Source organism: Salvia splendens, chromosome 3, assembly GCF_004379255.2.
Source record: "Salvia splendens isolate huo1 chromosome 3, SspV2, whole genome shotgun sequence".
NCBI classification, from domain to species: Eukaryota; Viridiplantae; Streptophyta; class Magnoliopsida; order Lamiales; family Lamiaceae; genus Salvia; species Salvia splendens.
Window position 1 is genome coordinate 5251520 of NC_056034.1, and position 100972 is coordinate 5352491.

Genomic DNA, 100972 nt, shown 5'->3' on the forward strand with positions numbered 1-100972 from the left:
ATGTCTAGGTAGTACTCCTAGTATAAGTTTTTAAACAAATGAGAACAGTAAATTGTGGTACATATATCAATGATGGAATTTGAATCCTAAGGTCGGCCACTCTCTCAAATCCAACTCAAGAATGTGCATTATTTTAATATTTTAATAGTACTAATTTCATCCCCTTTTCTCAACTTGTATCACATTTAACATTCATATGGATTTAGTGCAATTGCCACAATCAAGATTACTAACCTTAACTTACCACGTGCCAAAAACTAGTGAAATATCGGGTGTTTTAAATACTCCATTAGATGTTCAATTATCATACTTGCATCAATAGATTCGAATCTTTTAGGTAATCCCAAATACTACCATTTACTTCTCGTATAGGCATATTTACAATTTCTTTGCAGAATACATAAGAGACTGTTCTATTCAATTGGAAAGAACTAGAGTTGACACGCTTAGGAAAGTTGTCATAATTTTATGTCTGTCCTAAACACTTTGTCCCTTAGGTACTAGCACCACTTACTCCAACAGGAGTATTGAACAAACTTAATGAAGTATTGGACTATGAACTCTATGAATAAAGATGCTTTTGGGCTCTTTGGTGCATTACTATAAACTATGCATATCCAGTTAAAAAAAGTCCTATTATTATGACATTCAATCTTGTTAAAAAAAATCGGCTCTCAATTCAACCATTATCCCGTGACATTTGACATTGCAAAAAACATGGTGCACTAGGCATTTAATTTTCCAATAATGTGGTGTTAGGGAATTTATTAGTAAAATCACGAGAGGGTAACAAATGTAGTTATGAGGAGTATACCTGGAGTATTTGTTTTATGGAGATCCATGGGCCAACTTGTCTATCATTCCAATCTCAAATGGCCCATTTTGATCCATGGGCCAATTTCAAGACTAAAGGCCAATTTTGGTCCTTAACATATTGCGATTTTTTTATTTTGGTCCAAAACTATAACACCCCGAAAATTTGTGACTTATTTTATTTTATTGATGTGGATGTTGAATGGGAAATGCTTTTATGAAATTTAATTTCTATGTGATTGAGTTAATTATGTGAAATTAGTTGTTGTGAGTTGTGTGAAATAATGTGATTAAATTTCCAATGTGTGAATTAAATTAAATGGGATCATGCATAATTATTCTAGCCATTTTATTTGAAATTTTTTGGCCCTCCTATTCATTGGAAATAATACTTTCTTTCTTGGATTTAATTAATTGTTTTGGTATATTTATCCAAATTAAATCCAATTAAATCTTACCATATCTTGCCAAATCTTTTCATGGCCTATTTAAATTAGGATTTAAATTATTTTCTTGTGGAAATAATCCCCAAATTTTCGATCCACTCCCTTTTTCTAAAGGAATAAATATTTTTTTTCCTATTTTATGGGATTCTTTCTTCCCAAGTAAATTTGAATTGCACCATATCTCTATTTAATTAGTTAATATAAAAATCTCACAACCATATTCCATCAACTACACGCCTATTTCCTTTTTCCTCTATAATTCTTTCACATTTTATTTATTTATTTATTTTAAGTGTGGGTTTAATCCTAGCCTATAAAAAAGGGAGAAAACCTAACCCTAGCCCCCATATTCTACACGCCTCCCGCCTCCCTCCTCCCTCACCTCTCCCACACGTTTTTCCTTTCTCCCTCTCCTTCTCCACCAATCCTTCACAAATTCTCCAATCTTGCTTCTTTTTGGAGTTGGAAACTCAAGAATCATTGAAGAATCGAGCCATTCGTTATTTCTACAGATTGTTTTTCAAGAGAAAGGTATACCTTGATTCATCCTTCTCATTCTTACCTTTGAATCCATAGTTTTTGAACCTCTCATGCATATAGTGAGTGTAGAAATTGTAGATCTAAAAATTAATCGGTTGGGATTGATGGTTGCATGAGAAAGTATTTTTATATGCGTTTATTGATATGTATGAATGAGTTTGTGGATACTATGTGAATATATGAGAACATGGTTGTGAGATCATTTTGAAGCATGATTATGTGTTGGAAGCATGAATATATGTGTTTGGATGAATGTTAGATAAACCTTAATTCGAATTTGTGAAGCATGAAAACTGTGGTGTTCGGAAAGTAGATTCCAATGTGTGTTTGACCGACCAAACGATCTTATTTTGGCACGAATTTTTAACTAAGTAAATTTTGAGATGTCTTCTGTGTTGTGTATAAATTTCAGCCTCTTTTGACGAAAGATGAATTTTAAATGAATTTTTAAAGTTAACTGCGCAGTTCTGTCAGAATTTGTATTCTCGTCCAGTAAGTTTCGTTTTTTATTTGACCGACCTAAAGATGTGATTTTGATGTTAAATTTTAACTGGATGATATTTGATGTGTCTACTGTGTTGTGATAAATTTCAGCCCCTAGTTCGTTTGAGCTTGCTCCGTTAGGCTATAGGGCTATGTTGAGATTGTGCTTGATGCCTAGTTTGTGAGTTCGCTCCATTAGGCTAAAGGGCTATGATAAATGAATTCGGGTCTGAGTAGGGCCGCAAACCCTATCAGGCTGTGCACACAGAGGGGATCGTGAGCCGTCCTTGCTAGTCGGCCGGTCTCGTGGGCGAATAGTGTGGCCACACTTTCGTTGCACTATGGTAAGAGGATGTGATTGATTGATTGTTGAGAAAGCGGGGAGATTGTTTTGACCGGCCGGTCTGTGAAAAATGTTTTTGTGATACTTGTGATATTTCTTTAATAAACGTAAAAAACTCGAGTTCAATATGGTATGGATGACATAACTTTTATCAAATGTTTTGGCGTGTGTCCACTGAGTATATCAAGTACTCAGCCCTGCATATGTTTTCTTTATGTGCAGGTTGAGCGGGATGTTGCGGCGGATGTTGAGTCGAGCCTTAAGAAATTCCGGATGCGTCGTGTCTTCATACATAAGCGTCTCCCTTTGACTCTCTTGAATACTTGTTTTTCCGCTGCCGTGTTTCGAATCGTTCTTGTTAAAGTATTTCGTTTCTTCTCTGCTCATTAGTCCCTTCCCTAGTCACGATTTCCCCGTCTTTACTATCCTTAGTGAGGGCGGTCGTGATAAAAACATTATCTTTTGGATTATTCGGTCCCTCACAAATAAAAATAGGTCACATTTGGTCTATTTTGGACGGTTCCGTAAAAAAACTGACGAAAACCTAAACCTCCTTCGCCACCTCCGCCACGGCGTCCACCTTCCATCATCCCTCAGCCTCACCCACAGTCGTCACCGTCTCATCCCTCAGCCTCACCCCTTCCTTACATCATCTCCCTCACCACCTCCGTTACACGTCCACCTTCCTCGCCTCGCTCAACTCAGCAATCATCCCCCGTAGACGCCTTCCGGTGTTGCAGCAACCACGATTTGAGAGGAGGAGGTGGAACTGCGGCGGGGGAGGCAGCCGTAGCGGAGGGTTCCTAGACGACGGCGATGGCGAGGGGGAGGTGGTCGATGGAGGGGGTCGAGGGTGAGGGAGAGAGAGAGAGAGAGAAGGCGAGATGACGAATTGACCGATTTTCGGAAGAGTAAGAAATAGGTAATTGCAATTACCGCAATCGGGGGTGTATCCGATCGATTTCATCTCCGGCAAAATTAGCGACGACGACGCCTTCCGGTGTTGCCGCAGCCACGATTTGAGAGGAGAAGGTGGAACTGCGGTTGAGGGAGGCAGCCGTAGCGGAGTGTGCCTGGACGACGGCGAGGGCGAGGGCGAGGTGGTCGATGGAGGGGTCGAGGGTGAGGGAGAGGGAGAGGGAGAGGAGGCGATACAACGACTTGACGGTGAGCAGCAGCGGCAGAACACCGGGAGTCGGAAGCCGGCATGTTTCCGTCAAATTTTTGAATTTCCGTCCAAATTTGGAATTTCTGTCAAATTTTTGACGGAACCATCCAAAATGGACTAAATTTGACCCGTTTTTATTTGTGAGAGACCGAATAATTCAAAAGATAATGTTTTGGACCAAAATAAAAAAAAATCTCAATATGTTAAGGACCAAAATGAGCATTTAGTCTTACTTTAAACTAAATGTTTTGGTTATAAAAAATGGGAAGATGTATTTAGGGGTGTGTAGGTACGGTATACCTTACCGAAACCACCATATCGTATACCTTACCGAAAATTCGGTATGTGAAAAAATCATATCTTTATCTTACCAAAATTTTCGGTATACCGAACTTCGGTATACCTTATTTTCGATATGGAGAATTTTCATACCGATATCGTACCTCATTTTTGGTATGTCGTACCAAAGTTCGGTATACCATACTTTGCGGTATACCTTACTTTCAATATCAATGAAAATTGAATATTTGAGTTTTTAGAATACTATTTATATTTTATAGTAATTTAAATAATATACAGGGTATTAAATACTAGTATATTTTATTCATATTATATTATATTTCACAATAAATTTTATAATTAAAAAATATATACTTTATATATTATTATATTCATATTTTACGGTATATACCTTAAATTACTGTATATACCGAATTTCGGTATACCGCGGTATATAAAAATTAATACCTTTATCTTATCGAAATATTTCGGTAAGGTATCATACCGTACGGAAAATCACGGTATACCAAAAATTCGGTATTTTTGGTATTTTTTTGGTACGATAAGGCCGGTATTTCGATATTTCGGTATTTTTTCCAGCCCTAGATGTATCACTATATTTCATTTTGAATAAATCATTAATTAAAATCAAATTTCCAAGACTTTGTGTGAAGAGAATGGAGCTTTGGAAGATTAAATTAAGAGGGAACATCATTTTTGGTCCACGAACTTTACCAAAGTATCATTTTAGGGCCGTGAACTTTGCAAATATCATTTTAGGTCCGTGAACTTTGAGTTAGTATCATTTGATGTACTTTTTACTATTTCCAAGTTTTTTTGGACGAAAATACCCTCAATACCTTAAAGTGTATATATTTTTAATAAATTTATCATATATTCATATTTTTTTATAAATATCTTTACAATATATTTTTGACAAATTTTCTAAATATAATTTGACCTTAAATATTATCACTTAATTTTGTGACATGCAAGTAAAATTGGTTCTTCAATTTTTTATATTAATCTTTTTTTAAAATTGAATAAAGAACTTTCTTTAATAATAAAAAATTGAATAAATACAGATATCGACGCTCCAAGGCGTTAACAATACGCATAAACAGGGCTCTGCTCATCCTAAAACGGCGCCTGAAAAGGTTGGCGTTGAACCGCGGCTCCTGTGCGAAGTAGTCTTCGTAAGGCACTGATGTGCAGCTACGTGATCACGTTCAATCACTGTTCGGCGGTGGCCAACTGGTCGTGGTCGAGGTAGAGGTACCGCCGGCTGCAAGACCCTCTGCATCAGCCGATCAATCTCACGGTTCGTATAGGCCTCTAACACTTCGTTCATTCGACGTTCGTACTCCTCAGCATCCCCAACACTACCACCAACGTTGCTCATTTCCCGTTGTTGATCTTATACAGAAATTAAGATAGAGAGAGTACTCGTTAAAACAAGTGGTGCGAATGAAAATGACGTGCAAAGCGCGTATATATAGTGTTTCGAAAATTAAAAAAAATAAAAAAATAAAAAAAATCGCTCGCCGGTCTAGAGCCCACAATGGCGGCGAGCGGACCGGCGAGCGCATCGCCCAGCGCTCGCGGATCAGCGTGCGCTCACCGATTTTTTCGCCGAAATGGCGCTCGCCGGTTACAATGGTTCGGCGAGCGAACCGACGAGCGCCGGAGATCGGCTAGCCTGTCCGCTCGCCGCCATTGTGGATGCTCTTAATTAAGCTCAGCTCAAATTTAACAATTTTAATAACTTGTCTGCCAAAATTAAGCTACTTTTAAATTCACTTTAATGTACCGTACGCAGTTGAACAATGTACCAGAATTCATTTATTTTATCTCAACCTTTTTACCGCACCATAAATTATTGATATGCGACGAATAGGAGAGAAGTTATTGGGTACTAATAATTAACCTCTTCAACCTCCACGTATATAATTTCAGCTATGTATAAGCCTATTACAAATGAGTGCTAGTACACATTAATCTATGACAATTACACACATATCTACAATTATATATGCCTAAGGTGAGCGTCAATTTTGAAACGTCCATTTGTAATGAAATTAACATTTAGATTGTATCAATGGAAGAAATAAAATATTAGTCCAAACATATTGTCACTTTGTATATCCAGCCAAAAATATTATCTTTTCACTTTATTTATTTCTGTTCCTACAAACAGTATAATTGATTTAACACAGCAATATGTCCGAACCACTAAAATTTTACTCGTATCAATGGCGTTGGAATGTGATGGAGTATTAAATAAATCAGTGAAACTGCGTGACACCAAATTTATTCTAGAACCGTTTTGTGTGCCAACTTCTCTGAATCCCTAATATTAGATTGCAGAGAAACATATTGGGAGAGTGATGGAAGATTTACATTTGCATGTACAAGTAGGAAAGAGTATAAATTATAAGCTTCACTAAACCCTACTGCTCTACAACCAGTGTTGTAAGGATTGCTGGTCACAATATGGTGGCTACTAACCAGATATGCAAGAGCACCCAATAAGCAATGACTCCAAGCCTCCCTCTCGGATGACTCATCAAAGCTCGCTCCCATTCATCCTGAACGCGGATACACGACAAGCATCAGAAGCCCCAAACACAACCAAACAGTGGATCTACAACTACATGTAGCATATAATTCATGCCGTTCTAGTCACACAACCAATACTGCATCCTCATAAACACATGGTTTTGCCTTAAGAAGAAGTATAACAATAACATGTACAAACTAGATAGTAGTAGCAGTTTACCAGATTCCATCAACTCGATCTGCAAATGTTTTTCCCTGTCTAGGAATCATACCAGAAGTAACCAGTGGCTTGAATGCTTGACCTGCAAAGTCAAGTTCCTATTAATTCCAACACCTTGGACTTTCAGATGGAGTAGTTTCTTGACATTTATACTCACCTTTATCATCATTGAGTCCCTTATCATTAATCAACCTTTCGGCCTCAGACTCAATATTGATAGCAAGGTAATCATTTGAAGCCTTCCTCAACGAACGCACGTGGGCAGCAGATGAAACAGAAGGAATGTTGTTGCTCTTGGCGAGTGCTGCCTGCAAGTTTTCAGAGGTAAGTATTTTGGGCTATTCTATTCAAGCAAGGATTTCTTATTCGACCTCTATGTATATTTTTCTTTCGAATTAAAGAGGGACCTCATGAGTTGGTGCACACACAGTGAAAAGAAAGATAACAAGAACTATAGATCAAGAATACAAAATTAGAAAATCATAAAACAAATTTACCACGTCTTGCATTTCTGATATCTCCGTCTGAGTAGACAAGGAAGCTACAGATGTTCTTCTTTCCTGGTCTATCTCTGGTAGAATGGCTCTGGATTTATCAATGTCTTCTAGTAATTTAACCTTGTTTGACAAATCATCCACAGCCTTTTGGGCCCCAAGCAATTTGGCACCAAGGTCTTCATTTTTAAGTTTCAGAGATTCAGACTCGTGCATCACATCTGCAACTAGTTTTTCGAGCAAGGGAAGGAGCCATAATGCCCCATTTACTTTGGAATCATTCATCACATCACCAGCTCCCAGCTTCTTTGCAATAAGCTGTAAACCTGATTCAAGCTCTAACAACTTGTCCAGCTTTTCGAAATTTTTCTCGTTGGCTACGTACTCTTCGACTTGCCTCTTCAGCTGTTCTATGTCGAGAATCTGCTTATCAATGGTTGAGTGAAGCTCTCCATTCTGATGAGATAGCAAGCTTGCCTGCTCCATATAGTCACTAAAACTATCTACGACATAGAACAGCTTTCTTACATTGGTTGAATTATCTGAATCTCCAAAGGCAAACGCAGCGTCAGGAACATTAACCAGTTTTACTTTATCAATAATGGATTTAACTTGAGATGCCGATAAAGTCTCCTCCAGTTCTGAAACAAAACCATGAAAAAGGGGTAAATCACAGAGTCACCAACAAGGAAATAAGTGAATATAGCTAAGGACCAAGTACCGTGAAATTTGGAGAACGAAATAGACAACTCTGCTTCTCTTTTCCTCAGTTCATCCTCTTTTTTCATCTGATCTTCTAGCTTAATTGCCATTTCATTGATTTCTTCTTGCTGTGCTTTCAGATCAGCCTCCGATTTCCATATTTTTTCCTTGTATAGATCTCTTTCCTCCAAGGCTTCATCACAATTTACTTGCGCTTCTTTCAGTTTGCTCCGCATATCTTCTAGTTCGATAGTAATCTCATGTTGCAAGTTCTGCTGTTCTTTCAGATCAGTTTCCAGTTTCCAGATTTTGTCTTTGTATGCATCTCTTTCTTCCAAGATCTCATCAGAAGCCAGCTGAGTTTCTTTCAGTTTGTTCTGCATATTCTCGGTAATATTCACCAACTTACTTATAGCATCCTGAAACACGATACCAAGATCTTGATTCCGTCTTGCAGCAAGTAGTAGCTTTTGAGCCTTCTTCACATGATCAGTAGAAAGTGCTATGTCTCCATCATCGTTGACTGCTTCCAAATCCATGGACAATCTGCTGTCTAGGTTTACCAATTTATCGATAGATCTCAGCTTGGACACAGCTTCATTTATATTCAACTCCAATCCCTGAGTAGCATCAGTACAAGCAGACAACAAAACTCTGATATCATATTCCAGTGATGCTATAGTATCCTCCTGCCTCTTCTTATCTGTTTCAATGTCCTTCACTTGATCTTTGAGAGAGCATGTATATTTCATTGCATTGACTACTCTATCTTTTCTTAAGTGTAACCATCTCAACGTAGCATCCATTGACTCATCGAAAAGTGTAGATAACTTATCAAAATTATCAGCCAGAATTTTGCTTCTCAGGTGATAGCTTTTAACCATCTTCTCAATGTCAAACATGCTCTCATCATCAATGGCATTTCCCACACCATTCAACAATTCCAAGTTTGGAAGGGCGACCTCAATGTTAGATGGGAAAGTAGTTGAAAGAGCCGAATCGTCCTACACAGGTGAAGGAGTACATAATCACACCACAAAAGCATACCAACGGAGCAACAAGATAGACATGCCTTCAAAAGGAATAGTATAGAAGAAAAGCATGTGTTTGTCCTAGATAAAAGGTAATGGAAAAGAAATATAAAAACTATAAGATTTCGATCAATGAAAACTGAAAGATGGAATAGAGGGGAAAGTACAGAGATATGATGAACACTCTTTCTGATTGATCTACTGTGCAAATAGAGAATGACAATTGCAAAACTAAACCGATTGAAATCCATAAGATAGTTCCTATTAGTAGTTAGTCAAATTTTTATTTATGAAACAATTTGAAGGAAATAAATTGATCACTGGAAGACTGAAGAGTTACCTAGTGACACTTCAGGTATTTATTGTGCACTATGATTTAGCTTGAGAAATTGTTAACTTTTGCCAGGATATATGATGTTTACAAGGAGATTAATTCAGACAAAGTGCATTCCAGCATAAACCATTTGAGTAAAAATAACACAATATGCACATACAAACAAGAACTATACCTTCATGACAGGACTGTTTTGCTGCAATTCAGAGTCCATTTCCAGGGAACAGTCCCAGATCTCTTTAAGTAGAAAATCTATGCTCTTTAAGCTCTCAAATTTTCTCTGGAAACATTGCCCAAGCAAGGTTGAAAGAGTCTCATCTTTTAGAAGTAATTGAAGACTGTCAAGCTGACCAGAGAGCTCCAAAGTGCGACTCCGTAGGCTACTTCGGTTCCCAGCTAACTCCTCCATGCAAGATTCCAGTTTAGAGGTAAGTGAATTTATCTGTTTCTCAGCATTTTCTTTTTTCTGAACCAGATCCGCCATGTTATTCTGTGAATTTAGTAATTTTCCCTCAAGCGATTGGATTGTTACAAAGGATTCAGAGAGCTTGCTAGCAAGCAAGTCGGTTTCTTCTCTAATTCTCTTTATCTCACCATCCAAATCAGCCTGGCCAGTTTGAACTTTAATGTTCTCTTCAGCTAGTACTGAAGCATTATTCTGTGCCTGAGACAACGCATCTTCAAGGGACTGAATAATTTTGTCAGCATCACCAAGTTTTGTAACGTGGTCAGAAAGCTCCTCCTTTAATTTATTTAACTGCTCTTCAGCAAGAGATTTTTCTTCTACAGCTACATCTCTCTCGTTCGTGAACCTGGAAACATTTTCTTCTGCTATTGATAGAGCATCTTCAAGAGCTTTTGTACTCGCTAAAAGCTCTTCATACTTGGTTGTATGTGAAGAAGCTTTCTCTTTTTCCTTCTGTAGCTCCTCCTCCACAAGAGACTTGGAAATCTCAAGTTCTTTCTTCTCATCCAAGAGCTCAGACCTGCTCTTTTCTACAACCAATAAGGCATCTTCAAGTGACTTCATCACTGCCTGGGCTTCAGATAATTTGCTGGCCAACAAACTGGCTTCATCATGTGAACTCCTCAGTTCTTGTTCAATTTTTGTCTTTGAAATTTCATTTTCACTAAGATATCCAGCAATCCATTTTACCTTTTCTACAGGCTCATTGAAGGAGAGATCACTCGGAGTACTAATCCCTTCAATTGACTCTGTGAATCTTAGTAGCATACTGTTGCTCTCTGCTAAGAACTGCTCAAGTTGATCTTTTTGTTCCTTGGTAGAGACTAGGTCTCTCTCCAAGTGGGATATACGCTCCACATCAACTAACAACTTAGAGATCTGATCCTGGCATTCAGAAAATTTGGTCACAGATTGCTGCAGTTCAGACTTCAAATTGTCGATTTCTGCATTCTTTTCATTTATAGAACCTTTCAGGCTTTCCCGTTCCTGAACAAGCCACTTACCTTTTTTAGCTGCCATCGATAACTTCTCTTTCACTAAAGCACATCTAGCCTCTAATTGATCAAGGATTTTCTGCATGTCAGCCTTCTCCAATGAAATCTGATATTCCTTTTCAACAACTCCTTCATATTTCTGTCTCAAGTTCTCCAGTTCCAACTGGAGATGGCTCTTCTCTTGTGATTCTGCCAAAAGAGATGATGTTAGGCGATCAATCTCATTGTTTACAGCCTGCCTAGTTTCAGCTAGCTCATTTTGTGACCTTTCAAGAGCTTTATGGTCACTTCTCAAAACCTCCAGTTCGGTTTGCAGAATATTCTTCTCCTGTATTTCAGCTAAAAGTGATGTAGTAAGTTGCTCGATCTTCCCATTTGCAGCCTCTACTGTTTTAGCTATCTCATGTTGTAACTTCATAGCTTCTTCTTTAAGCACGTAAGATGATTCTGCAAGCCAATGAATGCGCACATCTAATTCACTTGAAGCCACTGCTTCAGGAAAATCAAAAGAAGATAATGTCCCACTCAGTTTACAATACTGTAGAGATATATCCTTAAGTGATTTGTTCTCATCTGCAAGCCATCTGACCGACTCAGCGATATCTGTTGGTTGAAGTTCCTTAGTTTCCAAACTCTCGGATAATATGTCTCCACATTTCTGAAGAACCATTTCCTTCTCTGCAAGAGACTCTAGAGCAGTAAACTTCTCTTGCAGTTCAATTGAGCATCGATCCAACTCGCTAGTTTTCTCTAGCAACAATTGCTTCAGGGAATCTCTCTGCTGTACCAATGCCTTTCCCTTAGTCGCGGCCATGCCAAGCTTCTCTTTTGTGTTTGCATACCTGTTCTTTTCTTTTTCAACTTCTGCACCAAGTCTTCGAATTTCTGCATGCGCATGTTCAAGAGCTAAATTTTGTTTCTCTAATTGTTCCACCAAACTCCTATTTTCATTTTCTAAATTTCTAAGTTTCTGGTACATATCCTCTTCTTTCCTTCTAAGTTCGAGAATTTTATCATTGGCCAAGGCAAAAGTTCCGATTTCATCAATGTTGCTGAAATCTAATCCTACCTCGTTTAAACATCCCTTAAGCTGGTCACTTCCATAAACTAGAATATTATACTTTTCCACCAAAAATGAGACAGAATTCTCGATATTATAAATCTTTTCAATGCGAGGCCTGTTCCACAGTTCATCATGATGATCCACTGTGGGCAGGGATGATAGAATCCTGTTTGCAGTTTCTTCAATATGCCGATCTGTCTCAAGTTGGGCTTCATATAATTGGGATATATCATCATATTTTGAATTTGCAGCAGATGTAGCTAAATTGCTTGATTCAGTTAGGTCAGCAATCTTTGCATTGAGAAAATCAATTTCCTGGTGTTTTGAAGATACTACAGAATGGAGCTCACTCACTTTCTTCTCGGTCTGCTGACGTTCATTGGTAGCAATTTCAAGCAATCTAGAGCACTCATTTATAACCTCATGCAAAGAGACACCATATCCCAAAGTCGTTGCATCCCAAGTTACCACTTCGTTTTGATGATGATTAATGAATCCTTCGGCATTGTCATCTGCTGCAAGGTGCTGCTCATTCGACACCTTCAACTTGTTACAGAGTTTGGAAAGTTCACGCATAAGTACCGCTCTTTCTCCCTGCAGAAGAAAGAAAAAGGGGAGGCATTCAGAAAAATTCACTCACATAAACAAGAAAGAAAAAAGATGCATAAAAAAAAAGAGGCATGAAAAGGTCAACCTCGTAGTCTTGTGCCAGTTGCTCTTTCTCGAAAACACTCTTCTCAAGCTTATCTCGCAGCAGTTCTATCTCAGCTATCATTTCAGGGACTTTGATTCCACTATCTGGTCCATCAGCTAGATCATCTTGTAGATTATCCTTTTCCTCGGAGTTCTGTTGGGATTCCAAAGTTTCTATTTCATCTGGACAGTCAACAAATGTATCCTCCTCTGCTGGCATCACGTCTGTTGGTAAACTTTGGAAAGAATCAAAAGCAGATCCATTGCTTGGGGTGACGGGATCTATCTGCACGGCCAAAACCCAACACAAGCTACTGAGTTCTGTTGTTGTTAGGAAATACCACACACACATATCATGTCCACAATAAGAGGTCGTCTTTATAGATGCAGTTTGAAGGATGCTACTAGTTACATCGTGAAACATGAAAAGCATCACGTTTAAGAAACAGGAACCGACGTAGATAGCTTATTTTCAAGTTTATTGTACTGGGCAAAACATATGTTTTCGATTACAGGATAAACAGTTAGGTCCCAGTGGTCATTTTTCCTATAGAGTAAGATCTTCAATCTTTTTTCTGACTGATAAGTATAATGCAACAAAATAGCAAGCTATAGAATGGGAAAACAAGCACTAAATATCTCATACAATGCTACAGTGGCTACAAACATAAAGTTTGTATAGGGAAATGGGATAAGGTTATCTAATTAGTGTGCTTGAATAGCAAAGTACATGTGATACTTTGCTTCCAAAATCCTATTCCTAGTACCAAAACAAATTCATATACTATAGCTACTTAGAAGACATAACTTGAAGACCTTTCATCCAAAATTGTCTCGTTTCTAACATACACATATACAGATAAAAAAACATACGGAGTAAATGATATAAGTTGTCAATCCATCCCAGATAAAGTAAAATGTGACTATCAATTGTCAACTTTGAATTTTATAAATAATTACTAGTTCATCCGTTTAAACAAAAAGTTGTAAAATTACTTTCATGATCGTGCCGCGTGGCATAGCAGCACTCATGCAATGAAATGGTTAGTCAGTAGACGACGCTCCCTAATTATCAAGGAACCTCAAATACAGCAATGGGGGAGTGATGCGGATATATTTATTTATTATAAGCATGAATTTAGTTGATGTTCTATAAATTACTAGTATCCTTATGATTTATTTACTTAGTTGTTCAGATTAGGATTGATTTGATTTATTTATATTAGGATATGATATCAATGAATGAAGAAATTATAAAATCTCCTCTTTACATTTCACGTTCCTTTTTACTCAACTTTATCATCATGCTTCTTTAAATTTCACGTTCCATATCTATATAAAATCTTGACAATGAATCGTCGGATTAAAAATTATCACCTGATCAACAGAATTGGCAGCACTCTCAGCTACTGCTACTGTTGCATCATAGGGGATTTCCAGAGAAGCAAACCCCTCGGCTTCCCCAGCTGCTGGGGAGACTTTCCTCTCCATTTCCATCAAACAAAACTCCCACTGTATATTTCACCCAAGCTCCATCTGAAATCATATAAAAATTCAATCTTTCTTCCTCCCAGAATTCATTCCTGAACTAAATCACAAAATAACGCTCCTGTCTCATCCACGTCTACAAGAAAACAAAAAATATACGGAGTATTAATTAAAAAGAAGAAGAACAGAGCAGGACTGTACCTCGAAAAGAGGGTCTGATTACTGGGTTTTTGTTGAAGAAAACTGAAAAAGGAGGGACCCTGTGTTGCAGTTGAGCGGTGAGTGAGACTGTTTTGGAAGATTTTGTATTTGTCTGTTACTACATGCGCTGCGGACGACGTCGTTCAAAGTCAAAACCTGCCATTAAATGTCGACCGCTCCAAATATCTGCATTTAATTTTAGTTCGTTACGCTGCCTAACTTAACATAATACTTTTCCGTTTGCACGACCTTTTTCATAACTTCCATGTCATGAATAATTAGGGTTCAAGATTAGAATTTTCTTGCAACACACAGCATTTTACAAATGAAAAGAGATGTGAAGAATACTCCAATTTTAAGGTTACTGAAAGATGAGCGCACGGCTTCTTATTCAGTTATTCATATACATATTGAGACAGCTACCCGACTCTATTTACATTTGAGGTCGGCTTCTTCTATATATACCCTCAATCCCACATCATATTAAATTAAATATTCATAATACATCAAGAACAGAGCATCTGGTATATCTTTAGGCAGATTTCTGACATACAGGTAGAATCGTCTCAAGTCCTCTGTCGAGACAGCGCCACGCTCAATCACTTCATCCTTGCCGGTCAGCTCCCACAAGTCTCTTGACTCGACTCGTCTTAGACTACCACGGCAAAAGGGGCATGACTCAGATCTTGTGCTCCTGGAAGTTGAGAAAAGGAGCAGCATTTATATTTTATACCATATCATGAGAATGTACAATGCAACATATTCTCGTAGATACTTACCAATCTCGGTAGCAGTTGATGCACATCGCGTGGCAGCAGTTAGGCATGACCATCTTGGTGCAAGCCTCCAAGCATATTCCACATTCGTCGTCTCTCTCTGAATCTCCTCCATCTCCTTCCAATCTCTTCTTGCTCGAAAAAGCAATGCTTTTGCAGTCACCATCATCCACCTCCACCAAGTCATAATGGAGCTGCTCAAGCGACGGCAATATCAACCCTGCAAGTTAAGCGATCATTAGAGGTCATAACATTATGGTAATTCCCATTAGTTTAAAGAAACAGATGCAACAAACAACCATAGAATTCTTTCATAGTCGCTTTGCGCCCAATTGTTGAAATCTTTGGCCTTCCATCTGTATATACCTTCCAAAAATGACAAGACAAACCAAATTACTCAAAACACACAGAAGACAAAAAAATCTTGGTTTAAACAATGTTTTGACTGCTTTAATACTTGGCCCCTTGGGTAAGTCAACTAATAGTAAATTTTTACTACATCCATACCTTATAAATGAGTATGTGAAAAGGATTTAAGATTCTTGGTAGGAAATATGCGCAGGAACAGTCGATCCATTTTAGAAAATACAGAAACAGAGGTGACAAGTGATTGTAGACCAATTTCATTTGAAGACGCGCACCTCCCTTAGCTTTTGGGATTGCAGCAGCCCTAGAAAGCCATACAATATGACACAATCAGACAGTGATTTCATCATTTTCTGTAATTTGACATAGGAACATAGCCGAGACATAACAGAATCAGATGAGATATAATAAATTTGCAATAGAATGCCTTTTGGTTTTGATCAGGACAATAGAATCCAAGATTTAGGTGCGACCAAACAAACATTGCTTGCAGCAGAGCCATGGTGCAAATATAAAGTTGACAAGAATAATGGATATGAGACAATATCAACATTCAAATTTGCAATATCATCCAACGACAAGCCAAAACAGATTACTGTGGCACAATCTATGCTCACATAGTTCAGAAACCATTTGACTCTCTTGGTTTTCTTTCCTGGTTGGGGTTCTGGTGCGCATCAATCATCATCATATTCTAGATTACAAAGATGCTAGTCCTAGACAGGATGGCTTTGATAGTTTTGGCCTTCCACATCTATAACCTTTCGTCATTTTCTTATTCGGTAAACATAAACATCAAGGCTTTGTTCTCTTTGGTGGTCATGAGAAAATGAGGAATAAGAAAATCTCTCCTTTAAATCTCTCATTTCTTTTTCATCCTTTTCTAAGAATTTCGCACCTATTCCTCATTTTCACTCAAAGAAGATAAAGTTTTATAAGAACAAATACATCGTGAAGCCCTTGGAATGAAAATAAGGAATAAGAAAGTGTAAAATGCTTTTTTATAGAAAATGATGGAAAGGAAATGAGGGATTTAAAGCAAGCGAATTTTCTTCTCCCTCATTTTCTCATGATAAATTCAACCACCGAAGAGAACACAACCCAAAAAAAGAAGAGGCACTAGCTTACAATTGAAATGAAAGTAATTTGATTAGTGTATTCGAACAGATCTCTAGCAATAATGCCACTGCAGGAGATTCTCAAGCAGCAATTTCAACACTAGAGGCATGCATACTTGCATTATCAGAAATGGAGGCTATTTTAGGTCCTTGGAAATGAAGGGTAGGCTTAAAAGCACTAGGTAAATCTTTACCACATAAAAGGATTTGCAGATAAGGAAGGGAGGTTTAGCTGGATAAGTCTTTCATGAAAGAGATGTGGGAAAACGCGGAATGACATAAAAATATTGCATTCCCAGATTAATCATCAGTGCAAAAGCTAATACATATTCCCCTTTCAACAATACAACATTGCATAGCAGAGACCTAAAAACAACAAAGAAGACTTTCGCATTGGACAAGAATCAACATTCGGCCAAAGTAAAAACCACAGAAAAAACACATAAATCTTTCCATTTCAGCAACAACCAAACACAGCAACATGTAACAGCCACAAAAGACTTGCAAAAATTTTATGTGAATTCAGGTAAAGCAACAGTGACTTCACATGGGAGGACTTAACAAAAACAGAGCCCATGTCTCGAATTGATTAAGCAGCACAATCATTGACTTCTCTGCTGCAGTACTCATCAACAAAAAGTAAAATTAAGAGTAATTACTATAAAATCAAACCCAGTATAGCCAAAATATGCAAGAAGAAGCCAAATACATGCCCAGAAAAGGAGAATTGCAGAGAAATAGGAAAAATAAATTATTAGTACTATTACTTAAAAAGAAAAGGACAAAAAAAGGTAAAAGGAGAGCTTACATAGCATTTGCATGTTGAATATCAGTCTCCAACAAACTCAAAGAATCATTGTACGAAGTCCTCGCCAATTGCTGGTAATGCATAATCTCCATCTTTTTCTTCCCCTTTTCTTAAAATTCTCTTTTTATATGATTCTAAGTTGCTCCGTTTAGCATGAAAACTGCTTTTCTGCCCCAATTGAAAGTTCAAAGACAAGAGAGAAGTCTTTTTTAGACAGCTATAGAGGAGTCCAAGAAAAGAGAAACACAGCTTGCTCTTTTTTTTCAGAATTGAGAATACAAGACTACAAAAAAGCTCAGAAAAGAAATATAGAGAGAGAAAAAATAAACCGAATTCTCTCTCCCTCCCTCCTTTCCTATCCAGTCCGGGTCCCTTTATTTTCAAGAATCAAACTTCACCATCAGTCTACCCTTTCTTAAGTGGAATTTGAGCTCGGTAGTTTTGATGGTTGATGTAAGAGAGAGAATGAATTCGTTTACTATGATGAAAAAGAGTTGGCTTTAGATTCTTGGAAACTTTGCCTTCTGCCATCAGACCTCAACATTAAAAAAAATGGTTAGAGAAAGGAATTATTATTTGTTGGATATATTTTTGGGGTGTTCGGTTTATAAGATTTTATCCCGAGATTAAATATTTAGTGTGTTTCGTTCATAAGATTCAATCTCACAATTTAATCCGAGATGGATCATAATCCTCTAGGACTAAAATAATTTCAAAACTCGATCCTAGATTATATCTTTGTATTATTTTATCTAGGAAACCGAACTCCACCTTTAAAGCTAAAACTCAAAACAATGTCAAGGGATTGTATGGTTAATATTTAAAATTTTTAAAACAAGACTTTGCTTGTTTAATTAACAAAACGAAGCGTTATTTAGTAGTATAATGATTCGATTCTTGATTAATTTTATTTATTGCGTCCCTAATTGAAAGTCAAAATTGAAGCAGTTACTGCTGATTAGGTTATTAATGGAGTATTTTCTATACTACTTTGTTTGGTGAATATTTTTCTAAGTTGTTGGTATAATTATTGTACAAGTTAGGTATTAGCTTGCTCGAAACCTATGTGGTGTCTAAGGTCATCATTATTTAATTTTTGTGGCAGTAGATAATCAAGTACTCCTATTTAATTAGTTTTAAGAGAGATCAAATGCATCTTTGTTAAGATACGAACTGGTGGGTCTATATTTAATTATATAGTATTACTAATGTTGCTTGATAATCACGTCCATGGACGACACGATACATGTGGCAAACAACTAGTCTAAATTATATCTTTGGTGGAAAATGTTGGGATTGTGGTCCGGTCAACGCAATTGGACCGGATCGTACAAGTGACAGATTATTTAATTTTGAAATAATTAAATAATTTATAATCGATCTACATTTTGAGTAGATGATTGTGGTATATTCACTTTCTCTAAATCGATTCTCGGTGAGTGATAAATAATATATTAAAATATGTCACGATATATGGAGATATGAAATTAATTAATTAATTAATTTATCTATTTTGGACACGTAGACAAAACAATGTGGCAATTGAGCATACGGAGAAAGTTTCATAGAATGCGTGCACATTGATCGGGTCGTCCAGATACATCTCTGGAATGAACAACTACGTGAGAGGTGTCTAGATACATCCGTCCAGGTTCATGCTCCATGATTGATGGTGTAACGTTTGTAACCGCCGACCGTTACAATTTGTCTTAATGGGTGTTTTGACTCCACCTCAACATGCATTGGGTTTGGCCTATAAATAGGCAAAGCTCACTCTTGCATTCTCTACACCACTTCACAAGCATACAAAGCATAAGCTCTCTCCCTCTCTTGCACTATTCTTCTGTCGAAGCTCTGCCCTCAACTTCATCTAGTTCGCCGGAGCTCTGCTGATAGCGGTGCTGCTTCATCAGAGACGTAGCCGTTTTATCTTTGGGGACGACACGCCAATTCGAGAGCACTACCAGGGCGTATCTCGTCTTGCGGAAAGAGGACTCATTGACTCGGCTAACTTATTTTACGGTTTATTGTTTCGATTTTTCCTTGTAATTCATTTCAGTTATTTCTTTTGTATTCCTTCTTTTGGGTTGTATTACTCCCGATTTTTATCATTTGTAATCCAGAAACCAACAGAAAATGTATAAAATTATTAAGTATACCCTTTTATTTTGATTGACAACAAAAAAATAAGCTAGATATATTTCTCTGTACTAGCACATACATATTATTAATAATATATTGTGTTATAGTAAATGATTTGTTATGCTCTGTATAAATGCACACACTATTATACTGAGTACTCATTAAATTTGTTATGAAGAATCTTATCCATTTCTTTTCAAAAAATGATAAACAATAATTCATCATTTTATCCAATTGTAATTTAAATTTTAAATATAGGGTATTAGTTTGAGCTAAATTATCTTATTAATTGAATTGCATTTTATTGTTAACTGAGATCATACTATCAAATAATAATACTCCGTACTATAACCTTGTACGAGTAAATTTATATCGTCGGTTGTAAATTTACTTTTGAAGTATTTTTTTATTGTGAAGAGACTATCTATTTTGAGAGAGTAATTTACAATAAAAGGAAGAGGACAAATTTTTATAGACAAATTAATTATATTTAAAATAATTTTCACAATTTACTGATTATTGCCAATCAATTTTTTGCTCGACAAATTATAAATATAATTCTATGTATAGTTAAAAAGAGGAAATAAAATTTTAAAATTATCAAACAATACCGAATATATTTACCAAGTATTAGTATGTTCTTGGACTAAGTTCAAGTCCCAGAAATTGTTTGCTTCATAAATTTAATATGGAATTAATTAAGCAAGTGATTACCGAGCTACAGTTGTGATCGGTATATTAGACTTATTTTAATAAGTAATATAATTACCAAGGAGTACCAAGCAATCATTAGCTCGAAAATAAATATCAGTAATGTATGACGATTATTAAAATAACGGTCTATTATAATTGATGGAGTACGTACTAAACAAGCCCATCAGCCTAAAGCCCAAGAAAGAGTATCAGTTCGGCATGACTAAAGAGTATCAGTCCGGCATGACTAAAGAGTTCAGTTCGGCACAACCAAAGAGTTCGGCCCCAGCCTACAGCTCGGTAAAAGCCAACCAATCAAACTCTGCTCTCAGGTCGGCATCAAGCTCTACTCTCAGATCGGCAAAAGCTGCTCGGCAATAATTCAGCAGTTCGGTCTCAGTATTCGACCGAACTAGGAGATAGTGGACTCATGCAGGATTTCCACCTCCACTACACCCACGATCTATTTAGTGGTGTCAAGCAGTCATTAACTCATGCAGGATAGTGGACCCATGCAAAATCGCCACGATCTCCACGACATCCACTACCTAGTAAATGGTGCTGCATGCCACGATCTTGGTTCAATGTATAAATAGAACCTAGATCAGATAGATAAAGTTAAGTTCTGTTAAGCTCTCTAGAGATAAAATATCATATAGCAAGTCTGTGTTGTAAGCTGTAATCCCAGATCAAGCAATACAATCTTGCCCTCCCTTCTTCCCGTGGACGTAGATTTACTTCAGTAAATCGAACCACGTAAATTCTTTGTGTCGTAGTCTTTATTCTCTACCAGCATTTACTAACATCAGAAATTCGCGAAACCATCACTGGCGCCGTCTGTGGGAAACAGAGAACCAAATTTGTGATAAAGCGAATTTTTGACCCTTTTTCCACCCCAAAAAAATGCATACCAGATCACACACTACCCGTAATACCGTTCGTGATAACCGTGAGGAAGCTAGTCCAGCTCGCAGGTCTGAAAAACGGCCTCGGGAGACATCTACCTCCGGTTCTCACGAAGAAGGAACAAGCCACTCCAGGAGAGATCGCACCGAGTCTTCCCAGCAGCCCGATTTAAATGAAGCTGTCAAGCTGTTCTTGGCCGAGAAGCAGGAGGAGTTCTTAACCTTCCTGCAGAAGAGCCAACAGCCGGAGAAGACAACGGCGGATTCTCCCTCCTCATCCAGACATGAAAGTCACTACCGCAGTAGTGACGTGTCTTCCAGGAGAAAGAATCCTCAACCCCGACATGTTCCTGTTCCTCCTCGGTACCGGAACCACAGGAGAACTCCCTCTCCTCCGTACCGAAGAGATGTCGGGTTCGCCATGTACGGAGCATTAAAGACTCCGTTCTCGGACGATATCACCCGAACTCCTTTGCCGCGGAACTACCGGACACCGTCAATGACTTATGACGGGCTAGTGGATCCTCATGACTTCTTGGGATGCTATCAATATAATATGGCGAACCAGGGTCTCAATGAGGTCCATATGTGCAAGCTGTTCCCCGAGCTGCTCATCGGGAACGCCAGAAGGTGGTTCGACAGCCTTCCTCAAGGCAGCATTAGATCCTACCGAGATCTAATGGATGCTTTCCACAGGAGGTTCTTTCAGAAAGCGGAAGCCCGAATTACTTCGGCTCAGCTGCTTTCTATACGTCAAGGTCGCGACGAAAAGATCAGCGACTTCCTGACGAGATTCCATAAGGAATGCCTACAAGTAGATAATCTCAATGATCTACTTGTCATTTCGGCATTCCAAAATGGAATCCTGCCCGGAGCTCTCTACAGAAAGCTTGTGGAGTGCGGTCCGCAAACAGCTCAAGAAATGTGGGACATTGCGGACCAGTTTTCCCGTGCGGATGAGGCAGACCGTCGAAAACGGTCTTTAGACAGCTCATCCCGAGAAGAGAAAAAGAAGCCCGATCAAAGCGGCCAGGTGCTTCCTCGCCGAACTCCTTTTGAAAGGATTCAAAGGGCACCAGTACAAGGCAGATTGGGGCCACGTCTCAATCCTGAGAAGCCGCCCGCTCAGTTCGTACCATTAAACAAGTCAAGAGCGGAAATTTTCGAACTACATTCCGATATGTTCGAAAAACCAAAGCGGATGACGAAATCAGCCGCGCGGCGACCTCAGGATCAATATTGCTCCTTCCATCAAGCCCACGGTCACGATATCGAGGAGTGCCGAAATTTGGCTGCAGGTATTGATGTTCTTGTGAAAACAGGAACGTTAAAAAAATACCAAAGCAAGCAGCCGAAAAAGAACAAAAGGCAGAGAGGTGCGAACTGCAATCCTCAGGATCCGAAAAGGCATGAGGATCCCGAAGACGACGACGAGCCGCAATATGATGGAGTAATCCAGACTATTGATGCTCTCCCTGCCGGGAAGACTAAATCGTCCCTAAAAGCAGAACGCAGAGGTTCCAATCAAGAGGAGCCAACACATAAAAGGCTGAAGAAAGACGAAGTGATTACATTTTCAGATGCCGATCCCGTCCCAGCCATCTCTCCTCACCAAGACGCTATTGTCATTCAAGCCGGAGTGGCAAACAAACTGATCCACAGAGTATTTGTGGATACAGGAGCGTCAGTCAGCATTCTTTTTAAAGAATGTTTCGATAAAATGGAAGTGGATCCAGCTCGGCTCAGTCCGGCTCCACTTCCTCTGAAAAGTTTCGCCCAGGAGGACACCCGCCCTGAAGGTATTATCAGCCTTCCGATCACGGTGGGAAAAGCGCCTACAAGCTCCAATACGATGATCGAGTTCTTTGTGGTGAAAGCTCGGTCCCCGTACAACATCATCCTGGGGAGAGACTGGCTCAACACAGTTCGGGCCGTTTGCTCTACTTATCACCTCACCATCAAGATCCCCACTAAAGGTGGGATAGCGGTCATCCGAGGTGATCAAAAGAGAGCAAAAGAATGTCTGCAGATTGCGCTTAAAAGTGCCGAGCAATCAGTTCGGCACCATCAAGCATAGCAAACACAGCAACCGGAGTCAGAGGCAAGCGAGATGACCAAAGTCACTTCAGAGCCGAACTCAATGACCGTTCAGTTATACGAAGATGATCCATCCAGAACGGTCAAGATCGGCTTCGCAGGAACGCCTCTACTCCGGGAAAAGACCATTCAGCTCCTCAAGGAGTACAAAGATGTCTTTGCATGGTCTCCGTTGGACATGACCGGAGTGCCCCCCGAGGTAATCACTCATCGGTTAAATATTGATCCTTCAATCCGGCCAGTAAAACAGAAGCAAAGACTCTTTGCGGCAGAAAGAAGCCAAGTCATCCATGACGAAGTCCGCCAATTACTAAAAGCGGATGTACTATTCGAGGTGAAATATCCTTCTTGGGTGGCCAATCCGGTGATGATCAAGAAAAAAGAAGGAGGATGGCGGATGTGCATAGATTTTACCGATCTAAACAAGCACTGTCCTAAAGATTGCTATCCCCTTCCGAATATAGATAAAAAAGTAGAAGCTTTGATCGGCTTCGAAATTTTCTGTTTTCTTGATTTATACAAAGGATATCACCAAGTGTTGATGGATGAGAGTGACGCTCCGAAAACAGCTTTCATTACCGATTTCGGCATTTTCGCTTATAAAAAGATGCCATTCGGTTTAAAGAATGCCGGAGCCACTTATCAAAGGATGGTAGACAAGCTTTTTCGGCACCTAATCGGAAAACAGGTTGAAGTGTATGTCGACGACATAGTTGTCAAAAGCAAAAGCACTTCGGAGTACGAAGACAACCTCAAATCCACTCTCGACGTGCTCCGAAAAGCCAACCTCAAACTCAACCCCCAAAAATGTACCTTTTTGGTAGATTCGGGAAAATTTCTGGGTTGTTGGGTTTCAAAGGACGGACTCAAGGCGAATCCCTCAAAAGTTCAAGTTATTCAGAACATGGCGATGCCGAAGTCCATACACGATGTGCAAAGACTAACTGGATGTCTAGCCGCATTGAATAGATTCCTTTCCCAAGCAGCCGAAAAGCAACTGCCGTTCTTCAAAGTGTTAAAAAAGGCACCAAAGTTTGAGTGGGGAGCCGAGCAGAAAAAGGCTTTTGACGAGCTCAAAAGTTATTTAGCCGAGCTTCCAATTCTCTCTGCTCCAACAGATGCCGAAGTGATTTTCTTATACTTAGCGGCATCCGATCAAACCATTAGCGCGGTGCTTGTACGAGAAGAAGGCCTAAAGCAGTTTCCCATCTACTTTACAAGCCGAGCATTAAGAGGTCCAGAAACAAGGTATCAACCTCTGGAAAAAATTGCTCTGGCGTTAGTAAATGCAGCAAGGAGACTGCGGCCATACTTCTATGCTCACAAGGTATGCGTCTTAACCGATCTGCCTCTTCGGCAAGTTTTGACCAAGCCAGAAGCATCAGGCAGAATCGCCAAATGGGCCATAGAGCTGGGAGAACACTCAATCGAGTACCTACCTCGAAAAGCCATCAAGGGACAAGCCTTGGCAGATTTTCTTGCAGAGGCCAAGTTCGATCAAGCAATCCCTGTCATTGCCGAACAGAAAAATTCTGCCAATGCCGAACTAGCACAGCCCTTGGAATCCGAAGAAGAGCCGCCGGACTGCTGGAGCGGATTCGTAGATGGAGCTTCGAATAAAACGGGAAGTGGAGCTGGTATTCTGCTTATCGCTCCCGATGGACACGAGGTAACCTATTCACTTCGGTTCTCATTCCCAACCACTAATAACGAAGCCGAATACGAAGCCCTCCTTGCCGGACTCCAGCTAGCGCAAAGTCTATGTATCAAGTCTCTCAAAATCCATTGTGATTCACAAGTCATAGTGAATCACATGTTGGGTACAAGTGAAGCCCGTGATGAGAGGATGAGGAAATATTTAGACAAAGCGCAAAGCATTAGCCGAAGTTTCTCTTATTTTCGGATAATCCGCATTCCCAGAGCAGAAAACAGCCGAGCAGATACTTTAAGTAAGTTAGCCGCATGTCCAAGCTCAAAGGTGGAGGAATTGATGCATCGAAGCATTGATGAAGCTGAGGTACATTCAGTAACCAGCTCGCCAAACTGGATGACGCCGATCTTACAGTATCTAGATCAAGGACAACTGCCCGAGGATAAGAGAGAAGCTCGGAAAATCACATGCCGAGCACTTCGGTACGAACTTCATGGAGGAGTCTTATACAGAAAGTCCTACCTTCAGCCGTTATTACGATGTATAGGGCCAGAAGAGACGGACTACATCCTCAGAGAAGTTCATGAAGGATCGTGCGGCAGCCACATCGGAGCTAGAGCTTTAGCTAAAAAAGTTCTAAGATGGGGATATTATTGGCCAACCTTGGTACAAGAAGCAGTGCAGCTCGTCAAGACATGCCCGAAGTGCCAAATCCATGCAAATATCCCAAGGATGCCGCAGACCGATCTATCCACTATGCAAAGCCCTTGGCCTTTTATGCAATGGGGTATAGACATAGTAGGACCACTACCACAAGCTCCTCGGCAAATAAAATTCCTAATCGTTGCCGTGGACTACTTTACGAAGTGGGTGGAAGCTGAACCATTAGCTACGATAACGAGCTCGAAGGCATTGGATTTCGTCTGGAAGAACATAGTGTGCCGATTTGGCATACCCCACATCCTCATCTCGGATAACGGGACTCAGTTCACCGACAAGACGTTCAAGAATTGGTGCCAAGAGCTGAATATTCAACAGCGGTTCACTTCGGTCTCTCATCCACAAGCAAACGGACAAACGGAGGTAACAAATCGTATCCTGGTGAAAGGGTTAAAAGCTCGGTTAGAACAAGCCAAAGAACAATGGGTAGAAAATCTCCCTCAAGTCCTATGGTCCTACCGAACTACACCCACAACCTCCAACGGTGAAACTCCGTACAGTCTTGTGTACGGCACTGAAGCCGTGATTCCGGTGGAGATCGGCATACCCAGTCCCCGAACTCTAAATTTCTCAGCAGAAATGAATGACGACGGACTGAGAGCCGAGCTAGATCTTGCCGAAGAAAGAAGAGAATTGGCATGCATAAAAGCAGCCAAGTACAAGGAGCAAGTAGCCCGGTATTACAACCAAAGGGTGAAGAAGCTGCAATTTCAAGTGGGAGATCTCGTCTTGAGAAACAACGAAGTAAGCCGAGCAGAAAAGCTGGGCAAGCTCGAACCCACATGGGAAGGTCCGTATCGGGTGTCAGAAGTCCTCGGCAAAGGGTCTTACAAATTGGCTCACATGTCAGGAGAACAAGTACCCCGAACATGGCACATTTCCAACCTCAAGAAGTTCCATTTGTAAGAGACAGTCCGGTCAGTCAGTCTTGAGTCCTGTTCGGTCAATGTGCTTTCTTTGGTTTGCTTGGTCTTTGTTTGTCTCTGTGCGTTTTGTCTGTGTGTTTTGTCTGTCTCTGTGCGTGTCGTCTCTTACAAATGTTACTGAGGTATCTTGTTCTTCGAAGGCTGATCCCCTTCTTAGAACATATACAAGCCAACGATTGTGAGTCAAAGCTTCTAAAGAGGATACAAGACCACAATTCAGCTTAAACAAGCAGTTCGTCTGAAACGAACTGCAATAAGCCAACGATTGTGAAGTCCAAGCTTCTAAAGAGGATACAAGACCACAATTCAGCTTAAGAATCAAGCACTTCGTCTGAAACGAACTGCAACAAAAGTCCGATTCACGCGATAAAACTTGCCTGAATTAGGAGAAGGGAAAGTCCGATCCACGCGATAAAACTCGCCGAATTAGGACAAGGGAAAGTCCGATCCCCAAATTAGGACAACGGAAAGTCCGATCCGAGCGATAAAACTCGCCAAATTAGGACACAAACCAAGTCCGGTCAAAGAAGAGTTCACTTCATAAGACCGAGGACAAACATCAACTTACCCCGTACCTTTATCCAGAATGCCGAAGTGATTCACTTCGCTTTTCGGGGGGGTAGTGATGGAGTACGTACTAAACAAGCCCATCAGCCTAAAGCCCAAGAAAGAGTATCAGTTCGGCATGACTAAAGAGTATCAGTCCGGCATGACTAAAGAGTTCAGTTCGGCACAACCAAAGAGTTCGGCCCCAGCCTACAGCTCGGTAAAAGCCAACCAATCAAACTCTGCTCTCAGGTCGGCATCAAGCTCTACTCTCAGATCGGCAAAAGCTGCTCGGCAATAATTCAGCAGTTCGGTCTCAGTATTCGACCGAACTAGGAGATAGTGGACTCATGCAGGATTTCCACCTCCACTACACCCACGATCTATTTAGTGGTGTCAAGCAGTCATTAACTCATGCAGGATAGTGGACCCATGCAAAATCGCCACGATCTCCACGACATCCACTACCTAGTAAATGGTGCTGCATGCCACGATCTTGGTTCAATGTATAAATAGAACCTAGATCAGATAGATAAAGTTAAGTTCTGTTAAGCTCTCTAGAGATAAAATATCATATAGCAAGTCTGTGTTGTAAGCTGTAATCCCAGATCAAGCAATACAATCTTGCCCTCCCTTCTTCCCGTGGACGTAGATTTACTTCAGTAAATCGAACCACGTAAATTCTTTGTGTCGTAGTCTTTATTCTCTACCAGCATTTACTAACATCAGAAATTCGCGAAACCATCAATAATTAATCTATAATTTTGTCAGAATTTGTTTCAAGTGGTCATTTGAAAAGAAATAAATCAATTGTCGAATATACTACTTACTTGATAATTTATTGTTCGGTAATTACTTAACAAAAGTGCAGTAACAAGTATGTTATCTATAATTGCCGAACATATTATTGTTCACTAAAGCCCGTTTATTATAGTTGAAATGACTTTATTTGCTAGTAGTAGATTTTATGATGAAAAAAGATTTTTTTTTTTTAAATATTACCTAATTGATTATACAATAATTGAAGACGTAACTTAAGAAAACAACTTTATGTTAGATCTTTTTAATGCATAATTTGCATGTTTCTAATTTAGACAAGACTAATGGTAGAAAATAATTATGTTTTACCCTTTTGGAGTCATATGTTAATTAGTGTACGTAGTTGGTAAACGACTAAACCGACATTTGAATGAAATCGCATTTAAGCGCAACAAAATAGGCAAGTTTTTTGAGAATTCATGGGATTTTTACTACTCCGTACATATTTGAAGACAATCATATGCCGTATTTATTTGATATGCGCTGGTTATCTATACATATATGAGTTTTGGCCATCATTTTAAATATTTATAAATTTTGGGTAAATTTTCTAATATTTATAATTTTTGGGTAATATATTCAATATTAGGAACTTAGTTTCTATCAAATATTAAATGATATCAGTTTTAGTGAAAAAAAACTGCCGCTTCAATTTTTCTTTATATACATATAAATGTAATCATGAGACCATTAAAATCAAGTTAATTAGTAGTATATAATTATCAGTTATCATGATGCTTATTTATCACAGAAATTGAATATTTTGACTATCAAATTATAGTTGATTTTATTTTTTGTACGTTTTTCAATGTTACATTGGCTACTTTTCTATTGCTTATAACATCATAATCCAAAATTAAGACCAAATCTACACCCTTAGATTTTAAAATGAATGGATGAGATTAAACTTCACGAATTTCAATAAATAGTAGACAAAATATCAACAAATGGTAATATCGTCATTTAGTTAACATATTATAATTTTCATGGTTTTTTTATATCAACATAGTGCATTACAAATCTCAACAATATGAAAATCTCAACACAAGTACCAGAAAATATCAACACATTTTTATTGATATTGTACATGCATTATATTGAGATTGTTTGATGCATTTATTGATAAAAATCTGTTTATCAACATATGCAAAAACTGAAATAAAAATTATCAAATTTCATCATTCGAACGTCGTCGGAACATATGCAATTGAGATCTCGTTAGAATCCTTATAAAATTATCTTTAATTTGATATATTTTTTGCAAAAAAATAATTTAAATCGAGAGAGTTACGTAAATTTAAAGTTTTGGGATACTTTTAATAAGAGATAATTAACATTAATACTCTTTATTTTTATTTAATAATTATATAAATTTAAAATATAATCCACCTGACATTATATCAACCACTGGATCTCCTAATCTAATGGTTAATAATTTGTCTTAATTTTGGATTAATCCATCTGACATTATATCAACCACTGGATCTCCTAATCTAATGGTTAATAATTGGTCTTAATTTTGAATTATTAATTAGTTAGCAATTAATCATATTCCAATACGAGTATACATAATTATCAATTATTATTAGCACCAAAGCAATATGATGCAACTGGTTATAGAAATGGAATATTTTAATTATCAAATTATTATTGACTTAACTTTATGAACATTTTTTTACATTACAGGGTATTGGGGAATGATTTATGTGTCATTATAAAGCATTAACCCGGCCACCAATTAATTTTCCAATATTTAAGGTGCAATTTTATATGTTTTGAATTTGGGAAGTTAAAAAGGTTTTTTTTTCTTATAAAATGAAAGGTTTGGAAGTGGCTTTAATTTTTTTCAATATAAATATATGACATTTCGTAGTTTACCATCCACATGTTCCAACCTTTTTTCCACTATATTCTTCACTACACTCTGCAGAAATCCAATCCGGTTTTAGATATTTTTCTAATTCTACATCAGTATTGTTTTAACATAAAGTTAATTTTCTACATGGTGATCTTTGTTTCATCTGTGTATTAATAATGTTTGCTTTGAACTCTCAATTCATTCTCTAATTTATTTTGTGATTGGGGAATTGTTTATTTCCAGTGATCTATTTATATGATTTTTTGCTATCCTAAATTCACAATATCACCTCTAATTTTCAATGACAATTACTATTTTTTTTATTATTATTATGTTAATGTATTAGTTGTTGTTGATTGTTTTAATCCTTTTTGAATTTTGATGTGTTTAGTAATATATATTTATATATTATTTTTAATATATTCAATGGTTCATTCCTTCCATTTTCCTTAATAATTGCACAATTACTATGATTCGAATCTTTATATTTTACACACTTTTCTATTTCGGGAAAGAAAATTAATAACTTCACCCCTCAGTCCATTAAAAAAGAAAGAAAGAGCGAAAGTCATATTCAAGAAAAGCAAGAGGAATGATTCTACTGAGTTGCCTTTTTTATGATTGATTCATTTTTTTAACATGAAATTAGTTTTCTATAAGATAGATTATTTTCATTTATGTATAAATAATGTTTGCTTTCACCCTCAATTCACTCTCTTGATTTTTTTGTGATTGGGTAGTTATTTTTGTTTCAATAATCTATTAACAATATATATTTTATCTACATAGGTGGCGTTCGGTTGCCATGACTAATATCATGAGACTATCCATCTAGGATTAAGTTGTGGGATTATTTTAGTTGGAGGGGGGAGGCTATGACTAATTATCATGAGACTATCCATCTAGAATTAAGTTGTAGGGTTCAATCTTATGAACCAAACATGATACATATTTAATCATGGGATTTAATCTTGGCAACCGAACACCCCCATATATGTTTATTTTTGTTTTGCATGTAGATATTACTTTATTTTTATAAATTTTTATTAATATTAAGTAAATTAAATTGTGTGCATCCCACATGTATTTAATAGCACATTTAAATTGTTTTACACGTTTATGATATTTGACCCTTTGATAATAGAGTTATATTTAACTCTAAAGAAATTAATTCAAAATATGAATTTACTATAATAAAATTAAATCAGTAATTAATTCAAAATCTGAATTACTATAATGAAATTAAATCAATCCGTGCGGGGTGACACTAGTATGAAAAAAAAAGTTTTGTTGAGAATTCATTGGATTTATTATGCCGTTCTTTTTTTTTTTGAGTTAATCGTAGTGCCGTATTTATTTTACAAATAAGTTTTTTTTCCTGCGGTTTATTTTTATTATTTCTTTATCACAAATAAAAAACCAAAATATAGTTTTGTATTTTTGGTGCATTAAATCCATAAAATTCGAATGAAATATTTAGTTCAATCCCAAGTACTCCATCATTATAGAAATTAATAAACTCCTCGGTTTCTATCTCTTTCTTTCAATATTTAAAAAAATATATTGCCACTCCAAAACTAAATTCATGCCAACTTTTCTTCTAATCACTATTAATAAGTTTATACATCACTTTAAAAAATAAAACACATAATTTTGCAGTTTATTTCATGGGTGAAAACCTGTGATGCATTAATTCAGACATTGGGTTGTTATGTTGTACTCGTATCCCATCGTCAGTTATGTCACCTGATTGTTGAAAAATTGTATCCCGATCGATAATAAAAAGAAGAGTAAATATCAATTTTGGTCCTAAATATATGGTCGAAATACGAATTTGGTCTAAAACATTCACATTTTGAAAAAAAGATAACAAATGAAAATGTTGCCGAAATAGTCCTTTTTTAACAGTTCCGTTAACAACCTAACGGTGAATGCTAATTAACCACATTTTGACCTAATTAGAATATTAATTTATAATTAAGTAAAAAATAAATTAAAAAAATTAAAAAACTAGCCACCTTCTTCGTCAAAAAACCTGCCTCCGCCAGCAAATCGCCGGCATAACCAGGGTACACTCCCTTTCGGAAATGGATTTCCAGCGCCCGCCGCCGTCTTCGTCGGCATGGTGCTTAAGCCTCTCACTTTTCGACCCCGTCTCTAAAAATCAGAGACAAACTCCAAATTCACGACTCCCATCTCTCTCTCTCTCTCCTTCTCCTTCGTTAAAATTCTCTCCCCGCTGGCGAAATTCATCCCCGCAGCCGCTACCGTTGCGCCGCCGCCAGTTCTCTTTCTCACGCTTATCCTCTCTATCTCCTCAATCCCAACCAATTCACTCTCTTTTCTGTCTCAATTCCAGCAGCCGCCTCCGTCAGTAGCCTGCCCGCTCTTTTCCTCCGTCGCAGCCAGCGTGTGATGGCGCCTGACCGTCGCCCTCACACTGTTCCAGATCTGCCTCCCCCCCTCTCTCTTTCTGTTACGGCTCTCCCTTGTCTTTCTCGTTCGTTTCCCACACCACTACACCCTCTCGGTCATGGGTTCCAAGCTCTCTCTCTCCGTGACAATTAGTTGGTGTGCGAGCTGTTTCTTCCATGAAGATTCGCAGCTCGCCGTCGAGCGGCTCCTCCAAACTGGGTTGTTTCCAATGTCGTCAGAAAATGATTTTTTAACTCAGCGATCGAGACTCGTGAGAGTCAGAAAATGGGTGTTTAGGTTTGAAGGGTGATTTTGCTGGGCCATTTCTTCATAGGGTTTTCAATAGTGAATTGGAAGAGAATTCTGGGAGTTGAGGTAGCATGTTCTTGCAGAGAAAATTAGGATTCTTGAGATGAACGAGAAGGAGAAAGAAAGATGGTTTGTACTAATTAAAATTCACTAATATAGTAAAAAACACTAATCAGGAGTTGACCGTCAATTTTTTGACGGAACTGTTAAAAAAGGACTTCGGCAATATTTTCATTTATTATAGATCCGTTTTTAAAAAAGTGAATATTTTGAACCAAATTCATATTTTGATCATATATTTAGAACCAAAATTGACCTTTAATCTAAAAAGAAGCTACATTAATTTTATGCTCATACCGTCCTCAGTCTACATAAATAGTTTTAATAGTGGACTATGCATATATAATTTAATACTGTACTGTAAAATTATTAAGTTATAAGAGAAAAAAATATTTAAATAATAATAAATGAGAAAGATATATGTAATATACTATATATTAAAATATATAAATAAAACTATCAAAAAGTACAAATGTAGTAAATAAAAAATAAATTGTAAATTATCAAACAATACAATTGTACTAGTAAATTAAAAAAATTTGGTCTCGATCCAAATCCAGGCAGAGGATGACTCGGCGTCAAATAATTTATGCTCCATACAAGATTGCACTGTCTGATCAGGTAAAAGTTTCAACTTTCATCAATCCCTTTTCTTCAACAATGCCAGAAATTATGTATGTATTTCTAATTTATAAATAAAACGCGTGGCGTTGTTTATATATCTTGCTTCCTCTTACTTTGTTAGCCAAGAAAGGGATGACTTTGTGTTTTCATTCATTTTGTGCATCATGACTTGACTATGTCATCTCAAAGAAATTCTTAGGCACTGGGTCATTTCGATTAAAACAGCCACGAGATCAACCCATCACTCTGAATTTGCCTTATTTTTATTAACCAGAAATAATAATTTATCACCAATCATCATCCATTTATGTAGAAATTCTATATTGGCAGCCTTTGATTGTTGGAATTTATCTCTGTTAGGACCGTGTGATAATGGTAATGCCAGCAAGACTGCAAAAGACCCCAATAAGGCATGTTGATATTAACAAAATCTAATAAGTAATGTTTCATGCCAGTCATTAAAGAAGATGCATATTTGATGTAAGTTTCAGTCACTTGTAAAAGAGTGAAATTAAGCACATTTAGAGTGTGTATCTACAATGATGCTAATTTTTTAGGTGGGATAGTATAAACATGTAGTCAAAATCCCAGATAAGATTGAGGTATTAGATGCTGGTTGATGGTGGATTGTTATCTTGCTGATGGGAACAATCCATTGGAAATGTCAGGGCTTTGGATGTCAAGGAAGCTTGTTAGGAGTGTTTTTCTAGAAGATTGTCCTCTTGTACTTCCCGATGAGTCTAACTTATCGGTTCCTTTCTCGATCTTGACTGCATCCTGTATGGCCAATATAATTTCTTGCATTCTTGGCCTCACCGAGCTGTGTTGTTCCACACACTGAATTGCTGCTTCTGCTATTCTCCAAACAGATTCAACTTTCACGGTCCCTGCCAGTGCAGGATCTATGATGCTGATCACGTCTCCTTTGCGGATCAGAGACCTTGCCTAGCAAAGATCAATACAAGCACGTGAAAATTATGTTTGCATTCATTCTTTAGTAACAAACAAATATGCAAACCCCTACTATTTGCAGGGGAAAATGACTGGCATATCAAGACTGAGAGCTGTGTGCAGACAGCACTTTATTTCTCTTGTATATACGATTTATTACTGTTCTAATAGACATTTTACTCTTAAACAAGTTCTTTGAGCTTTAGAGGTTGTGAGCTTCTCCTTTCGTGATACTTCTAGGAGATCTGCATCTTGGTATAGTATTTAGTCTTAAAAGTTTTATGATAGTATTAGGTTCTGTAAATATAAGGGATCCAGACATGGCTATCGTGATTTATATATTTATTCTCTGATTATGCCCATATTTTATTTACTATTCTACCTAGATTCTGAGAAAAACAGAAGATATAACTAGTTATGTTCTACTAATGAGGAATAACATCATTTATAGTTCAAATTATTTTCTGAAATGTTCGGGATGAGTTTAAGCAAACTCAGGCATTTTGTTTTATCCTTAGTTGAGTTATATAGTGTGTACTCATCCAGCAGTGTTTTGACTCTAGAATCAGACCTTTAATTGGTTCCAATTTGTGAAACCTTTGGATTGTAGTCTATCCAGCAAATTGAAATCTCCTAACATGAGTCAATTAAGGTGAATAGGGCCATAGGCATGCTACTATAACTAATGGATCACCATTTCTTTACATCTGGGGGCAGACTTCTACTGCTTGTTTCTGATATTGCAATTTCGAGATTATATGATTGAGATCCATTTTGTCTCTTTTTTCTAAAAGTTAGACCTACCCTTTTTTCCTAGCTTCACTGCAGATGATATGCATATTAAAGTTCAGATGTAAACATTTGCCTTGGGAAGCTTTATGACGCCCTGGCAAAACTTATTAACATGACTCATGTGCTGAACTATCCTTAGAACAGACAGATTTTTTGAGAGCTTACCCAGTGAACGATGCTCCAATCTGAACTGTATTCCTCTATGGAGACAGGCTTCCTTCCTGAGATAAGTTCCAGCATAACAACACCAAAACTATATACATCACTTTTTTCAGTCAATTGTTGATTTGCGTAGTACCTGGTAATACATAATTTATTGTCAGTTTCTACAGTTAAAGCACCATTTCTGCATGCCACCTATGTTTTCCACTTACTCCGGATCAAGGTATCCCACCGTTCCTCTTGCCACACTTGATACATGTGTCAGGTCTTCCTCAGCTTGCCTTGAGAGCCCGAAATCTGATACCTTTGCCCTCATGTTTATATCTAGAAGAATGTTGCTTGTTTTCACATCACGGTGGATTATACTGGGGTTGCATCCAGTGTGCAGATACTCCAGGCCTGTAGTGTTTGACAATTGTGATTTTGTGCTAAGATTAAAAATTTACTATACTTTTTATCAGGCAAATTGAACTATAGTGTCCACCTTTAGCTGCATCTTCTGCAACACGAAGGCGTGCTAGCCAGTCTAAGTGCTTCTGGTTGTCAGAACCTACGAGAAATTTATGTTAAGTTTGTTATTATCCTCAAGGATCTTAGATTCCTACTTTAACAAGCTGATACAAACCGTGTATATGATCCCGTAAGGTCCCATTGTGCATGTACTCATAGACAAGCATGCACCGATGCTCCTCCTCGCAGTATCCAATTAGAGGAACCAAATTTCTATGATGGATTCTAGACAACAATGCGACCTGTAAGCATGAAGCTCATTAATTTTCTGAGGATAAGTATGTCGCACCCAAAATATTCGTCTTTCGCCCCTGAGAAACAAAATTTCTTGAACAGATTATTGACTAGTTCGCAATTCGGTGTGAGTTTCTGGACTCTCACCAGAGACTTAATGGTGCAAATTATACAAACAATGCATTATCTGATTCCATTATATGCAGGTAAATATATTACAATTGTGGAGCATTCTATAAAGACTTGGCATACTTGGTCCAGTTGTGGTAACCTTGTTTAACTCTTTTTAATTCTCTAGTATGTTTTGTGTGTTTTTGAACTGTTTTGACCGGTTCTCAATTAGTTCAAGAGTTTCTGTAAGGCATAATAATTTGTAGGCAAAATAATCACAGAAATTTTTGTGGGGTCAATATCTGAGTACCTCTGTAACAAATTGTTTGGTCCCATGACTCGATGCATCGGCCATTATCTTCACCGCTACCTCCTTTCCATCCTTCAACTTTCCATAGTAAACTGGTCCAAAGCTTCCTTTCCCAATATTCCTTGAAAAATGATTTGTAGCTGCTTCTATGTCTGGGAGTGGAATGTAATATGCCACCCCTTCATCCATCAAAGATCCACCTCGTGCCATTGAATATGCTGTTAAAGGCTTGGAGCTGCCACGCCATGAATTTCCTGATTTCACAAAAAAAATAAATGAAGCTTTAAAATGGCAGGCATGAACTTTGAAGAGACATATTAACATAAAACAGTAAGGGCCCAACCTTTCTCATTCCTCTGCGAAATTTTCTTTGCCCTATAATGTCGAAGTAGCAGTATGCTTGTAATGGAGAGAACAAGAAGAAGTGCAATCACTCCGATTGTTATCCCAAGTATTATTTTGTTATGTTTTTTTGTCACATGTCTGAGATGCAGATTGCCTTCATATCTGCAACAGAAAATGGATAGCCTTGGAGCATGCATGATATAGCTTATGAGTTGATTGATATCTTTTTATTTGTAGAGCCACATCAGAACTTTGATCTGTTACTAGATTTTGTGGTTTTTCTTCACAGTGCCATTTATCTAAGTTTCTAACTATCAACTAAGTAGCCAAAAATCATAGTATAGTACGATTGTAAAACTAACAACAATACTACATAGAGAGTATAGTTTCCTGGTTATGAATCATAGACCAACTGACCTCAAAGTTAAGTTTTCTCTTAACAATGATTGAGGTATCTCCCCGCTCAGAGAGTTGTTTTGTACGTTCCTGCCAGAAATAATACTACGATTTTCAGCTCAAATACATACACAATGTTATATTTAGGAACTTCTGCAGGACACCTTCAACCAACTTTGGACTTGGTGATCCTGGAATTAACTGATGCTAAAAGCTTAAAATGATGAAACATAAATAGAAAAAGATCTTTGAGACACTTACAGTTGTTGCAAGTATGGCAGGTTACCCAGGTACGAAGGCAGTGAACCAGTCAGTTGATTATTCTCTAGATGCCTGCATATCCGATGGCATGAGGCTAACATGTAGGGGTATAGGACTTGGTTTAAGGAAACGACACGATTAAAGCTCTTACAATATTTGCAAATTTACGAGGCCACTCATGTCAGGGATCGTCCCAGTAAATGAGTTGCCATCCAGCCACCTGTATTAGTGAAACGTATGAAAACTATCCTGAATTATGATTCAGAAATAATGTATTGATCGTGGAAAGTTCTTACAGCTCTGTTAATGCTTCTAAGTTCTTAAGCTCCCTTGGTATCTCCCCCGTCATGTTCTTACCCGACAGAACACTGTGCAAACATAATACTAGCATGGTCGATTTATGTTTCTCTGCCAGTTTATGACATTTGATAAACACAGTTTAGTGACTTACATTTTGGAGATCCTAGGTGGTGCTGTGGAGCTACAACTCACCCATCCCCAACTTGTCGGGATGCAAGGATCTCCCCCTTCCCTGGCCCATTCAGTTTGAACAAACATAGCGCGCAGGACACTTAGGCTGCTCACTTTCGAATGGAAGAAAAGACTAGTAAGTTCTCTTTTTTAAAACTAAAATCTATACTTCTAGTAAGTTTTGTTGCAACTGCTCATAAACGGATAATGTGAGATCATGCCATTACCATCTTTTGCATCTGTTTTAGCAGTAACCTCTAGATATCTGCTTATTTCCATCGCATTCAGAATTGGCCCTTGTGTTGAATCCCGAGTTTTAACGAACGCAAATGTCAGAACAAAATCCAGCGACACATTCATGTAGCTAGGTTCATACAGTGTGTAACTTGCATTGGCATTCTCAGCTATGTTCACCACCGCATTGCTGTAGTCAGGATTGTAAGGCTGCTCCATTTTGAATTTACGCGTCTCATTTGATCCCAAATCTTGAATCTCAGCAAAGTATGCATAAGCTCGGGCATGAGCTGGAAAATCCTCTAGATTCAAGCGGTAGCTGAGGCTTCCTTTAGTCCCGATAACTGCAGTCTGCATCACTTTAACAGGTGGATATTCTCTGGTATTCACATTTATGTCTCTGGTAGTGTTGATTCTCTCTGTACCAGGTGCCACCCCAACCAGGAAATTCGGCCTTCGATCAAGATCTGATTCCCATATACGATCATAGGGGTCATCAGGGTACCTGCACGAGGCCGAGAACTTCTATTCAGTCACATTGCAATGGTGAGCATATATTATTATGTGGAAACAAATTTCACTTCACGGTTGTGGCACATGCTGCAATGTGATTGAGGATATGATTTAACCTTATAGCTTCTTGGGTTGGGGCACCAAAATTGACTCTTGCTGCCACGTCCAAGTAGAAATTATCTTCAAAATCAGTGGCATACATTGACAGGTTCAAAGGCCGCATCTCGAGAGTTGATATGAAGGGGGAGCCTGTGGTTGCGCAGCACACGCACACGTCCACAGAGTGAGACGGCGCCCTTATGATCATCTCCTTAACATACACTCTAGAAGCATCCATAACTGTCATTGTGGACCATTTTGTTGCATCCAGGTAGAGCTGGAACTTGGGGTACGCGCCTTGGCTCATGGAGGCCCCGTACAAGAAGGTGGCGCGGACAATGTAGCGCCGTCTTTCTTCAGTGGTGAGTGTGTAGCAGTACTTGTTATTGGCACGCCGTCGCCTTGTTATTGGCACGCCGTAGCAGATACTGCTGCTGTGAGTTTCCATTTGTATCTCCCACTCTCACTGGCACGCCGTCGCCTTGGATTCCGTTGTCTGAGATCCACGCCAGGCCGGTGCTGCTGTCGGTGTAGTTGGCCGTGCCTCCACAGTCTATGCTGATGAACTCTGCAGGTTTGATGCTTTGCTAACTTTAGATTGTTTCTCATTTTTTAAAACCTTGATCTGATTTGAGATGCTTCATGCTAGATGAGTAATGATTCAATTTATGAAAACATAGCAGTCATGATGGTGATTTCAATTACTAAAACAAGAAATATAGAATCAAGAAGAACTCACCTGTAACTTGGCCAAAAATGGTGGGAATTATCAAACAAAGTATAACAACATACATGTATGTAAAATAAGCCATGTTTGAGATCAGAAACTGGGTATTTTTCTTCTTCTTGATTTTTCTGTATTTTGTGGATCAAGGAATAAAGATGAGATGTGTAGGTGAAGGTGAGGCTAAAATGAAGAAGGTCATTATTATTCAACTTAACTTTAGCTTTTGTGACTAATGAATTTTGAAAATCCTACTTTATCAAATTGAGCTTCGTTTTCAGTAAAGCTTTTCTTGCTTTGCTTTGGAAAAGAATATTATCAGTATACGACAGCGGTGGAAGCCATCAAAGTAAGATATTACCTTTATTTACTATCTCAATTATTAGGGTGAAATATTAATTCATGTGACAAGTAATGTAGCCTTTCTATTCTAAGTGGGGTTCCTTCTGCTTGCTAGAATTGCCATCTTCTTGCACAGGCCGCTGATACTGATTCGTTACGCGTTCACACAAATTGCCTATATTCGTGGCCCATAGTTTTTTACAACGTGACAATGATTTTACTAGCATTGTCTCTCTCACTAAAACACGGTTTCCGGCTTCCCCTTGATTCGTAAAACCAAAAAATTGCTTTGAGGATCTACAAGAAGATTAAAAAATAAAAAAGATTTTATTCAAAGTTAGTAGTGGTATTAAAAATATTATGATCTTATGGAGGAGATCAATTGGTTTATTCCTAGAATAGAATAACTTTTATCTGTTGCCAACACAAACAATAAACTATGATCAGTATGTATAACATACTTGATCTATATAAGGCTCACTTCATTCCATGTTAGGCCATCTGCAACCGCAAATACATGCTAGTCAAGTTTTTGCCACGCCGATGTGTTCATGTGAACTTATAAAGTTTCAATCATGAACTCAAATTAATTTCATCAAAGTGTGCAAAGTAGTAGTACTATTATCTGAGGAAACATTTTCATTTTGTTTTAGGAATGAAGATAATGATTTTTGGTGCATGGTCAATGAATTTTCATCATGTGTGGCTTTGACTATGTGTATGGCAGATTGCTTGATACTTGTTGGAGCCATGTATGTGTTAAAATTATTGAGGACCAGAAAAAACAGGTCACACTCATGCCATGCAAAAAGCATCTTTTCCGTATAAACAAACAAATCAAGATTGGTAAAAATATAAATATGGTAGAAAATAAAATAAATCATGTTGCTTTAACCACTTTTGCTTTTGATGATCTCCTTTTTGTGTTGTCACTTTGCCCAAAGTTGTCAATCACTTTATACAACTTTGAAAAAGTATGCTTCCTTAACCTGCTCTGCAACCATATCATCTGCTGCGCTATCTTTATATTTGCAATTCTTCATTATTAGTGTTAAAAATATTGTTTTATTTTAAATAATTAACTACCTAATTAGCCTCTAATTGTTGATGTAGGTAGGGATGTCAATCGGGTCGGCCCGTCGGGTTTCGGGCCAACCCTAGTCGGGTTGTGGGCCAATCGGGTGCGTGCTAATCGAGTTGTGATTTCTTTCGGGTTAGAAAAGTTCAATCCCAACCCTAAAAGCTCGAGTTTCGGGCTAGCTCAGCGGGTTAATCGGGTTGCTACCGATAAGATTAGCATACGATCAATCCAATAAATAATGATGAAAATTAGTCATATTCATAAAATCTAAAATATTTATTTATGATAAATTTGAGATATATGCTTAAACTCAATCATAAACATGATCAAATACTAATATTTGAGATATTTCTTGAAATTTGAATGCATGTTTTAGAAATTTAAATATTTTTTTAGTGAATTTGAAGTTTTTAATTTATTTATCAATTATCATATTAATAAAAAATAATTTATAATTTGTATATTTAATATAAAACTGAACGTTATTATTTTAGTTATCTATATTATAAAATTAATCAATGAAGTGTCGAATTATGAGTTAAAAAAATGGAATATAAAATTTTTATCGAGTATTCGGGTCTGTCCCTAACGTGTTGCGGGTTAATCGGGTACGTGCTAATCGGGATTTAATTTTATCGGGCTAGAAATTTTCAGCCCTAACCCTATAAATTTGGTGGGCTATTCGGGCCAGCTTAGGGGTTTCGGGCTACACTGATATCTAGCAGAAAAACTGAAAAAGTATTTTTAGTAGGACGAGACCCCTAACTTTCATGCCATAGATTTCGTAAATATAACTAGAATTACTTTGGCTGAGAGTATAAATTAATTCTCCGTAAATATAAGTAAAATTAAGACCCCTTCACATTTAATGATTTTTTGTCCATGAATTTTATATTGGAGGCCCAAATTTTAGGTACCCTTTTGTGTCGGCATGACCAAAAATTATTGCAGCATGGACAATAGAAAGTTGCAAGAGATATAAATGAATAATGAAAGAAAAAAATAGAGAATGCGTAATAAAAACTAGATATAAATATTTCAAAGGGAAAGGGTAAATGAAGAGGTAAAGAGAAAAATAACTACCACATTTACCTTTTCTTCATAAAATTTCATGCTCCAATGGAAAGGGTATTTGAGGAGGCATTATACCTTCTTTCATTTTGAGAATGTATCTTTACATCTTCTCGATAGAAAAGGTAAAAAGTTAATTATTTTTGTTTGCCTTTTTAATTTACCTTCTTTCCTTAGAATCCATTACTTTTTAAGAAGATATAATAACCTTTTTGAGAAGGTAAATGAGAAATATACCTTCTCAATATACGTTTCCCTCTTTGAGATGCTCTTAAAAAATAAAATGCAAGTAAATTAGAAAATAAGACTAAAAATCAAATATATGGAAATCGAAGGGGTATAATTAATTGCAAAGATTGCTAGAGCTGTAAATTATCCCAAAAATTAAGAATTTTCTATTTACTAAACAAATGATAATTGACATACATACAGATGCATTCTCATTGGCATACATATACAGTGCATTCATTTTAGATTATATAGAAAAAAGGAGTGTTGGACTAAAATAATTTGACATAAAAACAAGGGAAACAAATTGATTTGTTGAAGGGATCCGAACTTGGGGCACTACGTTGAATGGCTTGGGCCAAAACCAATCATTTAGAATATAACATAGTAATAACTACATTATATTAGATAGTGGCTCCGTCACTGAATACCATTTTATTTTTTCATTATAAAATCTAGTGTGTTGAAAAATACTACTACTAAGATCAGTCTCCCATAACCTAACAAGGCCCACTGGGGCCCAATCTCCAGTAATATTACCGAAACAGGCCAGTGCTAAGTTTATACCATTACTGACTCATTAGGCTCAAACAAAACAAATGATCTTTGGTACAAACTTTAAACTATAATCGGGAATATTAGATTTAAAAAATTTGATGTCAACAAATGACACATAGCTTCAATAAAAAATGTCAATACAACGTCAATCGATTGAGAATGCTGACATTGTGTTGTCATTTTTTGACGCTATGTGTTATCGGTTGATATAAAATTTTAAAATATAACAGTTCAGATCATAGTTTGGAGTTTGTACAATATATAAAGTTGCATTTGATTACATTCAAAATAATTAATACAATATATTTTAAATAACAGACTAGCCTATCATTATGGGTAAATATGACGACTTAATAAATCAACGACAAAAGAAAAATATGCGAATTCAACAAACCAAATGATTGTTGATCATTCTTAATTTTTTTGTGAGTAGATAATCATATTCAGAAATGTAGATATAACTTATAAGTCAAACTCGAGAAATAAAAATTTTATAATGATTATCGGCCAATAAAGACAAAATGTATACTAAAATTGAACTAGAGGAAAGATACTGTTTACAACCAAAGACACAATTTTCTTTTCTTGGACTTGGACAAGTTCTCCTAATTAATATCCTTTGTTTTTTTTCTATCGCTAGTTGTTTAAATTCCTTCCACCAAAAAGCTACTTTTGCAATGAAGTCATCTGGTTTGTACTATTGATTTGTGGTCTACATTCTAAACTTGCTTGTTAATTTAACAGCTTAGGCCTTTTTGGAATAACCTATTAGAAATGAACCACTCACCCCTTAAAAGGCCTCATAAGGGGGAGGGTTATCCACACTTATATAGAAGAGATAGGATCATCACCAAGCCGATGTGGGACAAGATATTAGAATTTTAACACGCCCCCTCACGTGTGGGCCGGAATGACACATCGGACTTCCATCACGTGGGTAGGCAAGAGAAGAGATAAAGAGATATAATCCATCATCGACTTAGGCCCGCTCTGATACCATATTAGAAATGGGCCACTCACCCCTTAAAAGGCCTCATAAGGGGGAGGGTTATCCACACTTATATAGATTAGATGGGATCTTCACCAAGTCGATGAGGGACAGAATTTACACACGAGTGGCCCATTTCTAATATGGTATCAGAGCGGGCCCAAGTCGATGATGATTTTCTCTTTATCTCTTATCTACCTCACGAGTGGAAGACCGATGTCTTTTTCGGCCCACATCGATGATGGTTTCTCTTGCATTGCCTACCCACGTGATGGAAGACCGATGTCCTTTCCGGCCCACACGTGAGGGGGCGTGTTAAATCCTCTAAATTCTATCCCACATCGACTTGGTGAAGATCCCATCTAATCTATATAAGTGTGGATAACCCTCCCCCTTATGAGGCCTTTTAAGGGGTGAGTGGCCCATTTCTAATATAACCTCTACTGTTTTTCTCATACGCAAACGTAATTACAAACAAATTACACACAATCCTATAATTATTTTAATCCCACATTATATTTCTAACATGTCACACTAGATCTAAAAATGGTAGTTACATTGCATATTTGCATGTAACTACCATTTTTAGATTTAACACCCCTCACGATATTATCGAGCCGGGATGTGAGGGGTCCTTGGGTACCGAGTAAAAAGTGAATGAAAAATTGTATATAAGAGCATCCATAATGGTCTGACCAGGGCGGACTAGTGATCGCCACATCAACATTTCTTAGCCCGGCCCTTCTTCCTGCAGTGGTTCGGACTAGTGTCCATCCTATTAATTAAAAACATATTTTTCATTTAATTTTTAATGTTATTGTTTTTAATTTTTGTTACATATTATAAATAGTAAAATTAAATGAAAAACATACATTACTACTTAATTTAAAAAAGAAATTACAAATTTTGTATTTAATTTTAGTTTTTTTATTCAAATGGAGTAATAAATAGCAAAATATAATATGCTATAAAACATAACAAATTTAAATAAACACTGCATTAATTGAAAAAACACTTACATTACTTAAATTAAATTTACATTACCATAAAAATATAAACATGCTTATAGGAAAAAAGTATAAACAAAAAAAGAATTGAATAAAATGAGAAAAATATAATAAAAATTAAAATTAAAAATAAAATGTTAAGTTTGGGCTTGAACCCAACCCATAACCTTTATGAATTTTCAAGACACATCTGCCACTAGGCTAAACATAGATTTTGTATTGAAATCAAACAAAGTTTTACATAAAGCAATAAAAACTCTCTTTTAAGTATAAAACTAATTATCCCACATCAAAATCACAAAGAAACTTGGAGTTGAAAACCTATCTATAAAACTACCATTTATTCATTTCGAAGTCATAATGAAAGTTGAAGTTAAAAATATATCTATAAAAGGTTTACTCAAGCAATGCAAAACTTGATCATCTAGTGTGAAGGATTATATTCTACAAAATATAATCTTTCACTAATTCATGGATCCCTATTTTAATTTGGATCATTGTGAAATTCTAATTTTTTTATTTTAATTTAAAGAATGATTTTTTTAATTAAAAAATTTGATTTTTTATAATTAAAAATCGAAGTCATAATGAAAGTTGGAGTTGAAAACCTATCTCTAAAAGGTTTATTCAAGCAATGCAATGAAGGATTATATTCTACAAAATATAATCTTTCACTATAGATCACTATGAAATTATAGTTTTTTTTAAAAATTTAAAAAATAATTTTTTACTTAAAAATTGATGCTTTTATAATTAAAAATCAAATTTTATAATAATAAAAAAAATTATCGTCCGTCGTCCGTATGACAGAAAACTAAAAGTGTGGAAAAGAGAGATTTGTTATAGAAAAATCAGACGCGTTTTTCAACGAAAAATTGTGGAGAGGAGAGAGAAACGATATATATTAATTTATTTAGATGTAATTACAATTATAATTATAAACAGCTGGCTTAGGGAGATATATCCGCGACTTCTGTTAAATAAGAGTCTTCTCCTTTTCAATTAATTTGAAAGCCTCTGAAATTCACAAAGCTATTTCACGCTATTCCCTTTATACTATAATTTGCATTTTAATATATGGAGTCTCATTGTTTTCCTGAGGGTCTTGGGATTCTGGTTGTGGATCATGATCATGATCCTCAAGGGTTGGACTCTCTTCGCAAGATGCTTCTCAAGTGCAAATACAAAGGTTCTCCATCTATTCTCTTCCATCTCATATGTAAGTATAGTATATACATTAATTAAGATCTTATATATGTATTCTTGTTTTCAGCAACTATATGTAATTCAGCACAAGAGGCACTTCATCTGCTCGACACACGAGAAGAAAAATTCGACCTAGTACTCGGTGATGTCGATTTGCCAGACATGGATGGTTTCGAGTTTCTCCAACAAGTAGTCCATAAAACGGACATTCCAGTTATAAGTGAGTTGATAATTACTAGTAGATTTGTATATGAGTTTTAAATATTTAGGGTTTAATTAGATATTCACAATTTACTCACTGTATTGAGTTGGTACGAGTGCAGTGATGTCTGATGACGGAGAGACGAGCAAGGTGATGAAAGGGGTTCAGCACGGTGCCTGCCACTGTCTCCTCAAGCCCATAAGGCTCAAGGAGATCAGCAACATATGGCAGCATGTGTTTCGGAAGAGAATGCACCAACAAGATGATAATTCTAATATTCATGTTGGCAACAAAAGAAAACATGCTAATATGATCAATATTGCTGGTGTTGGTGCTGATCCTGCACATCCTGATCCTGATCCCGATCCCACCCCTCTCAACAAGAAACCTAGGGTGGTTTGGACCCCTGAACTTCACCTGAAGTTCGTCAATGCTGTCCATTGCATCGGAGGATTAGAGAGTAAGTCACTTTGTTTATAATACCAACATCTGTTTCTTTGGTTTAATCATGAGGATTAGAGAGTAAGTCACTTTGTTTATAATACTAACATTTGTTTCTTTGGTTTATGATTTATGGTTTAATCATGATTTTGTTTGTGAAGAAGCTGGTCCCAAGAAAATACTTGACTTAATGGGAGAGCCGTGGTTAACAAGAGATAATGTTGCTAGCCACTTGCAGGTTAAAATGCTATCCTTTTTCTTATAGTATAATCATCTAGGGTTTTGATTTCATTGATTTTATGTTTTTGGTTTCCCAGAAGTATAGGATTTTTGTGAGCAGGCAAAAGAAAGAAGATGAGCTCAAAGCTTCCTATAATGGAATGAATCTCTCAGGTTCACACCAGAACATTGTCATAAACCACAACCAGAGCAACACCATCACCGGTTCCTTGCCAATGGTGGCCAATCATCGGGACACCAACATTTGTACAACTCCAATGGAGTACATTGATCATCCAATGGTGACCGATCAGCGATGGGAGTACATTGATCAACCAATGGTGGCCGATCAGCGATGGGAGTACATTGATCAACCAATGGTGGCCGATCAGCGATGGGAGTACATTGATCAACCAATGGTGGTCGATCAGCGATGGAAGTACAGTAATCAGGCAATGGAGAACGGGGTTTCCAATCATGGAATAAAGTTTAGTGATGAGCCAATGGTTCCCAATCAGGGAATAAAGTTTAGTGATGAGCCAATCGAGTACATTGAGCATCCAATGGTTACTCGAAGCCAACTACAACTGGAGCATCGAAGCCAACTACAACTGGAGCATCGATACTCAATACCCCACTCTCCGAGGATGGAAGCAACAGACAAAAATCCGTGCAGCAATAGCTTAAGCATCAGCTATGCCGTTGGAACTGATCATGCAAACGCATACCAACAACAGAAACTTTGTGGTAAATTAGACTTTTTTAAGAATTTGTAAATACTACTATTACTCTATTCTTCTAAATACTACTCCTCTTTGACTTATAAGTATAATAAAAATGGTAATTATAACAAGTATATACATGCTCCTCAATTGTACTTATTCGATTGTCAAAATCGTATTAATTGGTGAAGAATGGTGAGGAATGGAGGCCAAAGATGAACAAAGTGTAGGTAATGCCCCTAGCAAAGATGAACAAAGTGTAGGTAAAGCACCTAGCATTATCTTCCCCATCTTCCCCTTTAATTGAGAATTGTTAATACGGATGTGGAATCACGTGGTTCTAACACTTTATAATATGATATGTCAGTTAACTTTAAGTTAATTATAAGATATAAAGGATTACCGACGACGAATGTTGTATGTCAGTGTAAATACCATTGGTTAACAAAATAACACCAAACTAATGGACAATGCCATCTCGCCGGTAATGCAACATTCCCTACACCACTGTCCGGCGAGGTGTACCAATGGTGCAGCGACATGCGATGTTGTCAATACAAACGAACAAACCAATATGCTAAAAAACTAAAGTCCATTTTTGGTCCTAAGGTCATTTTACGATTTTGCTCCAAATCATTTACTTTTTTATTTTTGAATTCCGTACAAGAGAAAACGATCCGGAAATAGACCTTTTTTATGGCTCCGTCAGAACTTGACAGTTAGTGCTAATGAACTCACTTTTGACTTGATTACATTACTAATCCAAGATTTATTAGCAACTTAACCATAACCTATTTTTTTGGCTAAATATTTGAAAATTTAAATTAGATAAATAATAAATAAAACAAACACAACAACATAGAAGATTCAAAAAAACCAATATTCATTCGTCTCTTCTCTCACACATCAGACTTCACACTTCTCAATACTCAATTATCTATCACATTTCTCACTTAAAAAAACTCATTGTGACGAACCCTAGCTCTCCCCGATGACGCGAAAACCCTACTTCTCCATGAGTTGGGACTTGCCGAACCCCTTTTACCATTCCACCGACGAGCTTCGCGACTTTTGTCTCTCGTAGGAGAGGAGAACGAAGTTCAAACAAAAATATCAGCTTTCTCAAATTGAAAATAGAGAAGGTAAGCCTGCTTCTGTTATTTTCCCCTCTTTTTGAAAGTGGTCCCTGTTTGTGGATGTCTTCCCACCCTTTTTAGTTTTTATTATGGAAAGTGGTCCCAAAGTCAGATGAGGATTTTGCAATTCTAAGGAAGTCAAGCTTCATTTCATACTTTTTTGTCTTATTTTGTCCATATTGTGATTAGGGTTTCCATATTTTGGTTTGTACATGTGTGTGTTGGGTGTTATGTGGTGGAGTGAACATGTGGGCATTATTGAGGATTTCAATGCAAATTTGTTTGAATTGTGTGTGTGTGTGTGTGTGGTGCAAGTTACGTTGTTGTGTCTGTAAATGTGTGGGACTGAATTGATTTCTTTTGCATATATTGCTCAGATTAGTATATTGAAGGAATGTTTTGAGTGTGTATGGTGCATGCATAAATACTCAAACACATAAACAGAAATAGTAGATCCACTTATAACCTTAATGAGATTAAATAATATTAACCTAGCTAATAGTTTATTTTATAATATATTATGAAAACAACAAAAGTAAATACGGAGAGAATAAATACATAAACAACAAATTACGTATGATATATAGAGGAGCATTAAGGTCCTCACACCTCATTAGTGTTATACACAAAACAAATCACAATCATAGGATAGATGGATATGATTTAAATAACCCGAGCTACATTATTTGGCTATTTTCGTACATTATCGGGGTAAAAATGGTATCACATTAATTTACAGAATCTGTTTTGAGCTGCATATCCAAGATTTCCGCCGTTCTAATTAAAACTGGCGATATGCATTCCTTCTCTCTCACTATCACCTCACTTTTTCGTCTCCCTCACATTCTCTCTCTCTGAAACCCTACTATCCCCAAATTGAATCGATTTTGAAGACGGCGCCGAACAAGATACTGAAAATCGACGCCCTATTGATTATCATTCACAAATTTGTGGTCGATTTGCAGCGAGCGACTTCAATTTTCAACAATCGACGACGGGATTTTGCGTATTTCATACAAAGCTGATGATTTTCAGGTATTTCTCTGACCAAAAATGACGCTCGATTAAAGCATGTACTTCGATTATACTCTAAAATATCTGGATTGTAAAAGGGGCGAAATTCTGGTAAATTTCGACCCTAAAATAGCTGGGTTTTATAACTATAAGTATGTTCTTCAGTGATTGTCTGTGTTTTGTGTTATAATTGCTTCGGATGTTGTTGATTTATGTACATTGGATATTTGTTCGATTTTTTTTTCAATCAAAGATTAATGTTTTGATGATATATCTACATTATAAACTACTCAATTGTGCTTCATACTGAACCGGGTGTTCTTGTTGTCTCTTGATGATAAATCTACATTGGTATTCATTTTATTGTTCATTTTGTTGACAACAACAAATCTGTTTACACAGAGGCTGGGTTTGTATATTACAAAAGGTGTACATGATTTAGGAACATTCTTTCCGGTGACATAATTTAGATTTATTAATTCATTACTGGATTCTGATCTTATGCTTCTTATCTTGCTACATCATGTAGATTGATCTCTACATCATATTTTATTACATTATTCAGTCATATTTGTACATTATTTCAAACCAAATCTGTACATTAATTGATGTTGTCATTGTACATTTTTGTTGTTCAGTCTTGTCATGAAAACTACTACATTAAGGGGTTCTGTTAGTACATTATTTCAGTATGAAACATAGGTGTTCATTATGTTGATGAGAAGTGTTAACATTATATAATCCTTTCATGTTACATTAAATACACAGGCCCTTTCATGTTACATCATTTACATTGATTAGTACATTACTGGATTACGAATTTTATGCATCTCCTTTTGCCTCATCATGTAGGTAGATTTCTACATCATATTTTATTACATTATTCATACATATATGTACATTATTTGCTGTTGTATTTGTACATTTTAAACCAAGTCTGTACATTAATTGCTGTTGTATTTGTACATTTTTCTGCTCAGTGTTTTCAAGAAAACTGCTACATTTAGGGGTTCTGTTAGTACAATATTTCATTATTGTTCAACTACATTTTTGTTTGATGTAATTCACTCAATACCGCTGTTTTTGAATAGGTACAAAGCGGTCAAGAGATCTTTGTGACGAGGACGTCGAGGAGGAAATGTTAGCTTCATCTAGGCAAGAAAATGACTCAAGATATCAAGGCCGAGATGTGGTTGAACAAACTAGAAACAAGAAGGAAAACAATTTGTATTTCAGGAGGTGTCCATCTGAGTTTGTGAAGTTCACAACACTAGGGGTGGAGTTAACCAGACCTATGCAACTCGGCATTAGAGAGATATGCCGACAAAGTTCACCTTCAAGAAGTGGTTCGAAGAATATAGTTTGAAGTAAGGTGTTTTTATGATACAATTAGCAGTATGTAAAATTGTGGATTACATTAGTTTTTTGCGCTTAATTTCTATGTTTGTTTTTTATAAGGAATTAATTTGGTGAAAGGTTATGTTTTTTGGTTGTCAAACTATTCTCGATGCACGTTAATCTATAAATCATGTACACTGCCATTGTACGTAATGTACAATAACTAGTATATGATGTAGAAATTCTGTCACAAATTTTAATATGCGACTGAAAGAATCATGTACTAAATGTTTGACATAATGAATAATGTACTAAAAGCTTGACATAATGAACAATGTACACAATGCTTGACATAATGAATAATGTACTAAAAGCTTGACATAATGAACAATGTACAAAATGCTTGGCATAATGAATAATGTGCAAAAACGAAGTTACATTCAGTCCCCAAAGGGTTTACAATCCATGTGGGCTAGGCCATATTACCAACTCATACATCAATTCAAAAACCCTAGGGGAATGGCTCTAACTCCATTCACTTGGTCAAGATTTGTTAGTGAGTCGGTACTATACCCTAACCCCATAGATTGTTAAACCCTTTGCGGAATGATTCAAACTCCCTACCCTTGTGATGTTTCATTTTGTGAGTGGTTACTAAACATTAAATCCGTACACAGTTACATCATTTAGTATGACGCATGTACATTAAAGGCCAATTTTCGTACATTATCTACTGTATGAAATCCAAAACACACATAAAAAATGAAATACAATGCATGTGGTGGTACTATATCCTAGCCCATGGATTGCTAAACCCTAGCGGAATGATTCAAACTCCCTACCCTTGGTGATGGTTTCATTTTGTGAGTGGGTACTACAACCTAGCCCCACGGATTGCTAAACCCAAAGGGTATAGATTCAACTCCCACCAAATATTAAATCCTACACAGGTACATCATTTAGTATGACGCATGTACATTAAAGGCTAATTTTTGTATACTATTTATTGTATGAAATCCAACACACACATAAAAATGAAATTCAATGCATGTGGTGTTACTATACCCTAGCCCCATGGATTGCTAAACCCCTAGGAGAACGATTTAAACTCCCTGCTATTGGTGATGGTTTCGCTTGTGAGTGTGTACTACACCTTAGCTTCATAGACTACTAAACCCTTGGGGATTAGTTTAACTTCCGGCCCTTAGCGAAAAATAAAAAATCTACATTACTAACTAACTGACACATACATTAAATTACTAAATTCGTACATTAATTACTGCAAACTTTTGAGTTGTCCATGACTCATGTTATCTACATTACACAAACACAAGTTGTACATTATAAACATGAATTAAATTGTGTAACTCCTCATACATAAACTATGAATTTAACTTCCGTAATATTTGTGATTCAACTAATAGTGTCTTGAATTAAGAATGTTTTTGGGTAAGAGGAATTGAAGACAACGTAAAACACTAATCTTAAAGAAAATATTTTAATAATTGATTCTTGATATGAAATAGTATCTTTTTAGTTAATTAAATAACTAAGGAAACCAAATCATGTTGGCGTGAATTTAGGAGTCAATACAATAACTGCTTGGTATTTTACACAATCCATTTATGCCCTTCCTGAATTTTAAATATTATTTAACTAATTCCACATGGCATCATTACAAGCGTTAGATTTAAATATCCAAGGGTTTAAATTAGTTTTCTGTTTAACAAATATTTAGTGTACACATCCCTACATTGATATGTTGCAAAGATAATTATTTAAGAGTAAAGTACTATTTTAGTCTTGAACATATGACTGAAATACGAAGTTGGTCCGGAACATTCACTTTTTGAAAATCGGGTCCTAAGCAAATGAAATCATCGTCGGATCGGTCCTTTTTTACAGTCATCAACAGTCATCAGCAGGAACCTCAATAATGTGTTACCGAACCATTAATTGACTCCATTCCAGCTGATCCGAACGATTTCAACCTCGAGGATCTATACACAATCTAATCCAAGTGGAACGATTCAACCTCATCCTTTTGATCCATCCTATTTTATGCAATTATACATTATGACTAAGTAAGACTCAAGTTTTACTGTCGATTCTCACGTTACACACATAATGATTCAGGTTTCTAATCTATTTGGGGGGCCACAATTGCAACTATACTTTATCCACTCCTCTTCTGCCTTTCATTTATACCTTTATCCATCTTTACCACACAAAAAAGTTGTATTTTTCTTTGAATTGTAGTTTTCGGCTTTGGCTTATATTGTTCTACTCAACCAATTTTAAATTTTGAAATATTAGCTAATCAGTCATATTCCTTGTAACTGCGGAAATATAAATGGGGAAAAAATGATGAATTGGGGCGAAAATGTAACGTGGGCTAGAGGGTATTTATAGGTGGGCATAGAATGGGTTAAGTGTTAAAAATGTGGGAGAAAGATGACGGAGTTTCTTTTGAGCGTGAGAATTAAGAAAATATATAGTGTTTAATGAAGTAAATGGAAATATAATAAAGTAGAAAAGATTAAATCGAGCATTAGAATTTAAAAAATGGTGTTTAATAAATTAAGTGAAAATATAATAAAGTAGGAAAGATTAAATTGAGGCTCTTTCAGAGTCAACTATTAGTTCCTTAGTGAGGTCATTATTGTGAGTTGACTCCTAAACCACCTTGTAAGAGCATCTCCAATGGCGGACGTCCGGTCGGACGTGCGCGACGGGAGACCGGGACGTCCGCCATTGTGGCAGGGGAGGTCGGATACGGACGTCCCGTGAGGACGTCAGGTGTCATCGGACGTCGGCGCGACGGGCGGGCGGACGTCCGCCATTGTGGCGTCGGTCGGACGTCCGGGTCGGACGTCCGATTTTTAATTTTTTTTTTGTTTTATTACTATGTAATTTTTTTTTCAAATCATGTATGTTTTTTTAAAATGAAGTTGTTAATTTTTCCCGTTCGTATTCGTGTTGAAATTTTATTTCCGTAAACGTAAATTGTTTTATTTGTGAATTTGTGATTTTTTTATTGCGGGAAGTCCTAGTGGGAAGGGCGATGGGAAGGGCGGATTGTGAAGGGGATGTCCTACTGACGTGGCAGTGAGATTGGAAGTCCTAGTGACGTGGCGGGAGGTGTTTTCGGGATGTCCTAGTGGATGTCCGAGTGAGACATCCCCCACTGGAGATGCTCTTAGCCACAACTAGTTCCTTTGTTATGCAACAACTCTGAATTATTGGCATGGGATTTTTTGTGAAAGCATCAATGTTACAAGTCAACTATGGCAATTAATCCCAAAAGACTAAAGGTTTATTTGATATATAAACTCCACATTGGTTGTTATACACATACAACGTGGAATATTATAGCTAGTCTCCTAAGAATGAATTGTCGGCAGTTATTGAACAAAAAATGTGCTTCAGCAGTGAAAGCTTGATGTTTGGAGAAGCATTTTCATCCATAATAATCTGGCTGACATTTTCTAGAATGGCTCCTTGAACAAATGAAATGTGTTACTAGTAGAATATGAGGTCCATTACCAAAGCGGATAGAGGGAGTCATGTTTTGTATAAAGTTGTCTGGAATTGTCTGCTCTTTCTTCAATTTTATGGAAAAGTTTGGAATCCAGCATTAGTACATTAAACGAAGGTATCATATTTTGTGATGTACTTACTATATATATGTTGCATTAATGATAAGTCCAATTGATTTGAGATATCTAATGATTTGAGATAGGTTTCAAAAGGTTCTGTTTTTAAAAGAGAAAGGTAAGTACTTATTTAGCTCAATAACCTAAAAGTTTTTCATAATAGAGATGCAAGAAAAAAAAATTCTTTAAATAGCCTGCCTCATGCATGCATAAAAGAAACTGGAATTCATCAATAATTTAAAGAAAGACACCAACGGCTAAACCTACCGTCGAATAATCAAGCTCCTCTCATGCAAACGAAATAAAGAAAAATAATATATAGAAATTGTGAAAAAATATTAGTACAAGGAATGAAATGTGAGAACAAATCTTGAGAAACAAAATGCTTGTTGAACAAAGCAACTGGCCGGTTCAAGGAACAAGAATAGCTTCGTTATTTGCAGCCACTTGTTCCAAGCGTTTCCATGTAGTTTCGCGTCTCTCTCTCATGTCATCCTCCTTTGCTTCGTCAACTTGGAACTTGTTCTGGCAGGCCTTGAATAGCTCAGCGTCGAGATCATAGAAGAACTTGCGGACGTTCAAGGTTAGACTATGGACAGCCTGATTCCAGTGATGCCTAGCGTTCTTCTCTAGAGCAGGGAAGATGATGGGCAGTATAACCTTGCGGTTTTGCTTTATCAGGTTCTCAACGTGATCGTTGTTCCACAAAAATAAAGCCCTCTCTGCCACCTAAAAGGACAAATAAATAATAATCAAAGCAAATTTTTTTCAATAAGCATTGCCACAAGCAATCAAAGAAAAGAAAATAATCGGAATAGTGAATTTCCATAGAGTCCAAAAGTATCAACATTTTTAATGCAAAATGATCCTGGAAAGAAACCAAAAAATCTTATTATATGACATGAGTAAGGTCTAGGCATAATTTCTGGTGAAGGAGCACAGATATCCTACAACAAGGCTCTTAAAAATTATATACACACAATTTCATTTCCTAACCAATTGCATATAATTGGAAGAAATTAGTACTAAAAGCAATTGCAATTTTTTGGACGCTCTTTTTCATAGCAAAGAGCAAAACAATTAACAGTTCAATGTGGTTGCAATGGGGATAGCTAGAGATATAATATCTATAAGATCCATAGTAAACTCTGGATGGATCCAGAAGAGTGGAAGTCAATATTTGTTATATTGTCATATGAGCTTCAGAAAACTAAAGTTATACTGCAAGTGCTGTTTTAACTGTCGTAAAACCATAGCATTGAATCTCTAATACAAGTCACACTGATAACTATACACATGCCTTGGGTTGGCAAGGATGGGGTGAGGGTGAATGTTCCTTTCCTGCCCCAACATTGTAATAATAACTTTGAGTACTTTCTAAATGTTTAATCTCTGTGATTTTGGGGAAATAAATGTTGTACAAACAACTTATTATTAATATCTGTAGTTTTGTCTTCCGAGTTTTGAGTTCTTTAGACACCTATACGTGAATCTAGTTTTAGATTCAGTTAGTAAATTTACCAAATTACAAATGCAAATTATTGATTGATAAGAAAAAGTATCCTCATCAAGAGCGGAATCCCATGGGGTATGGTATTAGAATCCACACAGGGACGACAGGGGACAAATATACTCGATTTCATATAGCCTGTTGAAGCGGGGGCAAAATGTGGGGATTAAGTCACCAGTTCAGCCTTTCTTCAGGAATAAACTGTGTGCGGTATAATCATGAGACTCATGACCAGTGTTGTTAGGGTCGAGGGGCGCACCGGGTCGATGAGGTGAAAATTCGGGTCGCGGGTCGACGGGGTCGAGAGACCCACAAAGCTAGGTTAATTTTTTTGCCTTTTAATAGTATTAAATAAAATAAATATATTGCTCTAATGTTTATAATATATCAAATAATATAAATGTAGACGCAATTCATGTGAATAGAGATAACTCAGTGAACTACTAGGAGATTTGAACTTAAGAGTCAGTATATTATCTGCATTATGGAAGTCGGAATATACATGATTCCGTTATTGTCGAGTTTCTTTTGTGAATTGATTACTGTACCAGGCCACATTAATGGGACACTGGTTATGGTAGTTTTAGTTGTAAATTTGCATGTCATGAGTCCCCATTAATGTGGCCTGGTACAGTAATCAATTCACAAAAGAAACTCGACAATAACAGAATCATGTATATTCCGACTTCCATAATGCAGATAATATACTGACTCTTAAGTTCAAATCTCCTAGTAGTTCACTGAGTTATGACACTGAAGAAAAAACGCATAGATTATGATTAGTTAGTTATTGATTGGATCATACTTCATACGATAAGGCCGTGTACCATCCAAACTTCAAATATTAAGTATAGAACAAGTTCCTGGGTTAATCTAAGTTAACCCTCCCACCCCTACTGACATGCATCAGTTATCTCACCTCCACCAGAATACAGAATATTAGTGAGCTAAATTCCATTATCCAACAAATGTTAGCATTTGAAAGTTCTTAAAGGGTCTAGTGAGCATATAAATGGTTATTCTAAATAGAATGTCAAATAAAATGTCAAAAAAACACCAAAAGCTAATTAGAGGATTCTGGGATTATATAGTATCAGGTAAAACAAACATAACGAAGCACAATAGAGAAAACAGCGGAAACTGAAAAGAATAGCAAGTACCTGAAAGTGCAAACTATTCAAGCTCCGTGAAATTTGATGAAACAACGGCACCATGCAGCGCTGGAATTCTGGTGCCTGTGTTGCGTCCAAGACCTCCTCGAGTTCATTAAGAAACAGAACTTCCTTCGAGCTGTTTGTAACTGGACAGTATTTTATCAGTCCCCTGATAATAATATCAGCAAGCTTGCAGTCTTTCTCCACAAATTGTGTAATGCAGTACGATAACTGCTGATGATACATCCCCAAACATTTCGGCTTATGCAAAGGAATTAATGTCCTGACAAGAAAGAGTTTATGTTCCTCTTTGAGGGGCAGAGCAAACCCGTTAATTATGCTGCCAAGGACTTCAAGAAACTCAGAAATACCATTGTGTTTTTCTGTCTCGAAAACAAAATGGTAGAATACGTTATTGATTGATTTTCTAATGAATGGCCGGTGCACCATGAATTTCCCATATATGCGGTGTAGTATGGTCTTCAAATACTCCCTTTCCCTAGGATCTTCAGAGTCGAAGAGGCCAAGCAATTTCAGAACAAAGGAATGATCGACATATCTTTTGCCAATTTTCGGATCTGTCTCTGGCGAAGCAACAAACCTTAGCAAGAATTCATACACAACTTGCAAATGAGACCAGGCAGGATCCATTGCAGGCTCTTCCTCTTCCAAATCAACGCCATCAACGAGCTTGTTCTCCCTTGGCTGAGGAGTAAATTCCCTAAAGATGTTGGATGACACCATCTTAACAGCTTCCTGCATTACATTTTCACTGAACTTCCCACTAGCAGAAGTCAAGTACTCAACTGACTCTAACAAAGTCTGCCGCTTGATCTCTTTCTCTTTGAGGTTCTTTGTGGGGTCAGTGAAGTCGAATTCAACACAACACATCTTCAGCTTCCTGATGAACAATAGCTGCTTCTCTGAATTTGGGACGTCCCTAAAACTTGGTAATGCTTCATATGAAGCAGAAGCTATATTTACATCCCCTCTCAAGTTCCTATCTCGAAGAAATCTATCTTCAGCATTGTTGCCAACACTTAAAACAGAAAATTGGGCGGTGATAACATCATCCACTGCACTACTCAATCTCTTATTGCCTCCTTCACTTTTCTTTGAAGATGTCGAAGAACTTGAGGAGAGGCTAGGTTCTCCACCAGATTTAGAATGCTTCCTTGGAATCTTACTGAATATCTTGTTAATCATGTTAGACTAATTAGCTGAATAAGCGTCAACCCTTGTGCATCTTTCTCTAAATCAGAAAATGCAGAAACCCGCTCTCAGCGAATGATCAAGAAACCCACTAATGTCGCAGTCAATACAGATGACCCATGCCTCTGTGCCTGTATCCAAATCTCCCACTTTTCAACCAAAAAACTCCTCAGGCTCAAAAATCCAATCTTTGGATTAAATTTGCAATATTTCTTCGAAACACATATATTCCCACAATTGAACTTGACAAACCCACTGCAGCAAACGATCGAAAAACTCAATAATCTCACTGAAAACTGCAGCAAATACTACGATAAAGAATATATATCGTCGCCCCAAATAAAAAACTTGAAAAATCCACCAAAGGGATTAAGCACTCGTATATGTGTGCAATTATTTTTGTTCAATAAACGGAGAAAATCAAAATCTGCATCACAATTAGTTACAGTAAACTTACCGTAGAAGAGTTAAGAGGGACGACGGAGCAGGGTTAAAACAAGTTTTGACGGCACCACCAAATTGAAATTATCGTTTTGTAATTGTATACTAGTACTATTTTGAACATAGTTTTTTTGACGGTAAAATGAAAAAGGGGAGTTTTAATAAGTTATCACTAATCCAAAACAAATGCTACTAGTACGGATAAAATAATATAGTTGACTCTTTGAATCAATCTATGAGTTTTGGACTGCATTACATCCATTGTGGAAGGATACAACACATAAATATAAGAGGGAACATCATTTTAGGTACACGAACTTTGCCAAAGTATCATTTTAGGTCCGTGAACTTTGAAAATATCATTTTAGATACACGAACTTTGAGTTAGTATCATTTGAGGTTCTTTTTATTATTTCCAGTTTTTTTGGATGAAAATACCCTCAATACAATTCATTTATTCCTAATACAATTCATTTATACTCATTTTTCCTCACAATCCGTATATTTTCTTCATCACAATTCGATAATACCAAAATTAATCTATATGTCAATTCATGGTGTAATTTCTACATATTTCGGTGTACGAATCTTCTGCTTATATAAAAAAATTGCTGCAATTCCACGCAATAAATTGCTGTAATATTAATCCATAAACTCCATACTTGTCACAAACTCCTTTTTCTGTAATTCCCACGCAATAAACTGCTGTATAATATTGTACTTATATTTTCATAATTACTACCTCACATAACGTAATTATGCATACCTTTCTGTAAAACATTTTGTATATTAATTGCATGATTGATGTTCTTAATTAATTTTTACTGTAATATATAAATTTGACACATAGAGATCAATTAAATAACTGAGTATACTTCATGAATGAATAACATTTATAAATATATTGTGAGAAGAGCGAAAAGAAAAAATAATGGTGCCAAAAAAATAACATTTAGTAGGAAAAATGAGTATAAATGAATTGTATTAGGAATAAATGAATTGTATTGAGGGTATTTTCGTCCAAAAAAACATGGAAATAGTAAAAAGGATCTCAAATGATACTAACTCAAAGTTCGTGTACCTAAAATGATATTTTCAAAGTTCACGGATCTAAAATGAAACTTTGGCAAAGTTCGTGTACCTAAAATGATGTTCCCTCTAAATATAATTGCTTTATTTTCACACCTAATAGTCAATCATAATAATAATTTATTACAGTACATAAATTGTCAATTTATTTTACATCTTATAATTAGGGTTGGCAAAACTGATATCGGGCATACCTAATTCTGACTTGATATTCGTCGAATATTAAGTACGAGATTGGGTGAATTTAGGATATGTCGGTATTGATTATTACCCGAATATCCAATTGGTTATCCAGATTTTCATGTTATGTTTAAGGAGTATAATACTCCAGTTTAATAAAAAAAAACGAGCATTGACATTTAAATATTACTACTAGTATTATTAGTTACGCTGTTAAATTTACGTTGGGTGTTAACTAGTGAAATGGTGATTGAACATAATTTCACATGTAATTATATCATCTCAAGTTCCAAACAAGTTGATGACTTGTGAAAGGAGTATGTTACTTCAAATAATACATCACTTGAACAATAGTTTTTTTCTTCAATTTAAATTATTTGTATTGTTAACATCATTCTCACAATTATCTTCAAATCTAACTTTTGAATATGATTATCTTGTTTTTTCTAAGGCTTCAATACAAGATGATTATCATCCGCCATAATCACATAACTTTCCGAGGTGTTGAGATTGTTTATTTTAAACCACATAGCTTTTTCTTTGTTCAAGACGAAGGTATCTATCGCCAATTCAATGACTAGTTTTATTATTGATTTGTAGGCACTTTGATAGAATAAATTAATCAAAGATTTAAAGTTTAAAGTTGTGTTTTCTACTCAAATCAATAATCAATTCTCTTGTAAGTTTATTAAAAATGTATGAATGCATGCCACTCAAGTGACTCAACTACATTTCTTGGGCATGACTTGTGGAAATATAAATATAAAATCGATCTAAATCACGGGGAGTATAGTTATAGAAATTTACTCCAAAATGTTGTTAAATTATACTTGGCCCAACTCTTTTTAGCACCTGAGTAGTTAAATATGGCCTTTTTTTTTTATAGAAATATAATCCAAAATGCTGTCAAATTATAATGGGCCCAACTCATTTTAGCACCTATATTGATACTCCCTCCGTCCCAAATAATTTGTCTCATTTTTCCATTTCGATCCGTCCCACGTAATTTATCTCATTTCACTTTTTACCATTTTTTTGTAGTGGACATCATATTCCATTAACTCATTCCTACTCACATTTTATTATAAAACTAATACTCCATCAATTTTTTCTAACTCACTTTTCATTATACTTCTTAAAACTTATGTCAGGTCAAAGTGAGACGAATTATCTTAGACGGACGGAATATTAAATATGACCTTTTTTTAAAAATTCGATGCTTTCTTGGAATAGCTTACTTTTTTATTGAAAAGTTCTTTCATCAAATATTCCTTTCTGCGCTTGTTATTATTATTAACATAAAATAGGGAATATGGTCACCATACAAATAAAAAATAAACAAATAAGTTTCAACCCCACATGTTGGAATGATTTCTCGCCATTGATTGTACGTCAAAAAAAAATGAAAAATCCATTGCAACACAAATATACAGAACAGAAGCATACATCCACCACCACCATTGAACTCGAAAAGTAAAGATTATACACCAAAAACAATCATGTGGACGTCTCTTCACTCTTCTGTATCGCCATATACGCCAATTTCAATCTCCTCAGCAAATATATATACACTCCCCACTACCATTACTCATCAATCAATCCTACCAAATTTATAGGATCCCAGTGACTAAAATAAATTTATTTTCGTTTTTCTTTACCAAACAAAAAGAAAATGTCACTGACCATAAGGCTACACCATGTGAGCAGTGCCTCAATTGCCACAGCCACAGTCAAGAAAAGCCGTTACGCCGCCCAATTCCACTCCAAAACCATATACCATTCCAACCAATTGGCCCCACTTGCATTTCCTCACAAAAAGATTCAGTCTTTGTCGAAATCTCGCTCCGACTATCCCGCAGTGATGGTGAGAAGCTCCCTGATAGAGCCGGACGGAGGCGCGCTGGTGGATCTCGTGGTGCCGGAGAGCCAGAGGGCGGCGAAGATTGCCGAGGCGGAGGCGCTGCCGAAGGTGAGGTTGGGAAAGATTGATGTGGAGTGGGTGCATGTGGTGAGCGAGGGGTGGGCGAGCCCGCTCAAGGGTTTCATGAGAGAGGATGAGTATTTGCAGAGCTTGCATTTCAATTGTGTGAGGATGGAGGATGGCACTTTGGTGAATATGTCTTTGCCCATTGTGTTGCCAATTGACGATGACGTCAAGGCCCAAATTGGGGATTCCACCAGTGTTGCATTGGTTGGGACTGATGGTGATTTCGTTGCGATTCTTAGCAGGTTTGATTGATTACTTTCAGTGTTGAATGCATGGAAATTTACTTTTTATTAGAAGTATTTTTTTTGTAATAGGTTACTGCGTAGTTAGGGGGATTATGCTGTTTATCTTGACAAAACTGTAGAAAACGCAGTAAACGAAAAAAAATGGAAAATGGAGCTTGTTGGATAACTTGTATTAGGAGAAAGACCCCACAAATTATTTTGATATTATGGAATCAGTGGTTCTATTATAGGAGTACATTGGTATTTTGCAGCTAGCTCATTCTGAGTTGTTTGCTTACCCTTTTAACATAGTTTTAGCTCATGTGGTCCATATTTTTGTTCAGAAGTTTCTTTCTGAGTTGCTTCAAAAGGGATGTTCTAGTTGCGTGCAAGAAGGAAATATTCTAACGATATCGACTTGGTATTAAGTTTTAGTTGTGTTTTATATGGTGTTTTAGTGACTTTTGAAGTTGCTTCCTGGATGGATCGCCTAAATTATTTATTGGTGAATTTTGTGTAGAATTTGCTGAATGGTGGTGAAAGAAGGTTTGAGTGTTCATCTTTAGCTTCTCCTAATAATAACAAAAAAGAAATATGAGTCTAAATAATTATGTAGGTTTAAAAGTTGAAGACATTTTTGGAGTGATGGATTAAGGACAATATCTAGATATTGAAATGATGCATCAAGCCATGTCTCTGGTTAGACAATGTGATTGGTGAAGTTTCTATAAAATGTGAGTTTTTAATAGTGACGAGTATTACACATGCACAACCTCGCTTATAATTGAGCTTAAATAAGCTTAAATAGGGAATAGTAACTCACTTTATGCTGGAGTACTAATGTAGGGAGGCTACCTTGCATGATGAGATTGTAACCCTAATTGATTAGCACAATGTTGTGTATTTAGTCTCCTGCTTATGTCTTGTGGCAGCATTGAAATATACAAGCACAACAAAGAGGAAAGAATTGCAAGAACATGGGGAACCACAGCTCCGGGATTACCTTATGTTGAGGAGGTGATTACAGCTGCTGGAAACTGGCTCATAGGAGGAGATCTTGAAGTGCTAAAGCCTATCAAGTACAATGATGGACTTGATCACTACAGGCTTTCTCCAAAGCAGCTTCGTAATGAATTTGACAGACGTAATGCGGATGCAGTCTTTGCTTTTCAGCTGAGAAATCCAGTGCATAATGGACATGCTTTGCTCATGAATGACACTCGTAGGAGGCTTTTGGAAATGGGTTACAAGAACCCAATTCTCTTGCTTCATCCTCTGGGAGGTTTTACTAAGGCTGATGATGTTCCACTCGACGTTCGCATGGAACAACATAGCAAGGTTTCTATGCTTCTTTTAGGAAAATATGTTACAATGAAGTCTGTGCTTGCAATCCCTTCCATCTCTAAATTGACTCGACTAAATTGCTTCATTCAATGTATCTTTCCGTTGAAATTTCATTGAAGTTTTTTTGTTCTCACAAAGGTACTCGAAGATGGGATTCTAGACCCTGAAACTACGATCGTGTCTATCTTCCCTTCACCAATGCATTATGCTGGACCAACTGAAGTTCAGTGGCATGCAAAGGCACGAATCAATGCAGGCGCAAATTTCTACATAGTAGGGCGTGATCCTGCTGGTATGGGTCACCCGACAGAGAAGAGGGACCTGTACGATCCAGATCATGGGAAGAAGGTGCTTAGTATGGCTCCTGGTCTCGAAAAGTTGAACATTCTGCCATTCAAGGTAAGTGGCATAATCTCAATCATTTTTATTGAAATCATACAACATGCTCAAATATTGAGGATGTAAGATATGCTCATCTCTGACATTTGGCATTTTCTCAACCATTTTGTTTCATGTCTAAAATATTTGCTCCGTGATTTTATCTTTTTGAGATACTTCTTCAATTGACGGAGATATCAAATAGATGGTGAACTGTCTTGAGTCATTTTGTTGATAAATGTAGGTTGCTGCATATGATACTGTAGCAAAGCAAATGGCATTTTTTGATCCCTCTCGTGCTAAAGAATTTCTCTTCATTTCTGGGACTAAGGTAACTCCGTTGTTTTCTACACACAGCACCACGCGGCGGAAAATGCATTAAAAATGAAGAGGATTTCTCATAATTTTGTTGATATGCAGATGAGAGCCTTTGCAAGAAGTGGCGAGAATCCACCTGACGGTTTTATGTGTCCCGGTGGATGGCAAGTGTTAGTGAGATACTATGAGAGCCTGCAGGCTGAGGATTCTCCAAAGAAGGAAGCAGTCAATGCTTAAAACTATCACCTCTTTCATCCAATTGCAAGTGTGAGATAATTGATCAAACTTTCCCTAGTTTTGTCTCTTGATTTCTAAGATTGATTTTTTGTTCTCACTTGGTAGATGAAAATATGGCATCATGAACAAGTGCTTACAGTTTAGGCCAATCATCTGATCCAATTTTCCTATCTTTCACCCTTTTACATTATGTGAATTGGAGCTCTTAACTAGGAAAATTATTGCTTTCCATTATGTAGAGACTTACGTAGATAAGTTTCACTATCAATTGATCTTGGATGAAAAAATACAGTGATATGCATACTGCATTTATAGTTACAGTAGTACTACAACATTCTTGACGCCTATAGAGAATAACACTTGGTGTCTACAAAAGCTTGTATTGATGGTTCCCGTCCAAGAAAATCCGATAGTATCTCAAGAGGGTCCTTTGCACCTCCAGGAGCCAAAACCTGTCGAACGAGAATTGAGTTTGGAGCTTGAAAGGATCAAGATGACATGTTAAAAGACGCATGAAAGTCGTCTTACCTTGTTTCTGAACTGTATGCCGGCACTTTGATTCATTATGTCGTGAAATTTTGTGGCAAAAATATCAGCAGCAAAAACCTGTCGAAGGGCGGATATGTTAGGATGGTGTTAAGAGAAAAACCTATAATTATAATCATGATAGCAAATCTGAAGGGTGAGGGATGTATGTGGCAATATGCTCCCCAGAAATATATACACATCATGAAAAGTTTAAGACATCAAACCTCACTCCATATCCGGCTGTAGCAAGTAGCTTCGTAGCCGATAGCAGTCCGAGGAAAGCATGAAGCTGGATTTATTCCTTCTAGCATAGGCAAACCTACCATAACCTACCACGCACAAAGAGGTAAGCATATATAGACTGGACTGTAATATAGTATGTTGGGAAACATTGTTAAGAATACCTTAGAATGGAGATGCTTCAACAATCCGTTCATGTCTACATTTTCAGTCGAATGTATTATTTGATCGAAAAGACCTGATAAATATAGGAGATATTTTCATACCAACTATATATATATATATGAAAAAATTGGTTGAAAGGGAATGAATGTGGCCGCAAGTCTGTAACATGAGACGTACAATAAAGAATTTCTTGTTTCAATTTGAGCGCTGAAAAGGAACTTCGCCATCTCTTGAGCGATTTACATATCTCGTCCTCGATAGGTTTCGTAATATCCTGTGAAGAAAGAACTATTACATGAAAGTTTACAAGGAACTTGTTTGAATGACAGAAAACGTATTGGAAAAATCATTACTATGTTTGAGAAACAAATTTCACCAAAACCTGAGAAAAATAATGTGACAAGTACCTGATGAAAACCAGAGATCAGTTTAAGACAGCTGCTTTCGTAACACCTAAACAAAAAAAGTTGGCCAATTAATCACACCTACGAGTGCAAAACCTTAGTCACATGGAAAACTACATTTGAAGCATACCAATTTTCCAAAAGCAGGGAGGGAATCTCCACAAAGTCTGGATCCAAGCGCAAGCCAGAAAATCGAGCAAATGTTGCTCGGTTGCAGGTATGATGGACCTAAAGCCATTACTTGCTTGGTTAAAAAATTTGTGTCACAACACCCACAACCAAGCTTACTGACACAAAATAGTACTACAAAAAACGCTGTGAATTTGAAACGAAGTGAACAATGATTAGGTAAAGTGACTAAGAAGCCAGCATATCACGATCAACATACAATGCTAGAAGTTTTACATGATGCCCCAACTAAGCAATACGCATACCACATGTCCAAATTCGTGGAGTAAGTTTACTACTTCAGAGAATCTCAGCAATCCAGGTTGTCCATCAACTTCCTTTGGCATTTGAGAAATCAGCAGAGCCACTGGGATCTAGATATGACAAATTTATGTTACGCTAAACTTGAGACAGTCTTATAACGCATGCAATACAAAGATTCAACCTAGCAGTATTACAGTTGTCACCTGTCTCGTATTGTTGATCGATGAACCATTTTGAAGAGCAACGACACAGGTGAGGCCATATTTTGCTTCCCTAGTAATATGTAAATACATTGTTCAGACTACTATCTACAAGGTAAAGGATTTTCATGAATGAATCTTTGATTCAAAATGAAAAAACAACCTGGCGTATAAATCAAGATAAAAGTAACCCATGAGTTCACCAGAACTCAAGTCAAAAACTGTAAAAAGTTGCACATCTGGATGCCAAACTTCAGCATCTATTACTTCCTCAAATCTTAAGCCTGAATTAAGCATAGGACATTCATAAATAAGATATCTTGTGATATATTATAAAAATGAATGAAGAGTTGTATAAAAATGTGGAAACAGTTACCAAATAGATCTTGGCATATTTTGAAGATTCCGGATATAACTAAACTAACAGGAAAATACTGTTTGACAACTCCAAAATCCAGATCGCACTGCTGTTCTTTAATCTTCTTCACATAGTATGGTAGGTCCTCAATTCCAAAGGCAATTTCTCCCTCTTCATTTCTCTAAACCAGCATAAAATGTTTGCGTTGAGAAAACAAAGATGTGGTTCATGCTGGACGTAAAGTTTCTAATCAAACTTGAGAGAAAAAACAAACAAGCAAACCTTCAATTCCTTTAACACTGAAAGTTCCTTTGAAGCTGATTCAGTTAAGCTTCCAGATATTTTCTCTAAGAACTCAAATACCTAAGAAAATCATAAACCAGTTTGCAGTTTCAGAATGTGGATGCATAGTGCATGAAGCACGACAAAACACATGTGAAAGACACAGGCACAATCAGATTTTTTTTCTGGCCATGAATTACTAAGACTGGATACTGGATCAATCAATTACAACCTTTATGGTGATTGCTTATTGAAACAAATTTATATGGGGCAAAAAAAGGATGAGGGATCAATTCCAGGCGAGATGAAAATTTCATGCAACTGGTTATTGAAATAGACCTAGACAAACCTTTGCCGATGAGCTTGCCATCCTAAGATCAACAGCATATTCAGCATAGTTTAGGTAGCCAAGCAATCTGGCAAGTTTATGACGCAACTGAACCTGGAAGCACAACATCCTCCTTAAAACTCATGGATTTAAAGCGAAATGAACAATGATTTAAACAAGTCTCCCATTTCTTCAGCTAAAAAGTCCTCCCATTTCCCACATCAGTATTTTGAATCTCCCACAAAAATTTTCATACCATTGCCCACAATGACACTTAATGACTAACGATCTTAAGGAGCCTCATACACATCAAAGTGTTTGCAGAATTTTGTAGTCAAAGTTACAATGATGAAAGCAATATAACCCACATGTAGTAGGCACTTGAGATTCATGGATCTGTAATGAAAATATAAACGTAAGCAACCACGAAATAAACTCTGACAGGAGATATAGCACATAGCTTGAGTAAGATGAAGTTTATACAGCTATTTATAAAAAAAATCTTCATTACCAGCTTTTCCAATATGGAAAGATTTACTTCGCATCTCCTTCCATAAGACTCAGCTACAGACTTTCTGGTTGACCCTACCTACACAAGGATACACTAATGAGTTTGAAGCACAAACATTTCATTCGGGAACAGTTGTATTATAGAACAGCACATCAGCACCTAGTGCAAGTGCTTCTACCTTCACAACATCAAATGATAATTTTGTTTGCAGTATTAACAAGATTACAAGAATGAATTTTGTAATTCACTTTTCTAGTATTTCTCATGGTCGAGTCATTTTCAAAGTTAAACATACATCTAAGTGCAAGCTTATATGAAAAATAATTAAAAAAAAAAACTTCTCAATCTGAGCAACTTCAAAACAAAGTGAAAAAAGCTGTCTTAAAATGGTTCAGCCAATGATGTTGTAATATAAAAGGTGATTTAGCTGCTTTAATAAAAGGTCATAGACAGGTCAGATTCTTTGAAATTCTACCTTACACAACTCTAAGATGGGCGACACGTGATGACTTCTTAATAGAACCTTGAATTTGCCGCTGACAGCAATATCCAAGCCCTGAAAAAACAAAGGTTGATTGTGGAGTAGTAGTCACATGATTAGCAGCAAAGATGCTAATGCAGCTAGACTCGTGCATTCAAGACAATAAGTCACTCTCACAATAAACAATCATGCTATATAGCTCTAGATGAAGTTAGAAAATCTTTGTGGGCCTCAACAATTTACTCACTAGCATACTGAAAAATCGCAAACTCTGCAACTGGCTTACCACTTATCTCAGAGAAGTTGGATGGTGAACATCCTTATAACCAACCATAATGATGTAATAACTAATAACAAGAGTTCAAATAATACTTCAAGGAAGAAAATAAAGATTTGACATGAGCAAAGCAGCGACAGATTGAAAGAATAGATCAGAATTGCAAACCTTAAACAATTCCGGAGGCAAGCCAGCTAGCTCCATATCATTGAAAAGAAGAACTGTACTATCATCATTCAGATTTCGAATGTACCGCATACTTAGCTCATCTATTTGAGCCCTCAAACGTTGCAATTCCTCCCTCTTTGTTGAGGTAAGATTCAATCCATTCCGCTCAAAATCTTTAACCTGTCACTATATATTATGATAGAGACTTGACACATAAAAAGTGCTTTGAAAACCAATAGTAATAATACAATAGGAAAGAAATCCTCATCATAAATAAAGTTCTGCATAATATGCTGGCAGGTGCATACCAAATACTGCGCATAGCGCTTGACTTCAGAACTCATTGAATCACCTCGAGCTGTGAATGCTTTGATAACACGGTAAACATCTTCCCGCATGCTGTATTATTTCCAAGAAACAGACAACATAAGGATCCTCCAAAGATATAAAAGTCTAATCAGGTAAACAGATTGTTTCCTAAACAAAAGTAACTGTCAAAAACTGAGATGCAACCTACTAAAACGATTTCTAAGATGCTAACACTTTTGAATAATCCCATTTGTCAAGATTGGGATAATCAAATAGTCAAATTTTTGGGACATGAACTCAAAATAATTAATTCTACTGCTCAATATGTTATGCACCAAGCCCAAAAAATAAAATTATACTCCATCAGCAACAAAAGTGATTGATAGATTCTCTCATATTTCACTCCTGTCTAATTATGCTTTGGCTAGATATGTAACATCATTGACTTTGACAAGCTATTTAGATTCCGGCATCATTCCTTTTTTTACTCTCTTTCCCTTGTTCGACATCAAAAGAAAGTAGTATATCACAATATTTTCAACCACCCAGCAGGGCTACAAGATGAAAATTTAATTAAAGTGAAACCTGCATATGGAAATATGGGCATCAATCCTTCGCTCAGCTTCAATGCTTGCTTTACGAATATCTTCCGAAGAAGACACCAATTTTGGGAAGGCACAAGACTGTATTAGAGGAAATTGCTGTGCTTCTAATTCTGCCAAAGGTAGTATCGTGTTGGCATAGGTTACCTGTGAAGCTTGAATTTTATGTTATGTCGTCTATTCTTGCGTTGAAAAGAACACGGCATGAAAATGTAACGTGCACCTTCAGTTAGGTACGGCAAAAGAAGATTACCGACCATCACAGAAAGTCATCAAAAATCTACAGCGCAGACGATGAAAAATGTAGATGGGAGTCCAAGCTTCAACGAAAACCGAATGATCAACTATACATGCATCAGTACTAAGTAGTAACAGTTCGTCCGGTTAAGAATCAGAGAAGGACAAAAAAGTAAAACCTTAATAGCTTTTCCTTAATAACTTTTTTATGAAGTTCCTAAAATGCTGGGTACCAACAACTTCCATGCTATAATAACAAAACTGGAATCAGTTCATTGAACATAATAATAGGCATAACTTAGAAGGTAGAGGTACAGTGTCATCAAGGTAACTATATTCAACCAAATGTCTCAGATCCAACCATAGTTCCAGCAAACAACATAGGAATACAGATGTAGTTTGGCAGCAGCATGGAAGATAATTCCATGATTGAATCAAAACCTACCCCAATAAAAAAATGTGGCCTTATTTGTATGCATCAAAAAGCAGCTATAAGCACAAGAGACAATAGTCTCAACTACAGTAAGTAAATACTATATGCAAAGCAACCTGTTAACAAGTGAGTAATAAGTAAGATGAGATGTCATTTCTTTATTTTTGGCCACAATACCTTGTCAAGTGGAACTGAAGCAACTGCATCATAAATTTCCTTGGATTTTGCTACAATGCTGTCCGCTAATCTCAGTATCTCAGAAGCAGATATATTTGTCTGTACATATGATCCCGGAACCACTGAATTTAAAAAGAGAATTGGATAAATTTATGATTTGAACTATGAAAAGTTGGAAATAATATTCAAAATGCAAAGACCTCCATACCCCGAAACATATATACCTCATACCCAATCTTAAGATGACAACATTTTGACCAGAAAACTGAAAATGACAAACAGACAACCAACCTACACGTTTACACCAAATAAGTAGCGTCATAAGCAACCAAAATCTTAACCACTCAAATCCAACTTGAGAGTTTCAGTTGCACATGGATATAACATTGCAAGAACTGATTTTTACCAACTCAATAGGAAAAAAAAATATTTTTGCGCATAATAAGATATGCTGAAAAACGGATAACAAGTTGGGTACTATTCTCTAGCAGCATAGCACAGGATAACACGACCAATCCATGAATACATACATCTAAACACAGGAAAAAAAATTGGGAAGTGTGATATGTGCGCGCGAGCTCACTTGTATACCTTTTCTGTTCCGATTCTTGAAATGGGTTTTGAGTGCATTGATTGCTAAGTTGGCTGCGACGGCGAGAAGCGCGGTGGCGCCGGTCAAAGCAATCAGATTTCTTCTCTCGCCTCTCTTCCTTTGATTCTCCATTTTTCAAATTTGAAAGTCGTGTAATAAAAATATAAAATCGATTGGAACTTATGTGCTCCCTAAATTCAGTATATAGGATATTTAATAGGGAAGCAGGTGAAGATGGGAAGAGGCGGCAATTGCGAGGGAAATGACGGAAATTAGAATTGATATTTGATATTTCACCAATTATGAATGCGTTATAACTTTAGAATAACACTCCTTTCACTTTATTCCCTAAAAATAAAAATAAAAATAAAAATAAAAATAAAAATAAAAATAAAAATAAAAATAAAAACAAAAACGACAACACTAGTTTGAATACGTTCTTTAATGTAAAATTAGTAATAAGAGAGAACAAAATAATTAAAATAGTAATAAAAAATGAGAGATAAAAAAAAGTAATTAAATTAATGTTAATGAATAGTGAAATCTAATTTATTATTAATATAGTGTATAATGAAAACAATTTTTGAAAATAAAAAAATACACTAATTTTGTGTAATTAATTAAAAAGAAAAACAAAGACTATTTTTTTAAGGATGGGTGTAATAAGATTTACTGAGAAATATTTTTGTGAGAACAGAAACCCATTCAATGGTGACTACTTGAATTTGAATATATTTGATCTTACTACTTATTAGGCAATTAGACCTCACTTCCATCCACTTAATAAATAATAGACCACCCCAAGGTCTTAAATTTTGGGTTTATGGCTTTACTATACCACGAACTAATTGGCATGTACTTTAATCATAATATATATATCGATTTGTTGAATTCGTTGTTGTCGATTGATATGTCAAGTTGTCATAAACTTTCAACTCCAAGTCGAAGTCTATAAATGAGCACGAACTTAAGAAAAGGGATATAATACATCATATTTGTATTCTTACATGCAACAATTTTCCACTCAAAGATCATGAGTGGGTGTATCACTCACATCTACTGTGACTTTGATAGGGCCCTCGAGCATCTAAATCACGCCCAAGATCACATCTAAATCTCTCTCCAACGTATCTTTTAATAGTATTTGAATTTGCATATTTTTTTAATCTTTTTATTTATTTATCTTGCTTGCTTAGCAAGATATGTTTAGGGTTTACCCCCTATCACTTCAATTAGGGTTTATCTTACTTTTGTTCTAGTTACAAACATGTGTGCTCAATCCCGATAGATCAAAGATCTATCAGACTTAATACCATTAGAAGCATATTGTGTTCGATTCTCGAAACTCTATCAAATTCGTTGGTGTCTAATAAGTTTGGTATTACTTCTAGCAATAAATAGTTTGTCTTTGGAAACTATTAGTCAATCTTAGAACATAAGTCATGCTCACACATGGCTTCGCCAATGATTATTATAACACAGATTCAGTAAACAAGAGTATTGATATTTAGGAATAAATGTATTGATATAAGTCATGCTCACACATGGCTTCGCCAATGATTATTATAACACAGATTCAGTAAACAAGAGTATTGATATTTAAGAATAAATGTATTGATATATGTAGGAAGATGATCCAAACAAGAATACATCTAAATCCATAAATACAGACCAAATCTTAGCCTTAGGATTAGGTGATCTAATGGCCAATAATTGTTCAACAACGCAGAAGGTCATTATTAATCTATTTTATGTCATTTTATAAAATTCAGATTTGATGTCATTGTTAGATCATTTTAGGTCATCCTTTATTAAAATGACCTAAACTTTATTAACAATGACCTAAAAATGCCCTACATATAATTTTGTTATGTGTTTTTGTATTTAGATCTAGTTTTGTATGGATTAAAACCCGATATACGTATATACATACGGAATACGAAATAGGGTATAAATTGATCAAAGAGCGGTGTATTGGTATATTTAATTTTGCATATTGGTTTTTGTGATTCATGATTTTAATATTTCATTGTACTATATGATTGTTAGACCCATTGGTGGGTCGACGAATATTTGATAATTTCACCTAACTGCAAAGATATTTCAGAGCAATTGTATTGATATGTGTATGTATACACATAAAATATGGTCATACGTAGTCACAAATTCACAATATAAATCAATTTGATAGGAGTATATCATATCTTGCATATTGATTTTTACATTTCTACACATTAGAGGAAGGAAGTCGCTTTATCTTTGACTTTATAAGCTTCATTGATTTTATTATATCTCTTTAGTTATAACAATAAAAAGACCATTTGCACAACTTTATTTTAAGTAGGGTTTATGGTAATTTGCAGATCCAGAATAAGACAGGGTGTTGGTAAGGCCATCGTTGTCCGGATTCAAAATCTATGTAATGGGCCAGTAGAGCCATTGTAGGCCCATTGAGTGGGTGATATTAATCCATTTTTTGTACTTTTGATTCGATTTATGAATTATGATTGGTGCAGCTAGATTATACCATATATTTAGCTGGATAAAGCTGTCCTTTTCTTTTTATTTCTTGTTTATTAGGATAAATAAAGAAAATTTTAAACTCAACAATGGACAACTTGTAAGAGCCACTCAAGAAATCTCGACACACAAATTTGCTCCCTATGTAATTTTCGCCAAGTTTAACATAATCAATTAGCGCTAACAAACATACACGATAAATTAATTATATGCATCTTATCAATTATCATAATCAAACTCTAACCATATTAATCAAATTAAATATTCGTAAGTTTAGACTTTATGCCGAGAGTAAATGCAAAGTCGGGCACAATCAATAATAAATAGAGAGAGCTTCTTCCATATTTGCATCATGTATATGTCATAATAAACACATTTAACAAGTATAGATCGATCAAATTAGCACACATTAATAGACATGCTTCGATACATTTTGACTTAATTATAAATAAATACCACTAAGTAGAAATTGAAAAATATAATATAAATATTAATTGAATAATAAATATATGCACCAGACTAGATGTTCAACGTACACATAATTGTGATGTTGAATCAATTCACCCTTTGCTTCTCTAGATAAGGGGAAACTCAGATAAGTGATAGTGTTATTTTATTATACTTGCACTCTCGTACTAAAAAAACATTTAGAAAATTATTTAGTAGTAATAGTACTACTAATTTAGAGATTAAAAAAAAGTCACACTGAAAATGCAGTTAAAGAATCCTCTTACATAATACAGAGATAAAATCCATGAACTGGTGCAGTGGCGGAGCCAGAGATTTCATAATGGGGGTCCAAAATTAAATTTCAAAAAAAATTACATAAATTAAATTATAAGGTTCAAAATGTAAAAGTCAAATGCAATCACATCATAACATTTGTCTTCTATTCTCCATCTTCTGAAACCGCTGCATAATAGTTTCATTGGTAACTTTAGCAAACACATCCTTTTCGATGTAAGGAACTAAGCAATCATTCAATAGTTGGTCTCCCATGCTATTACGTAGAGAAGTCTTGATGATCTTCATTGCTGAAAAAGCTCTTTCTACTGATGCAGTGGCAACTGGTAAGATCAATGACAACTTAACTAATGAATAAACCATTGGAAAAACTTCATGTTTCCTTGTAGAAACCATCTTTTGAGCAAGACCACTGATTCTTGATATTTGTGAAAACTTTTCATCTATGCGCACATCGAAAATAAAGTTCTCAAGTTGACTTTTAAGCTCGGACAAAGCAACTTCAGAAAATTCAGAAGGATAATACCGTGCAAGACGAAGCAGCTTCTCCAAATCAAATGCAGAAAATAAATCCTTAGGATCAAAACATGACATGCATAAAACTAAGTCTGTGTTGACTTCATCAAAACGTTGATTTAACTCTTGAGCTTGCAAGTCAATAACAGAACAAAAGAGCTCAACTCGATAATAGTGGAGATTCTTCATTTTCTCAGCTCTACGTCTTCCTTTTTTTCGAGCTACAAACTCATCTTCCATGTCAAGCACATCCAGTTCATATTTGCTACAAAACTTAGAAACATCAGCAAGCAATACATCCCAATCTTTTTCCCTCATTATTTGAGGACGTGTTTTGCTACCTTGACAAGATTCATCGCATTAACAATGTCTTGATCTTTCTTTTGTAGCACTTGGGAGAGTTCATGTGTGATTCCCAAGATTTGCTTCATAAGATGTAACACAAAGACAAACTCAAAACTATTTATAATTTCTAGCACATCATCAGCTTCAGCCCTTATTGAATCGTCATGACCATTCTCCCCAACATACTCAAGAACATCAACAATAGAAGAATATAAATGTATCAAGTTGACAAGAGTACCGTAATGTGAACTCCAACGAGTATCTCCAGGTCGCTTCAATGACATTTCTTGATTTAGTCCTCTTCCTGTGCTTATTTCATCACTTGCAATCACTTGCAATCTCTTTAATAATATCAACTGATGAAGAATCAACGGAAGAAAGTTTCTTGAAATAACGATCCATATACCTACAAAAATAGTCAACACTGATTAAGTTCAAAATATTTGATATTTTCTGTATGCAAAACTATTAACACACACATCAAATAAAGAATTGGAGTTATAAAATTCCAACTACAGAACCACCGTAGTCCGTAGCCATTGAATTACATAAGCTATCTTCTTTCTCCCCCTTTGAATTATTATTGCAGCCAAACAAAAAAACAACCTATGTAGAAAAATTAATTGAATTATATTTGAGTTTTGAACATACCTAGTTCTAGTTTACTAGATTTCAGACTTGGAACGGCAGAATAAATACGCTAAATTCAGACTTGAATTGGAACGGCAGAATGAATACGCTAAATTAAGAGGCACGATTCATATATATTTTGCTGAAACCTATCTCTAATATTATATTTATTATAAATTATAATTATTGTGAAATTACTAAAATACCCCTAAGTTTTTTAAGAATTAGTGGGGGGACCATGAGCCCCCTGGCCCCACCCTCCCTCCGCCCCTGAGTTACTGGTGTAAGGTTCATGAGTACATAGTGTCATAGTGACCTACATCACACACACGATCGTACGAGTGGTATCTACCATATCAATTGATTGTTAACTAATCATGAGGAGTATTATTTTTGTAAAATGGGGTTATTTTACTACTCCTACTAATACTGAATATTGAGCAAATTCCTTTTTCTCTCTACATTACAAGTCATACAATTTTCAAATTCTTGTATCTCTACATTTTTTTAATTCCTAATATATTAATTTCTGATTATACACAATGCCAAATTTACAAAAAAATATTCATTATCTGTATCACATGATAATATGCTATCACAGTTAAAATAACACCCCTTATTTTAAGATTCAGTTATACTAACGGTATATATTCATTACCTCTATCACATGATAATATGCTATGCCGAAACACTACATTTAGGGGAGGGTAAAGGTATATATCCTTTCAGTTTTTTCGGCTATTTCTCTCTCCCGCCGCCACTTCCCACCCGCAACAACCGCGGAAAACCAATTTTCGCCCACACACGTGTCGGCCGCTACCCCTTCTACCTAAAACTGCACCTTCACTCCCCCATTTTCCCCTCCTCCAAGTAAATTTCCTTTTCTTCCCACTATTCAATATCCTTTTTTTTTCTAATTTTTTTTTGCAAATCCCCCTATCAATTCATTTTATCCCTGTTTATGCTAAAGGTTTCATCTTGAACCCCAATTGAAGGACCCCGTATCTCTCTGTGGTATAAAAAAAAGGATAATAGAAAAGAGAAAGGTTTTTGGGTTTTGAAGAAATAGATCAGGTGTTTTTGTTTTTTCGCCCTTTATATTTTGATCGTTCTTCAATTAGTATTTCTTAGTGTCATAAATTTTAAGCTCTTCCTCTGCAAATATGCTTTGCTGCTTGGGGTGTGATTCTTTCAAATCCTAGTTTCTTTTAGTATTCTCTTCGAGCTCTTTTTATTTATTAGCCACATTAGGAATTCTTTAATTCTTTCTGTATATAAGGAACCCATTTATTAATTGGACAATTATGGTTGACAAAGGTCATATCCTTGTAGGGTTAGTTGCAGGATCAACTCTGTGATAATTTTGGTGCTCCGTTTTAGTCTGTCATTGAAAAGTTGAAGGTTTTCTTGTTTGAAATGAATTTTAGAACGTCGTCCCCCATTCATCCAGTCACCTAGAAAATAAAAAAAGGAAGCAACTTTAGTTGATTGGAGTTTAGTGGTTTTCATCTCCTATTCTTTTAGTTTATTGGGATAGTGAAAATAGAAAAGGAACTGATTTAGTTATTGCTGTAGAAATATTGAAATGGCCTTCAACTTCAGCTGTGAGAGGGACATATTTGATTGCAGCTCATCGGAACCAGTCTCAATGGACATTGTTGACCGTTTGCCATCTGATCCTTTTGGGATGGATATAGAAACTACTTTCACCGCCATCACTGGGTGGTTGGAGGACTTGAAGGTTGATTATGGTGGTTTCATGAGTAATGGCATGTCCTCTCAAGAAGGTTACCATTCATCTGTTGGATGGAATATAATTTGGAATAATTCTATTCACTTCGAATCACTTCCACGCACTATTCAGTTGAATGAGAGACTGAGTGCGGGCATGCAGGATTACATACCCAACGGCTTTCAGTTTGACCACGATCTTGATGCAGCTCTTACATTGAGTACATATGAGAACATTGGCTTCAGCAATGGGGGTGCTAGCTGCAGTCATGAGATGGGATCCGGAAGGGAAGTTGAGGGTGCATCTGAATTTGAAGGAGCACCCCACGAAGCTTTTAATTATGTTCTTAGCTATCTGGGAGTGAAGGACCTTTTGTCTATAGAAAGGTCTTGCAGTTACTTGTCGTCTGTTGTCCGAGGGGATCCCTTGTTTTGGAGGACTATCCATATTGACCAGCCTCTAAATGAAAGGATCACAGATGATGTTCTCATGCAATTGGCTGGTAGGGCTCAGGGTAAGCTTGAAAGTTTGAGTTTAGTGGAGTGCCCTAAAATCACTAATGATGGTTTGAGGCGAGTGCTTGAAGAAAATCGACGATTAACTAAGGTTAGTGGTCCAATCTGACTCAATTATTCACTTATTTTTATCGGTGATGTATTTTGACCACTCTATATTCATGCTTGGTTTTTGAAACATGGGCGAGTTTCTATTCTGATGTATTGTGGTGGGAGGGTGGGGTTGAGGTGAAGTTAATTAGCAGAAGATGTTTTAAATGGTTATTGAATTTGTGGAAGTTTTGCGTGTATGATCCCTAATGATGTACGACTAGGAATATGATGATGCATTGTCATGTGTACTAAGGGTTATTTGTCCACCAATACTTTGGCATCATGGGACCTTTATCTAGGTTATATGAATCTGGTAAATTTTTACTGCTGTCTAAATCCAGTTGTTGAGTGCTTCAAGTGAACTTTGGGATCTCTTTATTAAGGTAGAACACACACTAGATGTGCCAGACTCCACCGTATTTATAACTTGAACATCTCCATGAGAACTTGCTCACTAAAGAATATAGTTGTACCACTATCCATGTATTTGTAGAAGTCTGATGTCTTAACCATCGACAAACCTTGTACCAACATCTATATCTCTACATGCTGTTAGCAAGTTTTATGAGATATTTTTGGAATTATAGAAGTGTTATGATCATGCTTTGTTAAGTTTGTTTTACTTATTTGATGGGATATATAGCGGTAAGCTAATATGTTTGTATTTTGTAGTTGTCTGTTCCTGGATGTACAAGGATTAGTATAGATAGCATAGTGAATTGTATCAAAGCCTACAACTGCAATAATGAATTTGGAGGTATAAAACAAGTGAGAATTGGTGGCCTCTATGGTGTGAGCCATGAGCATTTCGAAGAGTTGAACTCATTAATGGGTTCCATGGACAAGAAGTTTGAAACTGCGCACAAGCCACATTTCTATCACCGAGGGAACTTTTATCTTCCACATGATGATGATCGAACAATCGATATTGAAATGTGTTTGAAATGCGAGAAGTTCAGATTGGTTTACGATTGTCCAAGTGAAGGCTGTAGGGCTAAAGATAAGTCACCTGAGGTTTGCAAAGCTTGCACTCTTTGCATAGGAAGGTGTGCTCAGTGCGGCCGGTGTATTAATGATACTGAATTTGAGGAGACGTTCTGCCTAGAATTGCTATGTTCGGACTGTTTTAAGCAGCTGCCCTCGTACCAAGACAAGCTTGACGAGGAAGACAACTTTATGGAGCTTGATGTTGTGTAAGTTGTCACTTCATCTTCCATTAGTATGTGGTTTTTAAATCTAGGAGCAAGATGATACGGGGTAGTCCGATTCAATTGTTGGATGCTTTACTGCAGAGAGGATGGTGATCTTGTTGGGGTGAGTTGGATGCTCTACGGGAGAGGGGATGATGGTCTTGTTGGGGTTTCTAGCTTTTTCAGTATTGGTACTAAAAACAGAAGCCAAATGGGGGAGGATAAAAAAGAAAAAAAGGCATAAAGAGTATAAACTCTTGAAATAATAGAAGTGTGAAAAACTAGAGACTGAATCTGTTGACATGGAGAATTGCATTGGAAGCTAATGTTTAGTTGTTAAACTTTTCACTATGTGGAAAGCATTCTATATAATATTGTTAATGGTCTTTTACTGTAAAACTCTAGATTTTATGCATATACCAACTGTTGCAGTTGTTTGATGTATCTTGGTGCATATGCTCGTGTCGTGCATAATTATTTTATACACTTGAAATTATAAGAAATTTATTTTGCTGTAGTTGAAAATCATATCTGGGCAATTTGGCATTGATTTGAATTGTGTTAATTCGTTATAATTAAGAGCTGCTTCTTCTTCTTCTTTAAGAGGTGCCCTTATTTCACCTAAATTTCACCCAACATCAACATAATATTTAGGCTAAAGTGTCAAAATAAATGGACAATAATAGTCTCCAATATGGCAAGACATGCTTAAATGAAATTTCCATTAAAAATAAGCTGAATGATTAGCACTGGAGCCAATATAAATTATCAAGAAATAAGATATCGAAAATAAAGAATGACAGATGAGCCAATCTATCACCTACAAGAACAAGTCTGAATATTCTTTGCACTTATCCAAAAACCACTTAACGGAAGAACTCCACGTGACCTGCTATCTCCCGGCACAGCAACTTTGCTTCCCCGGATAAATTTAAGCTTTTCGCGATGATAAGTCCAGTTAGTTTGTGTGTTGATGTTGGCTCGAATGATTTGGCTTCTTCCTCCATTCCCAACACAAGGGCTTCCCTTGCTGGCATCACGTTCTCCCACCAAAACTCTCGTAAAACTCCATGCATCAATTGCCAATAGCCACGCTCTCTATAAATACGAAATATAGTGCTTCCATTTGGAGTCCAACAATACAAATCTGCCCAATCCCTGTCTATCACCTCCATTTGACCTTGTATCTGAGGCATGTAGTAAAATGGAACTGTCTTCCATGGCAACATTGTCTCTGGCTTCCCTTTGTTGAACGGGCATTTCACTTCAAGAACTCCACCTCCCTGAAAGGATCCAAGCAGCCCGTCTGGGGAAGCTCCAATCCAATCCAATCGGTCCTCTGAATGGATGGCAAACCCCAACGAGCTGACATCCCGGCCAGTAATGCTCTTGTACCGCTCTATAGCTGCAGCTTCATTAAGAACACCCCATTCCATAGCGCCTTTTTTAGAGCCCTCAGCTGCCTGCATGCTTGAAGGAAAAACTTTTTCCTGCCATAGTTCATAGCGGCGTTTGCCTTTCCACATTCCCAATGCTGTGCTGAAGGTACTCGTTGTTAGCTTGTCCTTGCGCAGTGCAAACCATTCTTCAGAGCGTTGCGGAGTATTTGATGCTGCGAGTTGGGCATTTAACACAAAAGCAGCAGGGGTATTCACGGCATATGATGATGAACATGCATACGGTGAAGCACAGGTTGAAAAGTCTCTTGTAAATGCTATTTGGAACTTTCTCCTACGAGGAAGTGGCAACACTGCTCTGTTAATTCCACTAAATCTAGCAACAGAAGCATTTGTCATAGTTTGACTGCCACCTACAAACGAGTGCCATTAAAAATCAGACCGACGACAACAAGATGCGGAATTTATAGTAATTCAGATTATCTTAAGATGCATACTACAGCAAAACAATATAAAGAACAACATGATTATAAAAAATCATCTTAATACAGTTATACTATCGAATGTTAAAGCTAAATTGGAGTAATAGCCAAGGATTACATCTGAAATTTTATTTGGAAAACAATAGCCAATGCTAAATATGCAAATTGCTTCTTGTGTTATTATAGTATATAGACAAAGGATAGACTTTGCTTATGAACTTGAAAAGATCAGCAAGCAAACAAAATTACAACCTCTAGTGCTATCTACATCTTCTATGTGTCAAAACTCAAAAGCGATACAACAACTTTAAGAGTAGGAGAGTTACCAACGTTAACGAATATGGAATGGAAGCATCTAGATTCCCAATTAACTACAAAGATAAGCAAACGTTGCAGCTTGTAGGAAAGATCCATTATTTCTCTGAAAAGATTCAATCTTTAATCCAGATAACATTAACACATGAATGCTCTCAACCTAGCAGCCGAATTGCTTAGAGTTATTGGAACAAAAACACTTGGTCAGGGAATTGATTGAAGACAAAAATGGAAATGGACAAGAATATGCAAAGAAAATCAATTGATAAAACTTAAAGAAATTGACACCAATCACTATTGAATGGAGTGAATGAACGACAAAGATGTGTAAAGTTTAAAGGCAAGATAAATACTGCACACAAGGTGCTTGTGCAAACGTCCCTTAGAGACGAAACGGGTGGAAACTAGGATGAAAGAATGGTTGAAACCCACCAAGCACACAGCATGAAATTGATAAAGATTGTCTGGAGCAGGCTGCAGAGTGGATTCAAACTCTGTAGTGTGTGTTTCTTTTTTTACCTCAAATTGTTGAGGGGAGGTGGAGGTGGGGGTTGAGTGGAGGGAGGGGATATTGAGAGGAGGAAATAATGTTCGGTAATATCCATCGTTAGGTCCTTTTACTTTGATAATTTATTTCTTTAGACCCTTGCATATATTGTGTGTATTAATCAAGAAATCCTCAAATTTATCAATACTCTAAACCTTTTTGTTAATAAACCAACCAATTATTAGTATTTTTTTTAAATGAAGCTTAAAAATAAGTTGGAGAGGAAACCTGTGATTTTCTATTATATGTCTGCATTTTTTAGAATATAAATGTGCGTAATTTATTACTCCCTATTTATTAGTTTCATTTAATAATTTTATATAAATAAGTTAGGATAGATAATGAATAAATGAAAATTCAAGTACAAAACAAATGATAAAAATAAGAATATCTAATGAATTTAATTTGGATTTGTCTAAATAAATTAATTTAGCTATGTTAATGATTCAAATCGAAAAGATACTAAAACGATAACACTAAAAATTCAGATTATCTGAGCTACTTTACATCGCAAAATCTCAAATCCCCTCAATTCCAATTTCAATTTCAATTTCAAAAGGAAAAATGTACTCTGAAAAGGCTCAAGCACAAGAAGAATCCGCCATAGATTTCTACAGTAGCAAGCAAGGGTCACCCAACGAAAACAACATGATCATACAAATCAGCGGCGGCGGCGGCGCCACCACCAGCGGCGGTGAAGATCCCTCTATCGCCGCGAACCAGAACCCACTGCCGCCTTCACCCGCTCCCAAGAAACGGGCCGAGACATGGGCTCAAGAGGAAACCAGGGCCCTCATATCTCTCCGCAAAGAAATCGATTTCCTGTTCAACACCTCCAAGTCCAACAAGCATTTGTGGGACAACATATCGATGAAAATGAGGGAAAGGGGGTTCGATCGATCGCCAACTATGTGTACGGACAAGTGGAGGAATTTGCTCAAGGAGTACAAAAAAGCCAAGCAGAATAATCCTGATACGAGCGGGAATTGTAAGATGAATTTTTATAAAGATATCGAGGAGATTATGAGGGAGAGGAGCAAAAATGGTAACTGTTGGAAGAATTCTGCAACTTCTAGTGATGCCGCTGCTGCTGCGGGTTCTAAGGTTGAGTCGTTTATGCAATTTGCTGATAAAGGTCGATTCCCCCTCTCTCTGTGTTCTCTCTTTTCATTTATCTTTTTCATGTGCTAATTTGGTTAAGGGAAGCAGGCGATATGATTTTTTCGATAGGTTTCTTTGTTTTGTTGTGCTTGTTGGATAGTAAAATGTGGGCAATGTGGAAGCATATAAGTGTATTTCCTTTGTGCTTGATTTTTGGTAATGCAAGGGTAAGTAGATGGGCCAAAATTGACTTTAAAGAGCTAAATTGCTGCCTCATGCCATAGTTTAGCGAGCAATTATATCACTTCATTTTATTTTATTTGGTACTACAAGATTGCAAGGGGAGTTAGTTCCGATGGGGTGCTGTGATGGTCTTCATCGTCAGCTGATGAGTTCTGTTGCGTCAACAGATACACTTTATTGTCAATGGAGGGTGGGGATTGGGTAAATTCTTTCGTAGATATATGTAATTGTAGAGTCTCCTTCAATTTTTTTGAGTGGCTGATCCATCTTAATTATAATTGTCGAAGTGTTTGATTACGATTATGTGTCCACAGAATGAAATGACAACAGTAGATGCATTATGTAATACAGTTTATTGATTTCGCTGTCTGTTCAAAATCTCTTATCCACTTATCTCAACCCATCCTGAATACTGATTGTCCCTCTTTTTTGTGACCCCCACTGTGGTGGTGACTTGCAGGCCCACATGTCCACAAAAGCAATAAAACTTAACTCAATTAGATGGAGTGTTCAATTTATTTAGTTTTTGTAAAATGAAGAGCTTATGTTCTATGATGGAAAGTAAGAGGGTTTAATTGGATTGAAAGAGCTTAGGGGCTTATTGTTCCCAATAAAATAAGATGAAGGTCTAACTTTACCTCTCATCTGCAATCTAGTCTCTCCCTTCCCGGCCTCCAAAGCCACTTTGGTGTTCTTCACTAGGGTATATATAGGCATATGATCCCCTTCTTCCCTCTGCTGTTGGACTTTTGTGGGACAGTAGGAGAGAGTCGGTTAGGGTTGATGAACTACAGCATAGGTGCTGTTTTGGTGGTTTCTTCACTTAAGTAATATGGAAAGACAGAGTATAAGTATGCTATGTTTGTATAAATGTTTTCTCAACCAAGGTCTATTTGCACTAATCTGTACTAACAATTTTAGTCGAGATCGAGTTGAGCATTGCATGAATGTGTTGATTTTGTTTGCTGCATTTATAATATTCTCTTGTATACTGCTCAGTTTGATATTGTCGAGGGTTGTGGTAGTGGATATGAGACATACTGACATTTTTTGTGCTTTGATTGAAGGTCATTGGTTTTTCATCATGGATATTGATGACTGCTTCTGTAGTATAGTTGTAGCTGTATATCTTAAAAATTCCTTACTGCCTAATTGTGTTCTATTGAGTCATTAGTGCCACTGCCACCTTCTTCTATTTTTTTGCCTTTATATGCCCACATATATATGGTAAACATTTGAAGTAGATAGTCTCTAATTCAGATGCTTACATATTCTAATGATGCATTAAATTTTCAATTCTACTTGGCCTATGCAGGTATTGATGATGCTAGTCTAACTTTTGGACCTGTGGAAGGTATGTGTATTGGCCATAGAATCTTTGCATGCTCTTAAGTCTGATAAATTGGTTTAATCAATTTATACACACAAATCCTGGTAGAAGCCGGTTGTGTGTTGGAATGTGTAAGTACTGCATAAAGTTGCTGATTATATGGTGCTATTTCTTCTTCATTGTGCTTTATTTGTTGCTTAAGAGCGCTGGACAATTGTCGAGGGAACTTATCTGACTGGAATGAAAAGATGCTAAAATATGGGTACTAACTCACCCCATGAGTGATCTGTTGCTAATTTAAGCGTCAAACCAAAATTATAGAATATCTGTTGGTGGCATTCAAGGAATCCAATTTGGGAGTTACCCTTCCACTACACAAGCATATGCTGGAAAGTTTATACCATTCTCTGACGTAATGCTGACAGCTGAATGAATGATTTTCGAACTAGTTTACTGGAACAATACCTCTTTTCATTGGCATACACCAAACACTACATTAGCTACAACTTTGCTCTGGGTTTTTCTTCTTGTGCTATTGTTCATGTCCCTCTATGATGTTTATATATCTCAACACTGTTAATAGCAACACATGAATATTAATAATTCTAGTAATGTCTGTTCATATTGGTGAGTGTCAACTTTAAGTTCTAGTCAGTGGTCATTCTAGTTGATCACAGTCCATTACTAAGAAATCGAACCCACATTCATCATCACACTTTTGGTTGTGAAATTATATTGCATTAATTTATACAGAATTGTCAGTGTTATCATGGAGTAAGATAAAGAGGCCTGAAAATCTTATTCTATTCCTCAATGCAGAATGTGTAAAACTAAAACATGTTATCATAGCAAAATTTTGTATGCCTCCTTTCTTATTAGGAAATCACTATGTAGCGTTCTAGTGAGAATGTTGCCTATGTTTATTCCATCACTCTATCTGTATAAATTTGTAGTCTCTCTTACTAGCAGCATTGATTCATTTATTATGCAAAATATATCTTCGGCATACAGGGAATGGCAGATCGGCACTTAACTTAGAAACGCGTCTGGATCACGAGCCACATCCTCTTGCCATCACAGCAGCTGATGCAGTTGTAGCTAGTGGAGTTTCTCCATGGAATTGGAGAGAGACTCCTACTGAAAACGGTTGGTCCACATTTTGTTTTACAATACAATTTGGTTCAATTAAGTGATCTACGTTTATTAGTGGATCCCCCTCCCACGTCCAGCCACCAATTTTATCTATGACATGAATTTTGTTATATTTGAAAGAACTGGAGTATTAATTTCTTGCATATATTATTGGCATTCCATTTTCTGCAGGCGAGGATAGAAACACTTTTGATGGGAGGGTAATAACAGTAAAATTGGGTGACTATACAAAGAGGATAGGAATTGATGGCACTGGAGATGCTATCAAGGAAGCCATCAAATCTGCTTTCCGGTTGAGGACAAAACGTGCGTTCTGGTTGGAAGACGAAGATAATGTTGTTCGATCACTGGACAGAGAGATGCCTCTGGGGAACTATACTCTTCATGTTGACGAAGGTACTGCACCAAACGTCACATTAATTACTTATAAGGTGATTGCAGATTGAAGTTCCCTTGATCATGCCCTAATGTTACCATAAATAATGAACATGTGCAAGGGCACCCTTGTTATCTTGAAAATGACAACCCTGATTGCAGGATTGACGATTAAAGTTTGTTTGTTCGATGGGCCAGAGCACTTGCCAGTGCACACAGAGGAGAAAACCTTTTATACAGAGGATGATTTTCGTCAGTTCCTCTCACGACGCTGCTGGACTTGTTTGAGAGAGTACGATGGCTACCGGAATATCGATAGTATGGACGAACTCTGCCCTGGAGCTCTATATCGTGGTGTCAATTGAGGACATTCTAGTTTAAAATTTGTGTGTGGGTTGAATGCTTAGTTAGTTTCTTGTGACAAATTGCTATTAATGTTATTAAATTCTCCCCTATTGCTCTTCTTGATTCAATGGTATCCCATTTGGTCATTTTCAGCTGTAAAACACTGAACTTTACCAATATACGAGGAGACCATATTTCTTAACTCGAAACTTTCAATCCACGATTGTACAAATAACTATACAAAAATTATTTCTCAACCAATATTTCGTGTCTCATCCCCACAAATTCAATGTGCGTATATAAATTGAAGATTTCAAGCTACACTACACGCCTTACCTGTAGCTGCATAACCTGAAAAGTTTTCCAAAAAATAGGCTATTAGTAGAAGATTTATAGAGAGGAGGGAAAGCAGAAACCTAATTAGAAGAAAAAATGTAAAAAACGGAAGAATTTTTTAAATTAGAGAGCGCATACAAAAGATCATTAACAATAGTAGACTAGATAGAGTCTTTAGTAGCAGCTTTTTACGCCATAAGTCTTGAGAGGTCTATTACATTCTCAAATATTAAGCCATAACCTGAAAAGTAATGGACAATATCACCAACTCGATTTGAAAAGCAACAACAATTTTGTAACGGATTCTTCCATATTTTTGTCTGAAGAATGACTACATTTATAGTTTTGGTAGAGAGAATTCATCACATGTAATCTCAATCTTCCTGAACGATCAATAACAGTGGAGATTATTGAGTAGCCACTCGTGCTCTACCACCAACATTGCATTTATCTACTACAATTCGTATTCCCTTTTTGGATTGTATTTTCAAAAACCACTGACATCAGCATTAATCATCATTTTCTTGGCTAATTTCCGTTTCTTCCTACAGGATTTCCAAAAACTGGGAAGAAAAAAAAAGATGCACACTAGGCAAAAATTATGCTTTGCCTTAAAGGCTAGAAAAATAGTACACCTTACATTCCATGTAGTAGAGACGTTTCTTTTCATCAAACGATTTAAGAAAAATGGTGTTAAATGAGTTAAATAAAAAAAAGAATAAAATAGAATATGAAAAAGGTAAAGAGAAGAGAGTACAAAGTAAAAGAGAATAAAATAATAAGAAAAAGACTTTTACTAAAAAGAAAACAGATTGCACTACCATAAAACATACCAAAATGACTCCACTCATATGGCACATACACAGTGAGTAGGATATTAGACGAAACAGGAGACTTTTAGCCACAACAAAGGAACAGTAATGGATTACTAGATTAAGCCAAACTACACTTCAATATCAAAAACGGAAACAAAAACAAATTTAGTGCATGAGTTGCATAGTAATTAACATTTAGGAAAAAAGTTGAACCAGAAACAAGTGAAATCTCAATCCATAAAACTAGACGAAAACAGCAGCTGCTAAAACATTCTACAAAAATTCAGGACTGCCAAAAACAATTATAGTATTTCGGTACAGAAAAAAAAAGCACAGTTCTTCAAAGACAGGTTAAATAAGCATGAGGCAAAACTCTTTCATTCCCAGCCAGATGGAGCAATGTCAACGGGAGCAGAAGACGGTGCAGCAGCAGCAACTGGTGCATCACCAGTAGGTGGAGCCACAGCTGCATCCCATCCATCAGGACCTACACAGGCAATTCAACATAAATGTTTATTTCCAACCAGATACACTTTTTGTAAATCACAAATCAATTAGTTGCAATACCAAAGCTATCAAATGGCCAGTTATCAAACTTATCACTTGAAACCAGGGCTCAATTACATATGTTTTGAATTGAAATCATATCTAAGGAACTTGTTTCTGAACAATTCAGCTTGATTAAGTTCAAAGCAAATCTTCCACCTACAATGCATATTCACATACTACGCAACCATCAATATCATTAAAGAAATGCTAACCTGCATCAGCAGCCGCCCAACCACCGGCAACTGGTGCAGCTGCACCAGCCAATTCAGGTGCCCATTGGGCATCTGGGATTTGAGCACTAGACCATTCACCTACAATTGCAGCAGCACCATAATCAGCATAATCCAGGGCAGGAGCTTCTTCCTGTTCTTCTTCCTTGGCCTCTTCTGGCTCCCTGTAGAAGAACAGGTCAACCTGCCAGAAATGATATGTTAGTGTAAAACTGTAAATCAATAAATAAACACTTGCCATCATGCATAAGAAGTAAAATACATAATTTCCTTATGAATATTACCATGATATCCCATTTATGACCGGGAGCAATAACACCACGCATCTGCAGCACCATCCTAGCCAAAAGCCAGAACAGACAGCCAATGCTGTGCTTTCCCTTGTTGTTGGCAGGGATTCCAATATCCACATATCGCATAGGCGAGTCAGTATCGCAGAAGGCAATTGTGGGGATATTGTAAAGAGCAGCTTCTTTGATAGGCTGCAGACAAATTTATACATATCAGAGCCATACTGAATGCAATAACCCATACAGCAGCAATACACATTCACAATATGCAACAAGCAAACAAGCTACTAAACACTTGCCTGATGGTCAGTTCTTGGATCTGTCAGAATGAGAAGCCTTGGCTCACTGAATGTTGTCTGGAGCTGGTTGGTGAATGTTCCAGGGGTGTGACGTCCCGCAATTGCATTAGCACCGGTATACTGAGCAAATTTCAGAACAGCTCTCTGACCATAAGGTCTGGCAGATTGTACAATGATATCTTGAGGATTCTCAATACCAACAATAACTCGGGCAGCCATCTGCAACTTTTCCCAGGTCTTTCCAAGATTGATGATATAAATTCCTGGTTAAGAAATTAAACTGATTTAACAGCCAAACAATAGAGCAAACGAATGACATTATAAAATATCAATAAACTAATTCGTGGATTATGATAACCCAGAATTATAGCGAAAATTCATCTTAACGGATAAGCATTGCTCACAAAAGCAGAATGAAAATAACTCCATAAGGCAATTTGGCGATACCTATATTAACGGATGCGGATAAAACTCAGAAGAAAATACAAATACAGTCTAATTATATTCCTCAAAGTGAGGAACGAGTGAATCAATACGCAAAATTAGAAAAACATTGCAAAAACATAAACTAAAGGCCATTAAAACTAAGAAATAAACTAATATTTCGTGTGCTTTCATTATGAGGCAAACAAAACACAACTGCGCTTCAACAACAGCAAAAATAACACGAAAAGCAGCAGATCTAATTGCGACGGTGAAATAGATATCTAGGGCTAGAAAAAAAGCGTACCATCGTTGCGGCGCTTGAAGACGTATCTCTCCATCTGGAAATCGCAGTTTTTTGTGCCGAGGTGGACTTCGGCAGCCAGCATAAGCTGAATGTCGGCCTCCTTAGTTGACAGAATCCTTTGAGGGGTCGCCATGATTGAAACCTTCAGGCGTTGGCTCCTTCGCGACAGAGATAGTTGCAGAGATGGAAATTGGTGAAAAGCAGGCGAATATATGGAGTATAAACCCTAGATGAACTTCTCGTTGTTGGGCCTAAACCAGCATGTATTAATTTTGTGTTGGGCTGTTTAAATTTTATCACCGGCTTACCAAGAATAGTACTGGGCTGGCCCAATATGAATTCTCAGATTGTTGAAAAACTGAATACAAAAGTTTTTCTTAATTGTTCATAATACTCCCTATATAGTATACTACGTAAGAGATGACAAAGCCCTCATTTGCTAACATATTTTTGAATTAGCCAGTCCAATCGAAGTTCTAATCAGTTAGAAAGAGCGACTATATATAAATATAAATGTGTTTTTCTTCTATTAGTATTTTTAATAAAAATAAATGGTTAATAGATGCAAGATGTGTTTATATCTAATGGCATATTCACATTTCTTTTTGTGATTAGTGATATTGGCATCCCAATATACATATATTACTCCATCCGTCCCAAGGAAGATAACATCTTCCTTGGGCGGCACGAGATTTTATGCATTTTTATTTATGTGTTAGGTGGAGAGAATAAAGTAGAGATAAAAGATATTTCTATTTTTAGTAATGAGTCATCTTGGGTGAGACAAACTAAAAAGGTAAATGAGTCATCTTTGGTTGGACGGAGGGAGTACCTCGTTTTTTAAAAATAGAAACTTTTGAAACAATACAGGCTTTAATGTACAATTGGTAAAATAAAAGAGAATAATTGGTATAGTAAGAGAGAAAGAAAGTGATTGGTAAAGTAATATAGATGAAGAAAAAAAGTAGTGGAAATAGTGGTAGTGGATTGTGGAGTCCAATTCATAAAATAGAAAGTTTTAAAAAAATATCTTCAAGGGACAGACCAAAATAGAAGTAGTTTCTAGTTTCAAGGGACGGAGGTAGTAAGTTTTAAGAGATTTCGGTTTGATAGAGTAGATCGGTAGATATAATTAGGGCGCGTTTGATTGCCCGGAGATGGCAATATGAGATAGGGTAGTCATATCGGATTTTGTAAGATATAGCTGATAACCAAGAAGATAGCTTATCTCATGTTAGGCGTTTGGTTGCCCTGAGACAATTAATCAGATAGCTTATATTGTTTTTGTTATGCTCGATCGAAAGTACTGATACCGAGTTCGATTGACAGCTTTACCCTCAAAACAATTGCATAATTCCAAATTGATCCTCCAAGCCCTAATTCATCCCTACCAAAAATATACTCTACCGCCTAAAATCAAAAATCGAGCGCCATTACTGTCATTTCACTCCAGGAGCTGCCGGCCGACGAACACCATCCCCGAAACGTGGCAGGCAGAGGTTATTGTGATTTGGTTTGTATTTGTGGATTGATTTAGTTTGTGTTTGTGGATTGATTTGGTTTGTGTTTGTGGATTGATTTGGTTTGTGTTTGTGGATTGATATTCTGATAGATTCTACGTAAATTGCATATAACTCAGACCCAAGACTCGGTATCAGTATTAGTTAGCATTATTGTTCTCACAAGTAAAATGTCGGTATTGAGGTTTATTGCTCTATGTGTTGTGCGACTTAGCTAGTCCGTTTGGGAATCATCTGTTTTACATGGCTACCCTATTGTAATGTCATTGCCTGGGTTGATAGGGTTTCTAATGAACTATCAATCACCTGTTCGTTTACAGCTTGATTGATATGGCCTCACAACACACTGAAGGTAGCGAAGACGATGGAAGCCCAGAAGGTAATAGTCTGTTAGGTTAAGTTCGTTGCTATTCTATTGGAACTCAGAATTATATCCGGCATGCAGTTATATTGGGTGTTTACTGATGGTAGGTAGCAAGGATTTGGGCCCAAACAGAAACGCAAAATCTGATAGGTCGAGACGCATTTGGTCGGCTCGTGAGGATAAAATCCTAATGGCAACTTTAAAGGAGTTGGCAGCAAACGGCTGGAAGTCCGACAATGGATTTCACAATGGTTACCTTGTTCGGGCGCTGGAGACTATCAAGAGTGAATTTCCAAATACCGATATACTGCCACACCCGCATATCTACTCAAAGATTACTACTTGGAAGAGGAACTACGGATCACTTAAGATGATGCTTAACTACAGCGGCATTGGCTTCAATTTAGATGGTCGCCTAATCACGCTGCTAGGAAGAAGGATTTTCCCAGTTCGTGTGTTGAATATTGCGAGTGGCTGCCATTTCCACGCTGGCTGGTCGGACTTTCGGATCACCAACGAAATTGTTCACCATGATGTGCTTACTTTTACCATGGTCGACGCGGGGGTATTCCTTGTGAAGCGCTATAACCCAAGAACTGGATGTCCTCCTCTCGGTGATCTACAAGGTGCGTTATATAACCGAATAAAGTACGTTACTAGGTGGTCGTTGCCTCTGACTTTCCTTTTTTTCTCATTAAATTTATACGAAGCCACTGGATATGGAGACTCTGACCATAGTGATGCCCCGGATATGGATACATCGGACGACTACGTGCCAACGCAATCAGGGGGTGGGGACTCGTCGGACGGTGACGACTATGCTTCGGACGCAGGGGTATTGGATGAGGATGGCTGCCCGACGTTCACCGTTACGCTTGATTCGTCGAACATCAACAGCACACTGGAGATTCCAATGGCTTTTTGGCGCCGCCACATTCGAATGATTTCCCTTCAAGACCCGGTGTACTTCAATGTAAACGGTGATTGCTGGTACATCATTTTCGACCACAACGACACCAAGATTTGGGTGAAACGCGGCTGGAGACGTTTCAAGGAACGTAACAATCTAGTGGTTGGTGTGCGGTGCCACTTCAAACTCATTGATCGGACTGAGGTTCAGTTTTATGTGTGGTTTGATCGGCCTTGAGAGGTTCCTTTGTTTGCAGCTTCAGTGAAATACCTATCTAATATGAAGTATGTATGATGTTAGTGTGTTATGACTGAACTAGCGTATACTGTGGGTGAGTATAGTTCACCAAATTTTCTTAATCGGCTTGCTATTTTGAATCCCAAACGTCGTTTAACGCCGCCTAAATACAGTTAGCTCCATTTGACTTCGTATATTATTGTGTATAAGAAAAGCATGCGATCATGAGCCCATAACAGATTAATAGCATGGTGGTAATTATATGAGCTGGTATGAACCTCACAAAACATAACAAATAACTTAAATAATACGGACCCTCCAATCAACTTGACTATAAAACAATGGCCATCAGAAAATGGGAAAAAAATTGAAGCCTCTGCATTGTGGAATAAAATGTCTTACAGCTTGAATAAGGTGAAAATAAGTAATGAATTATAAAAAAATACAAGAAAGTAACTTCACTTCGCACAACCTATCTCAACACTGAAAAGAATAAGGTGTCCATTTGCATAGGCATTCAAACTTGTCCATTATTTATGTCTCCCCACATTTCCATTGCAAGATCATCCCTTTTTTGGGTCTATAATGCCGATGGTTCCACGCTACTGATATTATCACCACATAACAAAGGATCGTTGGCAGTTTCATCATCAATATCAGCCTCATTAACCAGCTCAGCCTCGACAGGATCAACTACCATTTCACTTCGTATATAATTGTGTAGAAGAAAGCATGCGATTATGAGCCCAGTTTGAACATCTATCGGATAAAAGCTTGCTGACCTTAGGATTCCCCATTGCATCTTCAGCACCGCGAATGATCTTTCGATGACATTCCTCGCCTTGGAGTGTCTAAGGTTGAAAAGCTCTTCCGGTGTTTGGGGTGCTTGCCTTCCGACCCCCCATTCCTTGAGATGGTAGCGGACACCTTTGTACGGTGTCAAGAAACCTTCGGCATTTGGGTATGCTTGATCACATAGATAGTAACATCCTGAAAAATGCAAGACATGTACATTCTCAAAGTAAAGGGGTGTAACAAGTTGTAAGTATGATGAATTTATTTTAAAACCGTGCATACAACACCTTTGGGTACTTTCAGACCTAAAGGTCGGCTGATTGCATCCCTTAAATCCTTGAATCGGCTGCCGAGCCTTCCCAGCCAGGAAGGAGGTAAGTGAATCTGAGCTGGGGGTCACACACGGCTAGTGTATTAGTGGTAATGTGACCTTTTCGATTACGGTACCGGGGAACGTCAGCAATTGGGACACGCACATTGATTTAAGTCCCATCCAAAGCACCTAAGCAACCCTGCAAGCACATTTCAAACCACATTCATGATCCGGATATCCAAAATTTCTGTAAGCATCTCAATGTCAACGTACCTTGAACCATTTCCATCTACGATCAGTGCAAGCCTCATCTATTGGGATGGGCTTCACCAAAAAAAGGTTGTGAAGCGTGAGAACTCCATGGAGTACAGTGTGGATATATTTGGAGACGGTTTGAGATGATCGCATGAAATTGTGACCTACTAGGCGGGATTTTTTGTGATGAGCAAGCACACACAGGAACAAAGCCACTTGTTCTTCAACAGTCACTTGTCTCTGGTCCACTAGGCCTACCCGGTCATGGAGAATACGACATAGACGCCCAAAGGTATTCCTATCCATTCTCAAATTATCCACACAAGCTCTATCTGTCACACGCACAAGCCTATCTAGTTGACGCACATGATCCGGGATAGAATCTAGAACCACAGACTGACCTAGCCGATCCCATCGTTTACGCTTGCGATTTTGCGGGAAAATTAATGTGATCATCAAAGATATGAGAAACATGTTAATTTGGTGGTTCCGTATAATCTCTTCTATCAGAAACACCACGGTGGTCAGGTTATTCTGTGGACATACAAGCAATTGCAAACAATATGGATGGAAACAAAATCTTGTCCAAATTATAAAACACAGAAGATTGCCTTCAACTACTAACCAAGGTCGAACACGTGCATACTGTCAACGTAATTGGAGAACAAACACAACATATTCCACTCGATTCAAAACCTAATACCGATATCATAACCATTTACGGGAACCAGATTTCATACCTTTCGAGAATCCTCGACGTTACCCATTCAAAACCGACGCCGATTTCATACCTCCAGATTGTATATGAATTCGATTAGCAAGACGCTGCGACAATTCATCCAAGCATTAACCGAAATAATGCAATTCAATACCATGAACCCAACAAACAATTGAGAACAAAATTATGCAATTCATCCAAGCATTAACCAAAATAAAGTGCTAACCTCTGCAAAATTGAACGAGAATGAAGGGAATTAAATCTATCCGCTTACAAGTTCCTCATTCATGAGCCGATTGCAGCTTCAGCCCCAAATTGATTTACAAATAATAAAGGGTCTTTTGGGCAATCACACAACTCACATTCAATTTCTCACAATCGGGAAACATGGCATACGGCCGTATCGGAGGTGAGAACCGCGACAGCCATATACACAAAAACGTGGGTGGTATCTTAATTACATCCGGGTCGGTAGTTGTATACCGGGTATTCGGGTACGCTTATCAGGGCAATCAAATACTATACACGCCCTAGATAAGAGGGCTTATCTTACCCTCTCAGGGCAATCAAACGAACCCTTAGTCTTATGAGTGTTGTTAGTTTAGATGAATTCGGTTCGATGCTTAATATATGTACAATGCTACATAAAAATATTTTTGCCTGCAAATCTTAGTAAGTTACTTTGAGAGCTTCACATATTCAACATAGGTAGGTGGGATTTGAGGCGTCAAATTGACTCCGTCGTTGGCCCATGGGTGTCGCCTAAAACCTCCATCAAAATTTAAAGATTTAACCAATTATGAGCTTGGTGAAATTAAAAAGAGAAATTAGTTTGAAGTAATGTAAGTAACCCATTTATTTGTGAAATAAATAAACAATTAAGTGGAGTACAAGACATACAGTCACAGTGGTGAGGAGAGACGACAACGAAATAAAAGCTCCCACTTTCCAAACTCGACGTTGGTGGTAACGACATTCAATAACTCATTTCAACTTGCTTTATTCTCGACCTCGACCTCGACAACGACTAACTTTAATTTGCTTATTTCTAAGCTCAACTAATAACGAATCCATGATTATATATTTATTGTGTTTAATTCTACGAGTTTCAATTTTTAGATCTGTCCATCTGTGCTATGAATTAAAAATAAAACTCTCACTTGGCATGCTTGCTTACAAAGTTTGCAGATGCAAGCGACAAACTTGCAATCGTCAACTCTTTTAATAGTCATTGAGAACGAGAAAATATTCATTAGTCTAGGCATACCATGGTGGCAATATGAGGTGGTATGCCTCACCAATACTTCTTTGACATGTGGGACTCAAAATTGACTCACATTTTGCATATGGAAACTTACCAAATTAGATTTAAACTACTACTACTATTAACATGTTCCATCTTGTCATGTTCGAGTCTTTTTCTAATACTAATATTTTAATATTTAATAAATTATAAAATGATATTCAAACTTGCAATAATTTTACAATTAAGTCCTTACATCAAATTAGATGATTTTTAATATTTTACAAATTTAATATACAATATTTCATTAAAATCTTAATTATGTCTTGATATTAGTATCACATTTGTCCTTTATTTTTTTATCCTCACTTTTTCTTGTCTTAATATTTAATATTTATTATTATTTTTAATTAAAATTAATAATTTATTAAAATTTAATTGAATTATATCCCAATTCCATCTTTCAAATAAAAAACCCATAAATGAGTTTGACCCCTCTCCATACAATTAATATCCGGTGAAATTGAGATATGATTTAATTAAATTTTAATGAATTATTAATTCAAATTATATAAATAATAATGAATATGATAAGAAAAGTTGAAGAGAAAAAAAAGGAAAAATGTGATATTATCGATTGAGAGATATGATTATGATTTTAATAAAATATTGTATATTAAATTCATAAAACATTAAAAATCATATAATTTGATTTATTGACATAATTATAAAATTGTTGTAAGATTAGATACTATTTTTATACAATTCATTAGAAAAAGACTTAAACACAACAAGATGGAATATGTTAATATTAGAATATTATATATTAGTTTAAATCTTATTTGGAAAGTTTTCAAATGCAAAATGTGAGTCAATTTTAAGTTCCACATGTCAACGAAGTATTGGTGGGACACACCACCTTATATTGCCACCATGATATGTCTAAACTAGGGAATATTTTCTTAGAACATCCTTCGAATCAAGGACATCAGCGACCATTGCGGTGCATATCAAAATGAGATACTTTTGCGTAAATCCTCGAAGTCTTAAATAAAATAAATAAATGGTTGAGATCAATTCCTAAGAGCATCTCCAGTGGTTCTGGACATGTAAGACCATCCACAACGCGTCTCGCGCCGGGCTCGCGTCTCGTCTCGGAGAGACGAGACCCCCGCGAGACGCATTGCAGCGCCCATCTCGTCTCCAGCTCGCGACCGTCTCGTCGCGTAGCTCGTCTCGGAGAGACACGAGACGAGCTGTCTCGCCACGCGCCAGGGACACGTGGCACGTCCCCATGCGTGCGTGACGCCCACTCGCTGGCCCGCGAGTGGGCGTCGTCACTGATGACGCAATAATTCATTTTTTTTTAAAAAAATCGATTTTTAATAAAAAAATTTTTTTTTTCAAACGGTAATATTACCGTTAAATATTTATTTTCATTTGAGAACACACCCAACTCCAAGAGGATCTAATTGAGCACATTTGGGAAAACTTTGGCGGAGAAGATTAAATTATGTCATTTTTATTTTTTTAGAATTTTAATTATGTCTTCGTTTTTTTTAATGTTAAGTTGTAATATTGTTTTAATTTTAATAAAGTGTGTTTGTTTAAATTGAATTGGGTTTTAAAAAAAATTATAAATTAAATTGAATGAATAGTAATTAAGAGACGGTATAGAGACGGTTAAGAGACGGAGCGTTGCAGGTTCCGTCTCTTAGTTAAGAGATGGAGGAAAAAAGGACAGTGGGGCCCTCAAATAGTGCTCAAATAGTAGTTAAGAGACGGTTTAAGAGACGGTATAGAGACAGCGTTGTGGATGGCCTAATAGTCCTCTCATAGCCTTGCCACTGCCACATCATCAGCACTAAAATCCTCCTGCCACATCATCTGGATATGTAATTGGACATGCAATAGCCCTCCCATAGCCTATCCACATCACTAATAACAATTATATAATTTAATTTACAATCGTAGCAACATACAGAATTTAATTTACGAGACAAATACATGAAAATTGAATAATACTATTAAAGTTTTAAAAGTACAATAATTTTAAAAAAAGTACATTAATTTAAAAAAAGTACAAAAATTTAAAAGTACAATAAAAAAAATTACATAAAAAATCTTGTACAGAAATTAAGATAGAGAGAGTACTCGTTAAAACAAGTGGTGCGAATGAAAATGACGTCCAAAGCGCGTATGTATAGTGATTCGAAAAATTAAAAAAAAATTAAAAATCTGACGCTGGTCTGACGCCGATCCGGGGCCTACAATGGCGCCGTGAGGATCGGCGTGAGAATCGGCGTCAGCCCAAGAATCGGCGTGGGCATGCCGATTTTGACGCCGATTTCGCCGACGCCGCTCGCAATGGTTCGACGTCAGCACCGGCGTCAGCGAAAAATCGGTGTGCCGGTGACGACGCCGCCATTGAAGATGCTCTAATTAAGATTGATATCATATCTTTTATATATACAACACGCGGCCTAAAAATATTGCTGTTCCATTTGATTAAGAACTCACATTTTAAAATTTTATTTTTATTGGTTCATATCCAGATTCTAATATGTACCAAATGTCCAAATTTAAAAGTTAAAAGAGTATTTTTAATAAATCTAGCAACCAACTAATTGATATTAAAAGATACTATTAATTGTAATTAGTATGGACCTAATGCCCATGCCAGTCATTCATATTATTGCCGAGTATAATTACCGTATTAAAAGTTACGAGAGTCAATTAGAATCGACATGGCATTTATTTAACTAAAAGATAATAATAAGAATTAAAAACTACAGTTTATACGAGAACTAATCAGTATTAGTCTTTCAAATTAAAAATGGTGCTTTAAAGTTCACCCCTTAACTTTGTGAACCTTATTTAATTTGCATCTTAGTATTACAGGACTTTGTGAATCAAGTCAGTGGTCCTCTAAATCTATATACTACTACAGTATGAAATAAGAAACAAGGTATATACGCAGAAATTAAGGAAGATATCGTTTTCGTGAGTACTGAGTAGCAAATGCAGAAATTATGTTGACATTATTTCCAAATATTTTGTCATCTCATACACTATTGGGTCATGGTCTAATGGAGCATGAGGAAATTAGGACTTTTGTTTGGCAGAGTTAGAGCATCCACAACCGTGCTCTTTGCCAGCGGCATGGTTGTGGGCCCGGCCCCACTTTTTCTGCCTGCTCTCTGGCAAGAGCACAACACCCACAGCTGTGCTCTTCCGCAAGGACGAGCACAATTCAATTTAAAATTCAATTAAACAAAAACATTTCCATAATATTAAAATTCATTAAAAAACCACAATAAATAATACAAATTACAAATAAAATAAAAAAGACATAATTAAAATCCTAAAAATTAAAAATTACATAATTAATCTCCTAAAAATTAAAAATTACATAATTAAAATCCTAAAAATTGAGATTGAGAGAGTTGTTTAGTATAGTGTCATTTTTTGTGTTTGAAATGAGAGTATTTATAGATGAAAGTATGAATTTTGGGGTAAAAATGATGGAAAAAAAATTAAAAGTGTGAAAAAATGGATATATTTTATTAGGAAGTGAGACAATATTTTTTTAATTAATTTTGAAATTTTCAGATTTTTTCGATTTTTTTAAAAAAAAATAATAAAAAATGATAAATCAACGGGTCAATCAGAGCATGCCACTTCGACGCCTTGTGCTCTTGCCGCTGGCACGGACGTGCTCTTAGCTAAGAGCACGTCCGTGCCAGCGGCAAGAGCGCAGCGGCGGCGGAGCACGTCCTTGCTGCTGGCAAGGACGGACGAGCAGCATTCCACCACCGTTGGGGATGCTCTTAGAGCATCCGCTGCGTCTTTCCCAAGCTTGATGACATAATTAGCTCCTGGACAAGAAATTAAACTGAATTAACTATTTTAAATTAAATATTTTCAATCAGCGGCTTACCAAGAATAGATATGCAATTCTTACATTGTTGAAAAAGCTTTTATATAATCTTCTCTCCATAAGAGATGACAAAGCTTGTCTCATTTGCTAACATGTTTTTTCTGTTAATTAGTATATATTTGAAGTTCGAATCGAATCATTTAGAAAGAGTGAACATATATCAAATATATGTTTTCCTTTTGTGTTTTTCTTCTATTAGTATTTATAATTATAAAATAAGTGGTTAACAAATGCAAGATATATTGTTTAGTTTGGATGAATTCGACTCGATTTACATACATACATGTACAATGCTACATAAAATTAGTATTGATTGCAAGTCGTAGTAATAGAACATCCTTCAAATCAAGGACATCAGCAAAATGAGATAATTTTGCATAAAATTATCCTCCGAGTAAAGGTCGAAGCAAGAGTCTTACAGTAGTAAATAATACTAGGAGAAGATCCAGTTAAAATAAAAACTGAACTCTTAGTCTTTCAAATTAAAAAAGGTGCTTTAAAAATCACCACTTAATTAACTTTGTGAACCTTATTTGTATCTTACTAGTACTGGATTTTGTGAACCTTATTTGCATCTTAATTAGT

The 100972-nt window shown here is 36.7% G+C and overlaps 13 protein-coding genes and 2 long non-coding RNA genes across 24 annotated transcripts; 5 read left to right on the top strand and 10 right to left on the bottom strand.

Annotated features, from left to right (window-relative positions):
* Positions 1–6325: 6325 nt before the first annotated feature.
* LOC121794519 (myosin-11-like) lies at positions 6326–14474 on the bottom strand. Of its 4 annotated transcripts, none has more exons than XM_042192714.1 (9): positions 14319–14474; positions 14007–14165; positions 12631–12915; positions 9588–12530; positions 8067–9051; positions 7352–7986; positions 7009–7159; positions 6852–6933; positions 6326–6660 (listed from the first exon to the last, which is right to left on the bottom strand). In XM_042192714.1, exons 2-9 carry the CDS (start codon positions 14124–14126, stop codon positions 6639–6641), a joined length of 5223 nt encoding a protein of 1740 aa, XP_042048648.1. In that variant the 5' UTR covers positions 14127–14165; positions 14319–14474; the 3' UTR covers positions 6326–6638. The 4 variants fall into 4 exon arrangements, with proteins under 4 accessions (XP_042048648.1, XP_042048644.1, XP_042048645.1 ...); XM_042192710.1 differs by having other exon boundaries at positions 7349–7986; XM_042192711.1 differs by having other exon boundaries at positions 7349–7986; positions 14007–14217; positions 14319–14454.
* Positions 14475–14671: 197 nt separating this feature from the next.
* Positions 14672–17902, bottom strand: LOC121793354 (E3 ubiquitin-protein ligase AIRP2-like). 2 transcript variants are annotated; one of them, XM_042191349.1, is made up of 5 exons: positions 17387–17902; positions 15602–15764; positions 15394–15460; positions 15098–15314; positions 14672–15012 (listed from the first exon to the last, which is right to left on the bottom strand). In XM_042191349.1, exons 1-5 carry the CDS (start codon positions 17476–17478, stop codon positions 14802–14804), a joined length of 750 nt encoding a protein of 249 aa, XP_042047283.1. In that variant the 5' UTR covers positions 17479–17902; the 3' UTR covers positions 14672–14801. The 2 variants fall into 2 exon arrangements, with proteins under 2 accessions (XP_042047283.1, XP_042047284.1); XM_042191350.1 differs by lacking the exon at positions 17387–17902 and adding an exon at positions 17141–17280.
* Positions 17903–33061: 15159 nt separating this feature from the next.
* Positions 33062–38951, top strand: LOC121794521. Of its 3 annotated transcripts, XR_006049305.1 has the most exons (6): positions 35816–36066; positions 37691–37830; positions 38192–38296; positions 38357–38474; positions 38650–38724; positions 38812–38951. It is a non-coding gene; the product is annotated as an uncharacterized LOC121794521 (long non-coding RNA). The 3 variants fall into 3 exon arrangements; XR_006049306.1 differs by lacking the exon at positions 35816–36066 and adding an exon at positions 33062–33148 and having other exon boundaries at positions 38192–38474; XR_006049304.1 differs by having other exon boundaries at positions 38192–38474.
* Positions 33610–39606, bottom strand: LOC121794520 (probable LRR receptor-like serine/threonine-protein kinase At1g67720). Its single transcript, XM_042192715.1, is given in 16 exon segments — positions 33610–34096; positions 35060–35192; positions 35269–35455; positions 35541–35606; positions 35682–35808; positions 36222–36475; positions 36565–36728; positions 36984–37052; positions 37224–37295; positions 37375–37443; positions 37520–37591; positions 37675–37807; positions 37922–38433; positions 38558–38953; positions 38955–39108; positions 39280–39606. Coding segments are annotated over 16 exon segments (2796 nt in total). The 5' UTR covers positions 39353–39606; the 3' UTR covers positions 33610–33781.
* Positions 39607–45616: 6010 nt separating this feature from the next.
* LOC121795800 (two-component response regulator ORR26-like) lies at positions 45617–47383 on the top strand. The gene is made up of 5 exons (XM_042194413.1): positions 45617–45728; positions 45813–45965; positions 46069–46407; positions 46550–46626; positions 46706–47383. The coding sequence occupies exons 1-5, from the start codon at positions 45617–45619 to the stop codon at positions 47381–47383; spliced, it is 1359 nt and encodes a 452-aa protein (XP_042050347.1).
* A 7392-nt stretch (positions 47384–54775) lies between these two features.
* Positions 54776–58942, bottom strand: LOC121794522 (serine/threonine protein phosphatase 2A 57 kDa regulatory subunit B' theta isoform-like). Its single transcript, XM_042192716.1, has 3 exons — positions 58807–58942; positions 57144–58604; positions 54776–55202 (listed from the first exon to the last, which is right to left on the bottom strand). The coding sequence occupies exons 2-3, from the start codon at positions 58341–58343 to the stop codon at positions 54885–54887; spliced, it is 1518 nt and encodes a 505-aa protein (XP_042048650.1). The 5' UTR covers positions 58344–58604; positions 58807–58942; the 3' UTR covers positions 54776–54884.
* Positions 58943–61482: 2540 nt separating this feature from the next.
* On the top strand, positions 61483–64781 carry LOC121794524 (ATP sulfurylase 2-like). The gene is made up of 5 exons (XM_042192718.1): positions 61483–62288; positions 63203–63608; positions 63753–64013; positions 64237–64323; positions 64413–64781. The coding sequence occupies exons 1-5, from the start codon at positions 61732–61734 to the stop codon at positions 64545–64547; spliced, it is 1446 nt and encodes a 481-aa protein (XP_042048652.1). The 5' UTR covers positions 61483–61731; the 3' UTR covers positions 64548–64781.
* Positions 64782–64795: 14 nt separating this feature from the next.
* LOC121794523 (probable thimet oligopeptidase) lies at positions 64796–71558 on the bottom strand. Its single transcript, XM_042192717.1, has 20 exons — positions 71271–71558; positions 70680–70801; positions 69816–69979; positions 69230–69320; positions 68922–69101; positions 68471–68551; positions 67996–68073; positions 67506–67598; positions 67157–67237; positions 66893–67055; positions 66680–66800; positions 66520–66589; positions 66319–66426; positions 66015–66112; positions 65888–65933; positions 65658–65754; positions 65480–65553; positions 65300–65404; positions 65076–65153; positions 64796–64999 (listed from the first exon to the last, which is right to left on the bottom strand). Exons 1-20 carry the CDS (start codon positions 71401–71403, stop codon positions 64892–64894), a joined length of 2091 nt encoding a protein of 696 aa, XP_042048651.1. The 5' UTR covers positions 71404–71558; the 3' UTR covers positions 64796–64891.
* Positions 71559–74664: 3106 nt separating this feature from the next.
* Positions 74665–75369, bottom strand: LOC121795805. Its single transcript, XM_042194423.1, has one exon. The coding sequence runs from the start codon at positions 75367–75369 to the stop codon at positions 74665–74667; it is 705 nt and encodes a 234-aa protein (XP_042050357.1).
* LOC121795808 lies at positions 75369–75936 on the bottom strand. Its single transcript, XM_042194425.1, has 2 exons — positions 75918–75936; positions 75369–75802 (listed from the first exon to the last, which is right to left on the bottom strand). The coding sequence occupies exons 1-2, from the start codon at positions 75934–75936 to the stop codon at positions 75369–75371; spliced, it is 453 nt and encodes a 150-aa protein (XP_042050359.1).
* Positions 75937–76705: 769 nt separating this feature from the next.
* LOC121794525 (F-box protein SKIP14-like) lies at positions 76706–80000 on the top strand. Of its 2 annotated transcripts, none has more exons than XM_042192719.1 (3): positions 76706–77100; positions 77602–78364; positions 79039–80000. In XM_042192719.1, the coding sequence occupies exons 2-3, from the start codon at positions 77612–77614 to the stop codon at positions 79561–79563; spliced, it is 1278 nt and encodes a 425-aa protein (XP_042048653.1). In that variant the 5' UTR covers positions 76706–77100; positions 77602–77611; the 3' UTR covers positions 79564–80000. The 2 variants fall into 2 exon arrangements, with proteins under 2 accessions (XP_042048653.1, XP_042048655.1); XM_042192721.1 differs by having other exon boundaries at positions 76706–76896.
* A 261-nt stretch (positions 80001–80261) lies between these two features.
* LOC121797131 lies at positions 80262–82355 on the bottom strand. Of its 2 annotated transcripts, none has more exons than XM_042195863.1 (2): positions 82183–82355; positions 80262–81366 (listed from the first exon to the last, which is right to left on the bottom strand). In XM_042195863.1, exon 2 carries the CDS (start codon positions 81350–81352, stop codon positions 80423–80425), a length of 930 nt encoding a protein of 309 aa, XP_042051797.1. In that variant the 5' UTR covers positions 81353–81366; positions 82183–82355; the 3' UTR covers positions 80262–80422. The 2 variants fall into 2 exon arrangements, with proteins under 2 accessions (XP_042051797.1, XP_042051796.1); XM_042195862.1 differs by having other exon boundaries at positions 81762–82355.
* Positions 82356–82737: 382 nt separating this feature from the next.
* LOC121794526 (trihelix transcription factor GT-4-like) lies at positions 82738–86971 on the top strand. 2 transcript variants are annotated; one of them, XM_042192723.1, is made up of 5 exons: positions 82738–83432; positions 84957–84995; positions 85983–86117; positions 86295–86554; positions 86661–86803. In XM_042192723.1, exons 1-5 carry the CDS (start codon positions 82862–82864, stop codon positions 86664–86666), a joined length of 1011 nt encoding a protein of 336 aa, XP_042048657.1. In that variant the 5' UTR covers positions 82738–82861; the 3' UTR covers positions 86667–86803. The 2 variants fall into 2 exon arrangements, with proteins under 2 accessions (XP_042048657.1, XP_042048656.1); XM_042192722.1 differs by having other exon boundaries at positions 82739–83432; positions 86295–86519; positions 86661–86971.
* Positions 86972–88112: 1141 nt separating this feature from the next.
* On the bottom strand, positions 88113–90284 carry LOC121797211 (40S ribosomal protein SA-like). Its single transcript, XM_042195960.1, has 5 exons — positions 90093–90284; positions 89363–89625; positions 89058–89255; positions 88756–88957; positions 88113–88481 (listed from the first exon to the last, which is right to left on the bottom strand). Exons 1-5 carry the CDS (start codon positions 90223–90225, stop codon positions 88372–88374), a joined length of 906 nt encoding a protein of 301 aa, XP_042051894.1. The 5' UTR covers positions 90226–90284; the 3' UTR covers positions 88113–88371.
* Positions 90285–93479: 3195 nt separating this feature from the next.
* LOC121794690 lies at positions 93480–94415 on the bottom strand. Its single transcript, XR_006049340.1, has 2 exons — positions 94206–94415; positions 93480–94113 (listed from the first exon to the last, which is right to left on the bottom strand). It is a non-coding gene; the product is annotated as an uncharacterized LOC121794690 (long non-coding RNA).
* Between the last annotated feature and the right edge of the window lie 6557 nt (positions 94416–100972).

What these genes read in the sequence shown, in the direction of transcription:
- LOC121794519 (XM_042192710.1), bottom strand. Translation starts at nt 14,126, where the DNA reads ATGGAAATGGAGAGGAAAGTCTCCCCAGCAGCTGGGGAAGCCGAGGGG. An exon ending in GGGACTCAATGATGATAAAG is followed by an intron (nt 6,934 to 7,008) that starts GTGAGTATAAAT and finishes TTGACTTTGCAG; the next exon opens with GTCAAGCATTCAAGCCACTG. An exon ending in GATCGAGTTGATGGAATCTG is followed by an intron (nt 6,661 to 6,851) that starts GTAAACTGCTAC and finishes ATCCGCGTTCAG; the next exon opens with GATGAATGGGAGCGAGCTTT.
- LOC121794522 (XM_042192716.1), bottom strand. Translation starts at nt 58,343, where the DNA reads ATGATTAACAAGATATTCAGTAAGATTCCAAGGAAGCATTCTAAATCT. An exon ending in TGAATAGTTTGCACTTTCAG is followed by an intron (nt 55,203 to 57,143) that starts GTACTTGCTATT and finishes TTGTCCTTTTAG; the next exon opens with GTGGCAGAGAGGGCTTTATT.
- LOC121794524 (XM_042192718.1), top strand. Translation starts at nt 61,732, where the DNA reads ATGTCACTGACCATAAGGCTACACCATGTGAGCAGTGCCTCAATTGCC. An exon ending in GCATGGAACAACATAGCAAG is followed by an intron (nt 63,609 to 63,752) that starts GTTTCTATGCTT and finishes GTTCTCACAAAG; the next exon opens with GTACTCGAAGATGGGATTCT. An exon ending in TGAACATTCTGCCATTCAAG is followed by an intron (nt 64,014 to 64,236) that starts GTAAGTGGCATA and finishes TGATAAATGTAG; the next exon opens with GTTGCTGCATATGATACTGT.
- LOC121795805 (XM_042194423.1), bottom strand. Translation starts at nt 75,369, where the DNA reads ATGAGGGAAAAAGATTGGGATGTATTGCTTGCTGATGTTTCTAAGTTT.
- LOC121793354 (XM_042191349.1), bottom strand. Translation starts at nt 17,478, where the DNA reads ATGGAGATTATGCATTACCAGCAATTGGCGAGGACTTCGTACAATGAT. An exon ending in ATTCAACATGCAAATGCTAT is followed by an intron (nt 15,765 to 17,386) that starts GTAAGCTCTCCT and finishes ATGGCTTTCTAG; the next exon opens with GGCTGCTGCAATCCCAAAAG. An exon ending in GACTATGAAAGAATTCTATG is followed by an intron (nt 15,315 to 15,393) that starts GTTGTTTGTTGC and finishes CTTAACTTGCAG; the next exon opens with GGTTGATATTGCCGTCGCTT.
- LOC121797211 (XM_042195960.1), bottom strand. Translation starts at nt 90,225, where the DNA reads ATGGCGACCCCTCAAAGGATTCTGTCAACTAAGGAGGCCGACATTCAG. An exon ending in GTCATAAATGGGATATCATG is followed by an intron (nt 88,958 to 89,057) that starts GTAATATTCATA and finishes CATTTCTGGCAG; the next exon opens with GTTGACCTGTTCTTCTACAG. An exon ending in TTGGGCGGCTGCTGATGCAG is followed by an intron (nt 88,482 to 88,755) that starts GTTAGCATTTCT and finishes TTGCCTGTGTAG; the next exon opens with GTCCTGATGGATGGGATGCA.
- LOC121794526 (XM_042192722.1), top strand. Translation starts at nt 82,862, where the DNA reads ATGTACTCTGAAAAGGCTCAAGCACAAGAAGAATCCGCCATAGATTTC. An exon ending in AACTTTTGGACCTGTGGAAG is followed by an intron (nt 84,996 to 85,982) that starts GTATGTGTATTG and finishes TTCGGCATACAG; the next exon opens with GGAATGGCAGATCGGCACTT. An exon ending in AGAGACTCCTACTGAAAACG is followed by an intron (nt 86,118 to 86,294) that starts GTTGGTCCACAT and finishes CATTTTCTGCAG; the next exon opens with GCGAGGATAGAAACACTTTT.
- LOC121795800 (XM_042194413.1), top strand. Translation starts at nt 45,617, where the DNA reads ATGGAGTCTCATTGTTTTCCTGAGGGTCTTGGGATTCTGGTTGTGGAT. An exon ending in AACGGACATTCCAGTTATAA is followed by an intron (nt 45,966 to 46,068) that starts GTGAGTTGATAA and finishes GTACGAGTGCAG; the next exon opens with TGATGTCTGATGACGGAGAG. An exon ending in TTGCATCGGAGGATTAGAGA is followed by an intron (nt 46,408 to 46,549) that starts GTAAGTCACTTT and finishes TTGTTTGTGAAG; the next exon opens with AAGCTGGTCCCAAGAAAATA.
- LOC121797131 (XM_042195862.1), bottom strand. Translation starts at nt 81,849, where the DNA reads ATGGATCTTTCCTACAAGCTGCAACGTTTGCTTATCTTTGTAGTTAAT. An exon ending in TTCCATATTCGTTAACGTTG is followed by an intron (nt 81,367 to 81,761) that starts GTAACTCTCCTA and finishes ACTCGTTTGTAG; the next exon opens with GTGGCAGTCAAACTATGACA.
- LOC121794525 (XM_042192719.1), top strand. Translation starts at nt 77,612, where the DNA reads ATGGCCTTCAACTTCAGCTGTGAGAGGGACATATTTGATTGCAGCTCA. An exon ending in AAAATCGACGATTAACTAAG is followed by an intron (nt 78,365 to 79,038) that starts GTTAGTGGTCCA and finishes TGTATTTTGTAG; the next exon opens with TTGTCTGTTCCTGGATGTAC.
- LOC121794523 (XM_042192717.1), bottom strand. Translation starts at nt 71,403, where the DNA reads ATGGAGAATCAAAGGAAGAGAGGCGAGAGAAGAAATCTGATTGCTTTG. An exon ending in CAGTGTTAAAGGAATTGAAG is followed by an intron (nt 67,056 to 67,156) that starts GTTTGCTTGTTT and finishes ATGCTGGTTTAG; the next exon opens with AGAAATGAAGAGGGAGAAAT. An exon ending in GAAACAAGAAATTCTTTATT is followed by an intron (nt 65,554 to 65,657) that starts GTACGTCTCATG and finishes TATATTTATCAG; the next exon opens with GTCTTTTCGATCAAATAATA.